This window comes from Helianthus annuus, chromosome 17, assembly GCF_002127325.2.
Source record: "Helianthus annuus cultivar XRQ/B chromosome 17, HanXRQr2.0-SUNRISE, whole genome shotgun sequence".
Classification (NCBI taxonomy): domain Eukaryota; kingdom Viridiplantae; phylum Streptophyta; class Magnoliopsida; order Asterales; family Asteraceae; genus Helianthus; species Helianthus annuus.
This window is the reverse complement of record NC_035449.2, coordinates 162,504,782-162,648,960: the sequence shown is the minus strand read 5'-3', so window position 1 is coordinate 162,648,960 and position 144,179 is coordinate 162,504,782. Positions and strand designations below refer to the sequence as shown.

The following is a 144,179-nucleotide window of genomic DNA, read 5'->3' as shown; positions in this document are numbered from 1 at the left end:
TATGTCCCCCTGTGGCGATTTTAGTAGGATCCCTAGCCCTGTGCCTTTGATATTTGAGGATCCGTCAGTGTGCAGGATCCAAGGATCCTTGGTCTCATCCAGCTGCTGGACCTCCAATTCTGCTTCCTTTTGTAGATCACTACTGAAATCAGCCACAAAATCTGCTAGTGCTTGAGATTTAATGGCTGTTCTCGGTTCGTATCTTATATCATGGGCACTAAGCTTCACTGCCCACTTAGCCATTCTCCCTGACATATCCGGTTTCCTGAGGACATTCTTAATTGGAAAATTAGTTTTAACAACAATAGTATGGGTTTCAAAATAATGCCTTAACTTAGTGGATGCCATGATTAATGCAAGGATAAGTTTTTCGAGGTGTGAGTACCTGGATTCGGCATCAAGTAGACTTTTACTTACATAGTAGATAGGATATTGTGTACCTTCGTGATCCTTAACAAGGACAGCACTTACAGCGGTTGAGGATACCGCTAGATATAAGGATAACACATCTCCTTTTTCCGGTTTTGCTAATGCTGGTGCTGAGGACATATACTCTTTTAGGGCTTGTAAAGCATTCTCATGCTTCTCAGTCCATTCGAACTTCTTATTCTTCCTTAGGATATCGTAAAATTCTCTGCATTTTTCTGAGGATTTCGATATGAATCTGTTCAAAGCTGCTATCCTGCCTGTCAGTCTTTGAACATCCTTGGCATTGGCAGGAGATTTGATATTTATTAATGCTTTGATTTGTTCTGGGCTTGCTTCAATGCCCCTCTGGGTTACCATGTACCCTAAGAACTTTCCTGCCTTAACACCGAAATGACATTTTGAAGGATTAAGTTTCATGTTGTACTGATCAAGGATATCGAATGCTTCTTTTAAGTCCTTTAGGTGATCCTCAGCTTTTTTTGATTTGACCACCATATCATCTATGTACACCTCCATAGTTTTTCCAATTTGATCCTTGAACATCATATTTACCAGTCTTTGATATGTTGCACCTGCATTTCTTAGTCCAAAAGGCATGGCAATATAACAATATAAACCGGTTGGGGTCATAAAGGCTGTATCCTCTTGGTCAGATGGTTCCATCTGGATTTGTTGGAACCCAGATGATGCATCCATAAAGGTCAACAGTTCATGCCCCGCTGTTGCATCCACCATGGAGTCAATGTGGGGTAATGGGAAAGGATCCTTGGGACATGCCTTATTCAAATCAGTGAAATCGACACATACCCTCCACTTTCCGTTTTTCTTTTGGACAACAACCACATTGGCTAACCATTTTGGATACTTTACCTCTCTGATCATACCTGCTCGAAGTAGCCTCTCTACTTCTTCTTGGATAATGGCATTCCTTTCTGGTGCAAACTTCCTCCTTTTTTGATGGACTGGTTTGATAGACCTGTCAATGCCAAGTTTGTGAGTAATAATATCCTTAGATATACCTGTCATATCTTCATGTTTCCAAGCAAAGGTAGATTTTCTTCTTTTGAGGAAGGATATCATGTCTTCTTTCATCTTGCCAAGGATCCCTGATCCGATATAGATCTTTGACTCAGGATCACTAGGATCCAGAAGGATTTCGTCCACATCCTGCTCCCTTGCCTCCAAGACGTTCCTTGGAGGATACTGTAATTGCTATTGCTCCCTTGGTTTCGATGTTGGCTTCATGGATGATGTATAACAATCTTTAGCTTCTTGCTGATCACTTTCGATCTTGATTATCCCCCATGGGCTAGGGAGCTTCACACATTGATGGTAGGTGGATGGGACTGCTTTCATATCATGTATCCAAGGCCTGCCAAGGATAACATTGCAGCAAGATAAACAGTCAATAACACAAAATTTCTGATAATTATGTAATCCTTCCACATAGATTGGGAGTTTGATGTCCCCCAGAGTTTTCTTCGTTTCTCCACTAAATCCTACAAGCACGGAGGATCTTGGTGTGATGTCTGATTCTGGGATACCCATTTTCTTCAGTACATCAAGCTGGATAATGTTCACTGAGCTTCCTCCATCGATAAGGATCCTGCGGACAAAATGGTTAGAAATAAAGAGAGTAATAACTAAACTATCATGATGAGGATCCTGGATGTTAATGCGGTCATCCTCATCAAAGGTTATCGTTTCCCCTTCTGAAACACTTGATGTTCTAACAGGCCTTTCTCCATTGTCCATTTTTGATTCTTTTGCATATCTTTTGGCCGCTGAGAAGGATGTACCACAGATGTCTGATCCTCCGGATATAAAGTTGATCACTTGTGCATTTGCCGGAGGTGCTGGGGCTTTTTCGGGGATCCTTTCAGGATCCTGGGTCCTTTGCTTTTTTCTCCCCGGCAATTCTTTTAGATGCCCCTTGCTTAGCAGGTATCCAATTTCCTTTCTTAAGGCTATGCAATCTTCAGTCAGATGGCCGAAATCCTCATGGTATGCACACCATTTGGACTTGTCTTTAGTCCCGGATGGTTTATCATTCTTCCTGGGCCACCTAGCCTTTTCACCTAGATTCTGCATTGCAAGGATTAGTTCATGATTATCAACGGAAAAACAATATTCTGAGATTGGAGGATATTCTTCATCATCCTCTTCTTGGTCGACAGCATGCACATTCTTGTTCTCGTTTCTATGGTAGGATTTGAACTTGTTGTTTTTGAAGGAGGATCCTTGCTTATCTTGTTTTGAGGATCCTACTTGTCTCTCCTGGATCCTTTTGTCATCCTCTAGCCGGATAAACCTGAGTGCTCGAGTTCTTACTTCATCTAAATTCCTGCAAGGTGTCATAACAAGATCATCATAGAATAATGAATCCTTAAGAAGTCCCATTTTGAAGGCTTCAACAGCCGTAGCCATATCCAAGTTGGGAATATCCAAGGATTCTTTACTAAATTTAGTTATATAATCCCTTAATGATTCATTATTATTTTGAGTTATCCTGTACAAATCACTAGTTAATTTTTCAAATTTTCTACTACAAGAGAATTGGTTATTGAATAAATTAACTAAATTAGCAAATGAAGTAATAGAGTAAGGGGGAAGACTTAGCAGCCACTTAAGAGCTGATCCAGTTAGAGTGGATCCAAATCCTTTACATAGGCATGCTTCCTTCAACTTTTCTGGGATAGGATTGATTTCCATCCTTTCCCTGTATTGTGCTATATGCTCCTCTGGATCCGTTGTGCCATCATACAGCTTCATGGTAGGGATATGGAACCTTTTGGGCACCTCTGCATCACAAATTGGTGGTGCAAAGCGTGATACCTTGTGGCTTCCATCTGCAATCTCTGGGATAGGCTTGACTACCCCTGGAACACTTGAGATCATGTCCTTTAGTTTCTGTAATTCCCTGGCCATAGCGTGATTGGTACCTGTATCCTGCATGAATCCATGGTTAGTGGTAGGATAATTATTTAAAGTGTTACCTCCCATTGGGTTCAAGTTAGGGAATCCATATTGCTGGGATTCTGGAACAACGGAGGGACCAGTGGAAGCAATGGTCTGCATTGGAATGAAGTCCCCTTGATGGACATCTAGACTCCCTGTTTGCAAACTTTTTAGGGATCCTGGCATCTGTAAGGATCCTGGTATCTGGGATGATCCTGGAACGAAGGAGGATCCTTGAACCTGGGATGATCCTGGAACAAAGGAGGATCCTTGGCCCTGGAACGATCCTGGAATAAAGTAGGATCCTTGAAACTGCTGTGCCCCCGGATAGGCTCCCGGATTCATGAAGGATCCCATGTACTGAGGATAGGATCCTATTGGCTGAAAATGTGAATCTGATGTCTGAGTCATTGCTGCCGAGTTGAGACGTGATCCTCTTGACTCCCCTGTGATCTGTACGTCTGGGATCCCTGATGGCTGAGAGGTGACCATTGGAGTCTCAAAACTCAAGGATTTTGGCATCAGTGGGGAATGATCCTCTGCCGCTTTCTTTTGTCTTTTGAGATCTCCAATCTCCCTGAGGATCCTGTCATTAGTTTCATCCTGCCGCTGCATACGATCCTTCATCTGCAAAATTAAAGCAAACACATCACTAGTACTGGGAATAGAAGAATTCATAGCAGAAGAAGATGGAGGTTTAGAGAAGGAAGGGGTTGGTCTCTTCTCAGCATTTCTCTGGGATCCTGCCGGTGGAGGAGGTAGAGTGGTTTGTGCTGAGGTGACTGCAGACATCGCCGTGGAGGTGTTCTTCAATGATGAAGCCATGTAGTTCTTTGAAAATATTTCGAACAAAAGAATTTCTTATGAATGAAGCACCAATTGCCCCACGGTGGGCGCCAAACTGTTTTGGTCAAAAATCACACAAGGATAATGTAACCAAACTTTATGTAAACGGGGTATGATGCTTGGTTAGCTATGAAAGTAAAGGATCACTTCTGTGATAAAGATACAAAGACACAATGATTTATACGAGGAAAAAGCCCTTGATCAATGTATGATCTCCGGCATAAAAAACCTCGGGTGATGGCAACTACCGATCACCAACTTCAATATAATAAAAATGTAGTTACAACTTCGGATGATAATGAGCTGAGTACAAGGATCACTGAGTGTCTAAGTGTTCGAGAGTTGTGTCGTATGTCGTGTGTGTTCTTCCGAATGAGGAAGAGTGGTATTTATACATGTGTAGGTAACTTATTTTAGGTAGATAGACCACTAATCAGCTCATTACCCCTTTAGAAATAAAGATAATCTAGCCTAAATTGCTGCCCATTAATCAAGCTAAGTTTCCATATCCGGTACAACGTCTATCTCCAATTTAGCTCTTGCCATATTTGTGAAAACGCGTCCCTGGATCATGATGTGTAGGGCATATCCTGCTAGGTGTTCCTGCAAAACAATTTTGTAACAAGTGGAAGTGACCGTTAGTGTAAGGATCACCATATCGTCCCATGATCCTGATCCTGAAGTCTGGCTGAGGATCACTATCTGCCAAAGAAACAAGGATCACTGGTCAGGATCACGTATAAGGATCATTTATAGTAAAATCCAGCCCCAACAGATCCTATGCTGTGAAAGGTGAAAAACTAACCAAATATTTAGAGATAGTCAAAGAATTGGCACTCTCCTTTGTTTCTTTCAGTTTGACACAGGTACCAAGGGAGGAAAATACAGAAGCTGATGCATTGGCCAATCTAGGATCATCTTTGAAGATCCCAGAGGATATAAGTATCCCCATCATCCATATCCTGGCTCCTGCTATTGAAAATCAGGTGGCCATGGAAATAGAAGAGGATACTGCAATGATCCCTAGTGAGGATACTCAATCTTATTCAGGATCATGGATCTCACCAATCATGAGATACTTACAACACGGGGAGATTCCTATGGGAGAAAATCCTAGGGCTTTCAGGATTAAGGTATCTCAATTCACAATCTTAAATAATATGCTATATAAGCGATCTCTTGCAGGACCATATTTAAGATGTATCGAGGATCCTGAAGTTCAAGAAGTGTTAAAAGACTTCCATGAAGGAGATTGTGGAAACCACACTGGGGGCAGGGCATTGTTCTCAAGGATCTTAAGGACAGGATACTACTGGCCAACTATGAAAAGGGATGCTGTGGAGTATGCTAAGAAGTGGGATCCTTGTCAAAGACACAGCAATATCCTTCACCAGCCGGCAGAATTTCTACATCCTATACCATCCTCTTGGGCATTCATGAGATGGGGAATGGATATAGTTGGCAAGCTCCCTAAAGCACCTGGTGGAAAAGTATTTATGCTTGCTATGACTGACTACTTCTCCAAATGGATAGAGGCTGAAGCTTTTGCCCAAGTCAGAGAAAAGGAAGTTATATCCTTTATTAAAAGAAATATCATAACTAGATTTGGCATTCCTTCTGAAATTGTATGTGATAATGGTTCCCAATTTATTGGGAGCAGGACTACTAACTTTTGTGACAGCTGGGGGATTAAGATGATAACATCAACACCAGTCCACCCACAAGCCAATGGTCAAGCAGAATCATCCAACAAGATCATCATCAATAATCTGAAGAAGAAACTTGGATCCAAGAAGGGGAAATGGGCAGAGGAATTGCCTTATGTGCTTTGGGCTGATAGGACAACTCCCAAGAATGCTACTGGTCAAACACCCTTCTCTTTAGTGTTTGGGGCAGAAGCAGTGATCCCAAAAGAAATGGTGGTTCCAACTGCTAGAACAAGTACCCGTGATCCTAAGGAGAATGATGCAAACCTGGCTCAAGACTTGGATACTATTGAGGAAATCAGGGATCTGGCTAGGATAAGGATGGCGAGCTACCAATAAAGAATGGCTGGTGCTTACAACAAAAATGTCAGAATAAGGAAATTCCAAGTGGGGGATATGGTATTGAGAAAAGCATTCCAAAATACCACCAATCCTGCTGATGGGAAATTGGCACCAAAATGGGAAGGCCCTCACTTGATTGAAGCTGAAGCAGGAAAGGGGGCATATAGATTGCTAACCATGGAAGGAAATTTGTTACCAAGAGCCTGGAATGCTGTTCACTTAAAGAAATATTTCATGTGAACAGGATCCTCCTGGCACATATGATCCTTACATTGAAAGCATCCTCGAAGGATCCCGATGATGTCAATGATCCTTACTCTGGTAATATCCTAATCCTAAACTATTCCATTTTCTTATTTTTACCTAAGGATAAGGATCATGTATCCTTCATCCTCCTCTCACGAGAATTTGAGTTCTGATAGTCCAGGTATCCTCAGCATATTATTGATAGTCTTCAAAAGCATCTCAGATCCTTGGGTTCAACCCCAGTTATCCTTGGGCTTGTCCCCAGTTTTCGCCTGTAGCGCACGATGATCCTGGTATAGTTCATGTCTTTGGGACCAGTACCCACTCCAGGGGCTGATAACCTCATCGTACTGGCTATGCCTAGGATCCTACGTATAATGGTAGACGTACCATACATCCGTTCATAAGGTTTCTAACGTTTTCACGTTAGCTAAGGTTTTGGCATTTTCATGTCACTAAGTATGGATAGTCGCCAGTAAGGGCCATACTCCAGTTTACATACGATCCTTGGGCTTGTCCCCAGTTATCCTTCGGGCTTGTCCCCAGTTATCCTTCGGGCTTGTCCCCAGTTATCCTTCGGGCTTGTCCCCAGTTATCCTTCGGGCTTGTCCCCAGTTATCCTTGGGCTTGTCCCCAGTTATCCTTTGGGCTTGTCCCTAGTTACTAACTTATCTTTTATATTGGCTTAGTCCCAAGTTATGTTCTATTTTTTCAGGTTTTCAAAGTTAAACAATTAAGGATCCTTAATCCTTATTATCCATTAAAGTTTCATTTATGGTTATCCTGATTAAAGGTTAGGATCCTAACTTGGATCCTCAGGTATGATCCTTAATTATTTTCAATTTCATTCATTATTTATTTTGAATAACCCTTACACCTTGACAACTGAACCTATGATCCTTAAAATAAACTACTTTGAAAGTTTTCGATTATAGGATATTTGATCCAGGATCATATCCTAAATTTCTTAAACATAGTTTGCTTAACTTTTCTTATTCAAACAAACATGTATCAAAACAATTGGAAATTAAAAGGATAACAATACGAGATAAGCCAAAAAGATTAGAGTTATTTTATTAACAAAGGTTTAAAACCCTTCAAAGTTGTCAAAATTGCCAACCCACGTTTCTACCAGCAAAACGTGGCTCGTCCACATGGGTTGGCAAAGGGTGTCCATTGTTTGTGCGGTCATAGCATGCAGGTAAATAAAAGGCGGCAGGATCACAATGGCTTCATCCCCCAAACAGAGGATCCCTCCACCATTTGCAATCCGACCTATTGTCTGAAGGATCCTGGATCCTTAATCCTAAAACTATTGTTCAAAGTTACAGACCATAATTGTTTAAAAACATCAACAACCACAAAAAAATTGGGCACCGGCTATGTCTAGAAATTTCCTTCATCGCCCAATCCAGCAGCTCAAGCCTTCGCTGCACCATCACCACCAGCTCCACTTGCCTCTCCACCCTGATCCTTGCCAGCATCACCACCTTCAAGCATCGGGATCTCCTCAGCCTCCTCATCATCCTCCAACTCTGCCAGCCTCGCGTTCCAGCCCTCCACGTCCCATGTGCTTTTGTCGAAGGCAGGATCCTGAGCTTCAGCAGCCATCTGCAACTGGATCTTATACATGGTTATTGCAGCAGAGACCTTGGCTTCCTGGGTGATATCATGCTTCTCATAATCAAAGTTGATCAGCATTTTGGCAGCATCATCCTTGGTAGCCCGGAGCTCCTTCTCAAGATCAGCAATCTTGAGATCCTTCAGCACACCCATTTGTTGGAGGTCAGCGATTTGGCGGTCTTGATCCTCAACATGGCCAACATAAGTCTCTATTTCAGCAAATTTCTGCAAGGAAGACAAGGCATAACATCAGAAACAAGTGATCCTCAAAACTGTCAGGATACACAAACAGGGGCAGTGATCCTTACCTCGTTAAAGTAGTCCAGAAATTGTTGGCGGAGCAGGGGCAGACCTTGTAAATCCTCAGAGGCCTTTCTCTTCTTTCCTTTACCCCTAATAGGTGCTTTAGGGGCTGAAGCGCTTGGGCTAGCAGGATTCTTCTTCCTTGAGGATTTCACGTTGGTCAGATCATCGATGCCAAACTTTGAGGCAGACTTAGAAGATTTTCCAGCACCTACACAACCAAAATAAGATAAGTATTCTAATTAAACTTGAAAATCCTACATAGAATTACTTTCTAAATAAGGATACTTACTTGACATTGTGACAGAGGCAGAGGATACTTCTTGGGAATCCTGGGTAGCAACCTGGAAAGTTCTTGTCTCCGGATCAAGCTTCTTAAAAGCCAAAAGTCTCTCTTTTGCAGCAGGGGTCAACCTAAGACGAGAAATGGATATAGCTGCGCAATAAACAAGAAAATATCAGTGATCCTCATCCTAAGGAACAAGTTTTATGGTGATCCTTCCAGGATCCTCTATCCTACCATAAGTAGCCCACTCTTTGGGCAGATCCCTCCCATCAGGGATGGTGTCTCTCCTAACAAAAAAGAACCGTCGCTTCCAGTTCGTGTCGTTCTTGGTAACTTTGAAGACAGGGTGATCTTCCCCAGCTTTTCGCTTAAACAAATAGCGATGAGATCCGAAAGTGGTAAGATCATACATCTCAGCCAGCTCCGCCATACCAAGGTCAATCCCCTCTTGATCAATGATCCTCTCAAGGGTGTATAACACCCTCCAGATCATGGGCATAGCCTGGATATAGCAGATGCCGGTAAGAGAGAAAAAGGATTGAGTGAACTGTGGGAAAGGATACGAATATCCTATCAAGAACGGAGTAACCGGAAAAGCTACCCAAGTATCAGAAATAAAATCACTCAAAGCAGTGGGGGTAAAAGACTTGAAGATAGTGTTCGCCGGAAAGCATTGACGGATTCTGTCGATCTGAGGATCGGTAAAACAGCACCTCTCGGTGGGAGAATCTTTGATGATCCCTTGACCCTTCAAGGGGCTGTTCTTCTTAGGATCCTTATGCGGGGAGTTCCGGAGCAACATCTTTACAGAAGAATGGAAGAAGAAGAAAAACAGAGCAAAAGAGAAGAAGATGAGAAGGAGAATACCTGGCTGATCTTCCGAATACGGTTATAAAGGGAAGAGTTCTCGAACTTAAATGCAAACGATCCTATCCCTATTTCTATTTATAATGATGATTTGTGCAGGGCTATCACTTCCGTGACGTCAGATCGCAACGGATAGTTTCATTGTAACGGCTATATATCCGTTAAGTTAGTTAGAGATAAGATTCAGCAAAATATAACTCGTTTATATCACATAAATACTCCTTATATTTTGGGGGCAATTGTTAGGGCTGGATTTTTATGACTTATGATGCTTACATGTGATCCTTACACGTGATCCTAACCAGTGATCCTTGTTTCTTTGGCAGATAGTGATCCTCAGAAGAGTTCCAGGATCAGGATCACGGAGCATCCTAGGGATCCTCATATTAACGATTCTTCTCTTTGAATTTAATGTTGTCTTGCAGGAATTTCGAGTAGGATCCGCTCTTAACAACGTAAACAAGGAACCTGTCACGCTACTTTGGCATATGCATAATCAAAGATGGACGTTATGGACAATATGGAAACTCAGCATAATTTAAGGGCGATAATTTAGGCTAAATTTACTTCTATTCTTGAAGGGGTAATGAGCTAATAGTTAGGTTATTTACCTAAAATATGACCACACACACTTGTATAAGTAGCACTCTTCAACATTCGGAAGAGACAACACATTTCTCACACACTTTGACACACGATACTATAGTGATCCTTGTACTTAGCTCGTTACCATCCAAAGTTGTAAAAATATTGTTTGTTATATTGAAGTTTGGTGATCGGTAGTTTCCATCACCCGAGGTTTTTTATGCCGGAGATCATTCATTGATCAAGGGCTTTTTCCTCGTATAAATCCTTGTGTTGTTTGTGCAATTTACATCGAAGTGATCCTTATTATTGTTCTACATTTCTAGCATCATTCCCCGTAACAAAGAGTTTGGTTGCATTATCCTCATCTGATTTTTGACCAAAACAATAATAATAATAATAATAATAATAATAATAATAATAATAATAATAATAATAATGTGAATTTAAGAAGTCAAATTTGTTTAGTTTGAATATATATTAATCATTAGGGATATAATGCCAATTTTAATACCATATTGGATAATAATTGCATGAGGATACATGAAAATATAGCAAGAAAAATAATTAAATCCGTGTTTGTTTGGAATACCATGACATATTGGCAATTACCTATGTTTGTTAGTGAGAGAGAGTCCTTGATAAGTTCAGGACTAATCTAACTAGGTTGGTGTATGTGTATGTTTCGGAACATGGCACGATGTCCGGTGTATTGAGAGCTACCCGATATATAGTCATTAGTCAACCAATATTACAAATCCAAACAAGCGTTTGGACTGTTTGTTAATTGATCTGGCTAGAGATTGGATTCAGCATAATATTGAAATCAAGATAGTGGTGGACTCGAATATCTACTACTAACGGAAGATTTGAATTCATGGAACGTATATTCTTAGGGTTTATGTTTATAACAAACAAACTTACTCAGTAAAATCTCACTCATATCAAAAGCTACTTGTAGTCTTGTGGGGATTGGAAAGGATGGAACAAGCATATACATTTCCTCTATCCTAAAGGATAAAGAGACTACTCTCAGTGATACTCATTCTTAATCTATCTCTTATACTAAAGCAAAATAATGGTTGACTATTTGACTATGAGGTGGCTATTCTCTTTGGCCAGAGAATTGTGATTTTGGGTGGCATTTTCCTCTCCTCTCTATTTCCTTCAATTTCCTTCAATTCTTGAACCGCCTTCTTTAGATTATATATGGAAGGTTTTAATCTTATTCAATAATCGATTGAAATTATGGAACCGTTTCCAATTGTATCGCCTATATACAAAATCTTGCTTTTAATCGGATGTTTCAATCGATCATTGAAGAAGCGTGCTCTGTTTTTTGTTCATCATCAGACATCCAAATACAAGCATCGGTAAGTATATTCCACCTCTGTTTGTGATTTTTAGTTTTTATTAGAAAACCCCAATTTTGTTTTATGATTTGTATGTTGTTGTTGATGTTAATGGATCTGTTAATTCTTTTAGATGTGAGATTTTTACCAGTTGAGATGTAATTAGTCTGTTTATTGTTGTTCTTAGACACCGTAATTGATTTCTATTTGTTTCTGGTTATTCGTCTTTTGTTATTTTTACAGTTCTTTCATTCCATCATAAACCCTAATCGCTATTTTTTGATTATGTAGACAGATTTATGTTACCATGTTGTTACAGAGTTTGAAAATTTAATAAAATTGTATTTTTGTTCTGCTTTTTTGAATATAACATTGTTCTAATTACAATTTTTGTGTGTGTATTTGGAAATTATAGAAGCGTTTCCAATTTTACGTTCTATATACAATTTAGGGCTGTTAATCAGAGGTTTCAAAGGAACACTGAAGTCGCCTGTTTTGATTTATCTTCATCATCATCCTTCGAAACTGAATCATAGGTAAGTTGGTTTCCATTTGTGTTTGTGATTTTGTATTTGTTATAAGAAAACCCTAATTTGGTTGTATGATTTGTATGTTGTTGTTGTTGATTAAGCCGCTAATTCTTTTTTATATGCGGTTTTAAGCAGTTCATTGTTCTAATTTGTGTGTTTATTGGTGTTATTATACACCCTAATGGCATTCAACACCGGATTGAGATCATTATCTTCCAAATTGATTGCTTCTGTCTATTCTTCTCTCGCTAAATATGGTAAGAATCAGTGACCTAATATCTTTCATAACGTTTGAGTGATTAATTTCAAACAATAGCTGATGATTCTGTGAAATTTGTTTGATATGTTTGTAGTCATATTAAGAGAGATGATCCCTCTCATATCAACATAAATGCTCTGGTCAAGTGAAAATTGGACAAGTAACAAAATTCTTTAATGTTTCATATGATGTTATATTATATATTTAAATAACAAAAAAAAGTTTATGTGTTTTTAAAGTGGGTTCAAAAAATGGCTGCCTACCAGGTGTTTGATCAATTGCTTCCCATTTTATATGTATTATTTCGGATATTGTGTTTTGAAGTTGAAGTTGATTTTGTATTTATTTCAGATTCAGGGTCTAGGTTGCCTCTTAAACGGGTCAGAATTGTCTTAGAAAGTGGCTGCCTACCAGGTGTTTGATCAATTGCCTCTCATTTTATATGTATTATTTCATATATTGTGTTTTGAAGTTGTTTATGTGTTTATGTCAAATCTAGGGTCTAAGTTGCCTCTTAAACGGGTCAGAACTGTCTAAGAAAGTGGTTGCCTACCTGGTGTTTGATCAGTTACCTCCAATTCCGCTCTTTTTATGGCTGATTACACTTACATTGTGTTTCTCTACACAATCAATGTGATGTGTTTTTGGTGTTATTTTTCATTTTCTTCCGGTCTTCTTAAACAATCAATGTGATGTGTAGGTAGGGTGTTCAATTAACACACAACTCCAGTTGTGACTTAAACCGCATTTCCCTAAGGTATTGTTACAAGTTTTAAGTTAAAATGGAGGAGTTGCATGTTTTTTTATGTGTTTTTTTGATGATTGGTTACATGGGTAGTTATAAAAATGTGATTTTTTTTGGGTTTTGGTTATTGGTAGGCATTAAAATGTATCAAAACAAGATTTAAGAAAAAAATAAAAACTTTGATAATGAAGAAATTGTTGAAGTAGTTATTTTTCTTAATTTGATTTTGATATGCATAACAGAGATGTTGAAAGAAGATGCTAATGGTGGAGAAGTGTCGTCTAATATACCTGCTACACTCAAAGAATTGAATGACTATCATCCTTGCAGGTTCTAATTATTTTCGATCTTACAATAAAATGTTTAAATTAAATCAATGAAGGCTTCATATTAGGATGATTCTTATTTAAACTTATTATTATGGGGCTCAACTGACTCAAATATTGGATTTCTATGATGTTTTTGATAAATGCACACCAACTGCTCGATGAAATGCCGTGTGAAACTGAAAAGATTGTTAGGCATCTTATGTTACTGATAGAAGAGGTCACAATTTATACCTTAAAAATTGACAATAATATAAGCAATGGATCTGTTTAAGCAACGGTCTCACGATTCATTTGTACCTGGAATCTGGTTTTGAGAAAGTAATTAATAAATGGTCAAACACTTATGCTACCACTTGGAAACAAGAAATACACTAGAGGCCCATAATATGTTCAAGTCAAAATTCTGATCGTTAGCAATAAAATCGAACATTCCTTTTTCGTCATTTTTCTATTGAACTTTTACTTCAAGTTTTCTTGGACTTACATTTTGCAGTAAATGTTTAAAAAAGTACGTAATTTATCTTTTTGTCGTATCTTCATATTAGCTAATTGACTTATCTTTTGTTTAGTATTCCAAAATACGAACCTTTTGCATTCAGAACACACTTGTGGCTAGATGTCAAAGTTTTCAAGAAAGACCTTAGGCTCAACCACTTCTGCTTCTGTATTTAGTAAATGTTGTAGTGATAGTGATGATCCACTTGACTCGAGCCAACCTAGCCCGTTGGCATCTGATTATGATATCGGAAGTCAAACAACAACTGGCAGCCCTTCTAAGTAAGCTTTTTTCATTTAATTTGAAACTTAAAATATAGATTACATCAATAAGTGGATAAATAAAACTAATTATTTTTTGTTTTGCTGAAATATGATTATTAAGGATCATTAGTTTCCTGTTATGAAAATTCAATCCAGAGATGTAGCAAAACCACCAAGAGTTGGTGGTAGGTAGTGTGGCGGTGGTGTCACCGAAAGGGTGGTGTGAGTTGCTGGCGTTGCAGGGTGGTGTCAAAAGGGGAGATAGAAGTTGTATTGCAGAGTGGTGGCGGAGGTGCTCCTTTGGCAGCCAGAGTGCCAGGTGGTGGAGGTAATCTGAGAGAACTGAAGCCTCCATATTTTTTTCCGGCAAAGGTTCTGTAATGTTTCAATTCACTATGTTTATAATAACACTCCGAGAAGAATATCTTTTTATCCTAATTCAAACCACCATTCAGTTACCATTTTTGTTCAAAACTTATACTTTTTTTATCCGATATTAAGTTATGTTAACATCATCACTTTGTAGCTTATTTGCTTTGCATCAAAGTTGCACCAATTAGCAAATGAAAAGCCCATAGTTGAAGTTGTTTTGCACTGCTTGCAAAGAAGTTCCTCATGTATAAATCATATGCTTGATTCATTCCTAACTTATTATGAATTCTTTCATTGGTGTAATTATACTTTGAGGTTGAGATATGGTATAGTTATATATCATAGTCAAATAACATAAACGTGAACTTCAGTTTTAACTGGAACATGTGGATTAGCTTGGTTTTAATTGGTTTTCAACCGAAATGGTGAATCTGGCTGTAGATGCGTAGGGATTCGACAACATGTAAGCTTTCGAATTACGTGTTTGTTTGGGTGGACAAAGAAACAGAGCTAAAGGTTGATGTGCCCGTCGAGAAAGGTTTGCATTCTTTCTGTTAATTGCATTTCTGTCATTGCCATATAAGTTTGAAAAGCATGAGTGTCGATTGATCTATTTTTTTTTTATTTTTGATGTCAGCCAAAAAGCAAGGAATGAAGGAAAATTAGCTTCGATCCATTGAGTTTCTGTTCGTTGTTCGTCATTTGAGGAATGAAGGACAATCGGTGCTTCGACTCCGTTCAGCCTTTCCACATAAAGAATTTAGCAAATCTATTAAAACAAGGTAGGTTTCAAGTCAGTTTTTTTTGTGCCTAATATATAACTGGTTGCTGAAATCAGAAGAATTTAAACTTTTTTTTCAAGCATTTTGCCCTTTTTATATTCCATTATTCCCAATAGACAAGTGATTACAAAATATTCCTAATTAACTCAACTAATCATTTCATTGACAACTAATACCTTGTGTCCTTACAAAATATCTGGAGGCAAAATACCATGGTAGTGGAGCTATGAATTCTCTCATCTACTATAGGGGGCTCTATTTAGTGAATACTCAAATGGGTCGATTAGAGTTTGAATTTCTTACCAAATGACTCCATGGTGAACATACGATTCTTCCTTTTTTTAACAATATTAAGCAATGTTCTTGATGATGTGCATGTACGAAATCTATATCTCGACACACAGTAAAATGGATGGGTTGCTTAGAATTTTTTTTTGTTTGTTTATATTTAGCTATGGGTCAGTATGATCCGGTTTGACACTAAATACTTCTTCACATATTTACCAATAAAGTTATATTTAACTATGGATTATAACATTGTAGACTCCTGATGTTGGTGATGCTTGCTAAATGAACTTTTAAGTTTTATCTTTTTTATTTGACCTGCTTCGGATAGAAAACAATCCAAATCCACCATTCATACGTAATGGGTCAAAATTATTACCTCCAGTGTCTTTCTTAATCACCATTCAAAACTGTGTCTTTCTTAATCACCATTCAAAACTGGCTAATTCTAATAAAATATGTGCTACTTCTTATCATTTGTTTCTTTTCGTTTGTGCTTATACAAGAGTTTTGAGTTAGTTCTAATGTTACATGTACATTTGGATCTTTGAAAACCGGTCAAAATGGCTTATTTACCCATGGTTGGGTGGGTTGGCTAATGGGTCGTCGGTCAAATCGAGTTCAGGTTAAGACGATTCATTTTTAGTACCGGGTTAGGTTGACCCACAAATGCTTTTTATCTCTTCTTTATAAATACTTATATATAAATAAAGTGTTAATAATCCTTAACTTTTGCCATAAATTTGGCGTTTCTTTCAAAGATATATTTCTCTATGCTTGCTAGAAATCACTTAGGCTACTTCTGTCCTGTACCAGAAACAACCCTCAGGTAACTGAACCCCTACTTCTACAAATATTTCAACACTGGTGCTCTTGAAGGATGCAAGCTCATTAGGAAAGACAAGGTATGATCAATTCATTAATTTTGTAAGTTTTAATAGAGTTTAATTCTCTAATATATAAAAATAATAATGTTTTTGGTAATTTTTTATGTTGATAATTTTGGTCATCATACGGGTTTGTGATTATTTTGATCGGCATATTGTTGCTCTTGCTATTTTGACCTTTAATGGAAGGCATATGTATGATTTGCCAAAGATGCTTTATGAACACATTAATTTTTTTAAACATCAAACTCACACACCCACCACAAACTCTTTAACATTTCTTAATAACTCAATGTTATTTGTTTTCATTATGTTGTGTATTGTCTATTGTTGCATTTTCAAGACTTTAAACTAATTTGGCCTTTTCACTTCCATATCTGTGACTATGAGACCAACTCTAAAGTATAACTTGGCCTAATGTACACATTTTGCAAACTACTCCATGATATGTCCTCTTTCTTTGCAAATTAAGCCAAAAAGATATAATGCTCCAAATTTTAGAAGCTTAGCCAGACACTTTCCAAATTCTTTTTCTTTATCTGCATAGTGCATTAGTATTCAATCATGGAGGTATGATCTGATCTCTAATGCTTCGTTCACCATTCGTTTAAACAAATATTAGATTTTGCAGCATCATATCTTTTAGGCTTAATTATGCTCGGTCATCATATCTTTTTGAATATTCTGCTCAAGGGGAAAACAAATGCTAGTGGCTATAATTTAGAAATTTACCGGCTATGCTTGAGTAATATTAAGTACAATCATATCTAATTAGCCACCCGTTTAACACACTATCATTCTGCTCAAGGGGAAAACAAATGCTGGTGTATTCTCTATCATTTTCATTAATATTTCAACGTATATATCATTAAAATATTTATGTCAACAATGTTAAAGTAGTTATTTTTCTTATTAGCCACCCGTGTAACACACGGGAACTTAGTGATCTTTTACGGTGATTATTTGCTATAATTTAATTTTCTTGCTTTTTGTCAATTAAAGATGCTAACATCAGTTAGTAGCATTACACGTTTTGTAGGTAATTTTATGGAGCTACACATATTGGTGGTTGTTTAGGGGAGTTAACGGGCTCTCATATTCATCGCTTTCATGGAGGTAAGTTGATTTCTTATATCATTTCATATCATTTTTGTTGAGCTGGGTAAAAGGTCAAGATGGGCTGAGCCAGGTTGGTGACCTGTTCAGTACAGTTGAGCCGTTATAATATATATTTGCATTAAAAGCATCATGCAAGCTGGTTGGATGATTGTCTTTTTTCAAATAATTTGACCCGTTATAATTAGTTTTCCAGTTGAGGATAACCATAATGTAGTGAATGTAGAAAGCATATTGTTATCATTCTAAAGTTTGTATTGGTGCTTTAATATTTGGTGCAGAAGGTATATATCCGGCAACCCTTAGACGTGAAGCCCAACTTTGGAAAGGTCTAGAACAAAAATGATGATTTACATGGGCTTCAATGCCGGTAGATATTATATGTTTATGCATTTTCGATTTTCCTATAGCTTTCTACTTTGATTCATGATTTATTTGTAAATGAAATCACTTAAAGTTTCAACCAGTTTTTTAGTTTTTGGCATGAAATTTGTGGACTTGAGATTAAACTCACATTGAATGTTTATTGAATGTTTATTTGCTGATAGGTATTGCTGGGTTTGGTGGTAAATGCAGGTTATTGGACTTGGGTTTGACTTGAATGATGGCTAGAAGCTTGAAGTTTATTGCTGATGCGTATGAAAGCCGATAGAGTTTTGAAGATTGATGTTTTTTGTTTGAACTGTATTTAGTCTTGATTTTGGTTGTTTTCGTTTATTTTTTGTTTGGATTTTGAATAGGTTTTATGTTTGTAATACTTGGGTTGTGTGTGGTCGTGAGTAGAGTTAGAAGTAGTAATTGTTATTTGTTAGAGTGGTTGGGGTAGGGGTTTGTTAAAACCCGTTCTGTAAGGCCTTAGGCGTTTTTGAGGTTGGTGTTCTTGGGGTATGTCTCGGAAGACCCAATGCTCTTTAGGTGTAACTATTATTTTTTAATTTTATTAATAAAGTTTCGACTGGGTGCCGTCCCCGTTTAGAAAAACAAAAGATTGAATTAATTACTTTAGTTGCATGCCTAATTTGAGGTTTTCTTTGTAAATGGGCTTCCTTGATTTTTTTTTTATGGTATGGGATGAGTCGGGTTGGGTTGACACGCAAACACAACTCCGATCATCGGATATTTCAACTAGATACAATGTTGGGGCCTTTTTGTTTCTACTCTTAGGGGAATCATTGCTTATGTAATGTGGAAGGCCTTCAACACTAATTCGAGGTTGGATCATTATTTATTTTATATCTATGGAAAAATTATGTTTACGATCAATATACATAACTTTAGGATGTCAAAGAGAAGCACTCAGTTACTCTCTTATAGCTCAATATCATCAGGATGTAATAAAGTATTTACGTATTAAAGTATAATTTTTTTTGTTTAGCCACCCGTGTATTACACGGGAACTTAGACTAGTATATATAGAGAGAACGTTGTAAACCATGTAACACTAAGTGTAGCAAAGGAAATCAAGACCAACAACAAGATAGGGGTACTACCAATAATAGTAGTTACCAATGAACAAAACTTGTGATAAAACTATATTAGTAATAGATAGCAAAGCAAGTATTAAAGAAACAAAGAAAAAAACACTAACCCTCTTAAAACTTACCTGTAGCCACAACCTAACAAGTTTCTATGCCAAGACATATTTAAAGCAAAACTAAGGCAAACTAAAGTTTAGGAAAAAGCTAAGTGTATGCAAAAAAAAAAGAGAGGGAGAGAGAGACTAGGGTCCGAAATCAATTCAACTACAAAATCTATACTCCCCTAATAGTCTATAACCTTGATTCTACATCTCCAAGAACTCTCATCTCCGATCATGTCCTTAGAAGGGTGTAAGTCTAACATATCTTACCTAATTCACTCATTCCATGTCAATTTATATTCGAATTGGTAATCAAAGAGCTAATTCATTCGAAAGGTTCATAGATTACAATGGAGAAGACCAAAATATATACAAAAGGCAATACAATAAAATAAGGAAACTATATCAAACTTCTAACAATAAGGGAAGAAAAATCACAGTTCTCTTCACTCCCCTTCAAGTTGGAGCGTGTAGATTTTGAACACCCAACTTGCTAAGTAGATTATGCAATTGCGAACCACCTGAGGCTTTTGTGCATAAGTTGGCAGTTTGTGATTTAGTGTCAATGTTTAGCGGCTGAATTTCTTTGGATTCTACTTGTTCACGAACAAAATAACAGTCCATTTCGACGTGTTTTGCGTGCTCATGAAAACTGGATTGTTGGCAATGTTATATGCAAATTGGTTATCACTGAACAAGGGAGTAGGTCCTTCTTGACCCATATCAAGTTCCTTCAAAAGCTATCGCATGGACCTATATTCCACTTCAGCTAATGAACAGGACACAACTGACTACTTTTTGGATTTCCAAGAGACTGGGCCCCTCCAAAGAGCAGGAGGTAACCACATCGAGACCTTCTGGTTAAAGAGCAACCCAACCAATCTGCTCACAATAGGCAACAAGAATTACACCACCCTCTTTTGGAAGTAAAATACCTTGGCCAGAGATTCTCTTTAGGTAATGTAGCACACGTGTAGCAGCGTCTAAGTGGGCTTAACGAGGGTCTGCCATAAACTGTCTTGAGACATTAATAGAGAATGCAGTGTTAAGCCGAGTGGCTTGTAGATAAAACAAGCAATCCAATAACCTTCTATATTAGTGTCACGGCCCCCGACCCGGTTTGACCCGTTTCAGAGGCCGCGGGACAGGAATCCCGTGGTATTTAATTTAGGCGACAATGAAAGTCTTTTTTTTAAAAAAAAACAGGATCTTTTAATAATTCAAACTGCTCGTTTCATAACTTAGGGATAAATTCCCGTATTTTACAATAATGTGATTTCCCAGGGAAATCTTTATTTTCAAAACATGTTCATTTTATTTATTTGCATTGAGCCACTTTTCTAAGCTGGGAGTGCTCCGTGGCACTTTCCTTTGCTCACACCAGATCACCTGAAACATGTTTGAAAAAGGTTTTGTCAGCGGGGAAATACTGAGTGAATCATTCATTTTACTGAAAACGACACCTTTTGTTATAATTTACAGTATTAAGGGGAATTACAATGTTTCTGATATCAAACCAACTACCCACAGTACTTGTCACTCGACTACCCATTGGCTATCTCGTTGTCCAAATGGTGTCTGTGACTGTGGTCAGATCACCCCTTGGCTAACTCATTGTCCAAGTGTGACGGGAAATAAGTAATGTATACAAAACCCCACATACCGGCTGTAACTTGGTGATTACATAGACTTAATCCCTGTAATTATAACTTTTGAAAATAACTTGGACTTTTGTAAAACAGTTGATAAAAAGAGAATGACTCACATTGCAGATTTACGAGCAGAGTATAAGCTTTACTGATTAGCCTTTTAACCTAATTTAAATAACAATGCACACACAAACGGGATTAGTAACTAATTCAGCAGTTACGTCAATTCACGAGATTAAACCCTCACAACTATTATCAAGTGCGATACTTAATAATTCAATGGATTCACAACGAATGACAGAGCATAGTCCGAATTCGAACAGCACTCAAACATTCAAGTCGAAATCACAATGAATAACAAAGTAAAAGCTCAATTTGAGCAGCACTCGGACAATCGTTGGATAGTTATAATCGATCGGACGTTGAATCGTAATAGCGATCGAGTTATTACCCTGATTGCGGCAGCACCTCGTGATCGTGTGTGTTTAATTGTGATATAACAGCCTTAACTCGACGTACACAAAAGCTATTTACGTCGTTTCAACTCCTCTGTGCAAGTCCCAAGGTCGGCTATTTATAGTAATTTTTGGGACTCGCTTACGGACCGTAAGCCCTTTCCCTTGCGGTCCGTAAGCTAAGCAGTCTAACATAGGCTGCCTAGGCTCGGTTATAGCTTAGGTGACTCAAGAAATTAACCAATCAGAACTGTGCAACGTTTTAATTTAGATAATTATCAACTAGGGTTTGCCCCCCTCGAGTTTTAGGGGCCCTGATCCTAATTCCGATTGTTCTGAAAATTTTAGGGCTTATGCAGAATTACTTGGGTGTCTCAATTAGGGTTTTCTTATTGACTAATTATCGTCCTAATTATTGATTTTAGTGGCAGTTGTTACATCCTCCCCACCTTGAGAAAAATCTCGTCCTCGAGATTTACTAAAATAGATGAGGGTACTTTCGCTTCATTTCTGATTCTAGTTCCCAAGTATATTATGGTCCTCTCTTGGATTCCCATTTGACTTTTACTAACACTAGTCGTTTGTGTTTGAGAAACGTAATCTTCCGATCTTCTATTTGTAGGGGTTTCTCTACGAATTTCAGCTTTTCATTTACCTCTATATCTTGAAGAGGTACTACCAGGGATTCGTCTGATAGACATTTCTTGAGATTGGATACATGAAACACATCATGTACGCCAGCTAATTCTTCTGGCAGTTGTAAACGATAAGCTACTGGTCCGATTCGTTGGATCACTGGGAATGGTCCAACATATCTTGGACTCAGTTTTCCTTTCTTACCGAATCGTACCACTCCTTTCCAAGGAGAAACTTTCAAGAGTACTTTGTCTCCGACTTGGAATTTTAACGGCTTGCGGCGATTGTCTGCATAGCTCTTCTGACGATTTCTAGCAGTCTTCAGTCTTTCCTTGATTTGTGATATCTTGTCAGTAGTTTCTTGCACAATCTCTGGACCTGATAGTTGACTTTCTCCTATTTCTGCCCAACAAACGGGAGTTCTGCACTTGCGTCCATACAGTGCTTCAAATGGAGCAGCTTCGATGCTCGAATGATAACTATTGTTATAGGAGAATTCAATTAATGGCAAATGGTTATCCCAATTACCACCAAAGTCAATCACACATGCTCGGAGCATGTCTTCCAAGGTTTGTATCGTCCTTTCACTTTGTCCGTCTGTTTGAGGATGATATGCAGTACTTAAATTAAGTCGAGTTCCCATTGCCTCCTGGAAACTTGTCCAGAAACGGGAAGTGAAACGACTATCTCTATCCGATACAATGGAGAGTGGGACTCCATGTAGGGATACTACTTCATCTACATACAACTTGGCTAACCTTTCCATGCTAAAGGTTTCCTTCATTGGTAGAAAATGAGCTGATTTGGTTAATCGATCCACAATTACCCAAATAGCATCATTACCTTTTCTGGTTTTGGGTAACTTAGTAACAAAGTCCATTGTTATGAGTTCCCATTTCCATACAGGCATTTCTAACTGTTGTAGTAGTCCTGAAGGTTTCTGATGTTCGGCTTTAACTTGTGAAAAGGTTAGATACTTAGATACGTATTCGGCTATATCCTTTTTCATTCCTATCCACCAAAAATTATTTCTTAAATCTTGGTACATCTTATTATTTCCTGGATGTACAGTATACCTTGATTTATGAGATTCTTCTAAAATCTTATTTCTTAATTCTCCTTGTTTAGGTACCCAAATTCGTTTCTTGTGGAATCTCCAAATTCAATCCTTTCCTTGTTCTAATTCCTTTAGGTAACCTTTCATTTCTTTGGCATCGTCCTTGATTGCCGTTCCTTGAACTTTCTTCAATTGTTCCATTAAATCTAATTGTAGATTTAATCTAAGAGCACGGACTCGTCTTTGCTTTTCATGATACTTACGACTTGAGGCGTCTGCGACTACGTTCGCTTTTCCTTCGTGATATTGAATATCACAGTCGTAATCACTTAGGATTTCCATCCACCTTCTTTGCCTCATGTTTAGCTCTTTTTGCCCAAATATATACCTTAAACTCTTATGATCCGTATAGATGGTAAACTTACTTCCATACAGATAATGTCTCCAAATTTTAAGGGCAAAAATTATGGCTCCTAATTCTAGGTCATGAGTCGAGTAATTTTCCTCGTGCTTTTTCAATTGCCTAGAGGCATACGCAATTACCTTTTTGCGTTGCATCAACACGCATCCATATCCTAATTTTGAAGCATCACAGTATACTTCAAAATCCTCGGTTCCTTCGGGTAAAGCTAAAATTGGAGTATTCGTTAATTTGTGCTTTAGAATCCTAAAAGCTTCTTCTTGTCTAAGTCCCCATTCAAACTTAACGGCTTTACAGGTCAGCTTAGTTAAAGGTACAGCTATCTTAGAGAAATCTTTAATAAATCGCCTATAATATCCAGCTAATCCTAGAAAACTTCTAACTTCCATAGCTGTTCGTGGAGCTTTCCAATTTGTGATTGCTTCTATTTTAGCAGGATCCACGTGAATTCCTTCGTGATTCACCATATGACCTAAAAATTGCACTTCTTGTAGCCAGAATTCACACTTCGAGAATTTGGCATAAAGCTTTTCCTTTCTTAACAATGTTAAGAGTGCATGCAAGTGCTCACAATGTTTCTCCTGACTTTTGGAATAAATAAGTATATCGTCAATGAAAACGATCACAAATTTATCCAAGTATGGTTTACAGATCCTATTCATCGTGTCCATAAATGCGGCTGGAGCATTTGTTAATCCGAAGGGCATGACTGTAAACTCATAATGACCATACCTAGTTCTGAAAGCAGTTTTAGGTATGTCATCCTCTTGTACTTTCAACTGGTGATATCCAGATCTTAAGTCTATCTTAGAGAAATACTTAGCTCCTTGCAATTGATCAAAAAGATCATCAATCCTAGGTAGTGGGTATCGATTCTTAATTGTAACCTTGTTTAATTCCCTATAATCGATACACATTCTCATCGATCCATCTTTCTTTTTCACAAACAACACTGGTGCACCCCAAGGGGATGAACTAGGTTGTATAAATCCTTTGCTTAGTAATTCATCTAACTGCTTTTTTAATTCTAGCATTTCAGTAGGTGCTAATCGATAAGGTGTCTTAGCTATTGGTGTAGTACCTGGAATTAAATGAATTCTAAATTCTACTTCCCTATCAGGTGGTAAACCAGGTAATTCTTCTGGAAAAACATCTGGGTATTCTGAAACTATAGGGATGTCCTGGAGTTCCTTACTTTAAGTGTTGATGATTACAGAAATCATATACACCATTTCTTGTTTCCTTGAATAGCTAGCCAATTTCATTACTGAAATGAATTTTAGTGGCTTTCGAGGTCTATCTCCTGTAATTAGAATTACTTCTCCTGTGGGGGTACAGATTTCTACGGAATTCTTAGCACACAGGATTCGAGCATGGTTGGTGACTAACCAATCCATTCCTAATACTACATCAAATCCGGCTAAATTCATAGGTAACAGGTTTGCAGAAAATTTATGACCTAACAATTCTATCTTTCCTTCTTGCAGAACCTTGTCTATGTTGACAGAATTTCCGTCTGCCGTTTCGACTGTATAAATCTGCCTAAGGGTAGTTAGGGGTAAGTTAAGAGCTTGGCAGAATGAAGTATTAATAAAACTTTGGTTTGCACCAGAGTCAAATAATACTTTTGCATAGACGTTATGCACTAAGAACGTACCCGCTATCATGTCTGGAATAAGTTCGGCTTCTTGAGTTGTCAGCTGGAATGCACGCGCATTTTTCTTAGTTATTCCATCGGCCGTTTTAGCTTTATTGTCTGCTGGTTGGGCTAACTTAGGACATTCAGGTTTGATATGCCCTGTTCTCCGCAATTATAACAGATTCTTGTTTTCCTTCTGCAGTCTTCTTCCCGATGTCCTTTCGCCTTGCAGAAGTTGCAAAATATATTGCACTGTCCATAGTGTTTCTTTTTGCAATTTCTGCAGAAAGGAGGTGACGAGGATTGCCCTGTTCCTCTTCTTTTGAAGCGGTTATTATTACCCGTACGAAATCCTTGGGTAATCTTCTGAGCCAATTCTTTCTTTCGATCTTCTTCTCTTGTGCGGACTAGTTCATCGGTTAGGGTATTTGCTAATTCCACAGCATCGTCAATCGTGTGCGGTCTCGCAGCTTTAACGATGTTACGGATTTCTCCAATTAATCCCCAAATATAACGGGAAATGAGTACTGGTTCTGGCGAAGCCAGGGAAGGTACCACTCTCGCATATTCGAAGAATGTTGAAGTATACCCTCGACAGTCTACTCCTATCATACGATGGCTCAGGAACTTGTTTGACATTTGTTCCTTCTCGTATTCGGGACAGAATTTTCTTTCTACAAGACTCTTAAATTCTTCCCAATTCATTGCATAGGCCACCCTTCTTCCTTTTGCTTGTAGCACCGTGTTCCACCATTCTAGCGCCCCTTCTTTGAATAGATTCGAAGCATACATCACTTGATCTTCTTCAGCACATTTACTTATTGCAATTACTGCTTCGGTTTTCTCTAACCATCGCATTGTTGCAGTTGCCCCTTCGTTACCTGCAAATTCTGCGGGTTTACAGGCAAGAAATTCTTTGTAAGTGCAACCAAGTGTTGCAGCTTTCATTCTTTTAGGGAGTGGGGCCTGTTGCGGATCATGGTTGTCATGATTGCCGCCTCCATTTATGTTGTTACTGCCGTTATCTTCCGGAGTACGTTTACTAGGAATTAATTGTGGTTTGGCTGGTTTCTGAACAGCAGCCACAATTTCTGGAATAGCATTGGCTATCCCTCGAGCAATAAAGTTCTCAATATCTTGTCTAGTTATATATTGATCTTCTTGATTTTGCTCGGACTGATTTACTTCATTAACTGGTTCACTATTAGCGTTTTCCATCTGCTAATTAGTATTAATAGGAATTATTAGTATCTAATTATTGGTAACAAAATCAGCACAGATAACACATAGATTATTACAACATACAAATATAACCAAAATTGTCGATGCCTCGACTTCTGTTTTGTTTTATATATTATACCTGCTTCAATACACACTTTTTATCTTACATTGTTTTATTGACCATTTTACAGAATCAGTTTTACTATATTAGTTATAATATAAACAAACTTCTCCAAACCCCTCCTATCTTTTGGTTCACTGGCAGTTTCAGTAACAACGCTCCCTCTCGTCGTACTTCCAGGAGATTTGTTCCCCCATTTCCCGAATCCTATTCCCAGTGCCTATCAGTTCTTCACCAAACTGACGTAGTTCAGCTAAATTTTCATAGCTCATTGGCGGATTAGGGATAGGTTCTGGATCAAACTGTGGGAGAAAACTATAGGGACTATTAACTATATTTTGGAATTGCCAGTCATTGGTCCACCATTCCTCCATTTGGCCTAATGGTCGGGTGTGAACTAGTGGGTCTGGAATAGCTGGTCCTAGGTTTATTGGGAGTTGGGCTGTAGCAGGATAAGAGAAGAGATTATCGTTGATAGGCTCTAGTATATCACAATTATCCAGTAGGCGGTCTATTTCGTCCTGGAATGTGATTTCCTCGGGCTGTTTAGAGCTTTCTCCGATCTCTATTCCCTTTTGCTTTAGGTCTATCCCTATTTATGTCCCTGCTTGTTTGGAACTTTCTCCGGTTTCTACTTCCTTTCCCTTGCTCACACTTACAGGATTTTCTATTTTAGGGAGTCTCCTAGGTTTCCTTCTACGCACTTTTCGCCATCCTACATATCTTCTCCTCTTTTTAGGTTTTGCTTTTTCCAGCGGTGGAGCTTGGAATTCCAGAGGTTCCTCTATGTCAGCAATGTAACCAGTGAAGTTGTGGGAGACTTCAATTGGCACAGGATAGAGGTTGAGGTTCTGGAACGCCTCGGATAGCTCACTCATGTTGTGTAGCATATATGCAAAATGCACAAAATGTTAAGTTAAAACTTTGGAACAAAGCTTAACAAATAAACAGTTTTATTGCACACTAATTTGTACAACATAACAGCAAACAGAACACACTCAGATTTATTTATTTATTTACTGGGAAGTGTTGTTACTAAACTTAGGGTTTTTAAAGGTTTGCATGTTCTGCTACAGTAGCTAGCATATACAGGTTTGCCCATTTTTCATCTAGGTTATTTTCCCCTGGTGGATTATTGTGAATTTCCTGAATCTCTGGGTTAAATCTCACTCTCTTGGTTTGGGGTTTCTTTTTCTCTTGACTCTTTCTAAGAATTGAATTCCTTTTCTCCGGGGTAAGAGGGTTTTCATAATTTGCCTTACGGACAAAGATTCCTTCCTCTAACTCGATGGGAGATTTGGAGGAAGAGGTTCCCTGTTCTTTAGGTGTACTATCTAATTTGCGGTAGATAGCAGAAATCTTTTGTTTACCCATACTGTAATTTTTACAATTAGTCAGTTAATAAGCATATATTCACAGAATGACATTTTCCTAATTTGTAATAGGCTTATATCAATTAGAACAGTGAGCTTAATCAGTAAGCTTAAAACAGTGGCTCTGATACCACCTTTTCCTGTCACGGCCCCCGACCCGGTTTGACCCGTTTCAGAGGCCGCGGGACAGGAATCCCGTGGTATTTAATTTAGGCGACATCGGAAGTCTTTTTTTTTAAACAGGATCTTTTAATAATTCAAACTGCTCGTTTCATAACTTAGGGATAAATTCCCGTATTTTACAATAATGTGATTTCCCAGGGAAATCTTTATTTTCAAAACATGTTCATTTTATTTATTTGCATTGAGCCACTTTTCTAAGCTGGGAGTGCTCCGTGGCACTTTCCTTTGCTCACACCAGATCACCTGAAACATGTTTGAAAAAGGTTTTGTCAGCGGGGAAATACTGAGTGAATCGTTCATTTTACTGAAAACGACACCTTTTGTTATAATTTACAGTATTAAGGGGAATTACAATGTTTCTGATATCAAACCAACTACCCACAGTACTTGTCACTCGACTACCCATTGGCTATCTCGTTGTCCAAATGGTGTCTGTGACTGTGGTCAGATCACCCCTTGGCTAACTCGTTGTCCAAGTGTGACGAGAAATAAGTAATGTATACAAAACCCCACATACCGGCTGTAACTTGGTGATTACATAGACTTAATCCCTGTAATTATAACTTTTGAAAATAACTTGGACTTTTGTAAAACAGTTGATAAAAAGAGAATGACTCACATTGCAGATTTACGAGCAGAGTATAAGCTTTACTGATTAGCCTTTTAACCTAATTTAAATAACAATGCACACACAAACGGGATTAGTAACTAATTCAGCAGTTACGTCAATTCACGAGATTAAACCCTCACAACTATTATCAAGCGCGATACTTAATAATTCAATGGATTCACAACGAATGACAGAGCATAGTCCGAATTCGAACAGCACTCAAACATTCAAGTCGAAATCACAATGAATAACAAAGTACAAGCTCAATTTGAGCAGCACTCGGACAATCGTTGGATAGTTATAATCGATCAGACGTTGAATCGTAATAGCGATCGAGTTATTACCCTGATTGCGGCAGCACCTCGTGATCGTGTGTGTTTAATTGTGATATAACAGCCTTAACTCGACGTACACAGAAGCTATTTACGTCGTTTCAACTCCTCTATGCAAGTCCCAAGGTCGGCTATTTATAGTAATTTTTGGGACTCGCTTACGGACCGTAAGCCCTTTCCCTTGCGGTCCGTAAGCTAAGCAGTCTAATTCATAGGCTGCCTAGGCTCGGTTATAGCTTAGGTGACTCAAGAAATTAACCAATCAGAACTGTGCAACGTTTTAATTTAGATAATTATCAACTAGGGTTTGCCCCCCTCGAGTTTTAGGGGCCCTGATCCTAATTCCGATTGTTCTGAAAATTTTAGGGCTTATACAGAATTACTTGGGTGTCTCAATTAGGGTTTTCCTTATTGACTAATTATCGTCCTAATTATTGATTTTAGTGGCAGTTGTTACAATTAGCCAGCATCTATTCTTGACCCTCCCTTGTCCTTGTCAAGTTTTAGACTCTGACATATTGGAAAACTGCTATGTCGACAACCTAGCTTAGCTAATGCCACAGTCTTCCAGAATGTCTAATTTATATTTCCTTTGATTAGGAACAAGACCATTATTGGTTCGAGTAACATTAATTCCCAAGGAGTACTTTAGCACTCCTAGATTTTTAATGCTAAAGTTTTGATCAAGATATGCCTTAGTTTCTTGGATTTTATCTAGGCTGTTTCCTGCCAAAATCATATCATCCTCATATATAAGGTGTTGTTTGTTTTTGCTTAAAACGTCTGCAAAGAGCCTATGTCTGCAGGCGGGCAGACATAAGACCTTGAAGAATGTTTGTTTTTCTTTTTCAAACAGATCTAAAAATGGCTTCTTTCATCTTAAAAAAAAGCTATGGAACCTTTGCTTCAAACTTCTTCATAAAACCCCTTCTTCCTCTTTTTTCTATTAGAAAATATATAAAACCCTAATCCAAACACCGCACACCACAAAAACTTGTGTATTTCCTCTGTCTAAACTCTGATGACCGGAGTAAAAGTCCGGCCGGTTTCCGGTAAGCTCTAATTCCTTCTACTTTCTTAAAGTCGTCATAAACATTTCAATCTGAAAGTATTTAACAGTTATTTATCATCAAAATTAAACATTTTGACATTCAGGGAACGTGAAGCATAATTTGGGGGAAACAAACAGATCACCAAATTAGGGCAAAAATGGAACAATAATCAAAGTAGCATGAATTATATTTTGAAAAATAAGCAAATCCAAACTAACTTTAGAAGTAGCATAGCAGTTACGAACAAGAAATAATAAAAAAAAACACAAATTGAACCAAAATTGAGACAATACCTGTTGAAGCATAGCAGAAATGGTGGGTAAGAGAGATTTAGGGCTAAGATGGACTTTTTTATGTTTTATTTTATAAATTCATTCTATCTTATTTTTATTTTAGGGTGTGCACAGTTCAGTTTGGTTCGGTTATGTTAAGTTATTGATTCTATGAACAGCTTAACATGTTATGTTACTCATTTGATAGTATTGTGATTCTGTGCAGACATTATCAATTTATAAAAACAAACAGTCTTATATTTTCAGCTTGCAGAGCTTCAGACCATATCTTCAGTTGCAGACATGAGAACAGATGAAATCAGCTTGCAGACATTTTATGTCTGCAAAAACAAACAGCACCTAAGGGCAGTTATGTGAATGCACCTTCTTTGAGGTTACAAGAGAAAAACAAAAATACGCTCAAAAGTAATTATAATAATGAAGTATCAAAAAATTGAGAGCTACTATTCGTTGCTCAAATAACAGACCATTTTGTGTCACGTGGAAGGCATCCTCGCAGAAAGGTATATCTAAGGAGGCGTTTTTGTTCCAAAATTACATGTGACATCTCACTAGTGGGTCCACGTGGACAGTAGACACGCACAAACATTGCCATGTGGCCGGCTTATCTATACTTTCTATAAAAGGAGAAATCCCAATGACATAAGAAAAGCTGATGTGTCAGCAGGAGAGTCTGTCCAACAAGGCTTTTCTTATGCCATTATTACATCATAAAGTCTAATATATAAATCACTTTAAAATAGATTTAATTTCATTTCAAACCACTGCCTTGTGTATTCAAATGTTAAAGGTCTGACCCACATTCCAAAGGGCAAACCACTGCCCTTCTATAAGAAAGTAGCAGATGCTTCCTTTGGCAAACGTATACCTAGCAGCAGACGTTTTGAAATTGCGGGTAATTTGAAATTCAAAATGCATGGGGATATATAATTTTCGATAAATGCATGTCACTCACTCACTTCTGTCAATCATCTTCTTATATAAACGTGTTCTCTTCTTTTGTATTTTCAAACCACATTTTTAATGTATCTCTCCCTCAAATCTCTTCTTCTCAATACTCGGCATTTGTTCATAATGGATAAGAGAAAACTGAAGCTCTCTCTGTCCCACATTCAGAAAAAATTTTGGGGATATGTTGTTTACCTTGATCATGGTAATGTGATATATATATATATGATTATGTTTGTTTTTGTTTTTTATTTTGATTTTGACTAAAGTTTTGTTATCTGAATATGACTAAATGAAGATTGTGAATGATCTGCTGCAGATGATGATGATGATGATGATTGTTCTATGGTTGTTTCCAGTATCATTGTTCCAACATCATTTAAAGTATGTGTTTTTTGTTACTCCAGTTTTGAAATTTTGAATTTTTAATTTTGAAGTGATATACTCTAATTCTCACTTTATATTTCAGTCTAATCACAGTTGTTTGAAATTCATACAATCTGCTGCGGGTTATTATAGGTTTATATTAAAAGAAGCATAAAGTTAAATTAAACACAAAGAAAGATTATTAAATGTACATTTAAAATAATTTTTGCTTATGACTAAATGATGATTATATATGATTTTGGGCAGATGATAATGATGTAGAACCCGCAGTAGTTCCTACTAAACGCAAGAAAGGATCTGCTACTGCTGTAAGATAAGATTTTATCTTACTAGAGTAATGGACTTTCCTGCCTTTTTTGTATTAAAAGAAGCATAAAGTTTGGTTTACAGCAGCTCTTTATGAACAAAGTTAAGGATTAAGTATATGAGGACAGGGCTATTCTTCAACAGCTGAATAAGTGTTTTCATGTACTGCATCTTGGTCTGTTCACGAGAAATCAGGTTTCTAGAAACCTGATTTGGATGCATTGAGTACTTCCGTGGAGTTCATGGCGATTGTCGAAGATATACATTGAGGGAATTTAAAGCTAAAAGCACTAAATTTTAAGCTAAAAGCACTAAATTTGAACTGTTAGGTTCGTAAATTTCTTGGTGGTGTTGTTAGATTTTAAAGTTTCGTTGTAATTTTAAGCTGAATAAGTATTATTATGTAATTTTTAATATCATCTGATTATTGCAGATCGGTACTTTTGATGTAGAAGTGAAATTGTCTCTGAGTTTAATTAGATTACGTGGAAGATATACATTGATGGAGTTTAAAGCTAAAAGCACTAAATTTGAACTATTAGGTTCATAAATTTCTTGGTGGTGTTGTTAGATTTTAAAGTTTCGTTGTAATTTTAAGCTGAATAAGTATTATTATGTAATTTTTAATATCATCTGATTATTGCAGATCGGTACTTTTGATGTAGAAGTGAATTGTCTCTGAGTTTAATTAGATTATGTTGATGTTGTATCAATTTTTGTTAGTGTATAGATCTGTCAAAGTTAAAGTTTGCCAAAAGAGAATATCTGCTCTAAATCATCATCTGCTGATCTAACGGCAGTTGACTTGCTACTGGTGCCAACATCTGTTGTTGCCTAATAGAGCTTTTCGAAGAATTTCCTCCTCTCAATTGCTTAACATCTGTTGTTGCCAACATCTGTTTGACTTGCTACTGTTGCGAACAGGAGAGGCTTTAACAGATGTTCGCAATATCTTTGTATTCCAAATGAATAGATTTTTTATCTGAGTTATGATTAAATGATGATTACTGATGTGTCAATTTTTTATCTGAGTTAAAATACATTTAATTTCAAACCACTGCTCTATATTTAAATGTCAAAGGTCTGGCCCACATTCAAGAGTACAAACCACTGCCCATAGCCAAGAAAGTATAACTTAGCAGATGTTTCCTTTGGCAAACATATACCATAGCAGTGGTTTTGAAATTGCCGGTAATTTCAAATTCAAAATGCCTGGGGATATGTACTTTGCAATTAATGCACGTCACTCAATCACTTATGTCTTATGATAAAGGCGTCTTATAGGTAAATGAATAGGTTAATTGTAATTATAATAACGTGTTTAATTTTATATTTTTCCCATGAAAATGTATTAAAAGCCTAACGACTGTCGCATCATATTCTTTCGTCTAACGATGTATTTAGTCATAACCGCCTTCATTGGGTATATAAAATACATTGGGCAGAGGTTTTGATCATTACCGTTTTCATCCATCTACTCAATCATCTTCAAAAGTTTTTTGTTTATTAATATCATTACAATTTCTTTTACTTTCAAAGACGCATTGGTTCACTACAAAATGGAAAAATTTGGGTTTCAAGTGATTGTTGACGAGATTTTCACAAGGCTCTCTGTAGAAGATATTGGCCGTTTCAAATGTCTTTCCAATAATTTTTATAGGGAATTATCAAGTCATGGATTTCAGATGATGCATGCTCTCCGAAGTGGAGATTCAGTACAAAAGAAACTACTCTCCTTTAAAGACACGTCAATTGTCATTGACGACGTAGTTGCTGGTAATTTGGATGTTGTTAGAAGCAAAACCTTAAGTTCTCCTAACAATGTCCACCCTAGCTTCTTACGTATTCTATCATCATTTAATGGTTTGTTGTTAGTTTGCAATGAAGGATTTGCTGTCAGCTGATTCTTTGGAACCAAGTACCAGGCGCTATAAGGTTTTGTCTGATGACTACTTCAACTACAATCATGATTGAAATTCTGATACTGGTGGAATTTATTTTGATCAGTTCAATGATCTGAAAGTGCTGAACATCAGATGTTGCCGTAATGTAACTGCTGCTCGTGTTTACTCACGACGTCGTGAGTCATGGAGAACAATAAATTTCGGTAGCGTAAACAATTATGGTTCAAGTGATTATTCATGGTCCACAGGAGTTTATGCTGATAAAACCATATATTTTATTGTTTCAAATTATTGGTATCCACTAGGTGAGAGGAACATCGTTGCTTTTGATGTTCTGAGTGAGACTTTCAGAATGCTTCGTTTTCCAGAGAGTATTGTAGTCAATCCTTGCCAAGGGCATTTTTTTGACCATCGCAAAGAGGCTGCATTTGATTGTTATTGGAAAGTCTGCTGAGCTAACTGTTGATTTGCTCAGATATGAAGAAGAAGGCTGGATGAAGGTGTTTGTTTTCAATAATCCTGGTGTAGTTGATTATGTAGATAGGCTCCGAAGGACTAATATAATTGAAGACAACAAGTGGCTGATAACAAGCATCTAGGGGGATATGATTGAAATTGATCTGAGCAACGAACTTCTGAAATACCTCTAACATGTTGACAACTACAATGGTCCGAAAGGAGCTTTATTTATCGAGACTATTGTTTCACCAATTGATTAGGAATTAGTATCCTGTATTTTATTGAATGTTGTTTGCTGTTTTGACAATTGTAGTTTTTATATAATTAGTTGTGTTAAAATTATTAACCATGTTTGTTATTTAAATTAAGTAAATGAATATTTATGTTTGAGAGTGTAAAAGCTTGTAATATTGGCAAAGGTCTGTTTAAATGATCAAAGCTCTGTTATTGGGAATAGATGTTTGAAAATTAAACAGTGGTTGATACATCTGTTGACTTGGGTCAACAGATGGATGAAGTCTGTATGCTGTTTCGCCCATTGATTTGGAATTAGGATGTTGTATTCTATTGATTGCTATTTGTTGTTTTGAACTTTGTTTATCATATAGTTACCTTTGTTTGACACTTGTAGTTTTTATATAATTAGTTGTGTTAAAACTATTAACCATGTTTGTTATTTAAATTAAGTAAATAAATATTTAGGTTTGAGAGTGTAAAAGCTTGTAATCTTGGCAAAGGTATGTTTAAATTATCAAAGCTCTGTTATTAAAAACAGATGTTTGAAAATAAAACAGTGGTTGATACATCTGTTGACTTTGGTCAACAGATGGATGAAAATAGATGTTTGGAACTACTGTTAAGAAAACTGTGGTTGAAACCGCTGTTTGGTTAAAATGGTGGTTTAAAATCACTGTTGGATTAAAATAGTGTTTTGTGGAGGTTGAAGGGGATTGAAACGACTGTTGGGTTAAAATATAGTTTTTTTTTAGAAGGAACATGCTTGAACCACTGTTTATATAATGACTGTTGTTAAAGCTCAGTGTATTAATCCACTGATAGGCTATCCACTGATAGTTATAGTCAGCTACTGTTTTCATTTTCATCACTGTAAACTACTGATATTGATTCATCAGTGGTTTCCTAACAACTGTCATCCATTATTCATCAGAGGTTGTCACGTGGACAGTACTTAGCCGTCAGATCTTTTGTAACTGCTGTCACGTCAGCATTCACTTTTTCCACCTATAAAACCCTGATCAAAACCCCAAACAGGGTTTTGACTGTCGAGTCGAATTTAAAATTCCTTTCAAAAGCAGTTTTCACCAAATTCTCTCAAATCACTTATCTTCTTCCTTCGTTCTTAACTACCTTTGATTTATCATGGATCTTCCATTCAAAACCCGTCATAACTATGTGTGTACACTTGCAAAAACAAGTCAAAACACAGGTTTTCATTCCGTGATTGATGCACTTTCATCTTCAAAGTACAAAACTTTGTTAACCTGCAATGAAACCATCTACCTGGATACCCAACGAGAGTTCTGGAAAAATGCAAAGCTTGAAACTAAGGACAAAAAGACCTTAGCTATTACTTCATCAATAAGGGGAATTCCAGTGGTCATCACACCTCAAACCATTTCAGAGGTTTTTGAAATCAATGATCTTACAGGTAAAAGCTCTTTCCCAAAAACAGAGTACCAAACTGATTTCATTGAGAGAGGGTATGAATAAGAAATGAAAAAGGATACTTTACAAAAGGGTAGTTTTCCACCTGCTCCGAGGTTTTTATTCCATACCCTCCTGATGTGTGTGTCAAATAAAACAACAGTTTTTAATGAAATACCATTGAAAATCCAATACCTGGGCTATGCTATCATGGCTGAAGGAAATTTTAACTACTCTCAGAAAATTTTCAATGATATGGTTAAGAATGTTAATAAAAAATCATTTTTATCGTTTCCAAGGTTTTTAAGTTTTTATCTTCAAAAGAAATTTTTAAAGGATAATGCACATGTGCTTATCCAAGTAAATCCTATTCAAATAAACAGTCTAACTTCTGAAACATTCACAAGGCTGTCAAAACCTTCAAAAACCTAAACAGAGGTACCTAAGCAGAATTTAGCAGCAACAACTGCTCCTCAGGCTCCTGCTGTTGAGCCCACTGCTCCTGGTGATCACAAAAGCACAACCCCATCTGTGAAACCCACACCAAAAATCACAAAAAAGACCAAAAAGAAAACTACCCAAAAGCCCCCCAAACACACCAAAAAGATGACTCTGGAAGACGAGATCCCAGAGGTAACACCTGTGACAACACAGAAGTCACCTGAAACCACTACTGCTACTTCCTCACAGCAGATGGAAGAAAGATCTCAACCTGAGCCTAAAACTCCTCCTGCATCCTCTCAAAAGGATCAGGTTGTATCAACAGGGACACCACAATCAATGATACCTCTGTTGGATGCACTTGATATAGCCCAGATAAAAATCAGTTCTTCTCAATCACATGTCAATGAGAATATACCACAACAAGTGACGAGTCTGGTGTCTCTATCTCTGCTAACCCACTAACAGTTGAGGAGGCTACACTGCAGGAATTACAAGTAATTCCTGTCAGTAGTTCAAGTGGAGCAGCTACTACAGGTGTTGAACCCACTGGTTTACATCTGGACAGTAGTTTCATTAGTAAGACTCCCTTGAAGGCAATTTCTTCTTTGGGAACCATAGTGTCCACTGGTGTGTTTCGATTATACACTAGTGACCTTAAAATGGTAAGCTCTGCTGAACAAAAAAGTCCCCAGTACCGAGAAGAAGGGGCATCAGTGGATGATTTTGGGGAAACTTTTCCCAAGTCAACCACTAATACAATCACCACTGGTGGGAAATCAGATGATCCCATTAACTTGGGTGATGGTTTAAAATACAAAGAATTGGCGGAGAGGGTTGATAAACTTGACACGTCTGTTGCAGAAATCAAAACTATGCTGCAACAGTTGTTACAAGCTCAAAAGGCTACACCCACTGCTACACTTTGCAACATCTGCAACATCTGCTCCATCCACTGCTGAGTTATAGCATCTGTTTCAACCTCTGCTTCACAAACAAAGACAATATGCAGATCAACAACATGAAGTTCAACTTCAAATGGTCAGAAATGTCATGGAAGCTAGGTACAAAGATACTCAAGCAGATATCAAATCCATTAAAGCTCATCTGCTTCAAACTACTGGCACTGCTCCTCCTTCAATCATCTATGTTGAAAATCCTGATGATGTCAAAAAGGGGGAGAAAACTAAAGGGAAGAAGGGAAAAGAAGATGGTTTATACATGCCACCAGAACGAATGTCCAAACTTGTGGTAGAAATCCCAAGGCCAGATGGTTCCAAAAAGGTTGATGAGACTCAAAATGCATTTGCTGCATTAAAGGCAAACATGAAAGAGTCAATGGAAATAAAATGGTCTAAAAGGTTTGAGGAGGAGAAGAAAGTTTTAATGAAAAAAGAAGAGCATGGTACTTCTAAACCTAAAAGAAGACAGCCTACCAGAAAAGTAAGCCAACCCAAAACCACATCTTCCAAAACCACCAAACAAACTCCTCAAATCCCCAAAAGTTCCTCTCATCAAACCTCCAAACCAACAGATGTTATCTCAACAACTGCCATCACTACTACAACAACCCACACTCAATCCACCGCCATACCGAAAACAATATCATCACCACAAAAACCACCTGCCAAAAAGCAGAAAACAACAGTTGACACATCAACTGTTGTAGTGACCACAGTGGTTGAAACACCAGTTGTTTCAATAGCTGTTAGTCAGATACCCACTACTTCAATCACTGCCACTCAACCCACAAATAGACCACCAACTTCTCCAAAGCACAAATGGAGAAGGATAACAAACATTGTACTGGAAGATGACACTTCCCCAACTCTAACATCTACACAACCACTGTCTCTTGTCACCATTCCAAACCCTGTTCCATTATCTTCAGTTCAACCCTTCAATCAAAACACTGCCATTGTCCATGCAGGAGTACAATATCCTCTAGATCTTCCAGCAGTGAGGGAGGAAATCAAATCCTTCTACTCTGAAGATGATCCTGAAAAAAGGAAACTCCCATCTGTTCAAGGTTATCCTTTGCCAAGAAATATAGAAGAATATCTCAAAATAAAGGCCCAACAAGCAGAGGATATATCTAAAAGAGACATAGAGGGAAAGTCTAACAAAGAGATTCAATGAAACTATCAATACCTGCTCACCAAAGTTAGAACTTTAGAGCAGTTCTCAAAAGTCCTTTGTCAGAAATTATCAGAAAAAGATGATGAAAGCATGAGAAATGACTATCTTGAATACATAATGGCATACAAGAAGTACAGGGCAGAAAAGTATCAATACAAAGAATGGATCATCAGTGAACTGCAAGAGGAGATAGCCAGAATTCAGAAGATGATTCAAGACAAGGTAAAGCAAACTCCTCCAGTTTGGCCAATTACAAGAAAAATGTACCAGAAAGGACCTTGAAATTGAAAAGAATGAAAGAAGAGCTGATAACTGCTGATTATGGGTCAAGGAACCAGGTTACAAGGTGGAGAGAAGAAAAGGTGTTAGCTACCTACAAAAAGTTGGAAGAGTTAAGGAAGAGAGATCCCACTGCTCACAAAAATTGCCAATCAGGAGACCCACTGCTCCACATGCTAGCATCCTTTATCAAAGAAGTAAAGAAAAGAAGATGGATGAATTAACAAAAGAAGACAAGGCTCAAAAAGAATACATCATCAAAATGGTTCTTCAGACATTTATGGAAAAAAAAACAAGACTCAGCACAATCTAAACTTTAAGTTTTTATACTCTAAACTTTAAGTATTTACCAACTGACTTATTTATTTATTTTATTTATAAGTCTATATAAATATAACTATACTCATCATTTATATTTGTTATACATGATTTTCTAAGAAACGACATGTGTTTGCATACGGGTCTTACCGCTATTTCTCAATAAGAGTACACTTTAATATTGGAAGTTAAAAAGTCAATGTTTATACTTGATACTTTGACCGGGGCATATGTTTATTTTAAGAATTTTCGCATTAAAACAATAAATGCTTTTAAACTTGTCAGTATCACTATCGAGTATAGAATTAACTGTAAGGGTGTAAGGGGCACTCCTCTAAGAGGGGAGTCCCCTCTTTTACGCATAACCAATTCTCGTGTGCCACGTCAATTCCCCTCTTAAACTCTCCTAACACCCTAAATTGATGGCGGCACTCCCCTCTTAGGTGACTTGGTTTTTTATTAAAAAAAAAAAATTCATTGGTCCATCTCCTCCCTCTCTCCTCCCTCTCTCCTTCCTTTCTTCGGTGACTTCCCACCGATTTCATTCCCCCAAATACCTCACCGCCTTGATGGCGGCACCCCCCCTAATCGGCAAGCATGTTCCCGCACGGGGTCACCGAAGGTGCCCCGATCCCCCTAAGTGCAAAAATACAACGGTTCTTCTAATTCGTTATCGTTTTCAGTTAGGACCACGCCGCACACATCACCCCGGGAACGGCGTTGTTCATGACGTTTATGTTTGGGCTTGGGGTTTTCCACTGGCGTGGGGGCATTTGGATTGTGAAGTAGGGGCTCTTGATTGGTGAGTGAATTTTGGGTGTGTTTTAATTGGTTGATGTATATATATATTTTTTTTATAAAAACGCCACTAACCACGCCACTAACCACACCGTCCGTTTTAATACCACGCCACGTTCTGACACGTGGTCTACATATTGTATAATGCCCCAATTTCAAGCCCTGCACCGTGTCTTCTGAACATAAAAAAAGTGTTGTAAAATAGTTGGGCCATATTTTAGTATTATTAAAACCAACCCTTTTGTATTGGGCTTTAAGCTTGGGCTATGAATTCTCGTGATTCGGATTCATAAATTTTACTATATTTACTTTGATTTAAGATGAAACTATTAAAATGGTTCCTAAGGTTTATCACTTTTGTCACTTTTAGTTTAAAATTCAAACATTTTAAATCTAGGTCTCTGTGGTTTTAATTTTGTTGCCATTTTCATTCAAAAGCAAAATCTAGTCAAATTTTTCAAGTATCATCTAGTTTGTTTGTCTTTTTCCTCTATTTTAATGAAGGGCAAAATGGTCATATTTTTTTTATTTTGTTATAATAAAACGTTAAAAGACCATTTGTCCTTCAATAAAAGACAGGAAAAAGACAAAAAAAAAACTGGATGTTAACTGAAAAATCTGACCATATTTTGATTTTGGATGAAAATTGCAACAAAATTGAAATCACATGTACCCAGATTCAAAATGTTTGAGTTTTGAACTAAAGTGGCAAAAGTGATCAAACCTCAGGACCATTTTGGTTGGCAGTTTACTCTTGATTTAAAATCCTAAACCCTAATTGCTTTTATTTGAACGTAAGAAATCCATTAATCAGGTACGTTTTCATCTTTCAGTTATTAATTTACGTTTAAACTGTTTGCATGTTTTCAAATCGAAAGCTTGAATAGATGTTGTTAGAATAAAGAAAAGTGTCAGTGTTAGTTGAGTTTCTTCTTGAACAGATGTTGTTAGAATAAAGAATATAGTTGTTAGTGTTAGTTGAGTTTCTTAAGAGGTTAGTGTGGTAATTAGTATAGATGCAGGATTAGGAATCTTGTAATGCAGGTTAGTGCCTTGACAACCAACACGTGTTTATCCCATTTGCTTTTGATACTTTTGGTTTTCTGACGCCAGAGGCTGTGGACCTACTTAGTCGAGTTCAAAAGGTCATGCATAGTGATGTTATGACCCCGAAATCTATGGACGTAGTTTTTAAAAGGCTTAGTTTTGCTATTTAAAAAGTGGTAGTGGCGCAGCTTGTTACTTGTTTACCAACTATCTCGATGTAAACCCGAGATCTATGGACGTAGTTTTTAAAAAGCTTAGTTTTGCTATTTAAAAAGGGGTAGCGGCGCAGCTTGTTACCCGTTTACCAACTATCTCGATGTAAATTCGTAATTCTTTTTTTGTTTATTCTAGTTAAGTTTGATTGTGATTACATTATATCATATATACTTTATATATTATGAGCAAATCAGTTTCTCAAATCAATTTGAAAGTAGTAGAGAGATTTTGAATTTCTGTGATTGATTTTTTCAGGAAACAAATTTAAGAGCTAAACCATGAGTTCGGCGGCAAGTGAGAACGTGGCGGACATGTTTAGCAGGTTGCCTGAAGAGATTCTTTCACACATACTCTCTTTAATGCCTACGAAATTTGCGGTGCAAACTAGCATTTTATCTAAAAGATGGAGGTATAGTTGGATGTTTGTCACGAACATTGACTTTGATGATAGTCACGGTCACCATTTCAACGGAGACACCTTTACAAAAGTCGCAGATCAGCTCGAAAAGACTTGCAAAACATTTCAACTTAATTTATTTCGATTACATTTATTTAATACTCGAGTTCATAGGTCAAGTGTATCAAATTGGATTGATAAGGCGGTCAGGTTAAACGTTCATGAGCTAGATATAGGAATTAACAAGCTTCAGTTGCCTTTAAGCGTGTTCACTTCCACGACACTAACAAAATTAAGAATAAGTCGTAAATCTTGTCATTACATGGGCTGGAAGTGTCCGTCTTTTGTCAATCTTCCTTGCTTGAAAACCCTTGACATTGCCGGTCATAGGAGTTCTATAGTCAATGTATTTAAACTCATTGATGGTTGCCCAGTGCTTGAAAGTTTATCTTTGGAAGTAACAAGGCACACCAATAAAAAAGATTACATATTCAATATCCCTACTTTGAAGCGACTGAAACTAACATATAGATCATGTACCAACAATGTTATCAACAAAGTTGTTTTACGCGTCCCTAATCTTGAATACTTGCTTGTTAGTGGAGTGTTGTGCTCGTATTTTGTAATGGAAGATGTGTCGTCTTTGAGTAAGGTATTGATAACATGTTTGGAAAGTACATTTAATCATCTGTGGGTTCATCTACTAAACAGGATTAGAGGAATTCAAAATCTTTCAATTCAAAATGTAAGTTTGAATTCTTCTTTAAATGATATTTATTTTCTTGCACCATTTTTAACTTTATACTTTTTTGTAGTTCCCATTCACTACATCTCTGCCGATCTTTCCGAATATGAAGCACTTGGAGTTGAAAGGTTACTTGCAAGCTAGACTAATCCCCCAGTTTCTTAGACGTTGTCCGAAGTTGAAAAGTTTGTGTATTGATGCTGTTAGCAAGGTTTGGAGAATTTTCTTCTTTACTTGTTTAACTCCTTTTATCCTTGTGTAATGCTGAGACTTTTTTTAAGTTAAACGCTATTTTAGTCCATGTGGTATGGGTTATTTTCTCAGTTTAGTCCAAAAGTTTCATTTTTCGCCTATGGGTCCAAAAAGGTTTCAACCGTTGCCATTTTAGTCCACTGGGTTAGCTTCATCAATTTTTCTGTTAACGAGAAGGGCAATTTGGTCATTTTATATGACCAAATTGCCATTATAGTTAACAGAATTACATATAAAATAACCGAATTGCCCTTCTTGTTAACAAAAAAAAAGGATGACATTAACCCAGTGGACTAAAATGGCAACAATGAAATCTTTTTGGACTCACATGCAAAAAATAAAACCTTTGGACTAAACTGTCAAAATGACCCAAACCACAGCGACTAAAATGACATTTAACTCTTTTTTTTGTGTTAAAACACAGAAACATGAAGAAGGTTGTTGGATTAAACCGAAGTTGGTTCCGACTTGTATGCTAACAAACCTTACAACCATCAAGTTTTCAAATTGCAATGGGCAAAAGTCTGAAGTAGAGTTTCTGGAATACATGTTGGGAAATGCAATGGTTTTAAAGACAGCAACAATCACTTGCAACTGCTTAAGCATAGAAGAAGAAAAACGGTTGTGTGCGGTTTTGTCATGGTTCTCAAGGGCTTCCAGCCTTTGCAAGATCCATTTTCAAACGTCGAAATTGTCTTCATCTACGGTATATAGTTAGCTTTTGTTGATGGTTATATTATTAAGTATTCACACTAGCAAAGATAGAACCAACCATTAGGGTGAAGGGGGTGCTCACCTAATAGGTGAGTCCCCTCTCTTACGCCAAACCAATCCCCGTGTGCCACGTCAACTCCCCTCTTAAACTCTCCTAACACCCCAATTTGATGGCGCCACTCCCCTCTTAGGTGAATTGGTTTTTTTTTTTTTTAAAAAAAAAAAAAAAAAAAAAAGGTGTGATTGGACCGCCGCCTTCTCTCTCCTCCCTCTCTCTTCGGTGAGCCGCCACCGGCTTCCCTCCTTCTCTCTTGGTCCCCGAGGTGTTGGCGGTGCTTTGCCGATCGGGATATGGTGTCACCGAAGGGGTTGCCCGAAGGCACCCCGTATGCCCTTATGCTTTGTTGCACCTGTGGAAAAGTTGTATTTAAGACTGTATATTTGAGTTTTTATACCATTAAAGCATGGTTAGTAAAACACCATGTAGGGATAAAATGATCAGTCGAGGAATGTGAATTTATTGGTCAAGAGCATCGTAAAGTTTGTTTCTCTACTGACAGACCAACTCATGTTTTTATTTTAAAAAATCCTACGAGTCGCAGTGACCTGGTTTGACCCTTTGGTTCTGTATTTCGCATCGTAGAAATTAAATACATACACCCCATATGTAGAGAGTAATATGACAAGTGTTAAGTGCACTCAAAGATTACATTTTGAAAGTGATTTTAAAACTACTTATTTAGTTTTTAATCTAACTAGGCTGGGATTATATATGTGTACATGTTTTGTAATATGGCATGATGTCTGATGTATATTGAGAATGGCCTGTTACATGCACATTTGGTATTACATATAATAAATAACGATCGACTGGATTCAGTTATGCTTTTATCAACTGATCTAGGTAGAGAAGATTGAATTCACTAGCTCGAAATCTACTACTAGCGAGTTATTGAACTCAGATTGAGAACGTATTTTCATGGGGTTCATGCTTATGGACAGTGGCGAAGCTTGAGATTTCCAACGGGGGGTCGAAAACGTAAATACCCAAAAATTTCTATAGAACCAGGGGTTCGAAAACGTATATACCAAAAAATTTCTATACGAAAACCACATATTAATTACACTACTGAGCGAAAAGTTCGCCCCCCCCCCCCGGGCCCCTTCTAACCTGCGCCAATGCTTATGGGAACATATTTTTATCATGTACTTGTTAGTTTTTTACCAAGATGTGTAAAACATACTTGTATTACTGGTTTAAACAAATATCATTGCTTTCACTTAATTTAGTTTATGTTTTTTAAATAATATAGAAAATGCACCATTTGAAATGAGAGTCATATGTTAAGGATCTATTGCGACAAATTTACATATTTTTAAAACAATCTTAACATTATACTTGAAAACAAATAGAAAATCCCACATTCACATGGCCTGAAAAAAGAAAATAAAAGACCTCAAAATGATTCAAATTTATGATTTTCGAACCAGATAACTCGAATATCCAATTCGAATTATACAAGTATAAAATACATACTAATCCTTTATTTTTCTCTCGCTAAGTCAGTTTATTCAAATCAACCCGAATTTGAATACATTTTCGGAAATTTTAATTACAATACATCCCATTCGAAAAATATAAATAATTTGAACATGCCAAATAAAATGTCCTTTATATGTTTCAATGATAACAATAATCATCTAAAACTATTTAAAATAAAATGTCTATACGATATTTTGAAAAAAAAGCAATTTAATTTTTGAAAAAGATAGTTAAGCAAAGTAAATTCATAACGTTACAAAAATATATAAACAAAGTATATAATTTTGAAACAAAGTACAAGAACACCAACAATTGTGGTCAAGAATCATTTTCAATCACCCAAATAAACAAGAGCCACATAACACATTTGGTTCCTATATGAAATATCTCTAATGGAGTACAAAACTGACACTTGGTGGACCCAAAGATAAAACTACAATCTTGCTAGCCAATCACAATGGAGCAAAAGATCATATCAAGATAAGCATTAGATCATCAATCTGACCCAAAAAACATATTATAAATCAACTTCTAAACCAACCCATTTTAATATCTCAAACCCTAACAATCAAACCATCTTCCAAACAAAAATGGCAGCCTCCACCATGGCTCTATCATCATCTTTTGTTGGACAAGCTGTGAAATCAGCTCCATCTGTTTCAGACATCAATGGAAATGGAAAAGTTTCCATGAGGAAAACCGCGGTTAAGAAAGTGGCGCCATCGGGGAGCCCATGGTACGGTCCCGACCGTGTTAAGTACCTGGGCCCATTCTCCGGTGAGGCCCCATCTTACCTCACCGGGGAATTCCCAGGTGACTACGGTTGGGACACTGCTGGGCTCTCCGCTGACCCAGAGACATTCGCCAAGAACCGCGAGCTTGAGGTCATCCACTGCAGATGGGCCATGCTCGGGGCTCTTGGGTGTGTGTTCCCCGAGCTCTTGGCCCGTAACGGTGTCAAGTTTGGGGAAGCGGTCTGGTTCAAGGCTGGAGCCCAAATCTTTAGTGAGGGTGGGCTTGACTATTTGGGAAACCCTAGTTTGATCCATGCACAAAGTATTCTTGCCATTTGGGCTACTCAGGTTGTTTTGATGGGTGCTGTTGAGGGTTACAGAATTGCTGGTGGGCCACTTGGTGAGGTGGTTGACCCACTTTACCCTGGTGGTAGTTTTGACCCATTGGGCCTGGCTGATGACCCAGAGGCTTTTGCTGAGTTGAAGGTTAAGGAAATCAAGAATGGAAGACTTGCTATGTTCTCCATGTTTGGGTTCTTTGTTCAGGCCATTGTGACCGGAAAGGGACCATTGGAGAACCTGGCTGACCACCTTGCTGACCCTGTTGCAAACAATGCATGGTCATATGCTACAAACTTTGTTCCTGGAAAGTGAGTTTGAGTTTGGAGTTTGGAGTTGAGTGAATGTGTTTGACATGAAGTTTGATTGATGTCATGATGTTTGTGAATTAATTAGTAAATTATATGGCTTGATTTTGTGCATTTTGTGTTGGTTTAGCTTTCATTTTATTTTATTAAACCAAATTGCGTGAGGTATAAAACGCTAAACCCATATAATTAACTCTTGTAAAATGGATTAATATATGGGTTTTAGTAGAATAAGTTGTGCATAAACAGTTTAAAACACTATTTACATCATACCCCTTTGTATAGTGGGATGTTTCGAATTTATATTTCATTAAAAATTAACATGATAACTAGAACTAAGTTAAACAGCTAAGAAATTGAAGAAAATTAGTTCTATCATGAAAGTGACAGTGCTAGAGTTGGTTTAAAGATGAGTTCTTTTCTGGTATACATAATATGTTATCATCATCATACTCACTTAATTACAACAATAGCAAAGCTAAGGTATGGTCTGAGAAGGGTAGATGTAGACAGCCTTACCTCTACCCTGTAGGAATAGAGAGGCTGCTTCCAGTGAGACCCCCGGCTCGATTGTAGTTTTGTATCAAGTCTTGGACCTAAGACACATAACACTCAAACAATTGGGACAAAGACTGATTGGTGCATTTACCCCCGTGTCTTTCAGCTATCAACGTCACCACATGATGTATGATTAACCATCCGCCGCTTTTAGCGTTGATGTGCGTGAAGTGTGTTATATTTTTAGATATATATTTAAGCCCTTTTTACACTTTTAGCCAAGTTTTAAATTTATAAAACACGATATTTACTAACACTAAACACACATATGGGCAAGTGCACCCATCGTGGACGTAGTATAGTGTTGGTAAGATACCGAGGTCGTCCAAGGACACAAGAGCTTTTAATACCGGTTTATCCTCAACGTCTAATCAAATCAAAAGGTTAGAAAAATGTTTTAAACTAAGAAAAATAAAAACTAACTAAATGCTGAAAAATAAAATAAAATAAAAACAGATAGACAAGATGAATCACTTGGATCCGACACGTGTATTAGTATAACCTTTGATTATTTTCGCACTTTTGCACTTGTTTAAGAGATTATCTTAGTTATTGTAGTAGGCCCCTCTTTTGAAGGCGACGTTACCCTCAACCCAGTAGTTTGAGTCAGCAAGGATACAATCCTAAAGGGTCGGATTATTGAAAGATAATGAATTAAGTTATTAATGCAAATTATGGTAGGCCCCGCTTTTGGCGGTGACGTTACCCTCGGCTAAGTAGTCTGAGTCAGCAGGGATACAGTCCTAAATAGCCGGGTTATAGTATTAATAGTAGTTAGCTTATGAGGGGGTCAAAGAGTTTGGATCCCCGCCATCCAATACCTATGGGCATTGAAGGAGATCCTACTAAATTTGACCCAGGTCCCAAGCAGGACCTCTAAACGCTGAACAAGGGCAAGACCTTTACCAAACCGTTCCCTTAACCCCCGACCAGGTAGCCAACATACCTCCATATAGACCGTGGGGATATGAATGGTGAAAATCTTTTATTTTATATAGACAGTAAAATAATGCCAAGACACCACGGACAAACGATAAGGAAAGATCACCTTCAACATAAGTAACTAGTTATTAAAGTCATTAATACAAAACCAAATAAAAAGTGCAAAAGATTAAAAATAAAAAGTATTATACTAAACACTTGTCTTCACCAAGTGATGTAAGAGACTTAGGCAAACATGGCCTTGATTGTCAAGAACTCTTACGATCAATCTTGGATCCCGAGACGACTCACACACTCTACGATGGACAATGGATGATGGTGGTGGATGATGGTGTTATGGTGGTGGTGGGTGGTGGATGAGGTGTGAGAGAGGTGGTGTGCCAAGGGATGAGGGAGAATGAAACCAAGCTCCTCTATTTATAGGCTGGACAGAACGCTGGACACGGCCCCGTGTCCGCTGGACACGGCCCCGTGCCCGTCTGACACTCTCTCTCTTCATTAATTGTAATTGCGAATTACAATTAATGCGCCTGTTGTACTTTCAACACGCCCCCGTGCCCGCTGGGCACGGCCCCGTGGTGAGCAATGGAAGCTTCTACTGGTTTGTCTTTTCTGCTGCTTCCTGGGCACGCCCCCGTGTTCGCTGGACACGGGGCGTGTTCAGACTCTGTTTTCTTCTCTTTGTTTTGGAAGGTGCCGTTGAGGGTCCGGGCAGTCCACTTTTGTTCCTTTTCTTGTATTTATGGTAGAATTAGTGGTCTTTTTGCTTCTTTTGTGATTTTGAGCTCATTTCATCCTGAAAATACAAAAGGAAGACAAAAACACTCTTTTTCCAACATTAGTACTTAAAAAGGGTTAGTTTTATGCCTTAATTGATGTGTTTTATATGTTGCATTTTACACACATCAAATACCCCCACACTTGAACTTTTGCTTGTCCTCAAGCAAAACTCTTTTAATGTGGCTTACACTCCCAAATGGAATAGGTAGAAGAGAAGTTTTTTTTTTTTTTTTTTTTTTTTTTTTAGCTTGTCCTAGAGTGTCGGGAATCCAAGGTTTGTATAGGTTTTATTTTTTTTATTTATTTACAATCCTATTCGTCATGATTTATTTTGAACTTTTCATAAGATAAACTACTTATTTTGGCATAACATGCCTTATCAAAATTCCATTTATATACAAGTTCACATACTTCACGGGAGATCACTCAACACTCGGCCGAAGGTGTATATTTAAGTGAATCGCTCGAGAGCGGCACGGATTTACATTTTCCATAGGCTTGCCAAGCGATCAATCCTCCTCCTTTTTAACTTTTTACCTTTGTAAATATCAGGAGGACTTTTGGGGTGAAGGCTTGGGTTTAAAGGTGGGTGGTTGGTTAGTGGTTAGTAAAAAGGGCGAAAATCGTAACAAGTGTCGGTTTTCATAAAATACCTTATTTTTAGTGACATTTATTTTTGAAGTATTTCTCCAAACAAGCTTTTGTAGCTTTTGTTTGTTTTTTACTTCATTATTTTTTTTTTTTTTCATCACGTAGAGGGTATGTTTATGAAAATCCGAGCTTGTTACTAAAATAAGGGTGAAAAAATGAAAAAGGTTTTGGTGGGTAAAAAAAAAATTGTTTTGGGGGTAATGAAATGAAAGGTTTAGGCTCAAAGGGGTTTTTCTAGGGGGATTTTGGGTAGGTAAAAAAAATGAAAAATAATGGTTTTGAAAGAAAAATAGTTAGTCCTAATGCCTCCATCATTTACTTACTTGGGTTTAAGTTGGTAAGGACCGGGAATGTATCGTTGTGGCAAGTTCTAGATTTGTAAAGACCGAGCGGCTATTCACACAAGAAACGAAAAATGAGCATTTAATCTAAATATGTATATTTTTATGCTCAATAAAGGCTCAAAACTCACTTTTGTGGGAATGGGTTTTTTAATGTGACCAAGCATATATAATCGAATTTTAGCTAGACTTGTTATACCGTTTCATAATTTTCTTATGTTAGCTCTTTTTATCACGACGCTATCGGTTGTAAATTTGTAAAAATATAACCTTTTTAGAACTTGTTATTCCCAACTTAAACTAAGACAAGTAAATAAAAATAAAAATTGAAAAAGTTTTTGAAAAAATTTGGGGTGTTTAGCGGTTCCAATAGAGTTTTGTGTAAGGCTTGTTTTAGGATTTTGCAAAATTTCAAGGTTTTAGCATCCCCCCCACACTTAAATTACACATTGTCCTCAATGTGTCCAAAAATAAAGTTTTTGGTTGATTAGAATATGTAAAAGTGTGTTTAAAAACAAAGATTTGTGTTACTGGCACTCTGGACACGGCCCCGTGGTGACCGGGCACGGCCCCATGGTCAAGTGCCAGTAACAAAAATTATAGAAGTGAAACAGAAGCCTGGACACGGGGGCGTGTCCGCTGAACACGGCCCGTGTCCAGTTACCTGAACTGGGTGATTTCCTGCAGGGGGCTCAGCACGGGGCCGTGTTGGTTGGGCACGGCCCGTGTGGAGCCTTCTGTTATAGAGATTTTTGTCGGTTTGTTCTGTTCTTCTGCATGGTTCCATTTTTCTCGTTCCCTTTTTCATCCATTACCACCACGAGTCCATAAATCATAAAAACCATCATAACATTGCTAATAGAGAGATTACATAAAGATAGTTAATTAACTAAGGGGTACATAAGGTTATCATAAAGGTTCTACTTATTTAGGAAAATTTCGGGAATAGCTTCCCGATGTAGAAGCATTCTCCAGCCCATGGCTCCTCGGTTTTCACTCAAAGCCATTCTTCTATCTCCCTTGGGAGGTAGAAGGTAGCCTCATTCTCGTCGGTATCTTGAGGAGGAGCGCTTACCGGGACTCCTTGCACTACCCTTGGTTGCGGTACTTGGTGCAAGGCGTGCCATTCTGCTGGGATGATAACCTCGGGTACTACATTCCACGCCCTGTGTGTTATCACCGGAACCAAAGGCGGGGAAGCAAGAAGGTTTAACCTTTGGTGCAGAAGGTTCACTTCTTGCAGGCAGCCCTCCAAACTTATCGTCAGATGATTAACGCGGTCCACTAAAGCTTCTTCTACACTTGTTAATTCGTCCAAGGCTTCCCTTAAAGCGTAAACGTAGTTCACTAGGGAATCCTCTGCGGTGGACGATCTCCTTCCATTTCGGTTATTCCTTGAAGATGCTCCGCTGTTTCGGCTGGCCATTTTCTGCGAAATAAGCCGAGGATAACTAAATTTTTTTGCAAAACAGTACCTCGAACACGGCCCCGTGTTCAACTGTCTGCAGGAATTTTTGTCTAATGGTTCTAGGTTTTTAAATTATTTCTATATACTTTCGTCGTGTTATGAGCTCAGATAATTTAAAAACAAAGTTATAGAACTAACTTTAGACAAGAATCCATAGCGAAAATTCCTACAAACCTCGCATAGAAGGTTGGAATCATGGGTTTCCAAGCTTCCATGGAGGTAGGGTTTGAAAAATTTTTGGAAGAAGAGGAAATGAACAAAAGTGGAAAAGACAAGATGGTCCTTAGGAACCTTCTTTTGGTACTTACCTAGGATGGTATATGTGAAGATTCCAAGGATCTCTGCTTGGTGGAGTGGTCAAAAATGAGCAGGATTCAGGCTGCATTTAAAGAAAACGACAGCACACTGAACACGGCCCCGTGTCCGCTGGACACGGCCCCGTGTGCAGAGAAAATCCTGACACATTTTGTCCGTATTCTGACAGAATCAGCAGAAAATCTTCTGAGCGAACATGGGGGCGTGGTGGCCAGACACGGCCCCGTGTCGGAGGGCTGTTTTATGGAGTTTCGTCTTTTCTAAGGAGCTAACTTGTATCGGGTGGCTCCTGACTCGTTGGAACAACCCCAAAGTGCCTAAGATACCTTAATTGTCCTATACTAAGGCGAGAACGCAAGAGGTTGTCGGTGAGGGTAATTCCTATTTTCATTCTAGGTGGACAAGTCCAACCCTTTCCCGGGCTCTCGTTAAAGAAGGTGTATGCCGAATCGCTCAGGTCTATGTATGCACCGAACGAGGTCGATGGGGAGTCCTTCACGGCACAATCGGCACAGGGACGACTATCGTCCACGTCTTGTTTAGGAAGAAAGGTATTTTCGGGAGCAACGAGGTTGTCAGAATGCGGTTCCAACATTTCCTCATGGTCATCTTCTTGGGATGGATCTAAAAAATCCTTCCTAAGTTCTTTTGACCAATTTAGAAGTAGTTCTTCTAGTTGAAATAGCTCGTCAAGGAGCATTTCTCCTAGAATGTCTGGCTGGGCGCATTCAAGGGAGAAATAATGTTTATTTTTACTTTCGCCCCTCTTAAGGTTACAAGGAATTGGTGGGTCTATATAGTGTGGCCTATAAGTGAGGAAGAAACATTTTAATTCCTCATGTTCGCCTCCACATATTCGACACCACAAACCATAAGAGTGCCGAAAGTAAAAAGAATCATTATCACTCATGTTTGTATCAGAAATTACCAACCGCCGGGATCAAACGGTTCTGTTTTCAGCAACTGAATCTTGGGCACGGGGGCGTGTTGAGTGGACACGGCCCCGTGTTCAGCCTACTGTCTGATATAAAACAGGATTGCCAGTTCCAATGATTGGGCACGGGGCGTGTTCAGCGGGCACGGCCCCGTGCTGAGCTCTGCAGAAGCTGAAAAATCTAAAAAAAAAATCCTAAAAATAAAAAGATGATTAGGCCGTTGATTCCTAACTTTCTTAAAATCCTTGTGTCCCCGGCAGCGGCGCCAAAAACTTGATGTGCGTGAAGTGTGTTATATTTTTAGATATATATTTAAGCCCTTTTTACACTTTTAGCCAAGTTTTAAATTTATAAAACACGATATTTACTAACACTAAACACACATATGGGCAAGTGCACCCATCGTGGACGTAGTATAGTGTTGGTAAGATACCGAGGTCGTCCAAGGACACAAGAGCTTTTAATACCGGTTTATCCTCAACGTCTAATCAAATCAAAAGGTTAGAAAAATGTTTTAAACTAAGAAAAATAAAAACTAACTAAATGCTGAAAAATAAAATAAAATAAAAACAGATAGACAAGATGAATCACTTGGATCCGACACGTGTATTAGTATAACCTTTGATTATTTTCGCACTTGTTTAAGAGATTATCTTAGTTATTGTAGTAGGCCCCTCTTTTGAAGGCGACGTTACCCTCAACCCAGTAGTTTGAGTCAGCAAGGATACAATCCTAAAGGGTCGGATTATTGAAAGATAATGAATTAAGTTATTAATGCAAATTATGGTAGGCCCCGCTTTTGGCGGTGACGTTACCCTCGGCTAAGTAGTCTGAGTCAGCAGGGATACAGTCCTAAATAGCCGGGTTATAGTATTAATAGTAGTTAGCTTATGAGGGGGTCAAAGAGTTTGGATCCCCGCCATCCAATACCTATGGGCATTGAAGGAGATCCTACTAAATTTGACCCAGGTCCCAAGCAGGACCTCTAAACGCTGAACAAGGGCAAGACCTTTACCAAACCGTTCCCTTAACCCCCGACCAGGTAGCCAACATACCTCCATAAAGACCGTGGAGATATGAATGGTGAAAATCTTTTATTTTATATAGACAGTAAAATAATGCCAAGACACCACGGACAAACGATAAGGAAAGATCACCTTCAACATAAGTAACTAGTTATTAAAGTCATTAATACAAAACCAAATAAAAAGTGCAAAAGATTAAAAATAAAAAGTATTATACTAAACACTTGTCTTCACCAAGTGATGTAAGAGACTTAGGCAAACATGGCCTTGATTGTCAAGAACTCTTACGATCAATCTTGGATCCCGAGACGACTCACACACTCTACGATGGACAATGGATGATGGTGGTGGATGATGGTGTTATGGTGGTGGTGGGTGGTGGATGAGGTGTGAGAGAGGTGGTGTGCCAAGGGATGAGGGAGAATGAAACCAAGCTCCTCTATTTATAGGCTGGACAGAACGCTGGACACGGCCCCGTGTCCGCTGGACACGGCCCCCGTGCCCGTCTGACACTCTCTCTCTTCATTAATTGTAATTGCGAATTACAATTAATGCGCCTGCTGTATTTTCAACACGCCCCCGTGCCCGCTGGGCACGGCCCCGTGGTGAGCAATGGAAGCTTCTACTGGTTTGTCTTTTCTGCTGCTTCCTGGGCACGCCCCCGTGTTCGCTGGACACGGGGCGTGTTCAGACTCTGTTTTCTTCTCTTTGTTTTGGAAGGTGCCGTTGAGGGTCCGGGCAGTCCACTTTTGTTCCTTTTCTTGTATTTATGGTAGAATTAGTGGTCTTTTTACTTCTTTTGTGATTTTGAGCTCATTTCATCCTGAAAATACAAAAGGAAGACAAAAACACTCTTTTTCCAACATTAGTACTTAAAAAGGGTTAGTTTTATGCCTTAATTGATGTGTTTTATATGTTGCATTTTACACACATCAGCGTTATTTTCACGAGATTAGTAAAATAACGTTAGAGTTAGTACCCTTTCACTTTTGCCCCCCGAACATCCACATATATATACATTATATGTACACACCGCAAGCGAGGCATGTACATAATATGTTATGTGAAATGATAATCTTCAAAAAGACCCGGCTTCCAAGAACCCTTGGCTTAAATCCCCGTCCAGAAGGTTCTCCTTCTCCTCTCCTTCTCCTCGGAGGATCGGCTGGATTTTAGTGTTGATCGTTTAGTTTGATTTGTTGTTGTTGTTGTTTTTCGGGATGAATCTAGCTAAGCAATAATGCAAGCACATTATGAATTGGTGGATTATCTATAGGTAGTGTTTGGTATGCAGGAATGAGAGGTGGAATGGAATGAATGATTACGATGGAATGAAGAAAAAGGGTGTTTGGTTGGTCAAAGGAATGGAATCATCCATTCCAAAAGGCATTCCATTCCCTCAAAATCATTCATTCCACCCCCCCCCCTATGTTTTTTTTTCCATTACATCCCCTTTTGCACCATTCATCAACAACACCACAACCCACCACCTTCGCCACAACCCACCACCGACGCCATCACCGCCACCACCTCACCCCGACAGCCGTCGCCGCTGCCGCCACCCACTCGCCACCATTATCACCCACAGCCGCGACCAACCGCCAACGCCACTCGCCGCCGCCGCTGCCCACCACCATCCTCACGCCACCACCACCGCCACCACCAACCGTTGCCGCTGCCTCCACCAACCGCCGCCGCTGCCGCCACCAACCGCCACCTCTGCTGCCACCCACCACCAACAGCCACCTTGCCGCCACCACCACTCGTCGTCACCGCCGCACCGCCACTCATCGCCACCACCACCACCCATCGCCGCCGCCGACTCACCACCGCCACCTATAACCACCCACAATCACTACCAATGACCACCACCACCACTCACCGCTGATTTTATTACTCCATTTTTCTTGCCTACCGAACAATACACAATAATAATTCATTCCATTCGCACATGGTAACCAAACAAGACATGGAATAGTAATGATCCATTGCATTCCCTCGTCCATTCCATTGCCTCGTCCATTTCATTCCTTCGTCCATTCCATTACCCCGTACCAAACAGACCCATAAAGTTTAAATAGGTTAAAAGATAATTTAAGTTAGTTCAAGATAAATATAGGTTGGTTATTTATTTAAGTACTTTGAATTATATAATTATTAAATAGGTTTATTTAGTTGGTTTATTTTATTATTAAAATAGTGTTTGAGTTAAGGTTAGGATTAGACTAAGTCTGCTTGGCTAGGTCTATTGTAGATTGTGTGAATTTCATTGTTAGATAATAAAAAAAGAGTCGAATAGTTTGTTCAATATCGTGTTTGTGTGTTTGATCAAGGGTCTGGTTTCCAACAATTGGTATCAGAGTTTGGCAGTTTTGAGAGTCGTATTCCGAGAAGGGGAGTCGCCCCTCATGGGGCTGTAACGACGGAGAAATCATAGGTTGGATTGTCTATCAAATGGTGCTCGTGTTTGGCGTCTATCTTGTTCGTGTTTATTTTAGAGAGTTAATAATTACACATCCCTCCCCTGTATCTATCTCTATACATACATAGATATATAGAGATAGAGATAGAATGGAAAAGAATGTGAAAATAAGATTTAGGGTGTGAGATTAGTAGAAGCATTATTATATTTTGGTTGGGTGGATGACTTAATGAAAAAATAAATTAGGTGGAAATAATTTGGGTGGACTCTGACTTATTGAATTTAGAGGTCCATTAATTTGGATTTGGATGCTGACCAGTTATGTTTAAACAATAAACATAAGGGAACACATATAAATAGTACCTGGTTTGTACAGACAGGCCAGCAGAGAATCCAGATGGAGACGCAACAATAGAGTTTGACATGATTGTCAGCTTGATCTGATTCCCCTTTAGGATGTATGTTCTTGATGAGTCCACTGATAAATTTTCAACAACATTAAGTGATTATTGCTTTGTGATCAACAACATATTATGTCATTTTAACTTAGGTTGTTGTTATCAGTTTATTATGACTCTTCCATGAGATAGGATTCGTCTACTGACATAAGGATATACCCGAAATTACATTTTTTATCTTTGAATATTACAAATTTAGAGTAATTAACCGGTTTGAGTTCTCACTTCTTCTTTAAATTATAGCCTCTCGTTTCCTTTAAAGATGTTGTAATACTCTAGTAGATACTTCACATTTATCTAGATATATCTAGTGTGTTGCATTTGAGTAATATATAAACGAGTATAGACTTGAGCTTACATAAGGCTTCTAATTAATGAAGCTTAAGTAAATAATCTCATTTATCCTATTATCCTCTAAATGAGAGCATTATTGTTTGTTACATATGTAAGGACCCATTTAAGGTTAAACTTATGGAACGAAAGTGATGTCCCATTTAGTCTATCTCAACATGTTATGATATCTATCACGTAAAACATATCTTTGAGATCTATTATATCAAAGTTTGTGTTAACAATGCTTTGACTTATGTAACGCATACTTTTCAAAAAAATATCATCTATATGGACAAGTTTATTTTAGTTTCTCTCACTCATCTTGAGGTAGGTACATTAATCCACTTTGATTCTTGATGAAAATAATTACGTTAAGATTTCATGACATTATGATGTTTACATTAACCCATACATGGATTTTATTATCTTACAAATAAAGTGTTCTTTAACCTTAAGTTTGGAACTTTCGGTTGTTTTATGAACATGTAAATATGTCAACCAATTGTTAGGGAAAGTTTTTTTTTAATATTCATCTAATGTAGCTTTAAATTGTTATAAGCTACTTAGAACAACGATGATCCTAAAAGAAATCTTTTGTTAGATATGTAAGAAAGATTCTTTGATAATTTATCTCTTCCTGAGCGTAACCTTTGATAATCAATCATGCTTCTTCATGTCTTAACGCTTATATTAGGATTTGGTTTGGTTATGAACACTCTTAGGTAATTCTATCAAATCCTAAACGTTATACGAACACATAAAATCAGATTGAATAGAAAACAATCTTATTCCATTTAAAAGATTGATTGATGCTAATGGCTTAATTTGAAGAGATTGGATCAGTGAACTTTTCCAAAATCCATTTCAACTTCAGTTAGGGAGGTTATGTAATCATCAAAGTTAGTAGGTTTTTAAACCTAGATGACCTCCTGAGTTGATTATTGGGTTATTAGAAGTTCCAGTTTTATGGATTATCTCTTGGTTAGGTTTATATCATTTTCAGGATTCTAAGTTTGTAAGAGTTGGTGCGGAATGGTGTACAAGAGGTGTAACCGAAGTTAAATTCGGAGTAAAATTTAACGACTCTCCTCCCCCGCTTCTTGTATTCCTTGCAAGTCATGATAAAGACTTTTAGTATTCCCACTGGCCTTAGAAATCTTTAGGAATTCAGCATGCTTAGGGTCAATATTTAACGACCAACAGATTCTAATAGAGAAAAACAAATTAATGACATTAGTCGTTGTAGTTTCTCTTGTTGAGGATTATGTTAGTTTAGGTAAGAAATTTAAGTGTGCCCGCACTTAAGCAACAATGAAACTTTTGTAAGTGTAGCGTTATATTTTAAGGAGTCAAGTTATGATAGAACAGTATCTAGATGGAGCAGTGTCTTGTACAAGGGGTGTAAATTGAAGTAATATGAAGTTTTCACTCCCCACCTCTTGCAACTATTGCAAGTTATTATTAAGACACTTAATGCTCTCACTGATCTTTGATATCTCTAAAGATGCTACAAGAGAAGTTTCAATGAGGTACGTGACGTGGGAACCTATCATATATACGTTAAACTCTATTTGATTTTCTTAATGTCCAGATGTCATAAGAAACTTAGGGACATATTTAATAGAAATCTTATTGAGTATATATATGAATAGATTTCTTTTAAGACTGTGGGCCATATGCGACAAAATTTCGATACAAGTAGATAGTCTATAATTGATAAATGAATTATGTCTAAATATTCCATTTGGAATAAGTTCCATGAATGTAAATGAATGACTTATGATGGACCCATACTTATTCCATAAGCCAAGTAATATTTAGGGCTTTAACGTCATGATCTAAAATCACTTAGAATGAGATTAGATAAAAAATCATCATCATTAACCATGTCATGATTTCTCATGAATTTCGGTTATAATGGATGAAATTTATAGGTCACATTTTCCTTTTGTCAAATTCTCATTTGCATGATAACAAAAGTTGTGAAAATGTAAGGTATCATCTAGTTTCATCTTAGTAATGTTTCTATCCAGATATTGAGAACACATAATATGAGAGTTTAAGGTAAGTGTGACTCTATGTTGACTATGCAAATCTCACAACCTTCATAACATAGCCTAAGTATTGATACACCACCGCTACAAGTCGATGCCTTTCGCCCACCACCCACAAACAACCGAACATCGTCTAACAACCCTCCACCATCGCCCATAAGCTTGTCATCTACCTTTCTATAAAAAGATCACCCACCATCGAAATTGCTAAAATCTAGTTATGAATTGTAGGTGCATAATACTCCATCTCCTCCGCTACCGCTACCGCCATCGTCAGCTTTAAAATGGGTCCTCGCTAGAATCTGGCGTAATCGGTGGAAGTCCATTCAAGGAGAGAAATCATTCTTTTAAACTTTGCGGTGGAAGAATGTTATAACCCAAATGGTAGAACTAGTCCTAAAAGACTAGCCTGGTGGGAGATCGTGTCATTTGGGTTATAAACCCCATATCAGTTGCCTAAACAACCGATGTGAGACAAGTCACATACCTTGCAATGGATTCAGTCCATAACAATCGACCTTTCTTAAGGACCAACGTCCTAGGTGGGAAGGTCAACGTTCTCGATTGTTGAGACGGCTTCCTCCGTGGGCAACAAACGAGTTTAGATCTGATACCATTGTTACAACCCAAATAGTAGAACTGGTCTCAAAAGACTAGCCTAGTAGGAGAGGGTGCCATTTAGGTTATAAACCCCACATTAGCTGCTCATACAATCGATGTGAAACAAGTCTCATACCTTGCAATGGATTCAGTTAATAATAAAGAATCGTCAATGGTGGTGGCGGAATACGGTGGTTGACGGTGGCACCGGCTTGCCGGCGATGAGTTCTTCTATTTAGTAAAATGTAACGTAGGAGAATAATAAATGATTATTAAGGTGGGAAATTAATATGAAATAAAAAAATATATATAAAATAAAACGAGAGAGAAGGACTTATAGTTTAGCGATGGTGTTGTTTCACTGTGTAAGTAGGATAAGAATAATGAAAAGAAAAAGCCTTCTTGAAAAGACAAGTAAATAAGTTTTACGAATAGAAAAACAATCCACTTAATCTTTAAAAAAACAAGTAAATAAGTTTTACGAATAGAAAAACAATCCACTTAATCTTGGCATTTAGTTTTTACAATTTGAGAATGGAGCCATACAGATTTATTCCTAAAATGTAACCTGACACATCATCATTATTACCTAATCTATATATATATATATATATATATATATATAAACATGATAAATAAGGGCTGATGTGTCATGATATAAGGGCTTGGAAAATGATGTGGCATCACCATAGGCACTCTAGAATTTGGTTTTGGCTCCAAAAATTCGGGTCTTTTTTTCTTAACATGGACAGACAAGGGATCCGGGTTTTGACCCGGCTATAAATACCTTCTAAAACACGCTTTTTTTGTAATCCCTGTTCTAAACCCTAGCCTCCCCTTCCTTCCTCTTCTACATCAGTCATCGCCGCCATCACTGAGTAAGGATTAAGATATCGATCAACCACTACAGGTATGTTCTTGATCTTCAAATTAACTCCATGTGTAAGAGTATGGTGACAGTCGTGGTGGTGGTAGCCTTAAGAGTAACGAATCTGTATGTTCTTTGACTCTATCCTTTTTTTGGTATGAAAACCCTAACTCGCATCTTTGAACAATCGATGCCAAACCCTCAAGGTAAGTTTGAAATTAAGTAATCTACGCCACTGCATGTGATTTTCATTTGATTTTCAATGTTCAACGCGGATTTTATTCGACACCACGATGTTTGATTTACTAACATTCATCTACTATCTGTGTTTGTTCATGGATTTGGGGTTTTTGATGATTCTCGACTGTTACAACTTGCGTTTCTGTTGATTATCTTCTTGGTAATTTTGTGCTTCCGATCCGTATTTTGGATACTCCAAGTTTTATTAGCAGTTCTAAGTCTTATCATTATCTTCTACTTGGCGTATGATTATAGGATTGGTTGAAGTCCAAGCAGCTTCCTTTTGTGTGGGCGTTTGAAGACGTCTTATGAGGGTTCCGGTTGGATCATGGCTGGGAGTTTGAAGATGGATGATGTTGTTGCTGCATGGAAGATGGCTGATAGGGTTTGAAGATGGATAAAATTAAATTGTCATTTTACAGAAACAGTTCGGGTCGAACATACATCTGGTGGGTGGAGATGGATGGATTCCTGCTTATTTTACTGTTCGCGTCGAAACGGACAAACGATACTGGATGAAATGGTACGCGTCGAAACGTTACGGGTCGAAACGGCTCGCGTCGAACCTGTCTCGGTCCGAAACTTAATTATTTTGTCGGATTATTCCTTCATGTGGTGGTGGTGTTTTTGCTGATGCTGCTGCAAAGTTTCGATATCGTGATGCGTTTTGATGCTATTGGATGTACTTATAACTACGTTTGTTATGTTGAGGAAGAAGGTAGTAGGAATGTTAGTTTAAAGTTAAAAAATGGGATCTGGAATGCGAGTGAAGGATTATTCCTAACCGTGGTCTTTAAAGCAGAAATCAGAATAATGAATCATAAACTAAAGTTCGAGTTATGTCAGGAACCTACTACATCTTACAGAAGAGACTGATTATCCAAGTTTGACAAAAACGGTGGACATGATAGAATAAGGCCATTGAATATGACAATTTCATCGAGTATTTATTTCTTTTTTGAGTTTTATTTTTTTTAATATTGTCATATCTAATGATGTTTAGGTTTTATAATGATGATTTCAGGTGCTGCTTGATCGTTAAGGTATCTAACAAACTATTTGAAAACTACTATTCTTTTGGCATAATGATAGTCGGGTAATGGGTCATAACGGCCTGGGTCAAATTTTGTTAACCTGCAACATTTTTCTCCGTTTTTGGTCAGACTAGGTCGGGTAACGGGTCATATATACTATGGTCAAATTAGATCTTGACCCCCTAGAATTATTGTCCATTTTTTTCTCAAAACTGGTCGAGTCAGGCAATGGTTCACATGGGTTTGGGGCGACTGGGTTGACCTGCAAACATTTTTCTCCAGTGTTGGTCAAATGAGGTCGGGTAACTGGTCATATCAGATTAGTCATATGAGACTTGATCAACCAGGTTGGGTAACGTCATATGATTATGAGCCTTTGTCAAACGGTCTTCTCTATATTTAAAGAAGAGCGAAAGGAAGAGGGGGAAACATGTTGGTGCACTTGTGTCTGTACTTTGTCTGTATTCGGTCACGATGTAAACGATGTCCTTGTCAGTCCTGTAAGTTGACCAAGTCAACCGTCCTCCTGGTTTGACTTGGCCAAACAGTTTGTAAAATGTTGTAAGATGTTCTGTGTCGAAGGATATCTCATCGAAGGATATTGAAGATCTTTCGATGACATCGAAAGATAGGCTACGAAGGATACTGTTAGACTTCGAAGGATATGCAATCCTTCGAAGTATTTGTGGATCCTTCGTTAAGTTTGTCATCGATAGATGATCCTTCGATCATCTATCGGATCCTTCGGACCAGACATCAGATGCTGGGTATATATATACCCATGCAGTGTGTTGTTTTGGGCAGACTTGTTAGATAGATGCACACATAGAGAGAGTTGGAGAGCATTCTTTCAAAACACACACACACACACTAGAGAGTTTGCAAAACACATTTGTGAACATTGAGCTTGTAATCGGAACCTTTCATTCGTATTAATACAAGTGGTGTTAATCGGTGAATCCTTGTGTGTTTGTGTTTATACTTGTCTCATCCCGGTTTGCTTGCTAGCTTGGATTCCGCACTCGCTAGTGGGTTTGTATAACAAGGTTTGAGGTTCGTCATCCTCCTAAGAGGGACCTACAAGTGGTATCAGAGCTAAGGCTCTTTACCTTGTTTAAAACCGGGTCTTGTTCAAGTCTTGGGTTAGTTTTCGTCAAATCTGGAAAACTAACAGTCGCTGTGTTCTTGATGATCTTATCATCTTCATATTTCGAAAGATAAAGTTCATCATTTTCTTCATACTTCGAAGGATCACCTTTTCAAGTCAACTACTTCGAAAGATCATTTAAATTTTCGAAAGGTCAAACTACTACTTCGAAAGATCATTTAAATTTTTGAAAGGTCAAACTACTACTTCGAAAGATCATTTAAATTTTCGAAAGGTCAAAACAGATTTCAAATTTTCATGTTCCGAAAGATGAAAAGGAGTGCTAGAAAGATCATCCATCTACTTCGAAGGGTCATGTAAGTTTGACCGAAGGATCATCTAACAACAGTTTCGAAGGATCATCTAACAACCGCCCAGGATCACCCCATATTTGTGAGATTCAACAGATATATTCGAAAGATATATTCAAAAGATATTTGTTGTTTGTTGTTGATGTTCACTGCCCAAAGCACCGCCCCACTAAGAAGAAAAAGGCCAACAGCCCATGTGCTTCAATTAAAGCTTTGTGTTCACTGCCCAATGCACCGCCCAAGTGACAAATAATTTTTGTTGTTTATTGTTTGTGTTCTATGCCCAAGGCACCGCCCAATAAGCCAATAAAATTTGATTGTTTGTTGTACAAAGCCCACGTTTAGAAAATCACTAAAGCCCAAGATTTGCTAATCATTTTTTTCGTTTGTATCAACTTACGAAAGATCATCTTTCGAGACCGTTGGTGTTTGTCTTTCGTGTGATCTTTCGGTTGATCCTTCGATAATTTAATCCTTCGTCAATCATCTTTCAAGCTATTGATATAGAATTTATTTTTCTTATCAAAGATGAATCCGAGTTGGTGGGGAACTCCGGCTCCAGACAGTGGAAAATATACAAGTTCGGGTTCCACTCCCTCATGGTTGGGTACACCGACTCCAGACAGTGGAAAATACACGTGTACAAGTTTATCTCCATCATGGGCCGAATCTCCCACACCACCTCGAATTACTGCAGAAATGTGGGCATCAGTTACCAATCAAAGGCAAAGTGAACCGAAAATATCAACAGATTGGTTTGGCAATCCAATACAAGTTCCTGTAAAGCCGGCTCCAACCACAGACTTGTATGGAAATCCATTACCCCCAGTTGGTTTACAACACCATCGTTCTACTGTAGAATCATCATCTCTTGATCCAAAGAACAGTAGTCAGACAAAATCGGCGTTGTATGCTGAAATTGTCAAAGATGCAAGCAATGGTGAATCCTCGGGAAATGATGACAGTTCTGAACATGACAGAAGTTCAGATGAAGATGTCTCAACTTCAGTTGAGGGTGATACAACTTCAAGTTCAAGTTCGAGCAAGGATGGATCTAAATGTGAATCATCAAGGGAGGTTATTAATTCTGATGCAGAAAGGCCAACACCTGAGAGTGATTCTAGTCAGGTATGTGATTCTAAACCTGATTCTATTTCTGCTGTTGTTGAATGTGCTAAATGTCTAGAATATGCAGAAAAGGAAAGTCTTTTTGACATCACACACAAACACAATCAAGAATTGATTGTTGATCTGTCTAAAGCAACTGAGGCTAACTTGTTTTTAACAAGAAATGAAAAAGAGTTTAAAGCAACAATTGCGTCATTAAAACATGATGTTTCTGAACTTCAAAAGGCTGTTTTGAGAAAACAACATGCTAATAATAATTTAATTGACACAATTGAACAACAGATGGTAGAGTTAGCCACAGTCAGGTGTGAATGTGAAACAATCAAGCAGAAATTGGAAAGCTATTCCAATTCCCGCTATGTATTGGATCACATTATTGATGTTCAAAAGAAAAAGAAGGATGAAAAATTCATTGGTGTAGGATACAAATCATGTCCTCCACCAATGAATCATAACTACTCCAAGTTGCCTAATGACGAGGATATGCCCCGTTTTGAACCTACAGTGCCACTCTGTCTTGATGACTTTGCAGTAGGCCTCGGGTTCACAACTGGTACATCATCCTCGGGGCAATCTGAGTCTGAGAATGTGAACAATTCATCGTGTGCTAAGGAACAGAGTCCTCCCATCATTGAGGATGCTGATTCTTCTGATGATGAATCTGATGATACCATCCCAGCAAAGTCTGATGCGGTAGTCAAAGATGAGGACATACCTCTCGAGAATTACATTCTATGTGATCCTCCTGCAAAACCCGCTAAGACTGTTGCAATCGAGTCCTCGTCTGCACAAGAGTCAGAGAGTGTGAACTTGCTGTACACTCTTGTTGGTGATGATAAAATATACTCTGACAAAGATTTTCCTATTAATAATGTTAATCAATCTTTAATAAGTAAAGTCTTTGAAAATTCGACAAGTAAGTTTTTGGGAAAGACAGGACCACATGTTACTGTAACACAGTGCCCTCCTATTCCAAAGGCCGAAGTTCGAAAACAATACGGAAATAAGAAGTTACCAACGGTGCAAAAACAGCAAAATCATACCAAACTCAAAGGAAAATCAACGACTCAAACTCAAAAGAAGCCGAATCAGAAAAAGAACAAGGATGTGAACTTTGTGAAATCTAAGGGAACGGACAAAATCGAAACTTTCGAGAACAAATCTAACTTAGATTTTGTTAAACAAGCAACAGTGTTGAAAAGAAATGATTCAAACTGTCCAAAACCTAGTACCTCAGGATCACAAAGTTCATCATCATCGGCAAGACGATCACATGATGCTTCGGGGATTGTTGAACGAAGATATTGTTTTGAATGTGGTACAATTGGACATATAATTCGAAATTGTCCATATCTTCATAAGTTGAAAGCAAAGGTTGATGATCCCCGTGAACAAAATCATGCCGCCCAAGAGAATAGAAAAGGCAAACAGGGCGAAAACAAGAAAAAGGATCGGAAGATAAACTTCGTGAAATCAAGAGGGACTGATAAAATTGATACTTTCAAAAACAAATCCAACAAGGATTCTGTTAAACAAAGTAAAATTTTGAAAAGAAACAGTCAAAACAACTATACACAACAAACAAACGGTTGTGATGTAGGACCAAGTACCTCAAGATCACGAAGTTCATCATCCAGCTATTGCAGTTATGATACTCCGAGGTTTGTTGAGCGGAGATCATGCTTTGAATGCTGCGAGTATGGACACATCATTAAGAATTGTCCATATCTCACCAAGGGAAAGTCAAAAGTTGATGCCCCACATGGTAACAATTACCATAAAAGATCTGTTTCACCAAAACAGGACCCTCGTTTTGTTAAACAACGAGAAAAGAAACAGAAAAAGAAACAAAGAAAAGAAGTTGAAAAAGTTTTAAAACCGGAGGTCATCCAAACAAAATCTGTTAAATCGGATGTTAAACATGAAAAACAGAAACAGATTTGGATACCAAAACCGGTAACTGTTTCAGGGGGAGCTGCATCAATTCCGAATCATCGGGAAATGGATGTTACAATTCTCGATGATGACGGACGACCCAAGTCTGTGAAGGCTTGGGTCCCCTTCTCCAACTAATCTCTGAATGAGTGTGCAGGATGTTCCAGGAGGAACTATTGATAAGTTTTAGGATTGTTGATAGTGGAGCGTCCATGCACAAGATTGGCGACATAAGGCTCCGAAATATTGTTCTATCTAGGAGGATGTTGTTGTCATTAATGGAGAGGAAGGAAAAGGAAAAGAAGACAAAAATGTCTGATGAAAGAATGTGGTTAAATGAAGCTGCAAAATTCGACCAAATGAAGAACGTGCCAAAATTTGGTTGTTATGGTTCTTGATCGGGTTCTCAGGAAAGAATACAATAAACGATGTGCAGATGCCGTGGTGTAGATTGATCATCCGCACACCGCTTCTGAAAGAGAAAGACAAAGACCTTTCGCTGGTGCAATGTGGAAGACCAGCCGGAACCAAAGGTTTTTGATCGTGTTGCTGTGAAGAGATTTTTCAGTAGCTACAAAATCGACTTTGAAGTCCACATCCAGTGGATGTCCAGTTTGGGAGAGAGCTCAGATTCCTTGCAATGCACGAAGCAGTTGCAGGATACGGTTTTTAAATTTCTAATCTCTCCTATACTTGTTGATTTTTAGGCTGCTATATGAATTATATCGTCTCGTACAGCACTCTTTGGCCTGACACGTTGATCTCGAATATCACCTCACACGTGATTGTTTCTTTATGAAACTCGTAAATGTTGTTATGGTCCGCACCGCTTACCGACGTGCCAACTGATTTTCCCAAAATTCGATAAATCTTTTCTGATAAAAACTTAATTTTGGTAACCGGCATTAAGGTCAAGCAGGAGTAAAACCAACATCGGAAAATCATTTTTGTAAATATCTTTGTGTTTTTAAATTTGTCTTAGTTTATTGATTTTAGGGGGAGTAAATCCAAAAAATATGAAAATCCAAAAACATCGAAAAATTTCAAAAACACAAAAACCATAGAAAATCAAAAATGAGTTTCCTGGCCAAAAAAAAAAGAGAAAGTGATAGTACATAAGTGGTCTATCCAAGCCTCTTTAAACCTTAAATGAAAAACGATAAGCAGCTCTATATAAGATGTATCGGTAGGATCACAATCATTTTAAAGTGTGCAGGGTGATATAAATCTTAAACCGACTGAAGACCAGGTGGGAACCATTCATTGGCATATGATCTTAGTACCGAAATTTCGTTTGATAGATTGCCGAGGTTCTGAGATATTTGGTATTTATGCTGCTTATCATCTGGGTATCATGGTTGCTTCTATAAACAGACTAAGTCTAAGTTCTTCCATGATACTATACATACGTGTACATAATTCATACTGCATTCGACCTCAATAAGTGATAAACAATCACATGTCCAATCAAAATAAGTGATAAAATATCACATTTATCCGGGAGTCAAGTTCGTCTCTCTGCTGTACGAAAGTACTGACCTGTTCACGGACTTGCTCCTGTGCCCTCATGCATATGAAAATCAAGTTCCTCATCAATAAGTGATTCTATCACATAGGGCTTGTTTTCAAATCAAAATAAGTGAGAATCTCACATCATATACGGTCAAACAGATGATAATCGGTATACTCACCGGTAAGATGAACCCTCGTGCATACCTTGATACGGGAATGTGTCGTGATGTGGATGAACACCGGTCGGTAAGTATAAATCATACCTTAACGTATCCTCTAAACATGATTACATCTGATAAGTTGAGCTTAAGTGGACAACAATACCGATAATTGTTATAGAATGCTTATCTTAATGTTAACTAACTGAACAACAAGAGCGTTTTGGCGTGACCGTACACTGATATGATTCTCTTACCCTCGAAACTCGCAAAAAGAATGTCTGTATATATTTATTTACTGCTTTCAGTCTTTACGTTTGAAAAATTCAAAAATTCCAAAAAGATTTTATTTCTATTTTATTTTCGATCGTACGATGTTGGAACTCAAGTCTTCGTTGCCTGAAACCTGAACGAAAACCGAATTGACTAAATCTTCATAAACGGTCGAAATTTGCAAGTTTTTGAAAGTTAAAGGCGAGAATTGACAAATTTATTAAACTTTCAAACTGTCGGACGGTGTTTGATTGTGACATGGTCATGAGTGTGTCATTTGTTTATGGTAACTATATTCCAAGCAGTTGTTCTCATTACGCGTTTAGATTTCTTGCATGTGCAGATTCTAAAGGCAAGGAGAACATGGTTGATGACAAGCTTTGGAATGAAGACACGACATGAAGGCACTCAAATGATGAAGATGATCGAGTTGCCGCTGACCATCATCAACACCACAAGGATCTTACTTCATAAAGATAAAGTTTTTCACGAGCATAACTCAAGGGGGAGCTTATGTTAAGGGGGAGTTTGTTAACACACTTCCTACATGATACGGTTAGTTTGTTGATACACTCTCTGCTTTCAAGACGTGAAGACTTTGAAGATCCTCCGACAATGAAGACTTGAAAGGACATCAGAGTTTTGAAGACTCGAAGACCAAAGACCATCGAAGTTCAAGACAAAGCTACAGCCAAGGGGGAGTTTGTTGGTGCACTTGTGTTTGTACTTTGTCTGTATTCGGTCACGATGTAAACGATGTCCTTGTCAGTCCTGTAAGTTGACCAAGTCAACCGTCCTCCTGGTTTGACTTGGCCAAACAGTTTGTAAAATGTTGTAAGATGTTCTGTGTCGAAGGATAGCTCATCGAAGGATATTGAAGATCTTTCGATGACATCGAAAGATAGGCTACGAAGGATACTGTTAGACTTCGAAGGATATGCAATCCTTCGAAGTATTTGTGGATCCTTCGTTAAGTTTGTCATCGATAGATGATCCTTCGATCATCTATCGGATCCTTCGGACCAGACATCAGATGCTGGGTATATATATACCCATGTAGTGTGTTGTTTTGGGCAGACTTGTTAGATAGATGCACACATAGAGAGAGTTGGAGAGCATTCTTTCAAAACACACACACACACACTAGAGAGTTTGCAAACACATTTGTGAACATTGAGCTTGTAACCGGAACCTTTCATTCGTATTAATACAAGTGGTGTTAATCGGTGAATCCTTGTGTGTTTGTGTTTATACTTGTCTCATCCCGGTTTGCTTGCTAGCTTGGATTCCGCACTCGCTAGTGGGTTTGTATAACAAGGTTTGAGGTTCGTCATCCTCCTAAGAGGGACCTACAAAACACCTATGTGGCAAGTGAGTATTGGTTGGGTTATGTTTGCACGTGTTTGTTTGTTGCCTTGCCAAGTTTCTCTTCTGATGTCTTCCAGTGACACTTATTATGTTAGATGAGACATTACTTTCGCTCCCATCGTCTCTGTCTCTTCTACTCATGTACAGACTGTTTTGGAGACATTAAATTGAAGTAGTGGTAGTCTGGTCCGCCAATGACGATGGTCTTTTAGGGTTTTGATAGCGCCGATGCCTTTTAATCGTCCCACCGAGGAAGCACAGGCACCGATAATGGCCATAGGGGTAACCATCAACCCGGCGATTCGAGATATTGTTTTCAATAATAAATCATAGTTAATATCCAAAGTTATGAATTTACTGAAGATATTCGGGTAGATAGGTTTCAACCGGAGTTGGTATTGGCGATCACTCAATTTTCAACTCTGGTAGATTTTTGTTTTCACATAGTTGATCAAAATTTAATTAGGGTTATTGAAAAAAATATACCTTAATCATGGTTTCACCACATTATGTATTTATAACTTTATGTAAGAGTTTTTTTGTTTCTTTTGTTCAATGATATTGATTTGTTTTTGTGAATCTAATAATATGCAGGTTGAGTTATTTTGGTTTATGAAATAATGTCACAGGTCACCAAATGGAAAGTTCAGAAAGGTTAAGTAAAGGTGGTTTTTCGGCTATAGTTTCACACAACACATGTAAAATCCTCCTTTTATCTCCTCTAATCCAGTTTCTTTAGTAACACTACGGTAGAATTTGTATATGGTATATGGTAGTTGTAAAACATGTTCTTTTTGGGATCCATTTATCACATATATTGAGCACTATGGAGAAAAGAGACTAAAACAGAGCGCACCTGAATCGCCAAATTCCAAAGAAGCCCATGATGATGATCACTCTACTACAAAGCCGTTTAACTTGCATACAAACTGAACCAGAAGGCTGCATCATCAAGCATTAAGGATTTGAAACATCTGCTATGTAAGTTATTTTTTCTAACTTTTTGACTCCTTTATTTGGAAACAACAAGTTATTATTTAATTAATTTTTATTGTAGAATTTGAAAAATAATATGCAGAGCTAAAAGTAGTGTAGTGATCGATTTTATGCACCACTCAAAACTTTAACGTAATAAATCTAAACACAAACCAATAAGTATATAAACAAAAATTAATGATATAAGCACAAACCAATAAGTATATGAACTAAAATAATACGATGACTTAGGTGGATCTCAAGGTTTTAACACTGTATATTTTGACCCATTACCACATTTAGGTGGATCTCATGGTTTAAACAACTTCAATTTGTATAACTAATTGGGTGAATTATTTTTTGTTTCTTTTCCTTTGACCGTACGCAGATGCTCAGGGTCGAGCCATACTTAACGGTGTCAATTACGGCTTAACATCAACAAGAATCCAAGATGAAACGGGGCATCAGTTAGTATTCATTCTCTAATCATCTACAAATGTGCTTTTAAAACAATAATAATAGAAGACTCAGGTACCTGTTCGCTATGTATAACCATTTTTATCCAATATTCTTTTTTTTTTGTTTAGGAGTGTTCACGGTTCGGCTGACCGGTTTTGACGGTTGAACCGCTAACTATAGTTTTAGGTAACAGCAAAGCGAACTGGCCGTGTTGGGTGACGGTTTAACGATTCAGTTTTGACAGTTTCGCGATTTAAACTGATTTTCGTTCTAAGCGAACCTTAATGTATTTTGCACCCTATTTGACCCGTTTGATTGACCAATACATATACTTTGGGTCGAATTTGCCCATACAGAAAGTTTTTAGCACAACATACAACGGTTTATAGAACTCTTGACCTAACTTTTTGATTCCATATGAAGAAAATAATTGTAGATTGTGTGGTGAGCCTCGACACCGACACATGGTTTGACTTGTAAAATGTTTTGAAGATATAGAATTTCACATGAATTTGGAATTTCACTTGGTTTGCTTTAAATATTTATTATTTGTCTAATCGTAATTCAATTTTTTTTTTAATTCAAACTTATTTTAATTATATACATGATTTTAGAATTATGTTGTATTGAACCTTTTATTTTCTTATATCCTTCATTTTTTTGGAATATATATATAATTTAATCTTATTTAAAACCAAATCATTTTCTTGCAATATATATTATTTATTCTTATTTAAAACCAAAATGCAAACAATCTAACACCACAAGTTGAGTGCACACCGATTGTAAATGAAAAGGGTCAATCGTGAATGGTGTCTGACAGGTTGGAAGTCGTTACACATGTATTCAAATGCTTACGGTATCCTAAGTTGTTTATTAGAAAAAGTAATGGAACGTTTCTTTTATTTCAAAGTTTTATTAAAGATTGTTTAGTTATGATATTTGCATAAATGAACAATCACAAAGTGTTCTAATATTTATGGATCTGTAATTAAGCTCAATTTGTAATGCTACTTGCATGGATTCATAGTATGGAAATATCAACGTCATGATGTATGATGTTATGGAAACTGAACTTATGTATTTGTGTGTTATTTGGTTGATGTATGTAGATATAAAAGCTTTGGTTATCACTCAAAGTTTGTTTAATAATATTTTGTTTATTTTTCGTAATGTTTTTCAAGCTGATACCCTTAATTGTTTATACTAAAATAAAATGTATGGATTTTAGTATTCTTATCATACTAATTCTCCTATAATTCTGAATATTTAGGAAATTCCTTCGGTTAATAGAAACTTAAGAGACCCTCATGCTTGAGTTGTGACGCTCTCTAAAAAGCTCTTGAGATGTGGGGGCTGTTAATGAATATATATATTTACCAACCTTTATACCTTAATGGCATGCATCACGCATTTCTCAAAGGTGCCATGAAGTGTGGTGATTTGTATAGAACTAAAGATTTACTAATCAAGGGTTCTAATTGGATTTGTTGCTATATAGCTGGTGGAATTAAGATACATATCGTTGTAAAAAGTCATTTCTAGAACACAAATGCATGAAGCTAAAAATCAACTAGCTCGATTGCTTTAGCAGCATCATAGGGGCCAATTTGTAATCTACCCTTTATGTTTCAATTGGTCAAAAACGAATTCGAGGTTATTGGTTACGAAGCTTCAGCAAGTAGAAGTATTAGAGTATTAGGCTTTCAATTTATATTTCAAACCACAAAACAATTTATATCTATAGTACGTTGGTTCGTTGTATTTTTATCGTGAACTTCAGATTTCCATAATAATTCCATTCGTAAAATTTCTTTATGATCAATATAAACGTAATTTTTTTTGTCAAACAATAAAAAACATATCATTTGTCAAAACCGCGATGTTCAAAGAGCCCAGCTCCAAATTTATTAGGCGTATGAGTTTTGAAAACATTCTTATACAGAGATCTCAGTATGAATTAAAAAGGAATTAGTTTTACATGAAAACTTTGAATACACATGGAGGCAAAGTTGGGATACTTATGAAATCGAACTAAACATTTGTGGTGAAGAAGAGAAAGATGATACTTTAGAGGTTCAAAGTGTTATTTATGTACTTTTGTTTATTGTAAATTAATTTTTCATAACCCGGGAAGTTCCCGGGTGATAGCCTAGACCTATGGCTGAGAGTTTGAAGATGGATGATGATGTTGTGAGAATCGAACCCAAGACCTACTGGTCCCAAAGCCTTATCTCACCTCAAGATGCCACTAGGCTATAAAGCCATGGGCAATTTGTATAATATGTTTTAACTTCGGAAGTTTGAATGTCATTCTAAAAACTAAAATTTTAATTCAACTTATTTTTTTAAGTTTGCAAATTTGAAGGTTGTTTCTATAACTTTTAAAAGATTCAAGACTTTTACGGTTAATATAATTAATGAGTTTCAATCATTCAATCAATAAATACATATCTACTTAAATAAGAAAACAATAATGATAGTAATTTTGATTAGTTTTCAATTTTCCCTTTTTAAAAATACACGTTATTGAACTATAAATCTCATATTAAGTGTAGAAATTTCGGCACCTTTTGTAATTATAGTTATTTTTTTATAAGGCTAAAGGGTATGGGGGTCATGGTTGGGACATGATTTGCCATGTAGGAACATGAATAGAATACTACACCACCCCCTTGCTTGATCCACCATGGTTCCCATGGATTAAACCATGGCAACCATGGTCCTAGTTTCCATTTTTAATGATTTCCTTCCCTTTTTCTTTAGACAAAAATTAACTAAAATAAATAAGGGGATAGGGTTTGGGTCATGACCACACCCCTAGGGTAGTGGTTTTAAATGGTGGATTAGAGATGGGTGACATGGTGATGATTTGGAGGGTAATGGTGGTCATATGGGTCATGATCATACCCTATAGCCTAAACCATTACCAAAAAATAAATTAAGAAATATAATTACTTTCTATAACATGGTAACAATATTAGGTAATGATTTTGAGACCCTTTGTCACTCCATAAGGACCTCTAGAGTTACGTTTTCCTGCCAAAACTACCATTCTTACTTTTGATAAGGTACCGTATTTATGATATTGTGCATTTGAAAATTGAAATTGCATTTTGGTTAGTGTTTTATTGAATATTGCTGCATGTCTAACAATTTTTGAAGGTTTGTTGCAGAAATTTTCTTTCATGACTTGCATGAAGAAGTGATGACGACTGCTGGCTGCTCATGGCCATGGTCTATTAATAGGCGTTCAACAACTTAAGTCAGAAATCCCTTTAATTGAAATTTGAAAGTGCATTTCTATCCAAAACATCCCATTGAGCCTTAAATGAGTTGATCAATGTCATTTCTTAGTTATTGGAGCTTTTCTTAAGATAAACTATATCATTAATTTAATATATTTTTATGTATGATTAACATTGAATTATTGAATATATATCCTCACAAATTTTATAAAAAAACTGTTTTAATAAAATTAATAAAATATTAATATCCTTAAAAATAGAGCGACCCGTGGGTACCACGGGTTATAACCTAGTAACCTAATAATTACATAGTATTAGAGCATTAAAGTATTGTTACCTGACAACCTAATAATTACATAATATTAGAACTTTAAAGTAAATTTGAGTGACTTTAGAAAGAAAAAAAAATTCAGTAACTTAACTGAAACACTTTACAAACTTGATTATATTTCTACAAAGTTACATTTTTTTTGTTTTTTTTTTTTTTTTTTTTGACAAACTTCATTGAAATAATTTTCATGCACCTTTTACCTAGAAGTGCATTTTACCAAAATTTAGTTTTATGTATTACACAAGTGTGATAAGTTACAATTGTGTTGCCTTCAAACCCGGTACGCTTGAGTTTGAATATCGTCCCCAACCCTTCAGTCTGTTCTTATGTGCCGACGTTTGCTAATGTCGACATTGTTTTTTTTTTTTAATATTTTTTAGGTTTTGAAAATGTTAAGCTAATCCCTTCCAATATAAGTTTTTTTATGGTTTTTAATAAATATAAAACACATGTCGATATTATTTTGAGTATATTTATTTCCCAGTAGCATATAAAATTAATACAGACCGAAACCCCGCTGCGCAGGTGACTAAGAGGGTGTTTGGGGTTGAGTTTTGTAGGAGATTTTTAGATTATTGAGTTTTGAAATCGTAAATAATCAGTTTTGAGTGTTTGGGTAAAAAAATTAAAAAGATGATTATTTGCGTTTAGAAAGTTACAAAACTCAGTTTTCCAAAAGCAGCTCCCCCCCCCCTACTGCAACAAAACACAGTTTTCCAAAAATTGATTGTTTACATTTAGAAAAGGATTTTGACTTGTTTATTTTTTTAAATATACATTTGCTAAACACTCAAATAGTTGATTATCTGATTATTGTGATACCAACACACATAATCAAATCCAAACACTATCTTTCAACATCAGATTTTATTAAAGTTAATTATCTGATTCTGATTATTCAATACGCATAATCTATTTTCAAAACTCAAACCCCAAACACCCTCTAACTTTACTAGTTATAAGCATTCACTTAAAACCGTTTAGTAATCAAGAATTACTTGTATGTGGACATATTTCATGAAATGGGCCGGCCCACATTAGCCTTCTAACATAGTATATGTAACAAAACATAAACCCTAGATTCATCTTCTTCATCATCAGCGCCTCAACACACTTGTTCGAGGGGTGATCAACAGCAGCACCTGCACATTTCGAAAATGAGTTACAAGGTTTCTCTTCTTTCTACACACACATCTTAAATCAATACATCTAAATCCACCATTTCATTTTCATTCATCACCAATCGAGTAGTTTTCCGATTAACTGTTTGTCTCGTTGTTGTTGTTTGCAGTACCATCAGTTTCAGGTTGTAGGCAGAGGCCTACCGACGGAGACCGATGAGCAGCCGAAGATCTACCGTATGAAGCTTTGGGCCACCAATGAAGTCCGTGCTAAGAGCAAGTTCTGGTACTTTAATTCTTTATTCTCGATTTAGCCAATTACTTATTGCTTCTTTGATTGGTATGAATTATGTGCTTCATGATGTGGAAAATTAGGTACTATTTGAGGAAGCTGAAGAAGGTGAAGAAGAGCAATGGTCAGATGCTTGCCATTAATGAGGTAATGCATTTGAATTTATCTTATTTGTTTGCTTATGTATGTGTTTTATTTCTTACAAGCTTATGGAAAACTACCCTACTATGTTAGTTGATTTGCATTATGTATATTATGGGTGTTAGTGATCATGTTAGGCTGGTTTTGACAAGATTAATCTGGGATATATACAGGTTCTGAAACAACAAATCTGTTGGGTTATATAGCTTGAAGTTTTATTCATAATCATCTGTTTGTATTGAGAAAATTCTAATGATAAACATGGTTAATGAATAATATACAATTGTATCGTGTATACAAAATACGTATAAGGAGTTTCATTTCACGATTAAGAATATGTTAAGAACTGCTGAAAACCGCTTAATGCATTTTTATATTTTGTTTAAAGTGTGATACAGAAGGCAGTTATGTAACTGCCTTCTTCAGTATCTCATTAATCATTTTTTGCTTAATGCAGTTCTCGCAGTTTTTAACATAAGATTGGTTTTGAAAAGAACACGTCTGATATAATGATATAAAAATGTGTTAATCAGTTGGGGTTGGAGTATTAGGTTGGCTTCATTTGCTTTATTAACTACCTTGTTGTATACAATATACCAGTTTTAACATTATATGAAACTTGGTTTTAAAAAGCGCGCCTGAGGCGCAGCTTCTGGGGCTTTTTCGCTCAGCGCCTTGTGTAATTACAAGAAGCGCTCAAAAGGCGCAGATTTCTGGGTTTTTTTGGGGGCTTTTTGGCCTAAGGCGCGTGCCTCATGTATCTGAGGCGTTTTTCTGCAGAAAAAAGTTGTGCCTTGGGTTTTTTGACTTGTACATGTAAGTAAAATGGTATAAAAGCTTTATTTATAGCTATATTTTGGTTAAAGGAAGCTAAAAACCTATGGGATATATAAACAAATCATATAAACACCTTGCGCCTCGGGTACGAAAAGCCCACCGCTTTTGCGCTTCGCGCTTCAATTTTATACCTTGTCTCTTTTGTGCGCCTATCGCTTTTTAAAACCAAGATATGAAAAGCTTATCAGCTAGTTTTTTTCTAGGCTGACTATACAGTTTGAACCAACAAACTACATTTCATGTTTTCTAGACATATTGTATTAGCAATTAGAGCCACAATCAGACTTGAATGTTTTGATTATTTGTTTATTTAATATGATATACTAAATATATTTGTATATTATATTTTAGTATTGAATATTTTTATGCAGGTTTTTTTGCTTACTGAAAATTATTTACCGTCACATTTGAACGTACAACCTTTAGGTTGTTGGTAATGAACTAGGTGGTTGTATCAGGATGTTGCCACTTGCTGGTGCAATTATTTTGTTTTGTTTTGGATATTAATTTAATCATTTCTTGTTTTACTTTACAGATTTTTGAGAAAAACCCAACAACAATTAAGAACTATGGAATTTGGCTGAGGTACCAATCACGAACTGGGTATCACAACATGTACAAGGAGTACAGGGACACAACCTTAAACGGGGGCATTGAGCAGATGTATACTGAGATGGCGTCTCGCCACAGGGTCCGCCACCACTGCATCCAGGTCATCAAAACAGCCACCATTCCAGCTAAGCTTTGCAAGAGAGAGTCAACAAAGCAGTTTCACAACTCGAAGATCAAGTTCCCGTTGGTGTTCAAGAAGGTTAGACCCCCGACTAGAAAGCTCAAGACCACATACAAGGCTTCAAGGCCCAACCTGTTTGTCTGAGTTATTATTGGCATTGGTTTTCGTATTTTATTTGGATTTACATGTTAATCAGTGATCTTGGATATTTTGTTGCTTTAAATTGGAGATTGGTAATATTTCTTGGAGACTGGTATCAATTCGTCTTGGCATAATTTTGTTGCAAACTGACTTTTTTCATGACTTTCGAATCATATTGTCTTGATTACCGGTTAAGTATTATTTACAATTTGATCTTAAACACACATATGTCCTGAAATATAGTGTTTGACTATACAGTAGTATACACAGTACTTTTATAGTTTTTAACCACTTCTAACATACTATGTATTATAACTTTTTAAGTTTATATATATATTTGATTTTCAGTGGAAGCAAACAGATTCGGGTTTTTGAGTAGGTTTCACCAGATACATGTTTCTTTACCTGTCCTGAATGTTCCTTGCTTTACCATCGACCATTTTGCTACGTGTATTCTTTTTATGATCAAGTTGTGTGAAGCATGCTCGATCTGGTGAGAAGTTGTCTATAGCCGTAAGAACCTTGGGTGCCAACTGCCAACAAGCGCAGTATAAATCCAAACGCTTGCTATTTTACTGCACACCTTATACACACATTTGCAGTCTCCTGTTGGATGATGTGGACACCATGCCACATAAGAAAACATGATTGATTCATAGGCACATGCTTCTCGCCTCTTTCCACCTAGGAAAAAAATCGAATAGATTTGAAGCCTCAGCAAGAGCATCCCATGTGAACTTCGTGGAAAACGGGTGATGTGCTACATGTCCCAGTCACTTTTTTCTCTCATGCCTCACTCACAATCCCCTCTTATCCTAAAAACGACATTCTTCTCCTCTCTCCTCCATCGTCCTCACAAAATCATTTTACTTATTTTTTGTGGAAGATTCATCCATCTACTACCCCATTTTTCCTATTTTCGACTTTTAGAGAATCTCATTCGACTTGATACTTTCCTATTTTCGACTTTGAGAGAGTCTCATTCGACTTTATACTTTCACAACTTCTACTTGATTCTGGTTTAAAAGATTTTTACGACATTTGCATACTGATATAGGCATCGAGTTTTTCCTATCATCACTATTAGTATTATCATGTAATTACTATACTTCTAAGAACTTTGCCATTTATTTAGTGAATTGATTGCTTGTAATCCTTTTCTTGTAGGCATTTGCCATTTTTTTCAAATGTTACATATTAAGCATGTTGTCACGGTTCTTGCATACTTTAGCCATCAATGGATTATATTTTTCGAGTCACTCGTGATTTATTTAAAACCATCCAAAAACTCATTTTACACTATATAAAATTATAATTATAAAAAACTGATTATATATGTATATATTTAAGTAACTATATATAAAACGAGTCAAATCCAAGCCGGGTTCATAGCCCAGCTTGAGCTTCAGAAAATAAAGCTCAAAACAAGGCGCTTGATGTAGGAAAACCGCAAAAATGTAGGAAAAATGATAAAACACAATCTCTTAAAACGTAGCCAAAAGAGAGGATGAACAAATTTGACATACCGAATAATACACAAAACAAAAGCTACAAACTGTCTGTAACCCAATGCTAATCCCCAAACTTGTCCCAACTCAAAATTCAATGCCTAAATCGGTATGCAAATGTCGTAGATGTCTTTTAAACCAGAATCACATACAAAACAACGATTACAAAATCAAAACGCGCTTATAATGACATACAATAAAGAACAAGAACAACTGATGAAGCCTCAAAAATGACTTGGAAGAGATCATATCAAGGTTTGAATGCAGAGAACGCTACAACGGAGTTGTGTCCACCAAAACCAAATGAATTTGAAATGGCTGTTACATGATTATAGTTTTAGTGAGTGAAATCATAAAGAATAAAAAAACATTAATAATAATGGGTGTCGAAAAATCATAAGATAAGAAACTCACCAACGTTGACTTCGTGTTGTTGCTTTTGATTGGCAACAGTGTCAAATTCAACTGCAGGCTCTGGGTTCTACATACACAAAAGCATAAAACTTAACTTACTTCTATAATAATAAAAAATATATATAATATAATGATTTAGGAGTCTTAAGCATTAAAAATAAGACATTGTAAAAAAAACATGTTGGCTTTTGCTGGATCTGCACATAGATTTTATTTTTAACAAAAATAAGTCCTTTTTTTGCATTTTTAAAAAAGTAACAAAAAGGTCTTTTTCTATATGACTAAGTCCCTACACTAAAAAAAATCGTTAAGTTAAAAAAAAAATCTAATAACTTTAATCGTTTAAAAACAAGTTCAAGTACTTATGTGTGAAATCAACAAAACTTTGACTTTTTGACCCATTCACAATATTTGTCAAATTTACCAACTTAAGGAGAATTTAATTCATATAGCACATATATAAAACATACAAATTGATTTATGGTGGGATGCAACCATCCTGTTTGAATGGCTTTGACTGTAGCAATGGCTTCTAGACCTCCGGCTGCACCTAGGCAGTGTCCAATCATAGACTAAAACAAAAACAAGTTTAATCATTAACGGATGTTGTCAATATTAACATGTAAAGAATACAAATGACAGAAAAGATATCTCACCTTGGTTGAATTCATTTTGATCCCGTCAGTGCTTTTGAACACCTTCTTTACAGCATTTACCTCCGCCAGATCACCAACCAATGTTGACGTCGCGTGTGCATTTATGTAGTTAACCTATGTTTACATAATGTAACATAATTATATTTGATGTTTTTGTTTTAACAAAATTATTTTATATACTATATTGAAAATATTACCTCCTCTGGTGACACACCAGCATCTTCAAGGCTGCTTTGAATGCAAGAAGAAACACCAAGACCGTCGGATCGTGGATCAGTCATATGATAAGCGTCACAATTAACCGCCCCGCCCAAGTATTCGGCAATTATTGGTGCACCCCTTTTCATTGCATGTTCTAAGCTCTCCATCACCTTCAAATAATATATATTCTTTATGTTCAAAAAATACTATTCTTAAAAAAGTTTGGTGATCTCGTACCATCTCACGATCAAGGGGTATTTGGATTTGTGGTTTTTAAGCAATGTTTTGAAAACCGGACTGGGAACTGGGGGTCTGACTGGATTTTTTGGGGATTGAACCAGATTTGTATTAAAAAAAAATTCAATTTTACCCTTTTTTCTAATAATATTTACGGCATCACCCGGTTCTTACGTCCGGTTCAACCGGCCCGACCAGTGGACTAGTAAGAAGACCGGTTCGACGTCTGTTCCGGTTCTGAAAACATTGTTTTTAAGTGAATTGCAATAATCAGTTTTTCATGTCTGCACACCACCACATTATAATATTGACTATTTTACCCTTAAACTTATTAAGTCGTTTTTTACCCTCTCTTTAGATATAGAGCAAAATAGTCAATATAAATAGCATGACGGTGTAAAAATCCAAAAACTCCGTTATTAGACATTAATTATAATAAAAAAAATATATCGCTTTGAAAATAAAGAAAACATACCAACACACCAGCACCTTCACCCATGACAAAACCATCTCTGTCTTTATCCCATGGTCTAGAAGCCGTTTGCGGGTCATCATTTCTCTGAGAAAGGGCCCTGCACGCCACAAAACCACCCAAACCAATAGGAATAATCGCAGCTTCAGTGCCACCAGCAATCATCATGTCAGCTTCCCCTCTTCGAATATGATTTGCAGCAGCATAAAAGCAATAATTTGAAGTAGCACATGCGGTTGAAATCGAGTAATTTGGACCCATGAATCCAACATCAATAGCGAGCAGAGCCGAACCCATGTTTGTTATAGCGTAAGGAATGAAAAAAGGTGTGATTTTTCTGTAACCCTTTTCGATTAGATTCTGAACTCCGTCGGAAAACACAGTAAGACCTCCCATTCCTGTCCCAACAAGCACACCGGCACGCTCCTTATCGATCTGCATATATTTCTTTCAAAGTTAGATCACACTGAAGGTTAAAATAGTCATTTTATGCCATTCAGATGACTTATCGAACAGCAGTTTTGCATTCAGAACCGCAGTTCAAACAGAGCCTTTGATTCATTCAGATTAATGTATACTTACTCCATTGCCAAGAATTTGCTATATTTTCATTCATATTTATTTGCTATAATTATTAGTAACAAGATATCTTATATGCATTTATTATCCAGAAACTTCTAAATTTTTCAAAAAAAATATATAAAATTTATGAGCATTGTTACTCTTCAGGAAAAAAAAAATAAAAATAAAAATAAAAAAAAAGATACCCATGACCAATTCATGGGCATTAGATATGTGCATTAAATTTCTAATTAACTACAGATGAACAAAGTTGGTTATCCTTAACTTTGATAATGACTTCAAAAACAGACATCCAAACACCCCTTCAATTCAGTCCCTCACATATTACAATCAGATATCTAACTAACTTGATAAAGAAAGGCCCAAATCTTCACTTACACACACACACACACACTAGCATTATATCTTTTTACATCATATTCAACCAATACAATCCTACCCAACTCATGTCTCCTAGATAAACAGGTCATACAAATCCAAGAATATCATAATCCTAGTATGACAAAAACATATAAATCAAACAAAGATGCTGAATACATCTTCTAATACATCTTCTAAACACCAATCACACCCACATGACTTCACACATATACATCTAGACACAATCGAGCCGGGGGTCTCAAGCAGGCTCTCTATTCCTACGGGTAGAGGTAAGGCTGTCTACATCTTACCCTCCTCGTCAGACCTACCTTTGCTTTGCTATTGATGGGATTTAATGAGTATGATGATGATGATGATATACATCTACACACACATAAATCCTACAATCAATAAAAATAACCAACCCCTCAAACAAAAAAGACCATGCAACCCCCAAACACACCCTTGTGTCACATCACTAACACCCCAATTTCACAAACATTTACAAATTAACCACTTAAAAGTAGCCCATTTCAACCACTTAATCAAAAACCCAAAACCCCACAAGATTTATGCAAACCCACAAACCTTAGATAATTTATCACCACCAAGATCAGCATCTTCAAGCGCCTTTTTACCAGCAACAATGCAATACCTCAAACAATCATCAAGCCTCCTATCATTCTTCCCATCAATATACCCATCAGACTTAAACCCACGAATCTGCCCACCGAATCGGGTCGGGAACTTGGACGCATCAAACCGATCAATCAACCCGATTCCACTCTCCCCTGCTAACAATTTCTCATAGTAAGTATCCACATCGTTTCCGAATACGGATACCAGACCCATACCCGTAATGACGACCCGTTTTTTGGGGTCTTTTTCGCGTTTAGGGGCGGTGGCGGATGCAATGACGGTGGTTCGGGGTTTGAAGTTGGTGGGTTTGGGGCGGGTTCGGAGCGGGTCGAGTGGGGAGACCCGGAGGTGGGGTGATTGGAGGAGAGCTTGAGCTTGCATGGTGGTGGGTTTGGGGGAAAATGGTGGTGGGTGTGAAAGTGTGAATGGAGTATTTGTATTTGTATAGATGCTGTGAGTGTGTGCAGTCGATATAAACGATGTTGGGAGTAGATGGTGTGCTTCTAGATGGTGATTGTGATGGTGGTGGTGGGCTTGACTATGAGAATCTTAATTAGTTCAAAAGGCTATAAAAATATAAAAGATTTAGTTGCTCCGATGGTCCATGTGTTTTGGTTCATTTTGTCAGTTTAATTTAACGGTTTTATTTTTCGTCTGTAGGTCCAAAAAGGTTTCACCATTGTCATTTTAGTCCACTGGGTTAACTTCATCCGTTTTTTCTGTTACCGAGAAGGGCAATTCGGTCATTTTATATGGCCGAATTGTCTTTCTAGTTAACAGAATTACATATAAAATAACCGAATTGCCCTTCTCGGTAACAGAAAAAGCAGATGAAGTTAACCCAGTGGACTAAAACGGCAACGGTGAAACCTTTTTGGATCCACAGACGAAAATGAAACCTTTAGACTAAACTGGCAAAATAACCCAAACCATAGGGACTAAAATGACATTTAACTCGATATAAAATGATAACTAGTATAGGAATGTGACTAGTCGGGTCCGGTCAGATCAGATCAGGTCATGTGTCATATAAGTTACTTGTTTATCATCTAAAAGTTACTCGGTTTAGGTTATTTGAGTCTACATCTTAAAATACTAACATTTATGACAATTTTATAGTTTAATTATAGAGAAAGAGTCGTAATATACATTCGTACTTTTGTTTTAAGTGCAATAAAGCCTAAGTAAAATGACTATGTAATGATCTACTTGGTTTATTTTCTTTCTCGATAATCATCAGAAAAATTTGTATAAGTATATGTATGGTTCTTGTAGTAACTGACCCTTCAAATATAATGTGATATATTTTATGATTTTATAATATATCACTATATTTGGTTTTGATGCGTGTAAATAAGTATGAGTTATGGTTGTATAATATAGTAAGGCTAAAACTATTCACACACCCTATTTGTTTATTTAGACATATTTTACTTCGTATAGGCCTATACGGTGCGTATAGGGTTACATCAAACTCAGTGTCTGACTCATGTCAGTTCTGGTTTGGCTGCTCCTATATGCCTCGTATAGGCCTGTACGAGGCGTATAGGACCCCTCGTATAGATCTCATATATGACCCATGCCCCATATATGCCACGTATAGGCCGCCTATATGGGGCGTATATAAGTTTTTTTTAACAAACATTTTATACAATATTAATCGTTTAGCAAACTTTTATACAAAAATAAGTTTTCTATTTTAAATAAATAAAAATAACAAGTACATGATATGATACAACACCTGTATAGGCATATACAAGACCTAAACCATACCTATAGTTTTATACAAAAATTAATATGAGTTTTTTTATAATTAGTAGTAGTGTTATTATAATTAATATGAGTTTTTTTATAATTAATATTAGTGTTATGGATATTAAAAAGAGAAAACAAAAAAAATTAAAAACATATGCCGCATATAGGGCTAGACTAGGCGTATAGTGTGGTCCAAAAGACCATTATAGCCTTGTTTTGCCCCCAATCTAGGCCTAACTCAGGGGTAAAATGGTAATTTGCATTATATACATACGTCTCATACAGGCCTATACTTGGCATATACGAGAGGCAAAAAAGACCAATTTACCCCCAGTCTAGGCCTAACTCAGGGGTAAAATGGTCTTTTTCGTCTATACGCCCCATATAGGCCTATACGGGGCATATAAGACAAAATATGATATAATCAGAGATTCTCTTGGAAATTGAAAAAGGTTATACGCGACGTATAGACCTATACGAGGCGTATATGAGGGTGTGTAAATAGGGACTAGGGTGTATGAATATATAGACCCTATAGTAATATATTTGGTTTTGATGCATGTCAACAAGTATGAGATTGGTTTTGAGTAATAACATGCATGTTCCTAGGGACGTAGCTTTTAAGGGACGGAGGGTGCACCCGTTCTCACCGAATGTTTCGATTAGAAGTGTAATATCTTCGTTTTTTCGTCCGAAAAATTTTAAATTATATAAATCCGCCCCGCCAATTATTTTGCCAAAAAATCCCCTACCCCTACCAAGTTTATTGTCCAAAATATTTATACATATTTTCCTATTGAGTTAAAAAAATGTGAAGAACGGACTATTAGTAAGTTTTTACAATTGTTTATAAACTTTAAGGACATTTTTTTTACTACTTTATATATAAATCAAAGTTGAGAGTTCTTTTTTATCTCAAAGGTCTTTAAGGTACTTACCATTTATCTTATAGGTCGTCGGGCTAAGTTGTAATTCTTCGTCTAGGTATTTACCATTTATCTCGCATCATTATAAATATTTTGGTCATTATTTTTCTTAAACAATATGTACTTTTTTTAGTTTTATGTGTAAGAACGCGTCATTTGAATGAATGAAGCTTATGTAGTTTTATTTGGAGTTGTTATTGTTTGACCCGACATGAATTGAATATCTAACCCGAACATACAACCCGAAACATAACGATAGGAAAAAAATTGGTCCCATGACTTTCCGCCCCCTACCCCCTCCCCCCCCCCCACGAACCTTTTGGTCAAGCTCCGCCACTACATGTTCCAAGGCTTTGAAAAAAATATTAACGTATCTATCCAATACATCAAGTTTACGCATCTCATTACTCGTTCCAAATATTTTTAGCTTACACTGACTGAAGTAAGTGTATATTAAACGAAAATAATTCAAATAAACCGGAACTGACCCTACCCGTAGATTATGCATTTTGATCCCAATACGTGGAACTGGAACCGGAACCGTTCATATCCGATCAATACCCGAAACTGGACAAGAACCAGAACCGATTATACCCCAGCCATACCTGATACATGATTCGAATATATTTCTTTTAAATTTATGTTAGTGCATTTATTTTAATTTTTGTATATTATACAATGCATATTTAATAATAATAAACAAAAAATACGAGAAAATAAGATATTAAAAAACGCAAGAGTATTAAAAAATACGAAAATATAGAATTAAAAAAACTCAGAAATAGGGTATAAAAACCCGAAAATAAGGTATTTTAATACCCGGTTTCTTACGAACCGGCACACAGGGTGGGATTTTTTTGGTCAAATAACCGGAACCGAACCCTTAGAACGAGAAACCGAAACCAGTTCCATAACTGTCACACCCCCAAAATCCACACGCGGAGTCTCATCGCTTGGAGGCGTGACTGACCAGGATCAAGCCATCAATCATATCAAACATAGCATTTAATAATATTAAAAGTCATTAAAGTAGTTCATCATGACATGATCGATGTTTCAAAACCAAGCATTGTTTAAGTAGCGGAAGCATTGTTATAAACCCAAATTAAATATACTGAAATGTCATAAGTGTCCAACAAAGTATTACGATCCTTGTCCACAACGACCGGCTCCTCCTTGTGCAAGCTCCATGTACCTAACGATCTGCAAGGCATGTAACAGAATGATCAACAAACTAGTTGAGCGAGTTCACAGTAAGTAAGTGCGTAACAGTAAGTAAAGGGTGGCTCTACTGGGCCGATAGTAAGTTATATAGGTGGGGGCTTCCCATGTTATGTGACCACTAGACTATTCGTATCAACTACTCGTATCATCCCTGTTCTTCTTCCGAGAACAGTAGCGCGTATGGGGTGTACGTAGGTCTTACGTACGTATCCTTCACAACCGAGGATAGGAGACGCGGGGGTGTACGTGGGTTTCACGTACGTATCCTTTGTACCGAGGATAGAAGTAAGTAATGCGTACACGTAGGTTTTACGTGCGTGCCTGACATCCGAGGCAGTGATTGGCATATGACCACGTAGGTGTTATCCTAACCTACGGAACCGTCCTGACATCCGAGGATCATGGTAGGTGATAGTCTAGGAAAGCATATGTACGTTCTTAGTCAATTGTAACCTTTATCCCATTCCCACGACCCGGGAATCCCATGCCTTAGTAGGAGTGTGAACTCACCTGGGTTTGCTCGGCAGACAATAAAATGCTCAATATACAAGTAAGGAATCAACCACGTCCTATCATGGTTACTTATGCAAGTTAGGTTCGTATAAAGCACGTTTGTATCATGCATGGTATCAAGTATGATCATGGCAAGTCACATAAACGTATCAGCAGTTCATATCAAGTAACGAGTCCAAATAGTCGGCCCAAATAACATAAGCAGTCCAAATAGCAATTATGTAAACAAGTCCAAAAACATAACAGTCATAAGGTTGGGCCCGTGACAGTGTAGGCCCAAAACAGTGTGCGTGCAAAGGAGGTCTCGAGTCGCAACCAGCGATCTCGAGTCGCAACCGGTGGTTACGAGTCACAGCCGGAGATTTCGAGTCGCAACAGGAGGTTGCGAGTCGCAACTGGTGATTTCGGCTCATCATGGTCTGGTTACGAGTCGCAACGGGACTCGCAACCATGGTCTCGGCTTGTGCTGTTGTGGTCTCGAGTGGGGTTCCGACTCGCAATGAGTGTTTCCGAGTCGCAACCGTGTGTGTAACTGGTTTCCATAATTCCTGTAACAATCATCCCGAGATTCTAGCAAACAACTTAGGCAGTTCCACAATTCAGATCAAACCCAGTAATTAGCAGATTTCTATATCATATTCAACGTGTTCATCTTTAAACAATTGCATAACAGTATCAAGTATAAACAATCGGATCATAATTAAACATATAGCAATCGGTTGGTTTTTAAATCTTGCAGCCCTATCATGCATCCTAACCGATTAACACATACTCGAACCGATTAGTTATTAAGAACTAAACATCATCATACAATCCGGTTATAATTCCCACATGTCAACACATATTACCGAAAGCAATACATAGATCTTATTTGATTTACTAGCCTAATCAACATACTAACCGGTTACAAGAATATTATTATCAACATACAAACAATAACACACAACCAATAACATAATCACTAACCGGATTACAGAAGGAACAAGGGTGATTCCGAGTGGGGGTGTTCTTGCCGTCGAGTTCCAAGCGACCGAGAGAGAGAAAGAGTCTAGGGTTGTGTGTGTTTTTGTGTTGCAAAACAATAAACAAAACCCTTAAACTTGGTTTTGTGTTGCGAGTGGGGGAGTGGGCCGAGCCCATCCGGTTATCTAATGGAATCCGGTTTCAAAGTGTGGCCCAAAGGGCTTGTGTGACCGGTTATATTGTGCAATCGGGTTTTAGTGTGTGGTTTGGGTTCGTGTACACATAACATACATACACACATAAGGCACATAACATCATAACATTCAATAGCATCACAGTTTGTAAAATCATAACACGTTCACGTATGTTACACAATGATAGGTCTAAAGTTCGAGTTGTCACATTATCCCCAACTAATTGGAAATTTCGTCCCGAAATTTGGTATGCACTCACTGAGGAAGCTAGGTAAGTTATAGCATTCACTGGTTTTCCTGGGGTGTCACATCCTCCCCCCGTTGATCTGGAATTTCGTCCCGAAATTCCGAAGTAGTAGCTTCAGCCTCAGTAGTGGTAGCACTGGTTTCGAATAACTTGGGGTACTTTTCTGTCATTCTGTCTTCGCGTTCCCAGGTGTACTCTGGGCCACGTTTGGAGTTCCAACGAACTCGAACAAGAGGGATTCTCTTGTGTTTGAGGACCTTCACATCCCGGTCCGTGATTTCAACTGGTTCCTCGACGAACTGCAACCGCTCGTCGATAGTGAGTTCCTTAAAAGGAATGATGAGGGTTTCATCTGATAAGCACTTCTTTAGGTTCGACACATGAAAGACATTGTGAACTGCTCCGAGTTCAGCTGGTAGGTTCAACTTGTAGGCTACCTTGCCAATCTTTTCTAAGATTTCGAATGGTCCGACGTACCGCGGATTCAGTTTGCCCCGTTTGCCAAAACGTACCACACCCTTCCAGGGTGAAACTTTCAATAAAACCCGGTCTCCGACCTCAAATTCCAAAGGCTTTCTATGCTTGTCCGCGTAGGCTTTCTGACGGTCGCGTGCTGCCGCCATGCGTTGCCGTATCTGTGCTATCTTTTCTGTGGCGTCCACTACAATCTCTGGACCCGTAATCTGACTATCCCCCACCTCTGCCCAACAGAGAGGTGACCGGCATTTACGTCCGTATAATGCCTCGAATGGAGCGGCTTGAATGCTGGTATGGTAACTGTTATTATACGAGAACTCCACCAAAGGGAGGTGTTTTTCCCAGCCGTTGCCGAAGTCTATAACGCATGCCCTAAGCATGTCTTCAAGAGTTTGGATCGTTCGCTCAGACTGCCCATCCGTCTGAGGATGATATGCTGTGCTCATGTCTAATCGTGAGCCGAAAGATTTATGCATTGCTTGCCAAAGCTCTGACGTGAATCGTGCATCGCGATCCGAAATAATAGAGGTGGGCACTCCGTGCCTCGAAACAACTTCTTTGAGATAGACGTCTGCGAGAGTGGAGAACTTGTCCGTTTCCTTAATCGGCAGGAAGTGTGCAGACTTGGTGAGTCGATCAACTATGACCCATATTGTATCGTTCCCACGCTGGGATCTAGGTAAGCCGGTAACAAAATCCATGGAAATTTCTTCCTATTTCCATTGAGGTATCTTAGGCTGCTGAAGTAGACCAGCTGGTTTCTGATATTCAACCTTGACTCTCGCACAGGTCAAGCATTTTCCGACGTACGTAGCGATGTGGGCCTTCATGCTAGGCCACCAGTAAGTAGTGCTGATGTCGTGGTACATTTTATCTGACCCTGGATGTATCGAGTAGCGAGACTTGTGAGCTTCATCCATCACAAGTTCGCGTAAACCGCCATAGAGAGGGACCCAAATCCGGCCCGTTACATAGTAGGCGCCGTCTTCCTTTTGTTCCATTTGTTGTCGTGTGCCGCGTAAGGCTTCAGCCTTGACGTTTTCGGGCTTCAATGCTTCTTCCTGAGCATTTCGTATCTGTGCAGGAAGACTAGACTGAATCGTAAGCTGTAGCGCTCGCACGCGCTTCGGTAAGGTGTCCTTTCGACTCAGAGCGTCAGCCACAACATTGGCTTTGCCTGGATGGTACTTGATGGCGCATTCGTAGTCGTTAAGTAACTCGACCCATCGTCGTTGACGCATGTTCAAATCCTTCTGCTTAAGGATATGCTCGAGACTCCTGTGATCGGTGTAGATCGTGCACCTGGTACCGTACAGGTAGTGTCGCCATATCTTAAGCGCGAAAACAACAGCTCCCAGCTCTAGATCGTGCGTCGTGTAGTTTCGTTCGTGAACCTTGAGTTGCCGAGAAGCGTAGGCTATCACTTTATCACGTTGCATCAACACACATCCAAGACCCTGGATGGATGCATCACAATATACTACGAAGTCTTCTGTGCCTTCTGGCAATGAGAGAATAGGTGCGCTGCAAAGCCTATCCTTTAGATACTGAAAAGCAGTTTCCTGCGTGTTGCCCCAACGGTAGGTGACACCCTTCTGTGTCAGTAGCGTAAGTGGTTGCGCGATCTTTGAAAAGTCTTTAATGAACCGTCTGTAGTAACCCGCCAAACCCAAAAATTGGCGTATTTCTGTTGGTGTTCGCGGTGCAGGCCAGTTTCTGATCGAATCTACCTTGGATGGATCGACGTGAATCCTATCCTTGTTTACCACGTGGCCTAAGAAGTGGACTTCACGTAGCCAGAAGTCGCATTTAGGAAGCTTAGCGTACAGCTGTTCCTTCCGAAGGAGTTCCAATATAAGGCGAAGATGCTGCTCGTGCTCCTCCTGACTCTTGGAGTAAATCAGGATGTCGTCGATGAATACAATGACGAACTTGTCGAGATAGGGTTTGCACACCCTGTTCATAAGATCCATAAATACAGCAGGTGCGTTCGTAAGTCCGAACGGCATAACCAAGAACTCATAGTGACCATAGCGAGTTCTGAATGCTGTCTTAGAGACGTCCTCCTCGCGGACTCTCAGTTGATGATATCTTGACCGTAGGTCGATCTTGGAATAGTAACACGACCCTTGCAACTGGTCGAATAAGTCGTCTATGCGTGGAAGAGGATAACGGTTCTTCACCGTCACCTTGTTCAGTTCCCTGTAGTCTATACACATCCTGAACGTACCGTCTTTCTTTTTCACGAAAAGCACTGGAGCTCCCCAAGGCGAAGAGCTTGGACGAATGAAGCCCTTTTCCAAGAGCTCTTGTAGCTGCTTTGACAATTCTTCCAATTCTGATGGAGCTAGACGATATGGTGCGCGAGCTATGGGTGCTGCTCCTGGAGCGAGCTCGATCTGAAATTCGACCTGACGATGAGGCGGTAAGCCAGGTAAATCTTCAGGAAACACCTGAGGGTAATCGCGTACAATTGGAATATCCTCCAATTTCTTTTCCTTTACTGATGCGTCTGAAACAAGAGCCAAAATGGCTGTGTGACCTTTACGTAAGCACTTCTGAGCCTTCAAGAATGAGATGATGCCAACCACTGCACCACTCTTGTCGCCTTGAACTTCAAGAGGTTCCTGACCAGAACGAGGAATGCGAATAATCTTCTCGCTGCATCGGATTTCTGCCTGGTGTTGGGATAACCAATCCATCCCAATCACGACGTCGAAACTTCCCAAAACTATGGGAATGAGATCAATAGAAAAGGCTTGACCAGCTAGAATAAGGTTACAACCCTGAACTACGTGCGTGGCTTCTAAACTTTTACCGTTAGCTAACTCTACTACATGTTTGGTGGATAAAAGTGTTGGTGCACGTTTTAGCAGTTGACACATTTTCACAGACATATAGCTTGTATCCGCACCCGAATCAAACAAAACAGTAACGTAAATATTGTCGAGGAGAAACTTACCCATAACAACGTTGGGATCGTTCACTGCGTCGCCACGACCTAGTACGAATGCACGGCCCCTTGCCTCGTTGCCGTTGTTGTTTCCCCCATTGTTGTTGTTGCCATTGCCCTGATTGTTGTTGTTGTTGTTCTGGTTCCTGTTGAGCTGTGGGCAGTGTCTCTTGATGTGGCCTTCAGCACCACAATTGTAGCATCCCTTGTTGCCCTGTTGCTGGTTGGGCTGAGCGTGAGGCTGCTGCTGATTTTGGTTCGCAGGACGAAGGCTTCTACAGTCTTTGGCCTCGTGACCCGTCTTGAGGCATCTTTGACAACGACCCTTGTTACACTGACCGTTGTGGTGCTTGTTGCAGTTGTTGCACTTTGGAAGATTTCCGCGATATCCACCCTGCCTGTGGCTACCTGACGACTGCTGGTTGGGGCTTTGATAGTTGTCAGTCTTTCGCTGCTGATTCTGGGACTGAACCGAAACTGATGCTTTGCTTGAATCCCCCTCCCATTTCCTCTTGTGGTCACTGAGGGTAACGGGAGTAGCTGAAGGAGTGACTGTAGTAGTAGCGCTGACACGCTTAGGCAGTTTATTCTGTTCCACTGCCTGATCGGTGATGCGATGAGCGAGGCGTTAGATTTCCTGGATGTTTTCGAGGTTAGCCGACGTCACGTGGCTCTGAATTTCTGGCGCCAATCCCTTGAGATACAACTCAATGCGCTTGTATGGAGGGTCCACCATAGTTGGACACAGAACGGCCAGCTCGTTCGACCGTTTAGTATACGCTTCGATCTCTGACCCAACCATTTTCAGGTTATATAGCTCGTCTTCTAGCTTGTGAATATCTTCACGCGTGCAATACTCACGCTTGATGAGCTCCTTAAAATCGTTCCATGGGGTGGCGTTAGCAGCTGCCAACCCAAGAATCTGCACCTGTGCGTTCCACCAGGTTAGCGCGATTCCTTCCAAGGTGCCAGTAGCAAACTTGACCTTGCGAGCCTCAGGGCACTCGCACATCTCGAATACTGATTCTAGCTTCTCGAACCAGTGGAGGAGTCCAACCGCTCCTTCTGTGCCGCTGAAAGAGTTTGGACGACAGTCCATGAAGTTCTTGAAAGTGCAGACAGGCTGCTGCGCGTGTTGACCTATGGTGTACGAATAGGACGAAGTTAAAATACAAGAGTGAATGTAGGATCTAGGGATCCTAGTGTGTGCCTATACTGCAGGGTATACTACCTGCTTGAGCTGCTGCAACTGCCGCGACAACTTGGGCTTGAACAAGAGCCTCTAACTGGGCTTGTGTCATGTTAATTCTTCCAGCCATTGATCTTCATGTCAAAGGCGAAATAGGTGAGAAAAGTTCGCGAATAGTGCGATGACAGAAAAGCGTAAGCACGTAAGGGTTCTTAAGCAATAGCAAATAGTGAGCATTGTAGTCTAAGCATACCACGAGCAAAGTTCTAAGTAATTCTAGCAAATAGGCAATAAACAATAACCTTATTACCTAAAATGTCGAGCCTTGCACGTGGAGCGAAGCGTCGTTGTGGATCGTTGAGAGCACTGTTCTGGTTATAGTCCGGTTTTAATAAAAACGTTTTCCCATATTAAAACCAAGTTCTCTATAACCAATGGCTCTGATACCAATCTGTCACACCCCCAAAATCCACACGTGGAGTCTCATCGCTTGGAGGCGTGACTGACCAGGATCAAGCCATCAATCATATCAAACATAGCATTTAATAATATTAAAAGTCATTAAAGTAGTTCATCATGACATGATCGATGTTTCAAAACCAAGCATTGTTTAAGTAGCGGAAGCATTGTTATAAACCCAAATTAAATATACTGAAATGTCATAAGTGTCCAACAAAGTATTACGATCCTTGTCCACAACGACCGGCTCCTCCTTGTGCAAGCTCCATGTACCTAACGATCTGCAAGGCATGTAACAGAATGATCAACAAACTAGTTGAGCGAGTTCACAGTAAGTAAGTGCGTAACAGTAAGTAAAGGGTGGCTCTACTGGGCCGATAGTAAGTTATATAGGTGGGGGCTTCCCATGTTATGTGACCACTAGACTATTCGTATCAACTACTCGTATCATCCCTGTTCTTCTTCCGAGAACAGTAGCGCGTATGGGGTGTACGTAGGTCTTACGTACGTATCCTTCACAACCGAGGATAGGAGACGCGGGGGTGCACGTGGGTTTCACGTACGTATCCTTTGTACCGAGGATAGAAGTAAGTAATGCGTACACGTAGGTTTTACGTGCGTGCCTGACATCCGAGGCAGTGATTGGCATATGACCACGTAGGTGTTATCCTAACCTACGGAACCGTCCTGACATCCGAGGATCATGGTAGGTGATAGTCTAGGAAAGCATATGTACGTTCTTAGTCAATTGTAACCTTTATCCCATTCCCACGACCCGGGAATCCCATGCCTTAGTAGGAGTGTGAACTCACCTGGGTTTGCTCGGCAGACAATAAAATGCTCAATATACAAGTAAGGAATCAACCACGTCCTATCATGGTTACTTATGCAAGTCAGGTTCGTATAAAGCACGTTTGTATCATGCATGGTATCAAGTATGATCATGGCAAGTCACATAAACGTATCAGCAGTTCATATCAAGTAACGAGTCCAAATAGTCGGCCCAAATAACATAAGCAGTCCAAATAGCAATTATGTAAACAAGTCCAAAAACATAACAGTCATAAGGTTGGGCCCGTGACAGTGTAGGCCCAAAACATTGTGCGTGCAAAGGAGGTCTCGAGTCGCAACCAGCGATCTCGAGTCGCAACCGGTGGTTACGAGTCACAGCCGGAGATTTCGAGTCGCAACAGGAGGTTGCGAGTCGCAACTGGTGATTTCGGCTCATCATGGTCTGGTTACGAGTCGCAACAGGACTCGCAACCATGGTCTCGGCTTGTGCTGTTGTGGTCTCGAGTGGGGTTCCGACTCGCAATGAGTGTTTCCGAGTCGCAACCGTGTGTGTAACTGGTTTCCATAATTCCTGTAACAATCATCCCGGGATTCTAGCAAACAACTTAGGCAGTTCCACAATTCAGATCAAACCCAGTAATTAGCAGATTTCTATATCATATTCAACTTGTTCATCTTTAAACAATTGCATAACAGTATCAAGTATAAACAATCGGATCATAATTAAACATATAGCAATCGGTTGGTTTTTAAATCTTGCAGCCCTATCATGCATCCTAACCGATTAACACATACTCGAACCGATTAGTTATTAAGAACTAAACATCATCATACAATCCGGTTATAATTCCCACATGTCAACACATATTACCGAAAGCAATACATAGATCTTATTTGATTTACTAGCCTAATCAACATACTAACCGGTTACAAGAATATTATTATCAACATACAAACAATAACACACAACCAATAACATAATCACTAACCGGATTACAGAAGGAACAAGGGTGATTCCGAGTGGGGGTGTTCTTGCCGTCGAGTTCCAAGCGACCGAGAGAGAGAAAGAGTCTAGGGTTGTGTGTGTTTTTGTGTTGCAAAACAATAAACAAAACCCTTAAACTTGGTTTTGTGTTGCGAGTGGGGGAGTGGGCCGAGCCCATCCGGTTATCTAATGGAATCCGGTTTCAAAGTGTGGCCCAAAGGGCTTGTGTGACCGGTTAGATTGTGCAATCGGGTTTTAGTGTGTAGTTTGGGTTCGTGTACACATAACATACATACACACATAAGGCACATAACATCATAACATTCAATAGCATCACAGTTTGTAAAATCATAACACGTTCACGTATGTTACACAATGATAGGTCTAAAGTTCGAGTTGTCACAATAACCGGAACCGGTTATTTAAAATATCTTCTGGATCGTATGGATGTTGCTTCCGTATGAGTATATACTAGTGGGAAACCCGTGCGTTGCCGCGGGACAGATTTTACACAACAGAGTTGATACAAAGCGATTGTTTGCAATATTAACAAACTGATTGTAGCCATGAGAAAATGACACTATCATCGATACTTTTTTAGTTTTGATTCGTGTTGGGTTCGACCCGTTAAACAACCTTGCATACACAGATGTACATATATAGTGTACAATATGGTCAAGTACCTAGAATAGAGAACTTCGGTAAGATCGGACCATGATTCATCAAAGACTGCATATGTGTGCCTCCCATCTCATAGCTAATATGTGTCTACAATAAACTAAATTGAAAAAAGAAATATAAACAAAATGTCTTAACTTGCTAACTGCCATCTGGCGTCCGTCATTGTTGAGGATACTAACACGTTCCAGGTGCTCTGACTTCCGCTTCTCAATATCCACATATTTTTAACGGCATTTAGAATAACCAACTGCACTTTCAACCATTTTGTTGATGTAGCATTTGACAATCTCATACATTCCCCTGTTGATATCATCATATATTTAGAAAAATAGTGAGCCTGCAAAAAAATGATAGAATTAAAATACACAAATAAACCAATTTTTGCCTTACCTTATTCTGCACAATCCCCAAGCTCCCATAGTTTTTGGTTCTATAGCAATCTGTTTATCACCATATTCATGTTGTGTTCTTTACCATATTCCATTCCAATCTTGAAATTAATGATCATTTCTAGACCTGACAAACGGGTCGGGTCGGGTCATGGGTCAAAACGGGTTCAGGTTAAAACGGGTTCGGGTCAAAACGGGTCAATTAAGAAAAAGGTTGTTTTGGTTCGGTGGAAACGGGTTCGGGTAGACTCGGGTTTCGGGTCAGGACGGGTTTCGGGTCGGGTCGGATTGGTTTAAAAAGGTTTTTCTATTTTAAAAGAAATGTATTACAGTAGTATATCCATCTTTCCTCCTTCAAACGACCAAAATATAATAATCAAACTTATCAGAGGTTAGAAAAGGGGACATATAATACATACCGCCATGTTCGATAAAATGGACATATATTGCATAACGCCATATCGTGATCAACGAATATAAAAACTGGAATCGATAAAGTGGACATATAATACATACCGCCATATCTCAACCGGTGTTTGTCTTGCGGTCATTGTCAACGCTCGGAAATAAACAAAAAATACGAGAAAATAAGATATTAAAAAACGCAAGAGTATTAAAAAATACGAAAATATAGAACTAAAAAACTCAAAAATAGGGTATAAAAACCCGAAAATAGGCTATTTTAATACCCGGTTTCTTACGAACCGGCACACAGGGTAGGATTTTTTTGGTCAAATAACCGGAACCGAACCGGTTATAGCAATAACCGGTTCCAACCCTTAGAACGAGAAACCGAAACCAGTTCCATAACCGGAACCGGTTATTTAAAATAACTTCTGGATCGTATGGATGTTGCTTCCGTATGAGTATATATGATGTGTAAATATCAAAAAATGATCCATACGGTATTAGAGTTTCCATCATATACAGTTTTTTTTTTACGAACTGCCCCATTGGCGGATCATGATAATGGCCCAATATGGTCTGCGTTGATGAGTGACCGACCAAATTAATTTGTTTTCTTCCGAGTTCCGTCCAAGTCTTGCGTGCCACCTACTGTTCTGTTTTTGAACTAAGCCGTCGTCGGTCCCTCTCCTGCGTTGTGGCGGGGACGTAAAACCGTGACAAATAGCATTAATGTCACATCATCACCAGCGACTACCAACATTGAAGTTGTGACATGTTAATGCGGATAAATTAGACCGAAACGTAAAAAATAGAAAATAATAACTAAGTCGATTCAGGACCCGCACGTTGCGACAAAACCTATCAAACAAGAAAAAATAGACGATGTAAAAACGTTGAACCACACACGCACCGTTGCACTATGTTAACTTACAAAATTTAGAGCATAGTGTAAAACAAAATGTAAAAAACGTTGAACCACACACGTACCTTGCGCCGCGTTAACTCGTACAATTTATAATGAAACGTAAAACGAAAGTTTTGTGGAGTATATAAAGTATAGAGGACCAAAGTTGAAAGTAAAAAAATTGTGAGGTTAAATAGAGAAAGATGAAAACTTTTGATTGAAAGTAAAAAAAAAAAATCAAAGAGTTATTGGCTAAAAGTGTAATGTCATTTTTTTTAAAACCCTCAAAATATAGGGTACAACACCTCCTTTCACTAACATGTTCCTAGTTAATAATATGTAAATAAATACCACTAGTCAAGATTCCTAATGATTAATAATTGTGGTCGCTAATGGGGTGGTGGTCTATTGGCAAAGACAATACCTTTAAACACCTTAAAAAGGAAAGGTCTTAGGTTTAAGTTCCATAAACGACATAAATAAAGAAAATTCTCGTTCAAAAAATAATTGTGGTCACAAATCTTTTATTTAATTGTTCTCGTGCGGACTGATGTCATAACCTCTCTTAATTTTGTGACCTCTAAGGCTATAGGGTGTGGTCATGACCACCATGACCTTCCACATAGGCATCATGTCATCTATCTTTAATCCACCATCCAAAACCACTACCCTAAGGGTGTGGTCATGACCCAAACCACTATCTCCTTTGTTTTTTTAATATATTTGTCTTAAAATTATCAAATGGGAGGGTCATGGTAATCGTGGTTTAATTCATGGGAACCACTATCAATTAAGGAGGGAGGAGGGGGGTGTATACTATTTAATTAGTGGTCCTATGTGAAAATAATGTTCTAATCCATGACCCTCACACCCCATAGCCTAATTCTTTGTGGGCTTTTGTTGTTTGACCAACTTTCTTTCTTTTGTGGCCCAATCAACATTTCTCTTCGTAAGCTGCAAATCACGACAAATAAATGGATCATGCCGATAAATTAGTATCATGTATTTTGCAAGTAGCAAATGGATTTATAGTTTAGTGGCATTTTAGGGTGGGATAATGCTTTGAGTCTAATAGGTCCTGGTTTGATTCTTATAAAGGGGTTTTCTCATATTTATTAGGTTTTCTTCTAAATTAGCGTATAGGCATTATGTGATACTTCAGTTATCCAGATCTGTCGTTCAAAAAATAAGTATTTTGCAACTAATTAATTTGTAGTTTACAATAATAAATGATCATTTATTGTTTACGTAGGATCATGCACTTCATTCTTTCTGAAATTCTTTATTTTTTTTCTTTTAATTAATTAATTAAAACATTTAGCTTGTTTTTATTTCCTTATTGCATTGGGATCTGTTTAAAATACTAGTCTAGTGGAATCGTGGAGGCGAGATAAAGCTTATGTATCATTAGGTCCAGGTTGGATTTCTACAAGGGATTTTTTTTTTCAGATTTATTGGGTTTACTCCTGAATTGGTGTATAAGCATTATTGCCTAGTGGAGATGGATATGATCAGTGTCACAATGATATTCCAGTGGCCACCAGTGATTCAAATTTGCCGTTCAAATAATAATAATAATAATAATAATAATAATAATAATAATAATAATAATAAAAGCCTAAAATTACCAAAAAATAATTAAAACCTATTTAAAAATATACAAAATACATAGATAAATGATGGTGTTTTGCAACACATCATTTAGACAAAGCGTAAAACATTATCGTAAAGAATAACCAAGTCAAAACGATAACAAAACCCACGTAAAAATTGACGTCAAAACGACGATAGAAAGAGGAAATTTTTTAACACATTCAAATAAGCAAGTTGCACGACTACGGGGCTGTTTGTTTACCTCTTAATGAGGCTCTTAATGATTTAGACCTCTTACTGGTTCAACACTTAATGGTTCAGGCTGTTTGTTTCACGAGCAGATGTCTGAATGGTTCAGACAATTGCCTCTGAATGGTTAAGCATTATACTGAGTCTGAATGGTTAAGACCTCTAATCTGAATTGGTCAGACATTTGCCTCTGAACGGTTAAGCTTTATACTATCTTTTAATGGTTCAGACCTCTTACGGGTTCAACACTTAGGGTTGTTTGTTTACCTCTTAATGAGACTCTTAATAGTTCAGACCACTTACTGGTTCAGCACTTAATGGTTCAGACTGTTTGTTTCACGAGCAGATATCTGAATGGTTCAGACATTTGCCTCTGAATGGTTAAGATTTATACAGAGTCTGAATGGTTAAGACCTCTAATTTGAATTGGTCAGACATTTTCCTTTGAACGGTTAAGCATTATACAGGCTCTTAATGGTTCAGACCTCTTACTGGTTAAGCATTTAATGGTTCAGACCTCTTACTGATTCAACATTTAACCATTCAGATATTGCCAAACAGCCCCTTAATAGTTCAGACCTCTTACTGGTTCAGCAATTAACCATTCAAATGTTGCCAAACATCCTTGAGTAAATGCGTCTGAATGTAAAAGTTCGATATAATTAAAAAGAAAAGAAAAAAAGACTTAAATGTATGAAAATGATGAGATAAAAGAAAAACATAAGAAAAGCAAAAAGAAATCGATTGAAGTACACCAAGTGTAGTTCACTTTATTGAAGGTGATGGATTGTAATGTAAGTAAATAAATAACTAATTAAAGTTCAAGGATTGTATAATAAATTTATTAAATTTAGGGGCAAACGTAAATTGGTTAAAGGAAAAACAAACCTGATTAAGGTTAAAGAGATGCAAGTGTAAAAAGAAATTAGAATTAGTATCCGTGGCAATGTAGCAGGGTTCGTTACAAACAATGACAATTTCTAAACATAACATATTCAAAGTATAATTTCCTACAAATAAAACACTACACATTTAAAGCCAAACTAGTATTATAATTATAATTATAAATATTTTTAAAACAGATACGTCATTTCCTCCCTACAATTACAATTAGGAAGTTGTTCTGAACAGTGTTTTATTTTTTTATTTTTTTTTGGTTTTCGTCCTTTTTTATAGTTTTACTTCACAGCTTTTAGCATTGATAATTGCAAAACCTTAACATTTTAAAGACTTTGTAATTGAGTTTTACGTGTTTGTTTTTATGTATTTGTCGATATAAATTCAAGTTGGTCTACGTTTTGACATAAATTTTATTTTTTCTCGAAAACGAGTTGGGTCAAAGATAATACGTTTTCATTATTATTTTCGTGTACGTTTTTTAGCTAGTCTACGTTCTGACATAAATTTTGTTCGGAAACGAGTCGGGCCAAATATAATACGTTTTCATTAGATGATATAAATTCGAGTCACTTGACGTTTCGATACCGCCACAACGCGTTGTACCCTATATTTAAATTAAAAAACACTAATTTCCTACGTGCTTATTTTTTTGCACTTGTCGGTATAAATTCAAGTTGGTTTACCTTTCGACGTAAATTTTCTTTGGAAATATGTTAGGTCAAATATAATTAGTTTTCATGCTTATTTTTATGTAGGTTTTCAGTTGATCTACGTTTTATGTAAATTAGAGGTGCACAAATCGGATAATTTTAAAAACCGGATCGGATTTTATCAGATCCAGATAAGTCAACTCTCGGTCAAAACCGGTTTCAAAAAAACCCGGATCGAATTTTTTCCGAATCCATGGTTCCAAAAGGTCGATCCTATAGCATCCGGATCGGATTGAAGAATCCGGATTTTTTTAAAAATCCAATAAAAATCCGGATTTCGGATATTTTAAAATTAAAAAAACACAGATTCGTAAAAGAACATCAATATATTTTTTATTTGATACATAATTCATAAAAGCAAAGATTCGTAAAAAAACATCAATTCATTAAAAAAACATAACAAAAAGATAATAAAACCATAAATGTATTTTTTTTTATTTGATACATAATTCATAAATGTCTTCGTTGTAGTCATCTTCTTTTTCTTTCATAGTAGTAGTCTTCATACTTGGTTCATTCTTCATAAGTTTTTTCTTTGTCGGATAGTGGAGTCATCGCTTCTTGATCTACTTCATACTCATGGATTTCTTGTTCAATGTCGAGTTCACCTTCGAGCTTTGCAACATCTTGTACATGTTCCGCTGCATCCAAATGATCCTTCAAGCAAATGCACATTTCTATAGATTCAGGTGTGAGCTTCGTTCTTCAAATAGATAAAACCCTACCACTAAGAGAAAAAGCAGATTCCAAGGCTACTGTGGGAGCTTGGACGGTTAGTAAGTCACGGGCCATGGCTGCTAGAACGGGATATTGGGATTCCCTCCTTTGCCACCAATCCAAGATATTAAAGTTTTCAAATTCTTCTTGTTTTAAAGTGGAAATAAAGTCGATTCCAATATACCTCCCGAGCTCGCTACTTGGTGTGTTTCCCCGAGCCCGATTACTATTTTCGTTTCTTAAAGTATTATATAAATTTAACATCGGGTTCCTACTTGTACTACCACCGCTTGAACCCAATGCCATTGATTCGTGTATGTTTGATTTAGAACCATATTTATTTAAATAATGATCAAACATCGTGTTAAAATCTTTTTTTTTTTTTTTGCATTTCGAGAAAAGAAAGGGTCCTCCTCGTGCAAAATTAAATCATCAACTATGCAACTATCACTTCAATTGAAGTTTCAACGCCGGTAACATTAATGGTTGGGTTTATGGCGGAGGCACAAATAACAACGAGAGGTATTTCTTTAAAATATTTTTAAATTTTTCTCTCATTGGTAAAATCATTTGTTCAAAAAGGGGGCCGGAATATTCAAATTCTTTTAACTTGTTACACATTAGATATATTTGTTGAAGTATCAAAGAAGTGTGATAATAAACTCCCAATAAGACTGCGGGGTATGGGGCGGGAGTTTGGGCGTGGGTAGGGGGAAAACGCCCAAGCCACCACCCCGGGTGGGCATGGGTTTCGGCGTGGCCCTTGGGGCATGGGTTTCAAGCCGGGCGTGGGGCGGTCTGGCCAAGCTGACATGGCGGGTTGTGAATGGCCAAACCAGGCTAGCCGTTGGGCTAGCCGTTGGTCTATTTTAAAAAAAAATTAATTTTCTTCCTTTATAAATACTTTACAATATTTATCATTTTTCTCACACAAAATCAAACACATAAAACACAATCTCGCCATGAGTTCTTCAAGTTATACTGAATCGTCATCATCATCTGACGATGGGGCGGAAATATTTCTACAAACGATCGCGACGGTGGTGAAAGTTATCATTGAAAACAAAGAGGAGGAGGAAGAGAGTCAACAACCTAAACGTAGAAGAAGGTACATCGCTCGTGAACGGGTTACCTCACAACCTTCGATCTGATTTGGTGGAACATGTTTCAACGATTCCTGGGTTCGAAACCGACGAAGACGACGAAGACGACGAAGACGACGAAGAATGATTGTTTTTTATTTTAATAATTATTATGTTTGTTTATGTATTTAAAAAAAATATGTTTTTAATTAATTTAAATATATATTAAAAAAATGGTGATGTGGCTAGGCCACGCCGGCCCAACCCACGCCCAACCCAAGCCCCACCATACCCCATTAAAACTTGGGTTTGGGTTAACATCCACATGTCAGCAATTGCCCCAACCCACCCCCAACCCAAGCCCCACCATACCCCGCAGTCTAAACACGTAGTTGTTGTTTTAAAAACTCCAAGCATTTTGGTTAATTTTTCAATTATATCCCAACTTATATTATCAAAAACTTGTAAAGCCCAACCCTTTTGGACAAGGTCATTGGTGGAAAGTTGTGAAGTATCTCTGTCTTATGGCGGAGTTAAACATCTTCCACGTCGAGTTCTACCTAGTAGGTTCATCCCAATTTGAACCTAAAAAGGTGGAATTCGTTTGTTTAAATAATTTTCTATATTGTGTATATCTTTTTTTAATTGTACTAAAAACTTCACGTAACATCACTTTAAAATTTTCTTTTACGTCTTTTATTCCTTGGACATTTAGTTCGTCTTGCACCACCAAGTTGATGATGTGTGCAACACATCGACTATGGAAAAACACTCGGTCACAAAACGGTTGACATTTTAATTTTAATTTTTGTAGGATCGTTTTCTGACCTGTTTGAGTCGTTCAGAGAAGTTCGTATCCGAATTAAGAGGCGGATACTAATAATTCGGTGCTATTCACGCTGTATTCACTTTAATATTGCTGTTGTATTGATTTCTTGCAAGTTTACACGATCAGACAGCACTTCGGCAGAGTACCGGAACAATACACCCCTACCTATGTGTGTGGATCGCCCCTTGATGTATTGCAAAATACATACTTTTATCGTGTATAGTTTGTACGTTTTATCGTTATTTTTAGCTTAGTTTAGTTTAGAATTGCGTGCTATTGATCTACATTGCGTTTTCCAGGTCTTGATACATAAAATGCTGAAATTGGAGCAAAACCGAGCTAAAGTGTCAAACGTCAAGTTCCGGAGCCAATGTATAAAAGTGTTAGAATAATTTTGAAGTTTTTGGAGATTGGAGCTGAGCTTGGAAGTAAACATTCTGTGAAAAATGGTCACTCGCGTAGCGCTAAGGTAAAGAGGAGACCAGTCGCGCTACGCGACTGGCATGACTGATGCGCCTGATTGGAGGATCGACTAGGGTTTGATATAAAAGGAATAATAATCATCATTATGATACAACACACGAACCAAGAAACCCTAGGCGACTTTGAGAGCAGATTTTCGAGTTTTTCGAGGTGATTTAGCTTGCAAGAATCATCAGGTTGAAGCACGGAGCGTAGGAAAGAAGATTGTTCGGGTCTTATCTCCCGGTTTTCACTATTTTCTTGTTTCGATACTTTGATAATGAATTCTTGTTTTGAATTTGATTTGTTTATGTTAGACATCATGTTTCTTGGCTAAACCCTAGATACTACCTAGACTAGATGATGGTTTGATGAAAGTTTGGATCTTTTAACGGTTTTTATTGTTTGACTATGGATTGATTTTGAAAGTAACGTGTTCTAGATATTCTGATTTGGTGCACATGCGTATTTACTTTTGATTGTGGATTATTTGCTGTTTCACATAGATTTTAGTGACGGTCTTTATCACATAATAAATCTGTGTTGATTATTTGCATCCTTGCGGGTTCGGGTGATCTTTGGGTAAATCGGCCGATAGCCTTAGAAACAGTAACTAAAATATAATTAGAAGTAAATATTCTGCTTAACTTGTCGCTGAGAGGCTCGAGTTAGTTATTAGGTCGCGGTGCAATATATAGCTAAATTAGATTTTGAGAGAAGTCGAAGTTAGTTCCCTAATTGCAGTTGTGTCTAGTAAACCAAGTCAGAACCTAGAATTGCCTTAGATTATCGCGCTGAGAGGTAGATAGTCATATTAGGGCACTTTTAGAGTCGTTAGAGGACTGAGAGGAAATCTAACAGTCGGTAATCATAACAGCCTTGTAGGGTTTCCTAGGTTTCTTCCTGAGAAGGGTCGGGAAGTCTTAGCATTGAAATACCTTAAGGTTTAGTATTTCGATCCCGGCTCCATACAACAATAAAACCGTTAGAAGTCCATTCATAGTTAAACTGGATTCAAGTCTAGGTAGTCCTTAATCTCAACTGAATCAAAACCCTAGTTTTCGTTCGTGTTTTAGTTAATTTCAATTTAATCGTAATTTTAGGATTTTAGCAACCCCCCCCAAACACAATATTCGTTTAGTCGTGTCAGTGTCTAGTCTAAGTTGAGTCGTTAACGTAATTTATAGAGTCCTTGTGGGTTCGACATCCGGACTTACTTTTCTGTGCTAGAGTCGACCGGTACACTTGCCGGTGAGTAGTTTAGTCAGGTTAAAGAGTCTAGGTTTTTATTACTTGAGTCTTAATTTAGGGTAATTTTAGTTTAATTAGTTGAACTACTTTTTCCACATCAAGTTTTTGGCGCCGTTGCCGGGGACTCTTGGCAGTTGCGTTAATTGCTTAATTTGGATTTCAGCTGATATCGTTACGTGCTTTTTGTGTGTTTGTGAGTCGTAGGAGTCCAAGTACTTTTAGTGTCTTTTTCGTATTTCTTTGAGTCTTTTATTGGAGTTGACTTACTTGTTTTATTCTTGGTTTTGCAGTTCATGCCCCACACGCGTTCGCAGGGACCAGTGAAGCCACCAATTGACAAGTCTTCCTTCTCCACACCAATCCCTCAGGTTCGAAAACCCCCAACTTCATCTTCAGCTCTTTCTGACTCTACACTTCCATCTAAACCACCGAACTACGACTTCACCCCGAAGTCATCACCCCATAATTCCCCACCACCCTCCCGTCACCCTAGTCCACCACCAGTTCACCAAATGGCCGAAAACCAAACTGTCCACCAGCGTTCCACCGCGGGTTTTACCGCAAACTCACCCATCACCCTCCCTGAAATCACCAATGATAAGTCTTGGCAAATTCCTTCATACATCATGACTGCCATTAACAAATCTTGTCAGTTTCACGGTCGTGATGATGAAGACGCGCCAGCACATATCAACCGTCTCACCCGTCTGTGTAGCACCTTCGGCATCGAAGGTGTGAATCTTGATGCCCGCTATCTCCAAGTCTTCCCCTTTTCGCTTGCTGGCCGCGCAGCCACCTGGCTTGACTCGCAGCCGGCAGGTACTTACACCACTTGGGCTGGACTTAGAGATGCCTTCCTTGCTAAGTATTTCCCACCTGCGAAGGCCTCCCGCCTTCGAGATCAGATCCATTCCTTCAGAATGGAGCCTGACGAACCTTATCACTTAGCATGGGAGAGGTTTCAAACATTGCTCTCGCGTTGTTCCCAACATGGACTGTCGGATTGGGCCTTAGTAGAAAAATTTTATAATGGTCTTACCCCTGAGTGCAAGGCCCGATTCGACACATCCGCAGGAGGCCACCTAATGGGAAAGAAAACTGTGGCTGACTGCAACGACCTCTTTGAGAGCTTCGCTCATGCTGATATAGATCATAGTGCTACCGGCAGGAATTCCAATCCTGTGATTACCTCCTCATCTTCTCGAGAAGTGAATCAAGTCGTTTCAGACTCAAAGGTAATATCTCAGCTTGACTATATCACCAAAGAGTTGCTAGAAATTAAGAAGAAGGTAGATAGATGCGAGGTTTGTAGAGGGGGACATGACACCATAGATTGCCCAACCATCACCCTAGAGCAGGTCGAGTATTTAGCAGGTCAAAATAGGGGTCCAACTAACCCGTTCAACAATAGTAACTCTAATTGGCGTGCTAATAATTATCGCTCCTCAGGTAACCCCCTGGTTTTCCGTCAGGTCAATACCAAAGTAGGGGGCCAGGTTTTTATTCTAGTGGGGGGTCGGGTCAAACAGGTCAATTTGCTAGTTCAGGTTCAGGGGGGCAGTTTAGAGGTGAGGGGTCAAACCAAGAGGTTCAACCTAAGAGTGAGGGGTCAGGGGGTAGTTTGTCTAGGATAGAGGACCTTCTTTCCCAATTATTGGTTAAGGACCAGGCTACCCAACGTACCTTAGAGGACCACGCTACGCTTTTAAAGAATAATCATTCAAGCTTCTTAGACCTTCAAAGGCAAGTTGGGGATATTGCACGCCAGTTGCAAGAACGACCTCCCGGTCAATTTTCGGGCAACACAAGGCCCAACCCATCTGGCTCTTTGAAGGCAATTTCGACCCGTAGTGGTAGGACCTTAGGAGAGGTAGTGAAACCCGAGAGTGTTGAGATAGAAGATGAGGACCCCGTAGATGAGGAGATTGAAATGGAGGCGCCCGGTAAAGTGCAACCTAGGTTAATCCCAGCAAGTACCGCACACACCGGGGCGCCTTCGAGTGAGAAGAGTGTAGGAAAGAAACCCGTTCAAGTCGTTCCTTCACCGAATGTTGATATTTCCCGTGCTCCTTTTCCTTCCCGCCTTAAAAATCAAACCTATTCCAAAGAGTACGGGAAATTTTTAGAGATCTTTAAGCAACTTAGGATCAACCTTCCATTCATAGAAGCTCTCCAATCCATGCCCAAATATGCAAAGTTCCTAAAAGACCTTCTAAAACGCAAGGATAGGTTAGGAGAGGTTTCTAACATCCCCCTTAGTGGAGGATGTTCCGCCGTAGTGTTGAACAAGGTTCCGGAAAAATTGACGGATCCGGGCCTTTTCACCATCCCGTGCTTGTTTGGGAGTGATACCGAGTGTAGGGCCCTAGCCGACCTAGGAGCGAGTATTAACTTAATGCCATATTCTTTGTATGAGAGGTTAGGTCTAGGAGAGTTGTCACCTACACGCATGTCTTTGTCGCTAGCCGATAGGTCCGTTAAGTATCCACGAGGCATTATTGAAAACCTTCTAGTCAAAGTGGATAAGTTCGTCTTCCCCGTAGACTTTGTCGTTCTTGATATGGAAGCCGACGAAAAGGTTCCCATCATTCTAGGACGCCCATTCTTGTGTACCGCCAAGGCCATCATCGATGTCTTCGACAGGAAAATCACACTTCAAGTCGGCGAGGAGAGGGTCACTTTCGAGATAGCACGCTCCATGGAACACCCTAGTGGTTCCGATGATCTTAGTAGTCCTTGTCATTCGGTCTATTTCATAGAGTCTTTCTTATCGTGTGTTGACCATTGCTTTGACTATATTAGTGGAGCCGACCTAGTTGAGAGTAGGATAGACGAGACAGTTGAGAAGGTAGAGGAGGTTGTTAGTGAGAGTGAAGAGGTAGACGAGGACGAGTGGGTCCCCGAGGTGCTAGAATTGAGTGAAATAAAGAGTGAGAGTACACCTATAGAGAAGCCCGCCCCTTTAGAACTCAAAGTCCTCCCGTCCCACTTAGAATACGCTTTCCTAGGTGAGGGGTCCGAGTTTCCCGTCATTATTTCGTCTAAGTTAGAGGAGGGAGAGAAGGGTAGGCTATTAGAGGTGTTGAGAGTGAATAGGGAAGCCATTGCATGGCTTCTTTCGGATATCAAGGGCATAAGCCCCGCCTATTGTACCCATCGGATACTCATGGAAGATGACTATAAGCCGGTGGTGCAACCTCAAAGGCGCCTTAATCCGAACATGCAAGAGGTTGTTAAGAAAGAGGTTCTTAAGTTGTTAGATGCCGGGGTGATTTACCCCATTTCCGATTCACCATGGGTTAGCCCGACCCAAGTCATCCCAAAGAAGGGTGGGATGACGGTGATCATGAATGAGAAGAATGAGTTAATCCCGTCCCGTACCGTTACCGGTTGGCGTGTATGCATAGATTATCGAAAGTTAAACGACGCCACCCGGAAAGACCACTTCCCCTTACCATTCATTGACCAAATGTTGGAGCGTCTAGCGGGTCAACAATTCTATTGTTTTCTCGATGGATTTTCGGGTTATTTTCAGATCCCCATCGCCCCGGAGGATCAAGATAAAACGACATTCACATGCCCTTACGGCACTTATGCGTATCGCCGCATGCCTTTCGGGTTATGCAACGCTCCGGCAACTTTCCAAAGGTGCATGGTAGCCATATTCCAAGACATGCTTGAGACTTCCATGGAGGTTTTCATGGATGACTTCTCGGTTTATGGCACCACTTTCGACCAATGTCTTTCTAATCTTGATAGGATGCTTAAGAGGTGCATAGAGACAAATCTTATGTTGAATTGGGAGAAGTGTCACTTTATGGTGACGGAGGGGATAGTGTTAGGACACAAGGTGTCAAGAGAGGGAATAGAGGTGGATAGGGCCAAGATAGATACCATAAGTAGATTGCCTCCACCTACTAGTGTTAAGTCCGTTAGGAGCTTTTTGGGTCATGCAGGCTTTTATAGGCGTTTTATAAAGGATTTTTCCAAAATCACACGCCCGATGACTAGGCTTTTAGAGAAGGATGTACCTTTTGTCTTCGACGAGGAGTTGTAACACCTCGAAATTTTGGGTCCAATAATGTGTTAACACGTGTCATAAGTTTACACGTGGCATTAAATATTAAATAAAGGACTAAAGTTGACAAACCTTGAAAGTATGTAAATTCGAGGGTTATAAATGTCAAGCAAGGGTAAATATACTGTGTAGTAACCCTAAATGGTGCTTGTACCTTCAAACGAATAAATCATGGATCGTACGGAAGCGAAACGCGGAAGAAAGTGAGAGATTACAAGCTACAGGGGTTAACCGTGTCAACATGTTTAATTATACCTCTGAGTGACCCTTTAACGCTCCCGAGGCTTTGTAACAGTATTATACACTCACTAGAATATACTGTATAAATTCCGCGAAGTTCCGCTTTAAAACGAGAAAGATACGATCGAATTCGTATGAGAAGGGTTAAAAGCGTCAATAATGAAAGTTAAGGCTTTCAGAATAATTAAATAAACTAACCAGGGACTTAACTAAGCGAGTAAATAACACGAGGCCCTTAGCAGTAAATAATCAAGGGCCAAATCGCAAAGTTACCCCTTCAAAATCCGAAAGGTCAAGTTAATAATTACTAAAGATTTCATTAATAATTACTAAAGATTCTGTTATTTATTACCTAGATTTAGTAATGATTATAAAAGATTCAAAAATCTTGAAAAATAAACCTAACGCGGGCCGCGTAAGGGTTCGGGTTAAGTTGAGGCGGGCCGCGAGCCTATGATTGAACGCGCCTGATTTTTAAACTTCAGGCGGCCCGTAATATGTGTATGGTTCCTCCATGCGGGCCGCGTCAGGCGCCCAGATGCAGAAACATACTTAAATTGGCTGTTCAGCCTTCTAAACGCCATGAGATGCATTTAAATCTTTCCAATTGACCCCTAAACAACCCCTAAGCATTAGGAACACATGCTGGAAGGTTGTGGTTAGTTGGGGGACTTGTGTGTCAAAAGTTGTGGTGAAACTTTACTATAAATAGGCATACATAGTTCACAACTTAGAACACACCTCACAACACTACTTCTGATCATTCTTGGAGCTCTCAAGCTTCCTTCTATATTCCTAAGTCTTGCATTAAACTTCTGTAAGTTGCCTAACCTTTTGTGGTCTCGTTTTTCAATGGTTTTAGCTTATAAACCAAACCGTCGTAATGAACGGTTGTCGTAGCAATAATTCACAAATGGTCCAGTGAATTGTCGGATCAAAAGTAGTTATGAGTTGGTATTTATGTGGGTAATAAACCCCTAAAGGGGTTCCCTCTGATCACCGCTCTAACTATGTCGAATGTCGAGTCAAACGTGCACTTAAAAAGTCAACAGAAGGTCATTTTGCGATTTCTTGCATAATCTGTAATTTAGCTGATATGTAACTTGTTTTGATGTTCGTAAAACATGATATTAAGTATATAAACTTGTCTAAACCCGTTTGATTCGGCCATTTGCCATATTGACCCGGTTCGGAACCGAAAGTCGCAAAAGTTTGACTTTTGCTTTGACTACGGTTCTGACCCATTTTAGTACGATATAGATATACCTTAGGACTCTCTTAGGACCAGGTTACATGATGGTATAACCCTCTGTGACCGGTTCGTGGTTTGTCCGAGTCTTTTACGCATTTCCGCTAATTACTTAAAAGTTGACCGTAACGCCCTTTATAAATTTAAACGAGATTTTCGGACATGTGAATGGATCATGACCTTGGTTACTGAATTCTAAACATGTCCCTAAAATTTCATGTCAATCCGAGGTCCAGAATAAGAGTTATGCCAATTAGCGCAAATTGCGAAACTTTAGTAATTAAATAGCGCAATTAGCATAACGCCTATCTAAACCCGGATTTCGACACCAAAACTTTTACTCGCTGATGTAAAATAATATTTTGGGATTTTTAAAGATTTTTAATTATTTTTACCTTGCTCATAACCTGCGGTTATGGCTACGGTTCGATAAATACCGAATATGCCCTTTTCGGCCATAAATCGAGTTCTATAAGGTCTTTTGACCCGATTCCAGTTGCTACTGATTTTAAATAATAAATAAAGTATTTTAGACTTTATAAACTGATCGGGAAACTCAGATTCCCTGTAGAACTCCAAAACCTCCTTAATAATCTTTAAAAAGACCGAAATACCCATACGGGGCATATTATTAAACTTAAACTCGTTACGGGCATTATGGAAGGTATCCTACTGATGCCACAACCTCTTTAAAGTATATTGGCTTAGGAAAACAATGTAGGACTCTAACGGATACCCGTTGCATCCTTTGCGCGCACGGTTCGGCTTATGTAACTAGTTTACATAATTTAGCCGAAACGGGTCAAACTATATGTTTTAACCCCAAAAATCCAGAGTATGATTATTATACCCATATGAAACAAGTCTTCAAACTTGTTGGGTCAAAATCACACTCCATTCACGGTTTTCGCCTTTCACGCGATTAAACCTTAACAATTCTTTAAGACTGACCGGTCTAAGCTTAGGCTTAATTAAAGACCCGTTAGCATTCTAATTGGTTATTTATACCATCGTTCCAGACTAGAGCCTTCCGGTAAATTGTACCTACGCTTACTTAAGTGAATACGGCTGAGTTATTATTCTTGCTATTTTAAGACAGGAGCTAGCTCAGGTAAATACTCTTAACTTATTTCCCTATATGGGCTTGGGATACGGTATAATAATACCGCTTGGTCGGGTATTGAATATTTAATCGGATTGTGATTAAGTTATTGAGGTAACCCGGTTTGATCTGTATTGTTTGAAATAAAAGCCTTTAGGGGTTAATGACCATGTCCCGGATATCCTTGACATCATTGTATTATAAAATGGTCACGTCTTATGCACGGGATGTAGGCATACACCTGACAGTTGCATAAGGGAAACGGTATCTCACGCTCAGTGGGCCTATACTTGTGACGTGTCTGTTAATCTTGACTCGGTTTCTACATCGGGCCCTGAACGTACAACGAACATGTAAATCTGTATACAAGATCATAATTATGATTGTCTCAAGTTATAAAAGATTTATTTTGCCTCTGTGCATTTTAATCAAAGTGTCAAAATAATTTGTGCCTGGTGCATCTAAATCAATTTTCCTAAACTCTTTTCAAATGAGTCAGTTGAGTGTATTTACCAGTGAAAACTGACGTATTTTCAAAAGTCTAAGTGACAGGTACAAGTACGTAATAGGCTGGGAGCTGCTCAGGACATTAATAAGGAATCTTGCAAGTACTAGGCGTCTAAAGTCTGTTGAACAATTTCTTTGATTTGATTCACCTGTGGATCCTTTACTTTCCGTTGTAACACTTGATATTATTTCATATTCGGAACGTAATATATCTATCTTTTGCTTCCGCTGTGCATTCATATAATTGTGTGGTTTGACTATATTGTTGCCAACTACGTCACGATAATCCCCCACCGGGCCCACCGGTGATACACGTGGAAATCGGGGTGTGACAGGAGTGCATCAAGGCGTTCGACTTCTTGAAAGAAAAACTTGTTAGTGCCCCGATACTTGTTTCGCCCAATTGGAGCTTACCTTTCGAGCTCATGTGTGACGCAAGCGATTATGCCGTAGGTGCGGTCCTAGGTCAAAGAGTCGATAAACACTTTCATCCGATCTACTACACGAGCAAAACTCTAAACGATGCTCAAGAGAACTATACCACGACGGAAAAGGAACTCTTAGCCGTAGTGTTTGCGTTTGACAAGTTTCGCTCATATCTCGTGCTTTCTAAAACCACCGTGTTCACCGACCATTCCGCTTTGCGATTTCTGTTTCAAAAGAAAGACGCAAAGCCGCGTCTTATTAGATGGATTCTTTTGCTCTCCGAGTTCGATATAGAAATTAAGGATAAAAAGGGAGCAGAAAACGTGGCCACCGACCACTTGTCACGATTAGAGGATCCAAAGAGAGAGGAGGTTCGTGAGGATTCCATAGGAGATACCTTTCCCCACGAAACCATAGATTTTGTTAGTGCCGAGGTAGAGGGTTTGCCATGGTTTTCGGATTTGGCAAACTATTTGGCAACCGGAGATCTTGTGAGGGGTATGTCCTACCAACAAAAGAAAAAGCTTCTTAGGGAGGCTAGGAAGTATATTTGGGACGACCCTTACCTATTTAGGATAGGTGGAGATAGAGTGCTTAGGAGGTGTGTCTCTAAGGAGGAAGGTCTAGACATCCTTAGACATGTGCACGAGGGTTTAACGGGGGGCCATAACGGGGCGAATGTGACGGCACAAAAGGTTTTTGATAGTGGGTTTTATTGGCCAACGGTAGTTAAGGATGCCGTAGAGTTTGTTAGGACTTGTGACCGTTGCCAACGTACCGGCAACATCTCATCCAAGGATGAAATGCCTCAAAATCCCATCCAAGTCTTGGAAATCTTTGACGTATGGGGCATTGACTTCATGGGACCTTTTCTATCTTCAAGTGGGAATAGGTACATCCTCGTGGCCATTGATTACGTTTCAAAGTGGGTCAAAGCTCAAGCTTTGCCCACCAATGATGCCCGAGTGGTGGTGAGATTCCTTAAGAAGTTGTTCACGCGTTTCGGAATCCCTAAAGCTATCATAAGTGACCGTGGCACGCATTTTTGCAATTCCGCCATGGAAAAGGCACTTGCACGCTACGGTGTCACTCATCGTCTTTCCACCGCATACCACCCGCAAACTAGTGGCCAAGTAGAGAATGCTAACCGAGGGGTGAAGAGAATCTTAGAGAAAACGGTAGGAAAAAGTAGAAAGGATTGGTCGGAAAAGCTCGACGACGCTTTGTGGGCATTCCGTACCGCCTATAAGACACCATTAGGCACCACACCCTTTATGATCGTGTATGGCAAAGCTTGCCATCTTCCGGTAGAATTAGAGCATAGGGCATTGTGGGCATTGAAAACCGTAAACCTTGACCTTACCGAAGCCGCAAGGAGGAGATTCTTCCAGATTCATGAGTTGGAAGCATTGAGGGATGCCGCGTATGAAAGGTCTTGGAGTATCAAGGAGAAATCAAAGGCATTGCATGATAGGAGGTTGCGAGGTTTGAAGGATTTTAAGGTAGGTGACAAGGTACTTTTGTTCAATTCACGTTTGAAATTAATAGCAGGGAAATTGAAATCGAGATGGAATGGACCGTATGTGGTGAAAGAAGTGTTTCCGTACGGCACGGTTGAGCTCTACGATGAAGTAGATAAGGGAGTTTGGAAAGTGAACGGCCATCGCTTGAAACATTACTTGGGAGGTCCAATTGATTCTACCGAAGAGGAAGAAATTCCTCTGGAGGACCCACCCACCTTCGCCGAACAGTAATTGCGTAAGGCTTCGTTTGTAGAGTTTGTACCGTTTGTAAATTGCGTTATTTCTTGTGTTTTTCGTAGTTTTTGTGTTTGCGTCTTGTGTGTTTTTGAGAAATTTTGCAGGAAACTACCTTGAGGAGCTGGAAATTTGAGGAAAACGAGGTTTTAGGTAAGTCCCATACTTAGAAAAATTTTGGGATGATTTGGGAATGGGTTGGTAAAACATCAAAATTTTTCTAAGGCAAGAAAGTGGAAATTTCACGTAACATTCTGTCCAAAATGGCCAGTAGCGTAGCGCGATGCATCCACCTTCTCACTCGCGCTACGCGAGACCTTTGGGGTTCATCAAACGGTTTTTGAACCAAGACCCTTTTGAACCTTTGAACCCTTCCACTTGACCTCTTCATTCGCGTAGCGCCACACCCTAACCCATATCACTCGCGCTACGCGAGTGACATGAACAATCAGAAAAAAAAAAATAAAAGCCCTAATTTTCTCCCCAATTTCAAACCACATCTTTTTCTCCACACTTCCGCCGATCACCCATTACCTACCTCCGGCCATCTCCAATCATCCAACCACCTCCCCACCTTTATCGCCATTCACCAAGTACCACCATCTCCTTTATCCGCCTATCACCCACCACTTAAACCCACACCGTTCACCACCCCTTCAGCCACCACCACTTACACCACCTGTGCTCCGCCGACCTCCGATCAACCACCTTTCTTCCACCGGCCAACCGACCACCGCCTTTCCCTCTGTTGCTTTTGATTCGGTCACCTCAGGTATGTCCCTGCTTTATTATTTGTTCCGGGTCAGTAAATCGAGTCGAGTCCGTTGTGTCAAGTTGCGTCTAAAGTTTGTATATGTGTCGGTGTTGATTCCAGTTTGGTCTGCAGGTTGTCCAGTATAGGCGTGTTTGTTTTGTGTCGTTTAGTGTCGTTAGATTGTCAAGTCTTATACTAAGTCTGTCATATCCGAAATTTCTGCCTTTCTGAATATTGTGCTAGGGTGCGGGTGGCATGGGTTGGTTTTGACATGTTGATTGAGTTGAGAGGCGTGAGGTTGGGGGTTTGATAGCTTGTATAGGGGAGGTTTTGTCCGCGGACTTATTAATCATGTTATTTGGACGCGGACGTGTGTTAGGATAGCATGCACCTCAAGTGTGGGGATGTGTTGCGCGAAATTTCACAAAAAATTCAAACTTTTTTCATCAAAACCACGCGCGCCGCATCCATTGCTTCCACAACTTCAGAGTTGTTTGATATTCTCGGCACTTGGGATTGCTCGAGGGCGAGCAAGGTGCCGGGAGGGGGTAGAAGTGTATGTTGCGTCATTTGTGTCGTGTTTTGCGTCGTCTAGTGTCGTTTTCAGTTTATCGAGTCGTCTTAGAGTTTTTGTCCAGTGTCGGTTTGCGCAATGTACATCGCTTGATCATCGGATCGTTTCGCTCGTACTCAATCTCCATTCGGGCGAAGTTCGATCCGATTTTCGAGCCGATATGCGTAAAAGTCGCTTGTATCGAATAACGGCCGCGAACGAAATGCTATACGGCCGTCGTTCGACTGTATTTTTTTTATTTATTATTATTTTCTGAAAAAAAAATCAAAAAATTTAAAAATCCAAAAATAGTTTGTTATTACTGATGATCTGCTTGTTTTGTCTTGAATATCAATTGTTTTGCAGATATGGCGAGTAGTTCTAGAGCAGGTCGGGCACGAAAAAGGGCTGCAGGGCAGACTGCACCGGGACAGGATCCGGTGATTATCGAAACGCCCATTATTCAGATCGCAGAGGATGATCCCAATCTAAGGAAGATTGAATACTCGTCATCAGACAATTTCATACCGGATCAGTTGATGAATAGGGCAGTGAACCATCCGATCCTTAAGTTTGAAGAAGATACGTATGAGTGGGATAAGTTTAAGAAATTTAAGAAAATGGCACTACTTCAGCATAGGGTGATAAATTGGGAGTGGTTGACTGAGATAGGTGCAGAGCAGGAGGTTAGGGAGTTGTTAGGAGAGAGGTTGATAGACGCGATGAATTGCATTGACCCTCAGTATGTAGAGCTTGTGTTAGAGTTCCACAGCACGTGGATGCATAAGGAGGGTAAGTTTGAGCAGGGTAATGCGTTATCGTTCAGTTTCGGTAGGAAGGTGTACGAGATGAACGTACCTAGGTTTGCGATTATTTCGGGGTTATATACTGAGGATGAGGTTAGGAGACCCGAGTTCTCGACCTGTTTGAGGGGTGCGTATTCGGAAAATAGGAAGTATAGTGTTGGAAAAAGGGAGTTGAAGGCGTTCTGGGAATCGATTTCGGATACGGAGTTTGGCCAGACAAATCTGATTTCGACGGTTAGGAATCCGATATATAGGTATGTGTTGAGGTTGTTAGCGACGACGTTGGTTGGGAGGAAGTCTGGGGAGAACAAAGCCAACTGGATTGAGCTTTTTATTTTGATGTGTAGGGTGCAGATGAGAGAGTTTAATTTGGCCACAGTGTTGGTAGATTCGATTAGTCGAGGTAGGAGAGGTGGCGATAGGGCTAGGTTGGATATGGGCCCCTATATTACTAGGATTGCATCACATCTTGGGGTTTTAGATGTATATCAGCCTCAGTTCTTGCATAGGGGCCCGACGACTGCGATTTTTGGGTTAGAAGACCTGCACAAGGCAGGCATCGCGTCGTGGGAGGCACCGTATGGTTGGGAGCCGATTAGAGAGGGTCCACCTGTTCAGCCACCGCAGAGAGGGCCAGTAGATGTTGAGCCACAGCAGGAGGCAGGATCGTCAGGTGCACAACAGCCACCACAGACACCGGTACAGCCGGTGCATCAGGCTGAGAGGAGAGTGCCGTTACCAGTGCCCCTCACTTTAGAGTCATTCTCTGGCTATGTGGAGCAGAGATTTGACAGATTAGAGCGTATGATTGAGTTATTACATAGGGGACGGGGTGCACAGACGGGTTCTGGTTCTACTTGTCATGTTTATGAGGCGAGCAGCCATGAGACAGATAGTGGCTAGAGATCGTGGATGGATTGCAGGCGGATGAGCAGCAGCTGATGATTATATATTTTGATGTTTATTTTTCTTTATTGCTGTTTTCATCCTTGATTGACTGGTCTGTATTTGATATTGATACACGTTAAACAGGTTGGGTTGGTTGGGTTGGTTTGATGAATACTGATGCATCTATTTTGATATATATATATATATATATATATATATTATGGTATGTTGGTAGGTTGTTCATTGTTTGATAGGTGATTATGTTAGCCACTTTCGTTCGCGTGTCCGAGGTTGAGTTGTTTACTGAGCGCGTTTCGAATTGGAGGGCTTATGTGGAAATGACTGGCACTTTGACAGTCTCACATATCAGCTAAGTCGTTTCCCTTTTGTTGTTGTTGTATTTATTTTTTTTATTTCATCGTCTGGTTATTTAGTTAGTTCGTTATTTAGTAGTTGTTAGGTAGTGTCGAGTCGTGTTTTCGTTCTTGCATTAGGGACAATGCAATCTCTAAGTGTGGGGATGGGAATACATGTAAATAATCGAGTCTTAATTATAAAAATCCAAAAAAATTAAAAAATTGAAAAAAAATACAAAAAAAAAAATTGAAAAATCAGAAAATGTCTTTCGAAATAAAAAGAAGTTTGCATTTTTGAACGGAAAATGATATAAAAGACAAATTTTTGCTCGGGTTGAAATAATAATAATATGAGATTATAATAAATCGAGCTTGCGTCTAGTTAGGGATATGTGGGTAGGCCCGGGTTTTGGTTCTAAGTCCCTTTGAGTTAATATACCTTAATTGTCGGTCTGCTAGTGGGTTCTCGCCTGGGAAATATGGGAAACTAAAACCGGCGAAAATAGTATAAGGGGTGCCGCTATAAGCTAAGATAGTTAGAGTTTTTTTATCATATCTCGCTGAAAAAGAAAAAAAATAGAATAAAAGTGAGCTAGAAACTAAATGAAAGTAACACAGGCCTATGTAATCCGAGTTGGGGATAGCGACTCTACAGCCGGAATGCCTCTGGGATGTGTGAAATCGACTTGCCGAATAAAAGTACCGAAACCTATGTAATCTGTGATTGGGGATAGTGACTCTACAGTCGGAATACCGCTGGGTTAGGGAAAGCATCGTCTAGTCTCACGAATGAATGAATGAAAAAAAAAAGCAAGCTAGAAAAGAAAAAAAAATGGAAAAAATTAGATTTGATTTCAAACTCTCTTTATCTTGGTATAAAACGGTTGGGAATTGGTCAAATGATCGTTCTTTTAGTCCTATAAGCTTGAGTTGGGAGTAGGTGGACTGTTGATTCTAGTGTGAGACCCTAGGTGGATTGACCGCACTTAAATTAAATTCACATGATAAGGGTTTAGGATTAGATTCGGGTTTAAAGTGGACAGATATATTCGCAATCGCAGCTAACGCAAGCTTTGGTTTTTAATTAAGTATATATATGATTTTCGGTCCGAGTAATTGTTTGTTTCTGATTCCGTTGCATAATTCTTTTTCGGGGACGAAAAAAGAGTAAGTATGGGGATATTTGATGTATTGCAAAATACGTACTTTTATCGTGTATAGTTTGTACGTTTTATCGTTATTTTTAGCTTAGTTTAGTTTAGAATTGCGTGCTATTGATCTACATTGCGTTTTCCAGGTCTTGATATATAAAATGCTGAAATTGGAGCAAAACCGAGCTAAAGTGTCAAATGTCAAGTTCCGGAGCCAATGTATAAAAGTGTTAGAATAATTTTGAAGTTTTTGGAGATTGGAGCTGAGCTTGGAAGTAAACATTCTGTGAAAAATGGTCACTCGCGTAGCGCTAAGGTAAAGAGGAGACCAGTCGCGCTACGCGACTGGCATGACTGATGCGCCTGATTGGAGGATCGACTAGGGTTTGATATAAAAGGAATAATAATCATCATTATGATACAACACACGAACCAAGAAACCCTAGGCGACTTTGAGAGCAAATTTTCGAGTTTTTCGAGGTGATTTAGCTTGCAAGAATCATCAGGTTGAAGCACGGAGCGTAGGAAAGAAGATTGTTCGGGTCTTATCTCCCGGTTTTCACTATTTTCTTGTTTCGATACTTTGATAATGAATTCTTGTTTTGAATTTGATTTGTTTATGTTAGACATCATGTTTCTTGGCTAAACCCTAGATACTACCTAGACTAGATGATGGTTTGATGAAAGTTTGGATCTTTTAACGGTTTTTATTGTTTGACTATGGATTGATTTTGAAAGTAACGTGTTCTAGATATTCTGATTTGGTGCACATGCGTATTTACTTTTGATTGTGGATTATTTGCTGTTTCACATAGATTTTAGTGACGGTCTTTATCACATAATAAATCTGTGTTGATTATTTGCATCCTTGCGGGTTCGGGTGATCTTTGGGTAAATCGGCCGATAGCCTTAGAAACAGTAACTAAAATATAATTAGAAGTAAATATTCTGCTTAACTTGTCGCTGAGAGGCTCGAGTTAGTTATTAGGTCGCGGTGCAATATATAGCTAAATTAGATTTTGAGAGAAGTCGAAGTTAGTTCCCTAATTGCAGTTGTGTCTAGTAAACCAAGTCAGAACCTAGAATTGCCTTAGATTATCGCGCTGAGAGGTAGATAGTCATATTAGGGCACTTTTAGAGTCGTTAGAGGACTGAGAGGAAATCTAACAGTCGGTAATCATAACAACCTTGTAGGGTTTCCTAGGTTTCTTCCTGAGAAGGGTCGGGAAGTCTTAGCATTGAAATACCTTAAGGTTTAGTATTTAACGATCCCGGCTCCATACAACAATAAAACCGTTAGAAGTCCATTCATAGTTAAACTGGATTCAAGTCTAGGTAGTCCTTAATCTCAACTGAATCAAAACCCTAGTTTTCGTTCGTGTTTTAGTTAATTTCAATTTAATCGTAATTTTAGGATTTTAGCAAACCCCCCCCCCCAACACAATATTCGTTTAGTCGTGTCAGTGTCTAGTCTAAGTTGAGTCGTTAACGTAATTCATAGAGTCCTTGTGGGTTCGACATCCGGACTTACTTTTCTGTGCTAGAGTCGACCGGTACACTTGCCGGTGAGTAGTTTAGTCAGGTTAAAGAGTCTAGATTTTTATTACTTGAGTCTTAATTTAGGGTAATTTTAGTTTAATTAGTTGAACTACTTTTTCCACATCACCCCTCCTATATATAGAAGTTCTAGACCGCTCATACGACATGCCGTATGAGCGACCCTACATGATGACCTATAAGCGATCCAGTACATGACCAAATAAGCGACCCTAACCTAAAGTTGACATAAAAGCGACCCTAGGTTATGTACATATGAGCGATCCATATACAATAACACTATTTTAGGATTCCGTGTCATTTCCGATCTTCTTAATCTTCATGACTTGATGAAAGACGTAGTCAGCAGACGTAGGTGCACTAACAAACTCCCCCTCGGATGTTGACGGAGTCTTCATCAATGTCTTCATTCCAGTCTGCAATCTACAATCTCCATCAGTCGACAATCTGCCTCTGAAATATTTGTCGTTCCAAGAATCCTCGTTCTCTATCTTCATCATCAACAAACTCTTCTCTCTTGAATGTTGACTCGGTGTCTTCAGACTCCCCCTCTCACACAGCTGGGATCGTAGTCTGGAATTCAAACTTTCACTGATTTTAAGATCGTAAACAGGCTCCAATCAGGTTCAAGATCGTAATCTGACTCCATTCTCTCTCAGGATCAATACCTGTCTCAAGTCCTGCACAATCTCTACCCAACCATAAGTTTCTACAAAGATTAAACTTTTCAACAATTTAGAAACTATGTTGAACCAATCAATCATGATTTTGCATTCAAGAATATTACTGGTTCTTATCAAAACAACTTTACCATCTACACAAACACTCTCCAAACCAGTTCTTCAAGTTTAGCACTTTGAATTTCGAAAATCAACATCTCAACACCAGTTGTCGAAAATATTTTTGATTTTTCAAAATTTATGCTAAAACACACTGAAAATCTTTTTGGATTTTGAAATAAAGAAACTAAAATGCAGAAATAAACTATTTACAAACAATATTTTTTGTGAGCTCGTGCAAGAGGATCATATCAGTTTTGAGACATATCACGAACATCGTTAAGCTTGATTACATGATAAGTTCTAAACAATTTACCTAGATTGTCAGTATGTTTGTCCACTTAAATTTTCAACACAAATTTCAATCGATTCGAGATACGATATTAATGTTTTAGAGACTTAAACTTAATTGTGTATCACTCCACTTGAATATACTCCCGTATCCAGATCCCAAATATTCAGTCTTACAGGTGAGTATACCACAGATGATATCTGTAAAGGGGTTATGTGCGAGGGCCGTGAGAGCTCAGGTCGATACTTCCGTATACGCAGAGAGATGACGGCTTCGACTTTTGGTGGGTCCCCTTTAGAGGATCTTTTGTTACAATAGCAAAGATTACCAATTTTATTGTTTAATCAGTTTGCTGAGGGCGGCGCTTATATTTCAAAGCTTTTTGCAGAAAGTATTATTCGGGGACTAGGTCAGTATTTCCATACAGCAGAAGTCCCGGAATAATACCCCAGATATCACTGAGCATAAAGACCTAGTATCTCAGAATACGGGACCTTTCAAACAAGATTTCGGGGGTTACCCATATATCCAAGAATAGTTACCCACAAATTAAGTAAGTTTGATTTAGGTTTATATCTCGTTTCAATTTACTAAACGTGCGAAAATCTACTGACATATCCGCAGTAAGATTGTTTATCACATTTAAACTTTACATTTCTTTAGCGTGCTGTGATAGTCCACTGATGTACTATCATTTCCTCTTTTATGCAACAAAAACTCATTTTTGATTTTATCATGTTTTTATCTTTTTCAAATTTTCTGATGTTTTTGGATTTTCTAAAAATTCTTACTCCCCCTAAAATTCAAATACATCTAAAGAAAACTGAAAACAAACTGTACAGAACATGACAACTGATATCAAAACACCTCAATTCTCCATCCGTTTGGCTTAAACAATCAGAACTCCCCCTCACAACAAACTATTTTCCCATAATGATTTCAAAACACTTAAGTTTGTTTTAATCAGAATGGTTTTTCCGGAAAATAAGTTTAGTTGTTCTTATCTTTTGCAAATTGGGGTTCAAATCATCACTTTGTTTTACCAATTCCTTGAATGATAATTAAATCAAGTCCAATTTAATGACCCTGATTTAACCACTTGTAAGATCAACACCAATCACTACCATACAACCACTTGTAGGTTTAGCAATTAAGCTTATCAAACCTGTTTTTCAACCAATTACCATCTTAGTTGAATTCTCAAGGTGCCGATTCCTACTCCTCGCTTACAAACCTGGGAGTTCCGGCAAGTCCGGCAAAAACTTCACAAACAGTTTTAGAAAGATGCCTATTCATGATCCGCAATACCATCTTGGGATCTCCGGCAAGTCAGGTTTTCATTCTTGGAAAAATATATCCACCCAAGCCTGACCTTCCTTGGGTGTAACCTCATCGTTTTTATTGTTTCTTTCAACCGACCTGTAAACCCAACCTTTGGAAGCATAAAAATCCTGAATGCTTTGGGCCTTACCACTGACCATTTTTCCAAAGATGCGTTTCACATTTCCATTGAAAGTTTTTTCAACATCAATTTTCTTTTTGTCAGAATAAAACTGATTTGAGATGTCAACTTTTCCGATTTTAGATTTGTAATTTTTAGCACTTAGTGGCGGAAAATTCACATCGTCCACTTTTGAGACTTTCTTTTCAATCTTTTTCTCAACACGTGGCTCCTCTGATTTTATGGAATCAGATTCATCACCAGACTTGTTACCTGAACCTTTTACAACCCATTTCTGATTTGTAGCATTATCTATTCTTTTGGAAGCACTCTTTGAACATTCTTCTTTCTCATAAGTCGAATTCTCAAAGCCTGTGAACTTCCGGGTTGACAATTCAGTCTTCTCAACAACTTTTTCTTTCATTTTCTTGAGACTTCTTATTTTGGTCGAAATGTCTTTTGACAATCTTTCGCAACATGACCCACAGCTTTACACTGAAAACAAGATCTCTTTTCAACCTTCTTCGGGTCTTCCTTCTTCTTCATGTCCTCTTGCTTCTTAGCAAGGAATTCTTGATTTGTCTGATTTCTGAAAGATTTTTCTTTTTCAGTTTCCGAAGTTTTCCCTGAAACAAACATATTTTTTGGTTTATATATTTTCTCATTTTTATAATTTTTCGGTGGAATAAAACCAAGACCTTTCTTTTTGAAATTACGATTATGGTTTGATTTCTTTTGGAAACTATAACCACAATTGTAACCCATTTTCTTGTTAATTCTTTGTTGATCTCTTGAAGTGTATTGTTTAGGTTTTCCATTAAGATTTAAATCTTTTATTTCAGAAAGATTAATTTCTGTGATTTTGAAAACCTTTTGAATCATTTCAATTCTGACACTTCTTATTGGAAAACTTTCATCTGAATATAATTTGTCAGAAACTTTCAAAGTATATGCCACTTTGACCGATTCATCATTCAAATTGGATTTCGAAAGTAAAAACTCTTTATCATAAACCCGTTTGTCCTTTTTGACTGTTTGCTTTGACGCACTGGACCCAGACTTTGACTCGAGTTTAGACTTCGGTTTTGATTCTTCATTGTCATCTGTGTCTAACACCTGATCGACCATACTTTTTATCAACTTTGACTCATGATCAGTGTCTGATGACGTATATGTGACATCAATACTTTCTGGTAAGTTATCCGACGACCCAGACTCCCATTTCAAATTGATCGCTTGATTGACTCTTTCTGAATTTGGATTTCGAGGTGAATATCCATTTTCGACTGGGGGCGGACATCTGTTATAAGATACACTCGGTTTCTTACCAGAAGTCTTCAATTTTTCTTCATCTTTTGTCACGGATTTTTCTTCTTCAAATATCTTCACTTCTTCAAATGTCTTCAAATCTTTCACCACTGGATAAATCCTGTCAACAACAAAAGTAGAACATGAGTAACTGTCTAATAATTTCTTAACTTTCTCAGTTTCTATCTTTTGTGTTGCCAACTCAAGCTCGAGATCTGCACATTTCTTAATGTTATAATTTGCCGTATCAAGCTGTCTCAGATAAGCTATCTTCAAAGTATTCATAGCTTCAGCTTGTTCACCATCAGAATCTGTATATTTGTTGATTTCTCTGTTCATAGTATCATACGATTCTTTCAACTTGTGAATGTTGTGCAGCAATTCATTGTTCTGCTTGATCAGCGAATCACAGTTCATACACTTTTCTTGGACCATGATCGGTTTAGCATCCACTTTAACCTCAAATTCAGGAACCTCTTTGACCGTTTTGCTTGAATTTAAAAATCGAGCTCTTCTCAATTTCTCATCTTTTGCTTCTTCCTTCAATCTCTCTTCCTCTTCAGCCTCCTCCTCGAGCTTTCTTCGTCTCTCTTCTGCAGCTTCCATGACTTTTCTGCACCTTTCTGCACATTTCAAATCATAAGCATTAGCAAAGAAAGCATGAGAAGTATTTTTGGCCACAAAGTCTTGATCTGGACAAAAATCATCCCAAGTAAATCCTTCAGCCAACTTCTCGTCATTTTGTTCAGCTACACACACTTTGCTTTCTTTCGGAAGATAATTTTCCCAGGTAAAATTATCATATTTTCCATGACTAACAACACAAGCCTTTTTATCAACCACATCTCTTCCATGAGCTGTTTGTGCCTGATGCTGCTGTGCTGGTTGAGTGATTTGATGATAAATGGCCTTCTTGTGATAATCATTGTTTCCGAAAGGATTCTGGGCACCGGTAGCTTCACGGTTTTTGCATTCCCTCTTGAAATGCCCCTTCTCCCTGCAACGAAAACATGTAACTTTAGATTTGTCAAAACCTAAAGCTGAAACATTTGCATCACGAAAATCATCACGGCCGGTAATTTGTTTGAACTTTTCAGCACGTCTCATCACACTTGCCATACACCATTTTATATCCATCAATTCCATTTCTTCAGCATCAATTTGATCGTAATCCTCTTTCGTGAGCATTGGATTTCCGATCTTTCCTGCAACAAAACAACTATAAGACTCTAAAATCATCCCTAACAAAGACATTTGATTTTTTGCAATATCTTCAGTGTAGTCTTGATCATTCTCAAGGCTTAACACAATGTTACACTGAAGTTTTCTACCATTCTTTGTTACAGAGATGTTAGGATCAAAAGATGAAAATCTTGTGCTGCTGCTTGATCCCTGAGATGTCTTCTTTTCAGTAGAATCTTTAACAATGTAAGCAGTTTCAATCTTAGGAGAGAACTTTGTTGAATCAGTAACACCATGCTTGTAGTATAAACTGATATCCTGTTCTCCATCGTAATTTTTCATCCTAGCGATCTTTCTCTGCTCCATCTCTTTAGCTTCTAAATGCTTGATAAAATCTCCCAAGGTCATAGCTCTGAAATCTTTTCTGTTAGATTTTAGCATCATAAGAAAAGTTCCCCATGTTTCGTGTGGAAGAGCATCTGCAAGTTTTTCAATTAATTCATCAGTATTTTTCTTAACACCTAACTTTGTCATATTTCTCACCAAATTACAGTATCGATCAATAATTTGTTTGGTGGTTTCATTTTTCAATCCCCGAAACAAATCAAATTCCTTTTTCATGAGAGAAATTTTGTTCCTTAACATGTCATCACTTCCCGTAAACTTTGCTTCCAACTCTGTCCAAATAGAATATGCAGTTCCGTTATGTTGAAGCAAGATCAGAATATCTTCTTTTATAGCCTGCTGAAGTAGACTGACCATCAATTTTTCATCTCGATACTTCTTTTTTTGTGCAGTATCCATCTCTCTAAGTGTTAGTGGAGCACCATTCTCAACATTGTCTTTTGTGGGTTTAGTATATGGTACTTCAGTATGTTCCCACGCATCAAGATGATAAGCTTCAACCCAATTTCCGAATCGTTCTGACCACACGTTGTAATCATCAATATCCAGAAGTTTCGGTGGTTTTTGAGATGTTCCGGTTTCATTTTCAATCAAAGCACTTTGGGTAATCTAGGTTGGGGTAGCAAAAGCGTTATAAAATTCCGTATCCATCGTTCAAAATGTTCACAAATTCTCAACAATTCCAAATCTTATACAACTGTTCAAATGAGCGAACTCAGTGAATCTGACCAAATACGCGATCCAATCAGTTTACCAGATAAGCGGACCAAATAGCTAATCCCTATGAGCGATCCGATCAAGTTACCGAATAAGCGGTCCAAACTAATCCAGATGAGCGGTCCACACAATATCCGTTCGAGCGGTTCAAACAAAGTCCGTTCGAGCGGTTCAGACACAATCCGTTCGAGCGGTTCACAAGATTTGTTCGAGCGGTTCAACCTTTTAATTTTGAAGCGGTCCAAGTACAGTGTCTGAATGAGCGATTCAAAGACTAAACTTTCGAGCGATCCCACTTAAAATTGATCTTATGAGCAGTTCAAACATGCAATTTTGAGCGGTTCAAAGGCTTACGTCACCTAATGAGCGATCCTGAAATAACAAATCACCTAAAATCTCTGTTTCTACTTCGATTTTAGTTTTGAAAACTTCCAGGATTTGTTAATTCATGTTTCCGAGTGCATTGTGTGATTTTGAGCTTGTTTTATCGTGAAAAATTTTGAAAAAATGAAGAAAGAGTAGAAAAACAGAAGAATAGCAGCTACAATGGCAAGAACTCCTCCTCCTGAGCTCTGATACCACTTGTAGGATCGTTTTCTGACCTGTTTGAGTCGTTCAGAGAAGTTCGTATCCGAATTAAGAGGCGGAAACTAATAATTCGGTGCTATTCACGCTGTATTCACTTTAATATTGCTGTTGTATTGATTTCTTGCAAGTTTACACGATCAGACAGCACTTCGGCAGAGTACCGGAACAATACACCCCTACCTATGTGTGTGGATCGCCCCTCCTATATATAGAAGTTCTAGACCGCTCATACGACATGCCGTATGAGCGACCCTACATGATGACCTATAAGCGATCCAGTACATGACCAAATAAGCGACCCTAACCTAAAGTTGACACAAAAGCGACCCTAGGTTATGTACATATGAGCGATCCATATACAATAACACTATTCTAGGATTCCGTGTCATTTCCGATCTTCTTAATCTTCATGACTTGATGAAAGACGTAGTCAGCAGACGTAGGTGCACTAACAATTTTTGAACCTTATTTGTATTATTTGAGGAGTTATCAAAAGATATTGAAAATAGTTTATCTTGTAATTTAAAAGTTTGTGCTACACTATCTAAGATATAAAATAAGTTTCCACCGGTATGTGGATATCCAAATAAATCAAACGCAATCGTATGCTTCATCATTTGCCACGTCTCGGGTTGAACCCAATGTGCGGTAACACAAAGGTATGATTCCGGTAAACCATGTGGAGCCGACCAAACATCGGTGGTTAAGTTGTTAAGTTAACACCGATATTTAAATTTTCAAAACATAAAGTTAAATGCCTTTTAGCTTTTTTCCACATTTTTATACCATCACGTCTTAAAGTAGAACGACTTACATGAGCGTAACGCGGTTGGAGTGTTTCTTGGATCATCTTTGTTAAGGTTTTAATTTTAGGTTCCTTTTACATTAAAGTTATATTAAGATAGCGTTTACGTTTCTATTTACAACTAATTTGAAATTAGTCTGTCCCGCTATCCAATTTAAATTTATTTTTATGGTTTCCGGCCGTTGTAAAACATGTGTCAATATTCTTTTTGAGCATATTTCTATCAGTTGCTATACTAAACCAAAATAAATAACTACCGAAACCCCACAACATAGCGCGGGACTGCGGGTAATCTTACTAGTTTACTTGCAATCAGAAAAAGATGTTCAAATAAAGCCCTAAAGAAAGATCAACACCCAAATTAGACACTACTATTAGTTTGGGCCCTATATGGGCTTATTAATGGTCCAAATGAGAAGAAAAATGTCCCAACACATCTTTTTATAACTTCCGCCAAGGTTGACCAAATAATCGAACTTTGGCTGTTGACCCTTCGCCCAATTAATGAATCCAACATTTAAAAGAAGACTGAAGATATGAGCATTAAAGTTATCAGATAAGTGTAATGTCAGCAACCAACAAACAGAGAACATTGGCTGAAGTTCATTTCAAAACATCTCAAAGATGAAAAGAAAAATGATGTTACTGATAATCTACCAGCCCACTTGATTTTTCTTCTCCTCAGCCCAACTTAATCCTCCACGGCCCACCTTCCTCTCCACAATCTTCACCTATTATTAACAGCCCACCTCCTATTTCCCCCTCACATATTCACGGCCCACCTACTTCACCTCAGCCCAATCTATCTTCTCAAAACACTCCCTCACAACAGCCCACGTCTCCTGGTCCGTCCTTTAATGCCCCAATTCCCTTAACCCACCCGGCCCACACCAAAACCAATCCCACTCCTCTCGTCTCAACGACCCAACCGGTCCCACCCGAGGTCGTTTCTCACCCTTCTCAATCATCGACTCAACCATCCACCTCTTCTACTCGCACTATGCGTACTCGCGCCATGGATGGTATTTCCAAGCCACACCAATTTCTCAATTTGTTCACCTCTTCAGTTGTCTCTTTACCCAAAACTCCTAAAGATGCCTTGTCCGTTCCGGAATGGTTTAACGCCATGACCCTTGAGTTTAATGCTCTCATTAAAAATACGACATGGGAATTTGTCCCTCGACAACCTCATATGAATGTGCTTCGAAGTTTGTGGTTGTTTCGTCATAAATACAAGTCAGATGGTACATTAGAACGGTACAAAGCACGGTTAGTTTGTGACGGGAGTAATCAACAGATTGGTGTGGATTGTGGGGATACGTTTAGTCCGATTGTTAAACCGGATACTATTCGCACCGTTTTATCACTTGTCCTATCTCAATCATGGAAAATTCACCAGTTGGATGTTACAAATGCGTTTTTACACGGTAATTTACAGGAGACAGTTTATATGTATCAGCCTATGGGTTTCCGTCATCAACATTTCCCTGATCATGTATGTCGTCTCAAGAAGTCTCTGTATGGGTTGAAACAGGCGCCACGTGCATGGTACCAACGATTTACGGATTTTGTTATCTCTATTGGGTTTCGACAGAGTCGTTGTGATCACTCTCTATTTATTTATCACCATGGCACTAATGTGGCATATTTACTTATATATGTGGACGACATTATTCTTACCACTTCTACGGATCATCTACGGGATCATCTTATGCGTCGTTTAGGTGCTGAATTTGCCATGAAAGATCTCGGCCCTCTCAGTCATTTTCTTGGAGTTCAAGTTACGCGTAATGCAAATTCTATGTTTCTCTCTCAGCAACAATACACTAATGAAATTATTGAACGTGGTGGTATGACTTCTTGTAATCCCGTTGCCACACCTGTTGATTGCAACCCAAAACTAAGTGCTACATCTAGTCCCGAATTTGACAACCCAACTCAGTACCGTAGTTTGGCAGGCGCACTGCAGTATTTGACTTTTACTAGGCCTGACATTAGTTATGCAGTTCAGCAGGTATGTATGTACATGCACTCTCCTCGTGTTGATCACTGGAATGCTCTTAAAAGGATTATACGCTACTTAAAGGGCACTACATCTTTTGGGATTACTTTAGGCTCAGTTCGTGATTTCTCTCTTCGAGCTTACACGGATGCGGACTGGGCTGGGTGTCCTGACACACGTAGATCTACTTCTGGGTACTGTGTCTATCTTGGATCTAATTTATTATCCTGGTCTTCCAAGCGTCAGGCTGTCGTCTCCCGTTCTAGTGCTGAAGCTGAATATAGGGGAGTTGCAAATGTGGTTGCTGAATTGTCATGGCTTCGTAATCTGTTATTGGATCTCCACAGACCGATGCGTAAGGCTAGCATTGTTTTTTTGTGACAACATCAGTGTTGTATACCTTTCAGGGAATCCGGTTCAACATCAGCGTACCAAACATATTGAATTGGATATTCATTTTGTTCGTGAATTTGTTCATCGTGGCCAGGTGCGCATATTGCATGTCCCCTCCAGATTTCAGATTGCCGACATTTTTATTAAAGGCTTGCCTCGTATTCTTTTTGAAGATTTTCGACTGCGGGGGTGTAATAGAATAGATATATTTGGAATGTCAATATTGTGTAAATCTCTTTATGTATTTAGGAGATATGTTCAATTGTATATATATATATATATATATGATAAATGAATGAAGGAGGCAATCGATTACAATTCTAATATTTACAAACTAAAACATAGGATTTAACTATTTATTATTCCGGTAAGTTATCACACGCATATGATTCTGAGTTCCACTTGACATCCTCGTCTGCAGATAACTTCTAACTTTGCAGGATCCGAGTGACCTGCAATCCTTATGATGTTTACAAGTGATTGATTACAATGATGTCATTTCCGATGAAGATTCATAAAACATTTATATGAAGATTTCAAGATCAAATATCAAATCAAACCGAGATTTAGATGGTTAAAAGAGATGAAGTCAGTGTATAACAAATCAAGGAAAAGATAATAAGGAAACAATCAGTAATGCTGCACCTTGTGAAACCAAATCAATCTTGAATGTAGAGAGTTTCCAGTTCACTATGAATTGTAAGATTTGGGCTGATCAAGCAACAATAGTGTTTCCATGTAGGGATGCGCAAAAAATGTCGACCACATTCCAACAAACCCAAGATTATACATGTGCTGGGAGTGGGGCTCATAAACAACTACTTGTTCTGGTCCACGGTCATTTTCTAACATTTTAATTATAGTTCCACCGCTCTTTCTAAATCCCAGTAGTTCGTAAGGGTCATGTAGTGCGTTAACAGTAAAACTGAATCGCTTTGTAAACGATTTTGAAACATCACCCTCCAGCATCCATACATCGTACACTATTCGGTTGGCCTCTTCAACCCCTTCTAGCACAACAAGGGACTCCTTAGTTTAGACACGATCAAATAATGTCCATCCAGGGGGGGGGGTGCTAACTCATTTGGGAGGTTTACTTCTCCAAATTCTTCATTTGTCATATCAAATGAAATAATCAGATTCCAAGACCGACTATCAAAGGTAATCCTATCAGTAGCTAACCAATAAATAATCCCATCCATAACTACCGAATAACAATCAGATAGCGGACAAAATCAAAGCGAATCACTTTACGAGGGAGATTGCCACTTAGACTTCTCCAAGTCCCTGTGCTTAATGTATAAACCGAAACGGATCTGTATTGCCACATCTAACTATAGCAACTAACAGTATAGCCTTCACGATTACATTCGAGAACAATCCATGATTAGAACCTTCCGATTGATGATCGCAGAGAGAAGTGATGTGACAATCGAGTGCCGGGAGTTCGCCGCTAGTGCGGCCGTCGTCTGAGTGGTGGTGTGACGGTTGCCGGTCCATTTCCCTCGTTGCGGTGGTGGTTGTATGACGATTGCCAAGTGATGATGGTTAGGGTTATCTGTGATTAGAGTGAGAGGAATTCCAATGGGGATTGCATACTGATATAAAAAGATGTGTAGAGGCAAAACGTGGGAGCGGGATTCGGAAGGGAGTGTGAAAACCGTCTGTAAAAAATGGAGATAACCGTAGACGTGGAGATCATGTGTAGAAAAAGGTGGAGCAAACCACCTACTCAGAAAACCGCATGTAACCTCCATGAACCGCCATCATGGTGGTTTTTTTATGAGTTTAAATGGTTGACAGCCATATCTAACGGTGAATATTGAATTACGAAGCGGTTAGACTTAATGGGAACCATATATATATATATATATATATATATATATATATATATATATATATATATATATATATATATATATATATATATATATATATATATATATATATATATATATATATAGGGAGCCGCTAGAATGAGAACCACCTCGAGTTGTAAGAACCGCGAGAACTACACCTCACGGAGCGCCGTTCGCCATGATTTTTTTTTACAAGTAGATGTGTATATTATAAACGCAGCCGTAAAAAATCATGGCGAACGGCGCTCCGTGGGGTGTAGTGTTTTACACCACAAGTTTGGTGAAAAAAAAAGAAAAAAGAAAAAAAAATAAAAAACACCAAACTTGTGGTGTAAAAAACTACACCCCACGGAGCGCCGTTCGCCATGATTTTTTACGGCTGTGTTTATAATACACACATCTACTTGTAAAAAAAAATCATGGCGAACGACGCTCCGTGGGGTGTAGTTCTCGCGGTTCTTACAACTCGGGGTGGTTCTCATTCTAGCAGCCCCTATATATATATATAATATATATATATATATATATATAATTGCCAAAATCATCCCCGGGGTTTGGGGTTTGGGTACATTTGTCATTTTCGTCCAAAATGACCTTTTGTACCATTTTGCCCCCACGTTTGGCATTTTTTGACATTTTTATCCAAATGACTAACTTAGTTAAAAAAACACCGTTTAATGAGGGGTATGTTTGAAATTTTACATTTATAAGTAGGGGTATTTTGGTCTTTTAGCTTTATCATTTTATTTATTATAAAAAAATGTATATCTGATTATTTATTTTCATTTATATATTATATTCAAACCAAAACAATCTGAGCATCATGCTTTGTATAAATGTTCATCATCGCAGACAATTCTTCTCCACCCAACTTATCTCCGACAACTACCACCGCCATCGCAGACAGTACTTGGCCACAGCGCCCGATGACATGATGTTTGGCACGTCGTTCCTTGCCGTTCAAAAAAATTAAATAATACTTTTATACCTTTATCATTAACTTTATCTCTTGTCCGCTCACAACCATTTTCAAAATATATTAAAAATTATAAAGGGTAATGTCCTCTACTCCTCATGGATGAATAGTGACATTTTTTTCTCCACTCATAACCATTTTTTATAATATAAAGACCTGACTCACACAATTTGATGAAAGGAATGTGCAAGAGAGGCCTCTTATTTAAAGGTAATTATTGGTTGTCTTAAAACCTATTGTGTCAATAGACCTTTGATATTATGTTTGGCACGTCGTTCCTTGCCGTTCAAAAAAATTAAATAATACTTTTATACCTTTATCATTAACTTTATCTCTTGTCCGCTCACAACCATTTTCAAAATATATTAAAAATTATAAAGGGTAATCTCCTCTACTCCTCATGGATGAATAGTGACATTTTTTTCTCCACTCATAACCATTTTTTATAATATAAAGACCTGACTCACACAATTTGATGAAAGGAATGTGCAAGAGAGGCCTCTTATTTAAAGGTAATTATTGGTTGTCTTAAAACCTATTGTGTCAATAGACCTTTGATATTATAAGTTAATATAAAAGTAATTCGTGTATCATTGAACACCTGAGTTTAGGGCTGTCCAAAAAGCCCGTGGCTTGTAGGTCACTCGGAATTAGCGTGGAAAAAGCTCGCTCGATGTGGCTCGGTTTGAAAGTGAGCCGAGCCGGCTCGGCTCGGTTAGAAAGTGAGTCTAGCTCGGCTCGGCTCATAATGAGCCGGATTGGCTCAGTTTGGCTCGCATACCCGCTCGAATCAGTTTAGCTTGGATTATTTTACTTTTAGAGTAAACTTCCATTTTGCTCCTTGTGGTTTGGTCGTTTTAACGGTTTATCTTAATCCTTTAAAAATAGCCATTTTACTCCCTGATCTATGAAGCTTATTACGATTTCACTCCCTGCCCCAAACGGTATCCATTTTAAACGTTAAAAACTGTTAGGTTTCAGTCTAGGTATTGATCTAACTATGGTCATAATTGTCCATCATGTGTTATGCACGTGACAATTTTTAACGTTTAAAATGGATGTTGTTTGGGGCGGGGAGTGAAATCGTGATGGGCTTCATAGATCAGAGAATAAAATGGCTATTTTTAAAGATTGGAGCAAAAACATTAAATGACCAAACTACAGGGAGCAAAATAGAAGTTTATTCTTACTTTTAATATATTTTAGGGTAAATTACATTTTTCGTCCTTTATGTTTGTAGCTGGTTGCAATAGATACCCTTTAACTTTCATAAGTACAGTCACAATCTTTTATTTGAAAAACTCATTACATCTTTCGTCCTTTAGCACTAACCATATTAAATAATTTAGTTAAGTCTATTCACTTAAGGATATTCTGATCATTTCATGCTTATATTTAAAATGTTTCTTAATAATTAAAACCAAAAAATTACATATATACAACATCTGTCTTCCCCAATTCTTAAACCCTATAATCTTTCAGCCATCTCACACTCCCTCTTTCTCTTTCTCTGTTCAACCAACCTCCGCCACAACCACCTTATCCCAGTCACCACCACAGTATCCTAGCTTTCAACTCAATCATAACCGTCTCACAGCCAGTCATATGAAGCCTCCTGAAGCCACTCATTGTCGTCGGACGTCACTGCCACCGATCGTTTTTCCGGCGGTGGTGATTTGAGTGTGGTTGTCGGCCGCCGCCACTCACGTGAAGCCTGCCACTGCCACAGGTCGTTTTTCCGATTCACCGTCGCGCAGATCTGAAATCCGAAACCTAACAGAGAGAGGGAGACAATGACCGATGGTAGGTTCAACGAATTGAAGACTTGGAGATTAAGTGTTCAACAAATTGTCAGATCTGTGTTGTGATGAGTTGGCGATGGTTGTTAATGGTGGTTTGGTGGTGGCTTGTGGTGTCGGAGTTGCCTCTTGTTGTATGAAATTTATTGAGAACTTTTCAATTATAGTATTCTCGTAACTTTTCAATTCAATATATATCACTTCTATGATATTTTATAAATTTACCGTGAACTTTTACAGTGATTTAGTAATTAGAGAAATTAGAGATGGATAATATCACCATGTCCAAATTTATAAATTCAGATTATTTTGACTAGTTGGTTGCAAGTCTATTGCTGGGAAAACTTCTAAACAAGTTCTTATTCTGCAGATTTGGGGATTCTCTTTAGTTCTACAGATTTGAGAGAGAGAATATATTAAAATGTGTGTGTTTGTTTGTTATTTTTTTTATTAAATGGGTAAAAAGATAATTATACCCTCATGTGCAACACACATGACTAGACTTAACCATGAAAAGTAACCAGGTTAGTGTTAAAGGACAGAAGATGTAATGAGTTTTTCAAATAAAGGATTGTGACTGTAATTATTGAAGTTAAATGACATCTATTGCAAAACGTTACAAACATAAAGGACGAAAAGTGTAATTTACCCTATATTTTATTTTTATATACATTATAATATATCACAAAAAACTGATTTTTATTTACATGTGATTAGAAATGTAATTTGATATCTATACCGCATTTAAAGGTTGATTACCATGGTAATGAATTTATATTGTATTTCGTTGAAATTAAGAATGTATTTTATGTTGTTAAACTTGATTTTGGCTTGTAATGTATTAGGTTGAGCTTATTTTGAATATGTTCTTTTCAATTATTGAAAAATATTTTAAATTACTGAATTTTGACAACCATGTATTGATTTTTCTTTTCAAAATCGATCCAAACCAAGCCGAGCCGAACCAGTTCAGTTTAAAAGCAAGCCGAGCCCGAGCTTAGATTTCCAGCTGGGTTTCAAATCCGAGCCAAACCAAGCCAGCTCAATTTATAATCGAGTCAGGCCTGAGATTTACCCTAGCTCAACTCGATTCGACTCATGAACAACCATACCTGAGTTGGTATGGCCGTGCATTTAGTTTATACACTTTTCTTTACTTTGACTTTGAAAAGTCAATTAAAATGCTTAAATAAATAAAAAACAATTTTCTTTTTTCAAACATTGACATTTCAAGACACCAAAGACAGATTCAACTTAGATACCAAGTCGCACCAAACAACTTGTTTTTTTTTTTCATATTCACTTTCCAATGTCCACACCATTTACGCACATTATAAATCTACATGCACAATCCAACTAACTTAATCAAACAAACAAACCACCATGAAAACTTTCGGAATCCTCATCGTTATTGGAGTACTCTTGGCTGGAATTCCCAACTCCATTGCCCAGAACTGCGGCTGTAGTCCGGACTTGTGTTGTAGTCAGTACGGTTTCTGTGGCCTGGGCGAAGAATACTGTGGAACCGGCTGCCGGGGAGGTCCATGCTTCTTGGCCCCTCCGACAAATAATGTTGATGTTGGTAGCATAGTGACAGATGCATTTTTTAGTGGGATCGTGGATCAATCAGATGCCGGTTGTGATGGGAGAGGATTTTATACTCGTGCTGCCTTCCTTGAAGCCCTCGGACACTATCCCGAATTCGGTAGGGTTGGTTCTGAAGAAGATTCAAGGAGGGAGATTGCAGCTTTCTTCGCACATGTTACCCACGAAACTGGACGTAAGATTATTATTATTCTCCTATCTTAGACTATCTCCAATGCTTAGGACGCCCTTGAGCGCCCTTAGCTGCTCAGCTGTCACATCATATCCTTAAAAATCCGTACAAATCCTTAAAAACACTTAATTTCATCTCTAACCCTACAAACATCCGTAGATATCCTTAAAAAAGTATTTATTCATTCAGTTTTAAGTTTTGTTTGTGTGCAGATTTTTGCTATATTGAAGAAATAAATGGTTCTTCAGGCGATTACTGTGAGGAAGAGAATACTGAATATCCATGTAACCCTGACAAGGATTACTATGGTAGAGGTCCAATCCAATTGTCATGGAATTTTAACTATGGACCAGCGGGGATCAGCATTGGGTTTGATGGGCTCAACAATCCCGAAATTGTGGCTACAGATCCAGTCATCTCTTTTCGAACTGCCTTATGGTATTGGATGAATAATGTTCGCCCCGTCATTGGTCAAGGGTTTGGTGCTACTATTCGAGCTATCAATGGACCACTGGAATGTGATGGTGGCAATCCCGCCACTGTAAGCTCTCGTGTCCAGTACTACACACAATACTGTAACCAGCTTGAAGTTGCGACGGGGGATAACCTTCGGTGTTAGGCTATTTTCAAATATGCGATTCTATCGGGTTTATATTCATATTCATATTCATATCTTTACCTCATCTAAATTTGTAATCTATATGTCTATGGTATATATATTATGTATGTATGTACTAAGCAGCCATTGACTTTAAATGAAAATTCATGTGTTATTTCTAACTTTGCAAAAATAACATCAGAAGGATATACAGTCTCAAAGCATCAAATGGTCACGAAAGTCATTGAAATATCATATCTTGAACAAGGTTTTTACAAGAAATTGCAAATAATAATCCAATTTCAACTCTTGAACAAAAGGGAGTTTGCTAGTGACAACTTATTGTGATATGAGACTTATGAGTTCAGGGGGGTGTTTGTAATATTCAATAGTTAAAGGGGTGTAGTTGTAATAAGGATAGTAGTTAGTAGTTAGTTAGTTTCTGTTAGTAGTTAAATACGGTTGTAATCAGTTGTAGGGGGTTATCGATTGATTGAGCTAATTCTCTGTGTTCTTCTTCTCCTCTCTTTTCTCTTCTTCTTCCCTGAATTCTATCCTTCAACTTCACCACGTATCATTGGTATCAAAGCCACCGATTCTCATCGGAGCTCATATTCTTCCTTCCATTCTTCCGGCGACTGCTGTTCTACTCACTGATTGATCTTTTCCGATCAATCAATTTTTGTACTCTGATCATTTCAAACTTGGGGTTGATTATTGTTGATCAATCCAATCCAGCGATTATACTTTCAATTGGTCTCTGCATAACAACGAATCATGACTAACACTAGAAGTCAAACTGAAATCGAAAAAACAATTCAAAATCACACAACTTCTTTACTAAAATTCGAAGCATTCATGGAGAAAACTAACAAGTCTTTTGAGGATCTGAAACAATTAATGGACAAAATTGTCTTGAATCAAACCAATTTTGGCCGGTCATCATCAGGTGATACACAATTGGAGACTTCAGGCCTTGTTAGTACCAGAACAGAAAGATTGTATAGGCTTGGGAAGATTGAATTTCCTAAGTTTAATGGTCAAGAAGTAGAAGACTGGATCTGCAAATGCGAACACTTCTTCGATGTCGATGAAACACCAGAAAACTTCAAAGTCAGGTACGCAGCAATTAATTTGGAAGGCAAGGCTATGAAATGGCACTCGTCATTTTTAAAACAGTTAACTAAGCCTATAATAGAAGTGACTTGGGCTGAGTATTCAAGAAATGTGTTAGAAAGGTTTTCTACACATCAATATGGGGGATACCATGGGTATTTTGACATCCACTGTTCAGACAGGGGAATTGGAGGAGTATTGTGAAAGGTTTGATGAGAATTTGTTGAGGGTAAGTATTTGTGAAGAGTATGCTGTTAGTATCTTCCTTCATGGGTTGAAACCGGAATTGGCAGGCCCAGTAAGAATGTTTGAACCCAAGAACATGAAAGAAGCTTATAAGTTTTCTAAGAAACAAGATTTGGCTAATAAGATGTTGTTGCCAAAAACAAGACCCTATTCTAATCAAAATGGCAAGTTTTATCCAAACCCAACACCTGTCTCTTCTTACAAACCTAATCCAGTTCTTAAACCACCAGTTAACACTAATCACTTACCACTGCTACCCTCACCTCCTTTGAATCAGAGAATTTATCCTAACAAAAACAGATTGAACTTACCAACTAAGGAAATGGAAGCCAAAAGACTTCGAGGTGAATGTTTTTGGTGCACTGAAAAATTTACATCAACCCATAAGTGTCCCAATAAACAACTTTATGTTTTGGAAATTGAGGATGATGAGGAGGGGGATTTTGATATTCCACAGGATTCTGAACCCATTATTGATACCACCACCAATGATCCATTGATTTCAATCCATGCACTAACAGGAGTGCCTTCCTTTTCAACTATGCAAGTGGTGGGCAACATTGGAACTAAAACCTTGAGAATCCTCACTGATTCAGGTTCTACTCATAACTTCTTGGATGAGAAGTTGGCCATGAAGCTTCAGTGTCAATTAGAGGACGTCACTCCTATGAAGGTTGGAGTTGCCAATGGAATTCCATTAATGTGCAAAAAGATATGCCGGAATTTTGAATGGCAGATGCAGGGTCCGTGGTTTAAAGCTGATGTACTAGTCATATCATTGGCAACCTATGATATGGTGTTGGGGGTGCAATGGCTCCTGCCACTTGGAGATATTGTTTGGAATTTCAAGGATCTCACTATGCAATTCAGGGTGGGAAATAAGTCTTATCAGCGAAAGGGGAGCCACAACAACAAATTGTCATTATGTTCAATAGAAGTTATGAATCAGTGGTTGGCAAATGATGAGAGTTATGTTCAAGGTCAGGTGTACAGTTTGAAAATGGAAACTCCTGATAAACAATTTCAGCATGAAACCTTGGTGTCTAATCCTGTAAGCCCTGAAGTTTTTGATAAACTTTTGAAAGAATTTGATGATATATTTCAAACACCTATTAGTCTGCCACCTCATAGGGCTTTTGATCATAGAATTGTTTTGAAAGACGAATCAGTAACTATAAATCAAAAGCCTTACAGATATCAGTTAGCCCAAAAGGATATTATTGAAAAAATGACTAAGGAATTAATAGACACTGGGGTGATCAGGAACAGTGTTAGTCCTTTTGCAGCTCCTGTAGTCTTAGTCAAGAAAAAAGATGGTAGTTGGAGGATGTGCATAGACTACAGGAAACTGAATGATGCAACCATCAAAAATGGCTTCCCTATTCCCTTGATAGAGGATTTGATGGATGAATTAGGAGGATCCACTGTTTTTTCTAAACTGGATTTGAGATCAGGATATCACCAAATCAGGATGTACCCTGATAATATTCCAAAAACAGCCTTTAGAACTCATGAAGGGCACTTTGAATTCATGGTGATGCCATTTGGTCTGACAAATGCTCCAGCAACATTTCAGGCTCTCATGAATCATACCTTCAAACCACTGTTGAGGAAATCAGTTCTAGTCTTCTTTGATGACATACTAGTATATAGCAAAACTGTAGAAGAGCATATGGGTCATTTGAGGGAAGTTCTGCAGATTTTGAGGGCCAATAAATTGTATGCAAAGCTGTCTAAATGTTCTTTTGGTGGGAGGGCTGTTGAATATTTAGGGCATATTATCAGCAGAGAGGGAATTGCTACTGACCCAAAGAAAATTGAGGCTATTCAATCTTGGCCTGTTCCTAGCAATATCAAACAACTGAGGGGTTTCTTGGGCTTATCAGGCTATTATAGAAGATTTATCAGATCTTATGGAATTTTGGCTAAACCTCTGACGTCTCTTTTAAAGAAAAACAGTTTTGTATGGACAGAGGATGCAACCACTGCTTTTAATGCCCTGAAACAGGCCTTGTGTTCTCCTCCTGTGTTAGCTCTCCCTGATTTTTCTAAACCTTTTGTCTTAGAGACAGATGCTTCTGCACTTGGTTTTGGTGCTGTATTGATGCAAGATGGCCACCCTCTTGCCTTCATTAGCAGGGCACTATCACCAAGACAGCAATCTTATTCTGTGTATGAGAAAGAACTTTTGGCCATCATTTTTGCAGTCAAGCACTGGCAACATTATCTGTCTAATGGTCATTTTATAATTAAAACAGATCAAAAAAGTCTTAAGCATCTGTTGGAACAGAAGTTGACCACTCCATTACAACATGTATGGCTTTCAAAGCTTATGGGGTTTGACTATGAAATTCTATACAAGAAAGGGGTGGAAAATATGGTGGCTGATGCACTTTCAAGGGTTCAAGGTCCCACACTGTGCATGATTTCATTATCTACTTTGGATGATACCTTATTTAAAAGGATCGTCAAATCCTGGGAAAGTGATGATCAAATTCAACAAAAATTGCAGAAGTTACTTAAAGGGGAACAAGTTCCAAAGTATCACTGGAATGGCACTGTTTTAACTAAGAACTCTAAGATTGTGGTAGGTAAAAATGAAGCATTACAGACATACATTGTGAATTTGTGCCACAGTTCAGCAGTGGGGGGGGGGCATTCTGGGGTCCATGCCACTGTTCAAAGGATCCAATCTATGTTTACATGGAAGGGTCTTCATAAACAAGTCAGACAACTGATCAGGTGTTGTGATGTATGCCAGAGGACAAAGCATGAGAATGTTGCTTCACCTGGCTTATTACAACCACTGCCCATTCCCAGGTATGTCTTTTCAGACATTTCCATGGATTTTGTGGGAGGATTTCCCAAGATACAAGTGAAAGATTCTATCTTGGTGGTAGTAGATAGATTAACAAAATATGGGCATTTTATTCCATTGGGCCACCCTTATTCAGCTGAGACAGTGGCTCAACTGTTCTTAGACTATGTGTTTAAACTTCATGGTTGGCCACAAACAATTGTTTCAGATAGAGACCCTGTTTTCCTTAGCCAATTTTGGAGAGAGTTTACTAAATTGCAAGGTATACAACTGTCAATGTCCACTGCCTATCACCCTCAGACTGATGGCCAAACTGAGGTAGTGAACAGATGTATTGAGGCCTATTTGAGAAGTATGACATTGGCTACAAATTCTAGTTGGTTGAAGTGGTTATCATTGGCTGAATGGTGGTATAATTCTAATTACCATACTACCTTAAAAATGACACCTTTTCAAGCTTTGTATGGTTATCCACCACCTATCTTTATACCCTATGTTCCTAAGGACTGCTCTATCGCAACAGTGGATCAAGTGCTGACTGAAAGGGAACAGATGATTCAACAGTTAAGGCATTCTTTATTGACAGCTCAAAATAGGATGAAACAAATGGCCGACAAACACAGAACAGAAAGAGAATTTAACACGGGCGATTATGTTTTCTTAAAATTGCATCCTTACAAGCAACATTCAGCTAGACAAAATAAACAATCCAAATTGAGCCCTAAATACTATGGCCCCTTTATGATAGTGGAGAGAGTTGGCAAAGTTGCTTACCGATTGGACTTACCAGAAGAATCGCAGATTCATCCTACATTCCATGTTTCTTTGCTCAAGTTGGCTCGGGGAGACCATTCAAAGATCATACCTTTACCAACTCAGCCCCGGTTTCGTTATTATCCGGCTGCAGTGATTGAGAAAAAGATGGTGAAAAAGCGAAATAGAGTTGGGGTGCAAGCTCTGATTAAGTGGGAAGGGTTACCGTTAACAGAAGCTTCATGGGAGGACCTTGAGGAGATGCAATTGAGGTTTCCAGAATTTGAATTCTAAATTTTGGGGCAAAATTTGTTAAAGGGGGAAGTATTGATATGAGACTTATGAGTTCAGGGGGGTGTTTGTAATATTCAATAGTTAAAGGGGTGTAGTTGTAATAAGGATAGTAGTTAGTAGTTAGTTAGTTTCTGTTAGTAGTTAAATACGGTTGTAATCAGTTGTAGGGGGTTATCGATTGATTGAGCTAATTCTCTGTGTTCTTCTTCTCCTCTCTTTTCTCTTCTTCTTCCCTGAATTCTATCCTTCAACTTCACCACGTATCATATTGTGATCATGTAAAACATTTGGTAAGTTGATGGATCTCTTGTACGTACTATATACACATCGTCTTGGAACATCAAGAGCTCTGTTGTGCCACATATTTTTCCTCCGTTACGACTGTAATTACTCATTTTTTTTAAACGGATAATTACTCATCTATGAAGACAAACTTCAAAAGAAAAAAAAAACTAGTACAAAAAAGGGTTTTTGGGACGGTTCAAATAACATTTGGAGCGGTTTAGAAAAACACGGTGTCAAAAAAACCCCTACAAAATTTCATTCTATAAAAAACTAGTCTAAGATCCCGCGAATTTCGCGGGTGGACTAACACACAAATATATAACTTAAAATTGTTGAAATAATCCTTTGAAAGAAATAAACGTTCAATTAACGAAATCCATCCCTCTACCCGCGGGTACGTAATGTATCAAACAAAGTTACAAAACCAACGCAATTTGTTTTTTTTTTACCAGCCAAAGCATGCTTTTATTCACTTAAAGAAGAAAACAAACATGTAGACTTAGCAAGCAGCTAATGCCTACATAGTACAAAACCCAAAGGGGTCCAAAACCAACATAAAGCAAACAAAGAAGGATTATAGACATGGCTAGTCAGCATGTGATTTTCTCAAACTTGCTCCAATCTTCGAGGCTTAGGGTTGCAACCTTGTATATTTTGACTATCCACTAGTAATCATTCTCTTTTATCTCATCTATACGACATTGTCGCCTCCACTTTGTTTGGAGGATCAGTAGCAATATCGTCCGATGGATCAACTTCAAGATCACCGTTGGAGAGGCTATATCCTGGCAGACCAAGACACATATAGTAAAATCATACATCTTTTTTTTGAAGAAATAAATCATGCCTTAGACGTTTCCATGACAATGTGGATTCAAAAAGTTAGCATTGGCTCCCAGGTAGGATGACCTAGAATAGTTGTCCAATACTCCAATATACCTGAAACAAAATGTATATGAATCAATAATGAATCTCAGTTAATTAGAGTGGGTAACAGGTCAAAACAAATACTTTTGGCATGTTTTCTTGAACAATATATGTTCAAATACACATTTTACAGATGCCAAAGAAAGCTTCACCAGCACAGAAGTTAGTGAATT

The 144,179-nt window shown here is 38.3% G+C and overlaps 6 protein-coding genes and 4 long non-coding RNA genes across 10 annotated transcripts; 8 read left to right on the top strand and 2 right to left on the bottom strand.

The window, feature by feature from the left end:
• The first annotated feature begins 12,568 nt into the window (after positions 1 to 12,568).
• LOC110921155 lies at positions 12,569 to 13,032 on the top strand. The gene is made up of 3 exons (XR_002582226.2): positions 12,569 to 12,598; positions 12,684 to 12,746; positions 12,832 to 13,032. It is a non-coding gene; the product is annotated as an uncharacterized LOC110921155 (long non-coding RNA).
• A 25,562-nt stretch (positions 13,033 to 38,594) lies between these two features.
• Positions 38,595 to 43,247, top strand: LOC110925139 (FBD-associated F-box protein At4g10400). Its single transcript, XM_035986350.1, has 5 exons — positions 38,595 to 38,699; positions 39,758 to 39,876; positions 41,707 to 42,184; positions 42,348 to 42,488; positions 42,954 to 43,247. The coding sequence occupies exons 1-5, from the start codon at positions 38,595 to 38,597 to the stop codon at positions 43,245 to 43,247; spliced, it is 1,137 nt and encodes a 378-aa protein (XP_035842243.1).
• Positions 43,248 to 45,246: 1,999 nt separating this feature from the next.
• On the top strand, positions 45,247 to 46,281 carry LOC110923257 (chlorophyll a-b binding protein of LHCII type 1). The gene has a single exon (XM_022167404.2). It carries the CDS (start codon positions 45,377 to 45,379, stop codon positions 46,172 to 46,174), a length of 798 nt encoding a protein of 265 aa, XP_022023096.1. The 5' UTR covers positions 45,247 to 45,376; the 3' UTR covers positions 46,175 to 46,281.
• A 13,664-nt stretch (positions 46,282 to 59,945) lies between these two features.
• LOC110922734 lies at positions 59,946 to 61,199 on the top strand. Its single transcript, XR_002583449.2, has 2 exons — positions 59,946 to 60,317; positions 60,413 to 61,199. It is a non-coding gene; the product is annotated as an uncharacterized LOC110922734 (long non-coding RNA).
• A 7,816-nt stretch (positions 61,200 to 69,015) lies between these two features.
• LOC110922736 lies at positions 69,016 to 70,800 on the top strand. The gene is made up of 2 exons (XR_002583450.1): positions 69,016 to 70,004; positions 70,387 to 70,800. It is a non-coding gene; the product is annotated as an uncharacterized LOC110922736 (long non-coding RNA).
• A 4,247-nt stretch (positions 70,801 to 75,047) lies between these two features.
• Positions 75,048 to 77,447, top strand: LOC110920804 (60S ribosomal protein L18a-2). The gene is made up of 4 exons (XM_022165003.2): positions 75,048 to 75,205; positions 75,328 to 75,443; positions 75,533 to 75,596; positions 76,963 to 77,447. The coding sequence occupies exons 1-4, from the start codon at positions 75,194 to 75,196 to the stop codon at positions 77,302 to 77,304; spliced, it is 534 nt and encodes a 177-aa protein (XP_022020695.1). The 5' UTR covers positions 75,048 to 75,193; the 3' UTR covers positions 77,305 to 77,447.
• A 1,321-nt stretch (positions 77,448 to 78,768) lies between these two features.
• LOC110925958 (3-oxoacyl-[acyl-carrier-protein] synthase I, chloroplastic) lies at positions 78,769 to 82,894 on the bottom strand. Its single transcript, XM_022169744.2, has 7 exons — positions 82,320 to 82,894; positions 80,793 to 81,224; positions 80,077 to 80,250; positions 79,880 to 79,993; positions 79,694 to 79,795; positions 79,224 to 79,290; positions 78,769 to 79,127 (listed from the first exon to the last, which is right to left on the bottom strand). The coding sequence occupies exons 1-7, from the start codon at positions 82,749 to 82,751 to the stop codon at positions 79,060 to 79,062; spliced, it is 1,389 nt and encodes a 462-aa protein (XP_022025436.1). The 5' UTR covers positions 82,752 to 82,894; the 3' UTR covers positions 78,769 to 79,059.
• A 12,673-nt stretch (positions 82,895 to 95,567) lies between these two features.
• Positions 95,568 to 96,682, bottom strand: LOC110922321. The gene is made up of 3 exons (XR_002583070.2): positions 96,634 to 96,682; positions 96,119 to 96,244; positions 95,568 to 96,028 (listed from the first exon to the last, which is right to left on the bottom strand). It is a non-coding gene; the product is annotated as an uncharacterized LOC110922321 (long non-coding RNA).
• A 17,416-nt stretch (positions 96,683 to 114,098) lies between these two features.
• Positions 114,099 to 114,578, top strand: LOC110925138. Its single transcript, XM_022169109.1, has one exon. The coding sequence runs from the start codon at positions 114,099 to 114,101 to the stop codon at positions 114,576 to 114,578; it is 480 nt and encodes a 159-aa protein (XP_022024801.1).
• Positions 114,579 to 136,544: 21,966 nt separating this feature from the next.
• Positions 136,545 to 137,749, top strand: LOC110923115 (endochitinase EP3). The gene is made up of 2 exons (XM_022167296.2): positions 136,545 to 136,972; positions 137,182 to 137,749. The coding sequence occupies exons 1-2, from the start codon at positions 136,576 to 136,578 to the stop codon at positions 137,586 to 137,588; spliced, it is 804 nt and encodes a 267-aa protein (XP_022022988.1). The 5' UTR covers positions 136,545 to 136,575; the 3' UTR covers positions 137,589 to 137,749.
• The last annotated feature ends 6,430 nt before the right edge of the window (positions 137,750 to 144,179 follow it).

What these genes read in the sequence shown, in the direction of transcription:
- LOC110920804 (XM_022165003.2), top strand. An exon ending in CGTGCTAAGAGCAAGTTCTG is followed by an intron (nt 75,444 to 75,532) that starts GTACTTTAATTC and finishes GTGGAAAATTAG; the next exon opens with GTACTATTTGAGGAAGCTGA. An exon ending in AGATGCTTGCCATTAATGAG is followed by an intron (nt 75,597 to 76,962) that starts GTAATGCATTTG and finishes TTTACTTTACAG; the next exon opens with ATTTTTGAGAAAAACCCAAC.
- LOC110925138 (XM_022169109.1), top strand. Translation starts at nt 114,099, where the DNA reads ATGATCGTGTATGGCAAAGCTTGCCATCTTCCGGTAGAATTAGAGCAT.
- LOC110925958 (XM_022169744.2), bottom strand. Translation starts at nt 82,751, where the DNA reads ATGCAAGCTCAAGCTCTCCTCCAATCACCCCACCTCCGGGTCTCCCCA. An exon ending in GTGAAGGTGCTGGTGTGTTG is followed by an intron (nt 80,251 to 80,792) that starts GTATGTTTTCTT and finishes TATTATTTGAAG; the next exon opens with GTGATGGAGAGCTTAGAACA. An exon ending in CTGGTGTGTCACCAGAGGAG is followed by an intron (nt 79,994 to 80,076) that starts GTAATATTTTCA and finishes ATGTAAACATAG; the next exon opens with GTTAACTACATAAATGCACA.
- LOC110923115 (XM_022167296.2), top strand. Translation starts at nt 136,576, where the DNA reads ATGAAAACTTTCGGAATCCTCATCGTTATTGGAGTACTCTTGGCTGGA. An exon ending in TGTTACCCACGAAACTGGAC is followed by an intron (nt 136,973 to 137,181) that starts GTAAGATTATTA and finishes GTTTGTGTGCAG; the next exon opens with ATTTTTGCTATATTGAAGAA.
- LOC110925139 (XM_035986350.1), top strand. Translation starts at nt 38,595, where the DNA reads ATGGCATACAAGAAGTACAGGGCAGAAAAGTATCAATACAAAGAATGG. An exon ending in GAAGTAGGGGCTCTTGATTG is followed by an intron (nt 39,877 to 41,706) that starts GTGAGTGAATTT and finishes TCGAGTTCATAG; the next exon opens with GTCAAGTGTATCAAATTGGA. An exon ending in ATGTGTCGTCTTTGAGTAAG is followed by an intron (nt 42,185 to 42,347) that starts GTATTGATAACA and finishes ACTTTTTTGTAG; the next exon opens with TTCCCATTCACTACATCTCT.
- LOC110923257 (XM_022167404.2), top strand. Translation starts at nt 45,377, where the DNA reads ATGGCAGCCTCCACCATGGCTCTATCATCATCTTTTGTTGGACAAGCT.